The sequence below is a fragment of the Colletotrichum gloeosporioides genome (genome assembly GCF_011800055.1).
Source record: "Colletotrichum gloeosporioides strain Lc1 chromosome Unknown consensus_2, whole genome shotgun sequence".
Classification (NCBI taxonomy): Eukaryota; Fungi; Ascomycota; class Sordariomycetes; order Glomerellales; family Glomerellaceae; genus Colletotrichum; species Colletotrichum gloeosporioides.
In genome coordinates, this window is record NW_025544647.1 from 15350 (window position 1) to 149824 (window position 134475).

The window sequence follows — 134475 nt, forward strand, 5'->3', positions numbered from 1 at the left end:
GAGTCAATATCGAATCAATTATGCGCTCACAGGGTTCGTTGGCCCGCGGTGATTGTGCGACAAGGGAAGTCAAATGGACGACATCCTTGCGACGACTGGCTCTAGGTCGTTGTATCTTCAAACGGGCAGGAATGATGATCGGAAAGGAGGCAGCACCGGATAGAGCGGTCACTACAGAGAAGCAGATGGCGTTCGCATCACTTCGACCCTAGACGTACGATGTCACATTTCCATTCAGACCTCGATATTTCTGGCTCGGATGTGCTATCAGGCTTGAATCACGATCGGCTCGTAACGCACGCAGGTCACCGAACCCTTGAGCTCTGACCTTATGCTTTCTTGCACCCACTGAAGAGAAACAAAGTACCGGAAATGGATTCCTCTCAATAGCTTCAGGAAGATCATAAGGCTATGAGATCTGAGCTTTGGTGACTGACGTCTGCCCATACCCCTTGCGTCTGCTGTACGCAAGGGATGAGATGGCGAGGCTCTGAACGTCGTGAGACAACGCCCGTGAGCCGTTGATCCCTGCGTCGGTTTAACGGTATGGATCAGATAGCGGGAGAGATCTCAATGTTAACTTCAACTTGCTTTTGCGCGATTTTTGTGAGGAGAAGAGGGTGGTAGTCGTTTCTCTCCGTTGTAGGATGTCCTCCAGATCACCAGGGAGTTCAGAATGAATACGACCGATGACCACGTCAAGGTGAATGATTGGTCGGCAATTTACGTATGCGGGAAATCGCCTTGCTCCTTCCTAGAAGTACGCCTCTCGCATGGTTGATATAAGTCGAGATCTGAGAAAACGTCTCCGGTTACGTTACCTCACTCAAAGATCATGATCTAAGTCAAGAGGAGAAACCTGGGTTCCCACTCGGGAAATTCGCATGTGAAAGAAATTCGTCAATATGATGATTTTAAGTCTTGAAACGTTCCCCTCGCGTAGCTCTGTCGTCGGTTGAGGATTACTTAGCACACGACATATCCCCAGTGTGGAAACCGGACACAGAACCACCGTCCTTACTTGAGTTTGCCTGGGCACCAAGCGCACTTGGCCTAGAATATCGCGTGAAGAGGAATAAAGATCCCGAAACCGGCCAATTGGCGTATCAAATTCTTTCCACGAGTAGTGAGTTATAATTTAAGTAGTAACGGTTTGTCGTTCTTCAATACCTACCCACACTCTCCATCTCAGTACGATTGCCAACTCCTCGGTCTCTGTGGTGCATAAAAGACGGTTTTTGTGCCTGAGCCAGCTTGTGAGGCATTTGATTGCGTCTTCCTCTGTGACTTCTGATTTGCGGGGGGGAAGCCAAGAGTTGCGTGATTGTTCGTGAAATGGTAACGCCCCTAAATTGGTGAAGCCTTCTCACCTCCGTTTCGAGTCATAGCCATACTGATTACTCTAAAACTCTGTGGTTCTGGGAACTTATTTTTACTGAATACTATCATAACAATAGAATATCCACCCCTACGAAGCAAAGTCTTGTCACAACGTGTCTTCAAATTACGGGGTCCAAACCATGAGAAATATCTTTGATTTCAACAGACGAGCGTTGCCGCCACTGCGTGACCAATTACCTTTAGCAATGCTAGCTTCCAGTCACTGATGCTGATTTTATATGGTTACACGGAGCAGTATGACGAGCAAGGTTTGGAGTCGTCAGTCTCGAGTCCGATGGGATAAGGGGCTAATCCTTAAGACTGTTTCAAGATAGGACATAGATATAAAAAGGATCATCTGGTCAACCTTTTGCCGGACACCGCAATTCAAGCTACCTTTTCAAAGGCTGAATTTTGTCTTACTTCGTGGAAGTTGAGCTTCACTCGACACGGTCCTCTGCAACTCCCGCGCCTCTGACATATGTTTATGTTGCGGTCAGCAGTTCTCTCGACGAAGAAGCATAAAATTGGTATCATACGTTGGGAATACTACAGGAGGAAAGAAAGTCAATAGGGAATGGAAGCCGGGTTCATCTACTCCTCTTCCCCATAGTGAACAGGCCTGAAAATTTTCTCACAAGTGCAAGCGATAATAACTGAATGAGACATAGGATCAGGATATCGGCTCAAAGTATATTAGCGCTCTGTTGAACTCAGCCTACTGGTGTTACGTTATTTTATACTAAGTGAATGAGCGGGATCTAAACTCCCGAACACAAATTTAGAAGACTAAGCAGCGCCGTCATAGATGTTACTTTTACTTTGAACATGTAGTCACCTGCATATACCAGTTACGAGAAAATGTGGATGAATTAGGTCTGCAGCTAACAGTAGGTTGCACCCTCAGCAAGAACGGCCCCGAAACTGTTCGATTCAATAGTTGCAGCGACGTAGCAACAAGTATTTGTCAGGTCACCTGCGGACGGCGTCTTTTTCAGGCTAAACAACTTATCTAGAATACGTTTAAGAAACACTCTTCTGCAGTCTTCCCATAGTACTTCGCTCCTGCGAAGCAAAAGCCAAAAAAATAAGCAGTCATCTAAGAACTACACCTGACGAAGCAAAAAATTGCGCCGAGGGGGAATCGAACCCCCGGCTCCCCGACGCTGCTGGATGGCAACGGAGAATTTTACCACTAAACCATCGGCGCTTGTGGATAGCATCTACGGACAAATGATTGTTTATGTTGCGCAGTAGAACACCATCTGCATCTCCAGCACTTGACGGAGCTTCAGTTGATGTTTTTGAGATGCACAGGAAGCACAATTGGGCTGGCCACCAAATGACGATGAGCAAAGTTGCGGATGTGAAGCAATTGGCCAATTCTTCTTGCAACATGGACAATGGGAATGCCCTGCATCTGCAAGCCGCAAGCGTAAAGTGACATCCACTGAGGCCAAACTCCCCGACAACCCCACCATCTACAACCGTTCTACAGCGAAACACAGCCCATGCAATAATCTAATGATGCAACGAGTAATCCTCTCAATTTCCCCAATGTGGCTTGGTTCCGCATGACGATATGACTGTATTGCAGCTGTTGAGTCAAATATGGTGTTGAATTGGAATTAGCGTCGAGAAGCGTAGCAGAAACGGCCGAGGGTCCATGCAAGTTCCATGGTGACTCATAGTGACTGGCCTAGGCGTTTACGGCTCCTCCTGCTTGTTTTGTCAGCCTTACAGCGGCCACAGCGAACACTTGCCACACTCCTGCCACCAAAGGAAGCCCGGGGACCAAAATTTTAGCGGAGCCCCACCCAATGAACTGTTATGCGATTAAGTCCGGCCCGTCGACAACCGCCCCCAAAGGGAACTTCGATTCATCTAGAGGCTGCTTCCATAATCTTAAAAGTCGCCTCCCGGGCCCTCAAAGGGAAAGGAAGCCTGGCATCAAAGTCAATTCACCTTCTTTCTTTCCCATTCACTCTTTGTGAGGCTGCCTTTTGTCGCCCAAGCTTTGCCACACATCCTGGCAGCACCCGTACGAAGACGCTGTATTTCAAAAAGCGCAATCACCATTTCATCATCACAGCAAACGTCGACGACAGCAAGCGGAACAGTCATGTCTGAGGGCGGAGGAGCGCAGACTCAGACGCAGACGCAGACTCAAGCGAGTTCGTCAAGCAGGGGAGGAAGGAGAGGCAGGTCCGGACGAGGAAGAGGGGGTCGAGGTCAGGGTGATGGCGGTCGTCGAGGCGGCGGCCGGAATGCCGCTGCCCAGTCGCAACCGCAGAACCAGAATCAAAGCCAGAATCAGGCGGGCCCAGCACCAGCGTCTGAGCCAATTGTGACGGCAGCACCTCGTGAGAGCGCGCCAGATGCGTCAGCTTCTGGGTCAGTAAGGAGAGGGAGAGGCCGTGGTGGTTCTCGAGGTGGCCGAAGAGGTGGCGGTCGTGGCGGCTCCGGAGTTGCGGCGCCCGTCCCTGGAACTCAGCGGACGTTTGGTGGTCGTTTAACGACGAATGCCGGCCCCGACGAAAGTGCGGCAGCTGGTTTGAGTGCAGCTGCTCCAGATTTCGTGCCTGGGCAGCCCGTCCCTCAGAGATCGTGAGTTTGATATTCGCATTCATCATGTTTCTGAGACTAACGTAACGAAAGTGCACCTGCTCCCAAGCAGAAGAAGCCTCAATATCCCCTGGCACCAAAGTCTACAGCAGCAGACCTGCCTACGAGGATCCACGAGGACATTAGCCACGGCCAGTACGAGTGCGTCATTTGTTCTAGCGAAGTGCTGCGGTCATCTCGAGTATGGTCCTGTGGTTTGTGCTGGACTGTGTTGCACTTTTCTTGTGTCAAGAAGTGGTACACGAGCCAGCTCAAAAAGGACGATGACACGCACTCTTGGAGATGCCCAGGTTGCAACTCCAACCTTACCGAGGAGCCCACCTCGTATCACTGCTGGTGTGGCAAAGACATCAACCCGAGAAACGTTCCTGGTCTGCCTCCTCACTCCTGTGGACAAACCTGCTCGAAGCCCAGGTCGACATGTCCACACCCGTGCCCCCTCGAATGCCACGCCGGCCCGTGTCCACCTTGTACGTTGATGGGACCGACTCAGGCATGCTTCTGTGGGAAGCATGAAGTTACGAAGCGATGTACCGAGACAGACTACGGCAATGGATGGAGTTGCAAGGAGATTTGCGGAGACTTGCTACCGTGTGGCGAGCATTTTTGCGCGACACCGTGCCACCCAGGCTTGTGTGGTAGCTGCGAGATCCCAATGCAGGCGAGATGCTACTGTGGAAAGGAGCATAAGGAAATCCCTTGCGATCGACGAGGCGATTTGGAGATGTCCTTCAACTATGGTCAGATTTCTTCTGAGTCGGAGGATTCTTCCGAGGACAGCTGGTTCGACGGCTCATTTGATTGCGGTGCGACTTGCGGGAGAAAGTACGACTGCGGTTTTCATGGGTGTGAAAAGACCTGTCATCCGCAGGATGAAGTTTCGGCTCACTGCCCACTCTCCCCCGACGTCGTGGCGAACTGCCCCTGCGGCAAGACGCCGTTGGAGGAGCTTCTCGACCAGCCGAGACAGTCTTGCCAGGATGAGGTTCCTCACTGCAAGAAGACCTGTGGAAAGACATTGTCTTGCGGCCACCAGTGCGTCGACACCTGCCATATCGGACCTTGCAACCCGTGCTTCCAAAAGATGGAGATAAGCTGTCGATGCGGCCGTACTAGTTGCACTTCGCTCTGCCACCAAGGCGAAATCGCGCCGCCGATGTGCATGAGGGTGTGCCAGGGTCAACTGAATTGCGCCCGGCACAAGTGTGGTGAGCGCTGCTGCCCTGGGGAGAAGAGGGCCATCGAAAGAGCCGCCGCCAGACGAAAACACCGGCCACAAATTGTGGACGAGGTGGAGGCAGAGCACATCTGTGTTCGCGTCTGCGGAAGGACGCTGAAGTGCGGAACCCATGAGTGTTATCAGATTTGCCATTCTGGACCATGCCCGAGCTGCTTGGAGGCTGTTTTCGAGGAAATCAGTTGTGCATGCGGCAGGACTGTCCTCCAGCCACCTCAGCCCTGCGGCACTCCGCCCCCTGAGTGCCGCTTCGACTGTACCAGAGCCCCGCCGTGCGGTCACCCTTCGGTCAAGCACAACTGCCATCCCGACGACGTTCCATGCCCGAAGTGCCCTTTCCTCGTGGAGAAGGCATGTATCTGTGGCAAACAGAGAATGAAGAATAGGCCATGCTGGCTTGAGGAAGCTCGCTGTGGTCTTCCTTGCGGCAAGAAGCTCAAGTGCGGGTAAGTTAAGCACATATCTATCCGATTTGGAAATAAACTGACAAGTCACTAGCACGCACACCTGCAGAAAGGAGTGTCATCGCCCGGGCGAGTGTGAAGATGCCGAAATTCCTGGCTCTCATTGCGCTCAGCCCTGCGGCAAGACACGCAAGTCCTGCGAGCATGCTTGCCAGGACTCGTGTCACGCCCCTTACCGTATGTGATCCCTTCTCAACTTTTTGACTTCTGTCTAACAATCACCAGAATGCAAGGAAGACCGGCCATGCCAAAGCAAGACCTTCATCACCTGCGAATGCCAAAACCGCAAGAAAGAGGTCAAGTGTCTCGCCACGAAGACGAACCCGACTCCCGACCGCGACACCCTCAAGTGCGACGACGAATGCCTCCGCCTCCAACGTAATCAGCGCCTTGCCGCCGCTCTCAATGTCGACCCGGACCACACTGACGACCACATCCCCTACTCCGACACGACCCTCAAGCTCTTCCGCGAGCTCTCCCTTACGTGGGCCCAGAATCAGGAACGCGAGTTCCGCGTTTTCGCCTCTGAGCCCTCCGAGAAGCGTCTCCGCTTCAAACCCATGCCTAAAGCCCAGCGCGCCTTCATACACAACCTCGCCGCGGACTTTGGCTTCGACTCAGAGAGCCAGGATCCGGAACCACACCGCCACGTCTCAGTCTTCAAGACCCCGCGCTTCGTCTCCGCCCCGAAGAAGACGCTTGCTCAGTGCGCCAAGATACGCGCCGACGCCGCCAAACTCACCGCAGCCCCGGCCGCATCCTCCTCTGCGAACGCTTCCGCGGCCCCGGAGCCCTTCAACGCCCTCCTCCTCACTGCACCACGCTTCGGTCTCACGATTGACGAGATCGACTCCGCGCTTGCCACGCACCTGAAGTCCCACAACTCCCTCTCCTTCACAACCTCCTTCCTCCCGTCCGACGAGATCCTAATTCGCGCCGTACCCGTCACCTCCTGGGGCACCAGCCCCTCCGCCGTCGAATCGACCCTCTCTTCTCTCAAGCCCCTCGTCGCCCGCACGGTCACGAAAGAAGGCCTCGCCGCCGCAGCCCTTCTCGTCACCGCCGACGCCAACCTCAACGTCCTCCGCCGCGAGGGCGCCGCGGCCGCAGGTGCCGGGGGCTGGAACGCTGTCGTCGGACGCGCCGCGGCCCAGCGTAGGGTGTTCGGCCCCGCCAAGCCCGAGACGACGCGGCCCAGCAGCGGGTTCGTCAGCTTCTCCAAACTTGCGAGGAAGAAGGTCGTCGAGGACTCCGTGGCAGACGATTGGGAGGCTGCTGCGGATGACGAGTGAGGCGGTTTGCAGGGATTAGGACGGGGAACCAGAAGCGACGGTGTTCGGCCAAGGAAGTTATCATTTTGAGATCGTTGGACAAGGAAGGTGCTTGGTGTTTTATCGCCTTGGTTTCCCGCCTCGCTAACATGCATATAACTCCACGATGACGGAGAGATAAGCTTTAGACTTGTCACTGGAGATGCTTAGATAGATGCCTTACGAAGGGCAATATGCTTTGACGAGCAACTACCCATCCAAAGGGAACAGGTTCAGAATATTGAAATAGACATTACACAAAAGAAGACAAGACAAAGAAAGAAAAAAAAAGTTTAACTTATGCAAAACCATCTCTTAATCGTTGATGTATGCTATGTCATTCCCGTCTGACACATGTCATATACGTATGTATCACATCGACCGCTCAACGCAACGCAAAGCAAAGCAAAGTCGCATCGTCGTCATCGTCATGAAGCCCCAGACCCCGCGATATCGCGCAATCTGCATCGAGGGATGCCACGTCAGAATACGATCACGGGATTCCGAGCTACGAACCCTGTCCTCTCCCACTGGCCATGGAATCCTCGTTGGACGGGATGCAGGGTTCGTCCCAGTCGTGGTATCGTGAACACCCATCTATCCACCGATGACATGCCTCGCACGCTGTCCAGACCGTTTCTCTACAACCTGCATGCATTGTCGAAGAGAAGAAAAACGGTTTGCACAGCTTATAGACAGGCATTACGACCTCCGATGGACTCAGCCGCGGTCTGTGGTTGAGTGGTCCACGCGGCCTGGCCTGGCTTTCCCTGTCCCTTGAACCACCGTGCACCCGAGCCGTGGGTGTAGAACCATCACATCTCACCTGACGACTACGCAGTACAGCAGATGTGAATACCAAAATCGTTGCTTCATTAATTATATGCTACTTCTACTGCGTAGGAAGTTGAACGTAGCACCCCGGCCCGTTCTGTGGGCGCCGGGTGGGGGTATCATTCTAGGGACCACCGAGATGGTTATTAGGTGGTAGGAGACGCCGCCGCCACGAGCCTCCATGAAAGTGTCTTCCGCTTCTTGTCGTCTCGCGCAGGCAGTCTTGATCCATCTCAGAAACTCAAGAGGTCGCCTTCGCGCGCATGCCCGTACCGACTTTGCCTGCGACAGCAGAAAGTCTCTGAAAAAACAGAGAAGAGAGATTCCCGGTCCGACCCCTTCGCCAGGATCTCGGCTACATGCCTGTTGAACCGTTCCTCGTCCTCAAAGTGCTTTCTCTACAAGCGCTGCTTCTCTTCCTTGCTAGCCCCGCCGGTTACATTCGCCAAGAAGTCGGCTATCGCTTCAAAGTAACCCTCCTCGAGGACACTAGAGTTGTGGTCGCCCGCTGGCAGGGGTTTCCAGATTTTGGAGGGTGCCTGGGACAGCTCGTAAAGCTGGCGCATGTGACGAGGTCTGAGACATGTGTTAGTTAGTCTTAAGAGCGGTGACATCCAAGACAACACAAAAAACAGGTTGGATAAGCGGTATCAGACTCTCGTCGTAGGGTAAAATCAAGCGTTCCGAAGGACTCATATTTTGTGGGTGGTGACTTCAGATCATCATATCCGCTGGGGGAAAACATGTAGCAAAAACGGAAGTAGACTTACGGTACGATCTCGTCCTGCAGGCCAGAGAGGAAAAGCATGGGCACCGAGGTGATGTTGGGAATCACCGACTCGCTCGGCCATACTTGGTGACACAAGAGGGTCAAGTACTTGGCCGGAGGAAGAACGGATGGGATAAGCTTGCGCATGGAGAGGAAGGTGTTCTCCAAGATCAAACCCGCAATATCGCCATCTTTTTGGTTCTTGGCGACAAGCTTGATGGCGACGGCCCCGCCCAAGCTCTGGCCGTAGACAACCAGCTTATGGCTGCTCGTCTCTGCGCGGGCGCGGAGATAGTCAAGCGCGGTTTGCGCGTCGAGAAAAAGGCCGGACTCGTCAGGCTCGCCGGTGGAGAGGCCGTAGCCGCGGTACTCGAGCATGAAAACATTGCAGCCGATAAAGTTAATAAGCATGCGGGCAATGGGCAGGCGGTGACCGATATTGCCGGCGTTGCCGTGGAACATCAGGACGGTGACATTCGAGTTGTTGCCGCCGCGAGGGCCGCGAATGTAAAAGGCCGAGAGCTTTTCGCCATCGTTTGTCGGGATGACCAGCTCTTCAAAATCTTTAATTCCGTATTGTGAAGGTCGTGGGACTTCGGTGCGGGAATTCGGGGGCATGTGCGAAGGGTAAATCAAAGCCCTGGAGCCACACGCGGTCTCGTTAGCTTGCTTTCGTTGTGGGGTCGCATCGGGAAGAGGTGGCGTCACATGGACACACACGCGAACCGCTTGGGTTGGGGGCGAAGGGAACACTTACTTCTGCTTGAAGTAGAGGAGGGTCGTCAAGACTGCTGCGATACCCTGCGAGGCAAAAGAGACTGATTAGCTTTGGGGACTAGCATAGCGGTAGAGGCACCATCTCGGGATGAGGGCCCAAGAGGAGGGGTAGCAGACAGGAAGGTTGAAGGCTCGGTGAGAAAAGATGGGCAGTCCGTAGGACGAGGAGGCGGGAATGGCCATACCGTCGAGGCTATGGCTGGTAGCCGCATGTACGCGCCAACAGTACTGAGCATAGAGACACCCTGCTCAAGATAACTGTTGGAGGACGACGACGCTGAATTGGAGGAAGACATCTCGGAAGAGTCTCTCTTTTTCCTGGCGGGAGGAAAGGCGGAGGAAAGATTATATTTCCTCAATGCTGGACCAGTCGGCGAGCCCTCAATAGGATTAGGAAGGGACCTGACCAGAATTGATGGGGAAGGTAAGGCCCGAAGCGAGGAGGCAGAGTCCAGGAGAGAGCGGAGCCTCGCGGAGGCGGTGGAGGCCGACGCTAGCGGGCAGCAGGTACAGCCCACGCGGAGATTGGCGGGAGAGGTGACGAGTTGGATGTTAGAGCGCAAGTCGGTATGAGGCGATTGGAGACGCGAGCCAGGTCCAGGTCAACTGCGGTGGGCAGCCAACCGCAGCGCAGGCTCGCAACAGGACGAACAGACAGGGTCGCGCACGGAGCGGAGTGCTAAGCCTGGTGATTGACCGTCGACCCTGGAACCGGAAAGGCTGGCAGCGTTCCCTGATCGGAACGAAACCGAAGATCGGAGAGCGGTGTCAGTTTGTTGAGGAGCCAAAGCTCACTGGCACTGGGCCTCTCTTTTTTGTTCTTGAGTCGCGGGTATTCCGTGTTTCGGGTTGCGAGCAGCAACGACGGCTGGCATTGAAGGCGCGGGAGGACACGGGCGACGGGAGATAGTGGTGTGGTTTTCTTTAGCAGGGCCGCATGATGCAGGTCAGGAGGGAAACCGTGTGAGGCGGGATCTCACAGCCGTGCCGCCGGCCGGGAGGTTTGGGGTGCAGCGATGGCTGTCGGGGGTTGCAGCGTTCAGCGCAGTGGGTGTCCTGGGCGGCCTTTTTCAATGTGCATCGAAATTCGAATCGGTGGATGAGGTCGGGGGCCAGCAACGAGGCGGGTCTGGGAGGCTTGTCGATGCGGCAGGTGACCTGATTTGGGGGTTGCCGGCAGGTTCTTTTCGGAGGTGCAGGGCTGCCAAGGCTCGTTGGACGGGCCTCGGAGGCGGAGGCAATCAATTTGAGAGAGTGCGCGAGCAAAGAGTCGAGTTGCGAGATGCGATGATACGATGTGATCGGTAATGATGATGGGGAGGGGGATGTTGGAGGCGAGATGTCCTGCGAACTAGTTTCCGAAATACGACAACCAGCATGAAGCGAGGGGATATCATGAAAAAGTCAAAGGAGGCACTAGACGGTGTTTAAGGTGTTGGTTGGCTGACATTGTCCCGCTGCGACGCGGACAGACGCGTTGATAGTCTTGTGTGGTTTCATTGCGTTTGTTGCTAAACGCGCCTAGCATGAAGCAATAAACAGCCATCGCATTGCCGGCGGTCCATCCTTGATATTGGAGATGGAATGCTTGCTGAGCTTAGCTTGCGTACTAAACGAGCCCGGGATGACCGCTTTGCCATGCTGAAGACATGAGCCTTTTTGCAGCCCTTCAACGACATAGAGACTCTATCGCGAAGAAGCAACTTGGCATGAATCACTTATATCTTGCGGCAATTCCGTGAATTTATTCACTGTTCCTATTCGAGCACGTCGACGATTCATCGCATGTAAGCTTTGGTGGTCGCGGCAAGTCAGCATACACACCAAATGCTACACGAGACAGTGACAGAAGTCTGCTTGATGGAGGGACGGATCATGATCGCCGGAGCTCCCTCGAACTCAGGGGAACGCATCCAAAGCCGCACCATCCATCAACTTGTGTCCGCCGTCTTGTTGCTTCAATAGGAGGATCTGCCACTGAAACTAGACGTGGAAGACGGCGTGTGACAGGGAAGGAAAGGGCAAGGCGTGACCTGGTGGGGGATTCTTGCCTCTCAAAATGCAATCTCGGGCCCCCAAGTGCGCCGTGGGCTGACATAGCGGGTTACGGTGATTGGCAGAGGCCGACAATAGGGGCGGGCAGCTTGGGCGATTTGGACGCTGAAGCTGGAGCTCTGAATGACGGCAGACGCGGAAGCGCATCGGACGGATTATCGGGAGCTTCCACCTTACCTAAGCTGGTCCTGAGCCGGGCTAACTTTAAGGTCACCTTTGCACAACCGCGGTGCGCCATCCTTCCACCACGGCGGGGAGCTCATTCGAATGGTCCCCGAAGCTCTCCTGTCGCTGCTCGCTGCGGCGCACTTCCACCGGTTGGATCTAGCTATCCAGGGCAAGACACCTGAACCATCTCAATCTCAACCGCGGAGATCAATGGCGCTGTCTTGGCTGGAATGAGGTGCGACTGGCGCCGAGCTTGGGGCTTGATACTCCATCCTTGCGGGCTGGCTTGCGTGAACAATGTGGCTCAGTACTAACGAATTACAAGTAACAACGGCGTCGTCAATCATTGAAACTCCTCGGGTTCAGATGAGATGATCTCGCATCCACTGCCAACGTGGCCTGCAAGGCATGGAAAACCCACGCGATGGGCTCTCTACAGCTAAGTTGCCATCGTCGATCCGACTCCAGATTCTATGCTTCCGTTTGCTCGATGGAAACGACGTGGGCCGCGCCCTGAGGCAAGGTAGGGAGGGCGTGTGCAGCAGCCCAAACGCAAGGCCGAAAGGGAAGTGGACATGGGAGGATTTCCCAACAGCTGCATCCTCTTAAGCAATCCCAGGCACGGCACGCGGGCAAAGCCACCGACCTAACGCAAGGAAGGAACCCAGGGCAAAGCCAGGAACAGGAAAAGGAACGTCTTTCGTCCGTTCTAATTGCGTCCCTGCAGCCGGCAACCAACAACCAAATTTATATGTCTTTCCACTCGCAAGCCCCCAGCGACAAGTCGTTCGTTTGGCCGTCCGTCGATTTTAGACGCGCGCTATGGGGGCAGCGCTGAAGACATGCCCCAACAGGCCAACACTGAAGGGCGGCGATGCACTGCAAATGGGGGCTGCCCGCCAGCTGGGCCATCTCATGCAGCCCGCTAATCAGCGTGCCAGAAAGCGATGTGACGGCCCCCGAGACGTCGACCTGGACGCCCAACGCGGCGGCAGCAGCCGTTCCATCCCTCTGGGACGTCGTCGTCATCCCTTTGATTCGCAGCGCCAGCCGGCGGATAGGGACAGGGCCCTCGCTTGGTCCGTCTCATGTGGCCGCTCCTTGTCCGGTCTCTTTTGGCAGTCGGTGGTCTACGGATACTACTGGCAAGGCATAGCATAATCTGACCTGACCTCAGCTACTACGGATTCGGATACGGATACCTTACTCAGAAGATCAGAGTGCGTGGCCTGGCCCTGCCCTTGTCGTGGAAGCCGAGTCGTCCCCAGAATAGAAGCAGAGCAGAAGCTTCTGTTGCTCTTCGGTTTACCCCTGAGTTCCGTTCTCTCTCGTCACTCGAACATGGGGTTCTCGTCTCCTTCCGTGAAACCGCGGCAAACGGGACGGGGACGACGACAAGACACTGCATTCCAGTCAACGGTCCGTCCGGTATGTTGCCCCACCGGGTGCAATTGCGCTTCTCATGCTGGCAGCGCCCCGGGCTTGTCTATGCAAAAGACGGCGTCGTCGTGATGTGCTTGATTGTGGATCGATGTCGAACGGCATGTCTAGCTAGGTCAGGGACTCAAGGCAGCTACAGCTACCTTCCTTTAGACATCGATCACTAGCGGAGACCCCCAAGGTAAGGGCATGAGGTACGGAATCCACTGGCCTGCATTTCGCATTTCCACAACAGCTCGCCCTGTGAAGAAACGGGCGAAGCGCGGGGGCGGTCTGCGGTGCCAGGAAGCCAGAAGCCCACCACGGATGCATTCCGTTGCAGCTCGAGGTGGAATCAGTGGGATCTCGTGCTGCGAGTAAGTGGGAGAGGATGCTCAATGGTCGCCCGCTGGAGGCTGGACGGACGCAAGGACGGTGCTGCGCAGAGTCTCCATATCGTCCACCGTCTTCAGTGTTCCCGCCCGAGTGAGGCGGACAGATGCAACCACCCCCACCGTTGTCGCCCTGTCTCCAACGATTGGTCGACCACGAATTGGCTATCATCCGAAGTACAGCCAATCAGACGCGTCTTTTGTCTGGGTTTTGGATTCATTGGGCCACTCGACACCACCGACTGCTGCTGAATGACCGTCGTTCCCCTGGGATACCGCCTGTCACTGGGAAAGAGCCGGGGTGCGCCTAGCAACAACATGTCGAGCTGCCCAACTGCGATGCACTCCAACGTCTCCACGACAAAGACGGACCAGAGAAAAAAAAAATCCCACTGCGAAAAGTTTCGTTCGATTCCCACTTTGTTTGCATAGACTTTTTTGCAGTGTAGCCCGCGCAGCTTCACGACTTTTCGCAACTCAACCTCGTCGCTAGCCGTGTCTTTGGCAACCGATAATTCGTCGCGCATTCTCCAGACGAGCGCAATCTCATCCGCCCAGTCCAAACATCCTCAGCACGGCCAATCTTGGACAGCTTTAGGCCGGTTTTGACGCCATTGCCCCTCGATTCACCACGCCACCAGCTCCTCCAGCCAGCTCTCGCTCACTCGTCGCAACCGCAAACTTTCAGTGCTGAGCTCACCTCGCTCAAAATACAACATCGCCCAGCTCGGATTCCCGCTCTCCAGTCCAGGAATCTCAGTCTCCAGTCTTTCACCCGTCGTCACCTGCAGCTGGTCACCTTTTTTCTGGGGGCAGAGATTGCGCGCGTTCCTCAGCTGCGTCTCTCTCTCTACCACATCCAACACACCTGAAGCGCGAAACAAATTCTCACCCCTCCATTCCCCTCCCCCCCTGCGGACGTCGCCCCCTTGGACCCCTCCAAATAAGGGATTCCAACTTTGGAGATCGCCGGCACAGCTACGTCTTTGAGACGCGAAACCAACACGGAGGAAGCCCCTGACATCTCGAGTTGGATTGAACTCTGAGTTCCTTTGCGCCTGCTCCCCCCGAGCCACCCGCCGTCTCGCCATTTCTCTCATCCTCTCGCCATCCTTCTGTCTACTGCCGCCGACAAACACACACTTACTTCATAACATACAATCAACATCCAACAGCAACAGCAACAACATTCCCCTCGCTCCACGCCCGGGCCTGTCTCCAACATCCGTCCCGCTAGTTCTCACACACACACCCGCTACCGACTGCCAAAGTCTCAGCTACGCTTCCCAAAGCTCCAAAACACTCAGTGTCGTCCCCGAGTCTGCCCTTGTTCGTCTCGTACAAGGCACGTCCCGGCTTGCATTGCAGTCCACTTCTTGACGATCCCCCAAGCCCGCCAGCCCGGCCAGTCAGGCGCCGCCCTGAATCTGCACTCTGCAAATCCGCCTGCCGACAGATACACCACGGTCATTCCGTCGCCTCCCCAAACCGCCTTTCATTCTCTTCCGTTAAATACCGCGACCCAGTCAAAACCGTTCTCAGCCCAACGTCCCGCGCCCAATAGAAGCCCATTGTAAGGACAACACATCATCGTACAGCGTCGCTCCCTTCATCATGGTGTCCTTCTCTTGTGAGGTAAGCCCGCCCGTCGCCCTCTTTTCTTCCTCTTCGTCCTCTTCCCCCTCCATCCCAAGGGTCCCTTTACTTCTGCGTACGACCCCCCCGTCGGTACCCCCCCCCCCGAGGATCCCCATGTCGTCTTATTATAACCTCTTGACCTGACATCACATCCTCACACCACACACCTTCCACACAAGCAAGACACAAGACACACACCCCTCCAGCAACGGAAACAAACACCCCTCCACTTCCCCTTGGATGCTCTTTAATAGTCACTGTCTCGTCCCGTCCCTCCTTCGCCTCCCCGACCATACACCCCTCTTCATCCCCCAAGAATCCAATTATCTTGCTCTAGCAACTCCTGCGCAACATCACTGACCTGTCGCCTCGCTCAACCACAGAACTGTGGTGATGTCTTGACGAAGAAGAAGCTCGACCCGCACAGAAACCGTTGTCGAGGCGCCACTTACACTTGCATCGATTGCATGGTCTACTTCCCCGGCACCGAATATCGTTCTCATACCGTAAGTCCCACCAGTTCCTCCTCGAGCCGCCAACGGGCGCCGTCTCCAAGGCTAAGGTAGTCATGTGCTAACCCAACGCCAGAGTTGCATGAGCGAAGCCCAAAAGTATCAAGGCGCCCTCTACAAGGAGAAGAACAACAACAACAACAATAAGAAGCAGAACAATAGAAACAACATCCAGCCGCAAAACGTACCCCTTCCCGACGACAACATGGCTCATGTAGCATACGTTGAGGACGTCCCCGAGGACGTCTTCGAGACCTACGAATACCAGGGCGGGGGCAGCGATGATGGCGCCTCCCCGGCCAACCTGCCCGAAGCACCTACACCCCCCTCCGCCCCCAACGTCTTTGACTTCCTCGAAGCAGCAACACCCACCGCCTCAACGCTCCAGCTCGGCCAGAAGGAAGTCAACGAAGAGACACAACTGGTTCGCTATGAAGCGAGCACCTTCCTGGACGAGGACGGCGCCATGGTCGACGAGGACCCCCAGGCCATGGTCCAATACGGCGCCGGCTCCATTCCCCTTGACCCTTACGAGACACCCGCCCCCAAGCACGAGAGGAGGAGGAAGGACGGCAGCGAGAAGAAGGACAAGAAGCGCAAGCGTCTTCACGTCGATACCGACCAGATGATGATCGACGCCCCGCCCAGTCTCCAGCACTCGGGCCTCACCGGCGGCATCAAGACCATGATGCGTCCCGTCTTCCCTCCGTCGCCCGACTTCTCCGGCGGCGACGCAGACCCGTCCCCTCTCAGCCCGCTGAAGAAGACGAAGCACTCCAAGCACAAGAAGTCCTCCGAGGGCGGCATCGGCAACAACATCCTCGGCCTCCTCAACATGAACACCAGCAGCAAGACCAAGGCCAAGAAGCGCAAGGTCTCGTCCTCGTCCAAGAAGCACTCCTCGCACCGCCACCGCGACGGCGAGAAGGCCCCCAAGCTCATCGAGTACCGCCCCGGCTCCCGCGACAGCAAGAAGGACGGCGACGGCGACGACAACCAGATGGTCGTCTTCCGCCCCCGCGCCGACGTCTTCCTGTCCCTCGTCAACAAGGGCCCCGAGAGCGAGCGCGGCTGCAGCATGAACAAGGCCCTGAAGCGCTTCCACCGCGAGCGCTCCTCCTCCGGTGACAGCCTCAGTAAGCTCATGGAGGAGAAGGAGCTGTGGCGCTCCCTGCGCATGAGGCGCAACGAGCGTGGAGAGATTGTACTCTTCACTGCCTGAGCAGTCTTCGCTGCTTGAGTTAAATCTCCAACCCCCCAACACCCTTTTGTAACCAACGGATAACCGGGCTGGGGAACTCATAAAGGATACGGAGTTTAAGCGTTTGATGTTTTTTTCTACTGTTTTTATTGGAACGCACAATGGCACATGATACCTACACGATGGAATAGAGAGCCATCGAGCCCTGGAATGGGCAAACGGGCCCTCCTCAAGGGGAGAAAGGGCGGACCGTTGGGTGGGGATGGGAAGGTGTTCGGATCACTTGTCTTGGTCGACAAACAGTATCACTTTTTATTTTCTCTCCTCTTTTTTGACACTGGCGCCCCTGTTCATCGTATTCAATGGTCGGCATCGCTCCCAGGAAGCTGGTCTTCAAAGCTTACAACCGACGAGTCATCTGATCCATTGATATGAAGCGCGGCGGCGACACAGTGTCTAGGGGGATGTTTCTTCACACTTTTTCAAACTCTTCTGTGTATTGAGTAGGAAGGTCGACCAACACGTTTTCTGTCTCTCGTTACATTTCTCTGAGCATCTTGTTGATTTGACAATTGTGACGGGAGTGTGCTAATACCTTTTGTATCATCTCATGAGTGTACCTCTATTCTGTGGTATATAATTCATTTCGTACAAACTCTTTGCCCTTGGATGCCTTTGAATTCATGTAAACTCCAGTCCTGCATACACTCAGGATCAAGAATCACCACCGCTGGTCTTTACCACCAAGCTCTCGGATCATTGTAATAATAATAGTGTAAATGTACAAAAGTAAACTCCGCATCGCCTCACCGGGCAGCTGAACGCAAACACCCCCTTTCCCATCACGCAAGCCTCAGGGGCAGGATATGCTGCACCATCGCCTCCCGCCTACAGAGGGGACACTCAGGCTTCTCCCGCACCCAGTCCCCAATACACGTCCAGCAAAACACATGCCCGCACTGCGTCGCAGACGGGTCCTTCAGCTCCTCCAGACACAGCGTGCACTTCCGCTGCGCCGCGCCCGCAATGTACCCCATCACCTTCTCGTCGCTCAGATCATACCTCGCCTCTTCCGCTGCCACCACAGGCGTGTGCGTGACCGCGGCAATATCAACCTTCGCCCCGCCGGCCCCGTTCCCGCCGGGCGTGCCCGTCTCGGAGAGCAGCACGGCCGTGTTAGCCGCGTAGGCGTTCGCGTCGAGCGACACATCCACATGCCCTGCGGCCAGGGCACGCTCGCGGGCGGCGCGGGAGGTGGAGAAGTCGGAGATCGTGGCGCGGATGTGCAGGTAGGACTGGACGGCGAGCTGGGCGACGAGCAGCACGCCGAGGACCTCGTAGCCGGCGCGGTCGGGGGAGTCGGGCACCTTGCGGGTGAAGACGTAGCGGAAGCCGAGGAGGCGCTTGGCGAGCTCGTAGTAGGTGCCGGTGAAGTAGAAGACGGCGAGGGTGGCGGCGTGGAGGGGCGCCGCGGAGGTGAGGCTGGGGAGGTTGGCGAGGATGTAGGCGGCGAGCTTTTGGCGGGTCGTGCCTGGTGGCTGCTGGCCCTTCGGGAGGGAGGACTGTAACGCGGCGCGGATGCGGGCGCGCACGGAGGGGAGGAGGCGGCCGAGGGCGTAGGGGAGGAGGACGGACGTGGCGATGTAGGAGGCGCGGCGGGGGAGGGCGGGCAGCTCGGCGGCGGAGGGGTTGCTGGGGGGCACGTGGAGCTGGACGAGGTCGCAGTACTCCTCGCCGAGGGTGCGGTTGCCGGGCAGGGTGGTGAGGGCGAGGTAGAGGGTGTCGGCGAGGAGGCGGTGGAGGGAGGTTGCGGAGTGGGCGGAGCGGGCGCCGAGGAGCAGGCGGTGGAGGGAGGTGAGGGTGTTGGAGAGGTGGCCTTTGTAGTAGGCGTCTTTCTGGTGGGCGCGGATGATGTCGGGGGCGGAAGCGTAGGGGTATGGTGAGGAGGGGAGCGTCGGGTGTTGTGGTTGTTCGGGGGAGGACGACATTGTTAATGGCGGCTGCGCATTGCGCGCGCGCGAGGCAGGGCGCGGGTTTGTTGTTTGTCGAGTTGTGGTGTTTTCGGCTTCGATGGTCTGGTGTTCTTGGTAAGGAGGTATGGCACGGCGTCGGGGAGTTGAATTGATTGAGAGTTAGGTCGTGATGGGGGTATCGTGGACGTGATGGTGTTGAGTTGCGCAGTGTGGTTTTTGGTGGTTGGATTTGAGCCGAGGCGCTGCGACAGCTGCCGGGGCTCGCTGGAGCTCGGCCGGCAATTGTCAGCATGTGTGGTGCATGGCCCGGCCCTTGATGGCGGGGATTGATCCTGACAGGGATTAGGACTACCACTTACAAGTCGTGGAATGTCACCCAAAATGTTTGTTTGACGGTGGGATGAACACGCGGTTCAATATGTGTCATTGAATAATTAGATGCAGGACTCCTGTTCGCAATTGCCAAAATCGCGCATGCCCTTCTGACTTCGCCGGAGGCAGCAGTTCATACGGGTGATAGCTCGTAGATGTTAGCGTTTGAGCGGAGGAACGCGCATAGGCACTAACATGCGATACCGGGGGTGAGGGGTTTGATAAGATGCGCCGCTGAGTCTTTGAAGCCAACTGACCCGTAATGCCGAAACTGCTCCGTCAAGCTCTCCGGTTCAGAACGTTTGGTGTTTGAGCTTGAGAGAACAAATACAAATTCTCCCTCCGTTCCAACGGCGCAGCCGACTCTCAAGTTTACTTCAAGTCATTGAGGCGCTCGACTTTCTGGTTTTGGATGAGTCATCTGCTCTCAAGGCAGTGTACGTAACTTCCTCAATTGAGGGGCATCCGCGACGAGACTGCAACTCTTCAGGCAAGTCATTCCACAAACACTTTCGAATATCAGACAACTAATTGAAACAAAGACTTGAACAAAGATCATCAACATGGGTCACCTTGTCACGGTAGCGACATGTTCGCTCAACCAGTGGGCTCTGGACGTGAGTCTCTACCCCTCATCACGAGTTGTCGACAATGCTAACTCTGCAACTCTAGTGGGAAGGCAACACTGCTCGCATTATTGAGAGTATCCAAAAGGCCAAGGCCGCCGGAGCCCGACTTCGTGTCGGTCCTGTGAGTCACTCATCTCTCAGCTTACCCAACGACTCCTTCAGTCTTCGGAAACTATATGCGAAGTTTCAGTCAACTAATTTCAACCCAGGAACTCGAAATCTGCGGCTATGGCTGCCTCGACCACCTCCTCGAGCAGGACCTCTACCTGCACTGCTTTGAGATGCTCCGCCGCATCCTCCTGGACGAGTCCTGCCACGACATCCTCCTCGACATCGGCATGCCCGTCCAGCACCGCAACCAGCGCTTCAACTGCCGCGTCCTCTGCCTCAACGGCAAGATCCTCATGATCCGCCCCAAGATGTGGCTCGCCAACGACGGCAACTACCGCGAGATGCGCCACTTCACCCCGTGGATGCACCCGCGCGCGACGGAGCAGTACCACCTGCCGCGCATCCTGCAGGACATCCAGGGCGCCACGCACGTCGTCTTCGGCGACGCCGTCGTCTCGACCCCCGACACCTGCTTCGGCGCCGAGACCTGCGAGGAGCTCTTCACCCCCAACGCCCCGCACATCGCCATGTCCCTCGACGGCGTCGAGATCATCACCAACTCCAGCGGCTCGCACTTCACCCTGCAGAAGCTCGACACCCGCCTGCAGCTCATCATGGAGGCCACGCGCAAGAACGGCGGCATCTACCTGTATGCCAACCAGCAGGGCTGCGACGGTGACAGGCTGTACTACGACGGCTCGGCCATGATTCTGGTCAACGGCGAGGTTGTGGCGCAGGGATCGCAGTTCAGCTTGAACGATGTCGAGGTCGTCACTGCGACGGTGGATTTGGAGGAGGTGCGGGCTTACCGCTCTACCATCTCTCGCGGTCTGCAGGCTGCGCGGTCTGATGCCAAGTACGAGAGGATCCAGACGTTTTTCGAGCTGAGCTCCGAGGACGACGATGCGGATGTTGAGAAGCGCCCTTCACCTCCTATTAAGCCCAAGTTCTATTCTGTTGAGGAGGAGATTGCGCAGTGTGCTGGATGCTATCTTTGGGATGTAAGGTTACTGGCGTCTCTTGCCTGTGCGAAGCTGACAACTCTCAGTACCTCCGTCGGTCTGGAACAGCAGGATATCTCGTTCCACTCAGTGGTGGCATCGACTCCTGCGCAACCGCAAGTCCGTCTCCTTCGCACCTTGTCCCAACACCAACTGACCCATTGTAGCAATCGTATTTTCCATGTGCCGCATCGTAATGAAGGCTGTCGAAGAGGGCAATGCCCAGGTAATCGAAGACGTAAAGCGCATCGCCAAGTACGAAGGCGATGGTGTTCTCCCCAAGACGCCACAGGCCCTCTGCAACCAGGTCTTCTCAACCATCTACATGGGCATGAGGGAACAGAGCTCCGCCGAGACCCGCGGACGTGCAAAGGACCTCGCCGAGGCCATTGGTAGCTACCATATCAACCTCGACATCGACGAGATCTACCAGGCGCAGAAGAACCTCCTCAAAGCCACAAACAACTTCGAGCCCAAGTTCAAGGTCGAGGGCGGCACCGTCCAGGAGAACCTGATGTTGCAGTGCCTCCAGGCGAGAATTCGTATGGTGACGGCGTACGAGTACGGACAGATTCTGCCCACTGCCAGAGGCCGCCCTGGTGGTGGTGGCTTGCTCGTTTTGGGCAGTGCAAACGTTGGCGAGTCTTTGAGAGGATACTTCACCAAGTAAGCGATTCAGAAAACGTAAGCACTGACGTTGGTGTACTGACATTAGCATAGATATGATTGCTCCAGTAAGAACGCCTATCCTTGAGCCTCTCAGAGAGGCTTTGGGCACTAACCCGCGCAAATGGCTGAATACGCGGGTCCCGCCCCTGACAAGGACACACACTGACACACACCCTTACAGGCGCCGACATCAACCCCATCGGGTCCATCGACAAGTCCGACCTCAAGCGCTTCATCGCCTGGGCCGAGAAGGACTTTGGCATCCCGTGTCTCCACGACTTCCTCACGGCGGTCCCGACTGCGGAGCTTGTAAGTTCCAATCTTTCCTCCCACTTCCCTCACACCGAGGCTGCCTCCCCCCATACCCGTACAGAGGAGGAGTTTCCACTCACGCGTACCCCCATAGGAACCCATCTCGGAGACGTACGTCCAGAGCGATGAGGTCGACATGGGCATGACATACCCGGAGCTCACCATCATGGGCCGCCTCCGCAAGGTCAACAAGCTGGGCCCCTACGGCATGTTCCAGCGCCTCGTCCACGACTGGGACGAACATCGCGAGCGTGCACCCGATGATGAGGCACCGCTTTACAACCCGAGACAGACGGCCGAGAAGGTCAAGAAGTTCTTCCACTTTTACGCAATCAACCGTGAGTCTCGTCCGCACATTTCATAACGACAAGAGAAGTGACTAATGACGACGGGAACAGGACACAAGATGACGACGCTCACTCCATCCTTACACTGCAACGACTACTGTAAGTCCTCTTTGTACCGTCCAATCGGGTCGATGACGTTTCCGCTGACTTTCCAACCCCCAAAAATAGCCCCCGACGACAACAGATTTGACCTCCGCCCGTTCCTCTACCCTCCCTTCTGGAAGAGCTGGAGTTTCAAGAAGATTGACATGGAGTTGGAGAAGATTGAGAAGAGGCAGGCCAAGAAGAAGGCGGCGGCGACGGCGTAAGGGTATAGACTAAGCCCGCGGGTCCCACTTCCCGCATAGAAGTTCGGACTGTACATAGAGTGGAACTCTCTCAACTCTGTGATTGCTCCGTAGAGGTTGTAGTAGATCGGTACTCTAATAAGACCCGAATACCGAAAAGAATTCGGCCCCGAACCGCGGCACAGTGCCTTGATGATAGAGGTGGCTTCCTCCAATTGTCCCTTTCTAGAACGCGCGTAAGGGGAGGCTGCAATTAGTCTAAGTCGACGTTGATCTCAACTTTACACTCCCACATCCCGTTTTACCCAACCATTCCTTGTCGTCAGTTTACCCCAGTTTTGAGGCTGTAGTGTGCTGTCGTGTAGTGTATGTAAAAGTGACCGGGATGTAGGGCGCGGGAAGTAAGGGGTGTAAAAAAGCTTACGACTTCAGATCCAACGTCGATCTAAGGATGAGCAGAAAAAAACTCCCCGTGAGCCAATCATCGCGCGCACAATGTAAGCCTGTAATGGCACGGATTCCGCGGGGTGGCCAGGATCGATATTAAACACCAGAAAAACCCACGATCTGATGAGAATTTGCGGCGTGGTGGTTGGCTCGCATTTGCCCCAGATTCGCTTCGTGGCAGTGTAATCTGGGGCAAATGCGAACCAACCACAATCGACTCGTTTGACGTTTTCGGGACATTGTTGACGACGTGAATGCCTCTTTTGACGGTATTCATAGGATATCAAAAGCTTTAGCTTCGACTGCCAAGACTTTCAAGATCCACGGGAAGGTGTTTGCTTGTTTCTCGATGTGGCGTTCGTCCGGATGGTCAATCCACTTGACGAGAAAGAATGGATGAACCTCTGGGATTCTAGAGCATGACGGGACGCAGTCGGTGACGACGACGGGTGACGCATAGCGGGATGAAGACGTCAAGCGAAGGGGCGCTGCAATTTTTTTCCCTTTCGTGACGGAGGCGAGGAAAGGGGTGGATGGATTAGAAGAGCGGAGGCTCCGATGATGAAGATGCAAAGCGCCAAAAGAATCACTTATAAGAAGATGATGATTCCAGCCTCGAAAGGAATCTTGAAAGGAGATATCACCAAGCCAGCCTGGATCAACAAGACTTCAGCCTAGCAAGCACTCTCATTCAACAGAACAATCTCCCACAATCTTTACAAAAAACACCAAGAAACAACATCTTCACCACTCTTTCCACCAAGATGCACTCCTCCGTCCTCCTCCTCCTGACTTCGGTCATGCTCGGCGCCGCCCACCCGGGCCACCACGAGGAGCCCCACCCGGCGCTCCTCGCCGCCCGCCACGAGCACCACGGCCTCGCCCGCCGCGGCCTCGAGAACTGCGTCAACACCAAGGCCTACCGCGACCTCCAGGCCCGCGCCATGGTCCGCCGCGCCCAGACGATCGATTACCACCGCGCCATCCGCAAGGCCAAGCGCGACGTCGACTCCGCCGGCACCGGCCACAACCAGACCTCGCTCCACGTCGGCATCGACACGTCCACCCCGTCCACCGACATCTTCGGCTCCAACCACACCTGCATCCTCAACCCGGAGGGCGAGATCGGCCCCTTCTGGGTCAAGGGCGAGCACATCCGCTCCGACCTCCGCGACGGCGAGCCCGGCGTCGACGTCGTCCTCGACGGCCAGTTCATCGACGTCGAGACCTGCGAGCCCATCACCGACCTCTACTGGGACCTGTGGAACTGCAACGCCACCGGCATCTACTCGGGCGTCCAGGAGAGCTCCAACGGCAACGGCGACGACGCCTCCAACCTCAACAAGACGGCCCTCCGCGGCGTCCAGAAGACCGACAACGACGGCGTCGTCCAGTTCACCACCATCTTCCCGGGCCACTACTCCGGCCGCGCCACCCACCACCACATGGTCGCCTTCCTCGACGCCACCGTCCTGCCCAACAACACCCTCTCCTCCACCCACGCCGCCCACATCGGCCAGCTCTTCTGGGACCAGGACCTCGTCGAGGCCGTCGAGGCCCTCGCCCCCTACAACACCAACACCGTCGACATCACCCTCAACAGCGACGACCACGTCGTCGGCGACGAGCTCGGCAGCAACGCCGACTCCGACCCCTTCTTCCAGTACGCCTACCTCGGTGATGACGTTGCTGAGGGCATCTTCGGCTGGATCACCATCGGCATCAACCGCACCGCCAGCTACGACACCAGCTACAGCTTCGAGTACACTTCTTCCGGCGGCGTCGCCGTTGAGAACTCCGGCTCCGGCGGTGTCGGCGGCGATGCCCCCAGCGGCACCGGTTTCCCTAGCGGCTCCGGAGCTCCTCCTGCTGCTACCTCCACTTCTGCTTAAAAAGGGGCTTGGTGTGAGTGTGGTGTAAGGGTGCTCTGGTGATGGAGCTCAGCACGAATGCGTCGGTATTACAGGCGTATGTGCATGAGATATGAGGACTTATCAACCACCGCGCGTCGGCTTCGGACGTGCTTTCGGTTGCATATTTTACAGGATTGAAAAGCCATTATGCGTCGGCGCGGACGTATTTGGCTTCATGATGATCAAGATACCCAAACCCTGTTTCTTTCAAGCGTTTCCTTACTCCTATTTTCTTATGTATAGAGATATTTCAATACAAAATCCTGCTAGGGAATTTTCCATAAATTACTGGCCTTGGACATGTGTTTGTAATCTCCGTCGCCTTCGAATGTTTTAGTATGTCAAAGTGCGAGGCCATTTCAGTTTAATCGCGAACGCCTCTTGCTGAGAGCTGAGGAATGTCAATTGAAGGGGATATCATGCTGACTTCGTGATATGACGGCTGGACCTAGACGGGAGCTAAGGTATGGAGGGTAGGATTAATGTATCAACATCAAGTAAGCAGACAGCATGAGCCGCAGTCTGACATCATCAGCTCCCTCTTTGGAAGTCTCGTATTTTATGCTTGGCTTGGCGTTCTACTACTCAGTTATCGATTTGTACAAAAGAAGACAAAAGTCTCTAATATTCGTCCGGGGCTAACTTCGGAAACAGTATCTCACCTCCACCGTTGGGCCCACAATGTCGCAGCCTTCTCTGGCTCAAGTTGTGCGAAGAGTCGCTCGGGAATACGGATTGCAGACGAGAAACAAAGCACGCAGCATGGGTGAAGCTCCAGACTTACAAACATTTTGGTACGAGGCGGAACTGGAACAGCTGCGATGCCTCGTGTGTGGCGAGTCTTTCCTCCAAGATGCCATTGTACGGACCTTCAAAGTGTCGGCGATCATCAGTGACCGAGACCTATCTCCGCGATGCAGCAGAGTCGTCGAATCGCATCTCGGAATGAACATATTGCTGTTCGATAGGCACCTTCACTGTCTCCTGGACGCAGGTATTCCCATGATCACTGTGTCTCACGTCTGGGACCCCCAGATCTCGGCCATTCAGCAGCAACACCGCTTTTCACCCCAGGCCCTACATGTCAGACACCTCGCAATCGAGAGCCCGGTCAGGATTTTCCTCACCGTTGAGAGAGACCCTCAGTTCCCGCCAGACTCAGAGCTTTGGCACGACTATTTCAGCGTTCCCCAATGGACGGACCAGCTGAAAAGTCGAATCCTCCTGACCATTCACAGAATCTTTGAAGAGGCCCAAACTACCATCATCCACTTCGACGGTCTCACACCGGCAGTCGTCGACAAGCTACATCGCGGAAGGACCTCTCACGAACGTCTGAGCGGCCTGACTGGCGTGTGCAATGAGAAGTGGTTCACGCGCATGTGGACCGCCATGGAGTTCGTGCGGAGTCGGTCAGTCCGGATGATGACGGGCGACTTCCAGCTTGTGCAAGGCGACGACGGGACTGACCCAGCGTTTCTCGGAACACTTCAGCAGGTCTGGGGGAGAGAGGTCGAGGCTCACGGCGGCGACGTGTGGGGCTTGGAGGACAGCGTCGGGATGCGAACGTCAGAAAACCTGGTACCGTGGAACCTGGGGCCGTTACAGCAAGTGAGATCTCTCCATCGAACAAACTTCGCAATGGCATTCGCCCTCTTGTCGAAACGGGGATGTCGTGACGAGATGGACTTCTTGCATGGCCTCCGCGGCATTACCCAGAGTGATTACGAAGAGCCCCCGGAGCCAACCTTCCGCCGGGGGTATCTTCATGTCGCTTGGCTTTGCCTCCTCGCGGGAGACTATAGCCCCCTATTCATGACGCCAAATCTCCCCATGTCCGAGCCACCTCAGGAGGCAAACATGTTTACGTGCTACAATGACGTGTGGACGTGGGGGATGGGTGAGGTCATCTCACCTCCGGACCATATACCCGAGGTTGCTACTGACGGCTCCCATGAGGATGCCATCCGCGCCAGGCTCCAGCCCATTGGAACCGTCAGCATGCTTTCTGAATCACCATGGTACTCTCCGCTCGACCATTTCGCTGCCTGCGCTGAGATGACCCTGGCGCAGACGGGCCCCGATCTGCACGACTTCGTGGCCACGCTCGGGACCAGACTGTTCGGCGAAGACACTAACAGCGTCATGAAGCACATCGAAGACCAAGGCACCGCTCGAGACCTTGAGAACATGCTCATGACCCAATACAATCGCAGCGAATGGCGTCCAGAATGGCGGGTGGAGACCCTCGGCCTCGGAGGAACAGACGCAATCATGTGGCTCGCCGACGTTCTTCACCTCACTGGCATCGTAGACGGAGTGGTGCAGAACCGGCTCGGACTCATGTTCGCGCATGCCGGCACGGTCCACAACAAGCCACACTCAAAGATTGTGTCTGTTACGTGCACAGGTTGCCACAAGACGTCTCTGTTCCGCGCGGGACTCTTCGCACCCGCGAATGAGGTTCGGCTTGCGCGAGCGTGGAGGATCCCTGGATTGCAGTACCAGATGGCACTCAAAGGCGGGATGGCGGTGCTCGAGAAGGACGGCCGTGTTCTGGGGAGGATGATTTGGGCTACGCCTGCGTGTAAGTGCGTGGAAACGGAGATGGTGGAGTTGAGGATGCCAGACTTGCCAAACCCACAACCTTACAACTCTGGTAAGAGATCTCAGTCATGCTGATGAAGCGGTCGTTACCATGGCACTTTCTCGGGAGATTGAAAAAGTAAGTATTCCTGGACGAAGACCTCAGACACCACTTTCGAACTGTGCTCTTCGCAAGCCAACAAAGAGTTTGTGAACAACCTGATGGATCAGACATGCCCATTTATAATCTCATCATCTTTCCGTCATCGCTTGTTTATTGAGAAGCGGAACACGTGAATGCGTAATGTGAGGTGTCAATCAATGTGCTCTTGGCACCGTGTGGTAGGACTGAATATCTCTAACAGGTATTGGGGAACCAGCTTTCACATAGCCCCCTTTCAGAAGATTTAGGGGATGAAAGTGAGGTTTCATACCGCTTGAGTATCACGACCACGTCCAATAAATCTCTCTTGTGGAACTATTCTCTCCACATGAACAGCATTTTGTGAGTTTGACATTGCTCGTTTTCTCTATTCCGGGCTATCATCAAGGGCAACTTTCAGCATCCCTGACTTTTCATAGAGAGTGAATACTTCTCACCAATCGCTTGTGTCTGAGGCGTGGAGCTGACAGGGAACAGCACGACTTGGCTTGAAAGGACTGGCCGAGTGACTCATTCGTAACCTTCCGGCGCTGCGGCGGTGCCCCACTCCGAGCGCCCGGGCCCGAAGCACGGTGCAAGACTCGGGGCCCGGATTTCACGGGACCCCGGGAGCAGAAGAAAGCATCACATATACTGTCGAGATCAACACAGAGTCGCTTAGCTGAGTATATATGCATTGAGGATTTCTAACCTCAATTTCGAAACCATCAGTAATAGCCGCTTGAGACTCTATTTCGGTTTGCCTGGCTACACGACCCGGTCTTGCGGCTTTTTAACTCCATCTCTCATTGCAACAGACCATTCATTGTTGTGCCTTCAAGTGCTCTCGTTCGAACCTATCAATGGCAATGGAATTGAACAAAGAGAAGATCACGAGCTTCCTGCTCACCCTGGGACTGACGCAGGAGCAGATATCGCAGATCCATCAGAATGTCGAAGCCAGCCAGAATTACACGGAAGAGCTGCTATGCGCTCTGTACCCAGCGAACGTGTTTTTACCTGAGAGCGCCGATTACTCTTCCTGGATCAACAAATATTTGTATGTCTGGTGCGGTCACTATTAGTGACGTCCGTCTTATCCAAACTTCCTCCAATACTTTGCTAACTCCCAACAGCGGCTCCCGACCGCGCCTGAATGCAGCCGCAGTCTTCACCCCGGAGAGCACGGAGCAAGTGGCATCCTGTGTGAAGATCTTGGAGTTCTTCCAGAGGAAGTTTGCCATCCGCGGGCTCGGATTCACCACTCATCCTGGAATGGCTGGCATTGAGGACGGTATTCTTATTGCCTTGGAGAAGATGAACGACTTCTCACTCAACTCGTCTGGTGAAGTAGTAAGTCTAGGTCCTGGCAACCACTGGGGCCGAGTCTATGAAACTCTTGAGAGTCAAGGCCTCGCAGTCACGGGCGGAGAGATGGCCGTCGTTGGCATATCTGGTCTCTTGACCGGAAGTACGTGTCCCCTTACCATATACATTCCCCTTTTCCTTTTGTTTGCTTGCTGCGATTGAGACTCGTGGAATCAAGACACAAAGATTTCTGACCGACATCTCCAGATGGTCTGTCATACTTCCTCGGCAGCCGTGGGTGGTCCAGCGCCGACGTCACCAATTTTGAGGTCGTTCTCGCCGGTGGAAAAGTCGTCAATGCCAACGCCACGGAGAATACGGATCTCTGGTGGGCTCTCAAAGGCGGCTCTAACAACTTTGGCATTGTCACGCGTTTCGACATGAACACTTTCCCTCTCCCGAACGGTGTATTTCACGGACCGCTTTCATACAGCCCGAGTCAGGGGGACGCTGCCCTCGGAGCCTTCTACGACATGCAGACCGGGCCTCTCCTTGAGGATCCACACCTCATGGTCACTTGCATGGAGATGCTCATACCTGCGATCAACCTCGCCATCATCGACCTCATCCCGTTCACGGATAAGCTCGACTTCACTGGTGACTACCCGTCCGCGATCAAGCCTTTGCTGGACATTGAGCCGGTAGCGACAAACATGTCCCGTATGACCCTCACGGCATTGGCATCGCAGAACATTACCCCGGAGTTCATGGGTGTTTACACGGCACGGTCAGCAAATCAATTTAGATTTTGCGAGTTATACATGCTAATCAGTCGTGATATCGCAGTATCAACCGAGCAAACATCAACATCAAGGCCGACAAGGAATTGTACAAGGAGATCTCCGCCTTACTTTTCGCCCACTATGAGTCTTCCAAGCTGGAGGGACATACCATCGCCATGTCTTGGAACCCCATCACTCCGTACACCATCCGCGAATCGAACAGAAAAGGGGGCAACCCAGGCGGCTGGCAGGATATCAACCAAAATTGTAAGATCATGTCTTCACCTTAGAACTCGAGTCTTGCAAAGCCTCTACTGACTCACTGGCCGCACATAGCCCTCAACTTCAGATCCAACTGGGACAATCCTGCCGACGATGCAGCAGCTCTTCGGATGGATGAAGAGTTCATGGCCAAGGTGACGGAGATGGCTCGCCAGCGAGATGCTCTGATGCCTAACCTGTGGATGAACAACGCTGCGCAAAATGTCGATGTCATCAGGAGCTATGGGGAGGACAATTTTCAGAAACTGATAGCTGTGTCGGACAAGTACGATGCGGAGAAGACGTTCCAGCGGCTCTGCCCTGGAGGTTATAAGCTTGGGGTCTGACTGGTGTTCTTAAGCATTGGATAGAAGTTGCGTCTTTCGTTTCTTCTGTTTTGTCAGATACGCACACGATCTGATGCTCACGTTAGACAGCCCCCTTTTCCTAAAATATGGAAGAGAGACTATACTATCTGATAGACTATTTTATATTTATTGTAGGATTCTCTTGCCAATCAAGATCTTGATGCTGCTCAAAGAGCATAGTAACATGACGTTGAACATGACGCTGTTGAGAGCGGATACTGATGCAATGATAGAATCTCATGTTCTCATGACAGTGATTCCATTTCGCAAAGACCCGTCCGCACATGACTGCACTCTCAGAGGGAACTGATGTCTGCATTGACCTGGAGTACCTTCCTCATCATCTCCACAATCGTCTGAGATAAATGACCGACAGCCATCCTCGAAAATGGCGCTGAGACAGGTCCTGGCCCGTGACTCTGACTACAGTCATGGAGGTGGTTACTCATGCCTCGATTAACGGGGCTCATGTCGTCTGGGATGCTGGGATATGAAGGGAAAGGCGTCGTTTGAATCTTCTAAGGATTACTCCCAAAATTGAAATCCGTGTCTCGCAGAAAGTCCATCACAGCCTCGTTATTTTGAAACCAAGACTCCAGCTCAACTTCGTTTCCTACACGGGTCAAGGGCTGTGTTGCAGAAGGTCTACGTTGTGTTACACCGTTGTCTCTCGGCCCTTCAGCTTCCGCAATGTCAACCATCCCAGTGCCAAACCACGGCATGTCGCTGGTTGGTCGTTGCTGGTCGCCATTCTCCAGCCCAGGCGGCGCGATACCCAAGGCCTCCAAGAACCAGTCCATCTCAGGACCGGCCTTGCTATTGCCCTCCTGTACGCTTGCCGCGCAAAGCTCGACATAGCGGACCGCGATGCCGTAGAGCGTGTGGAACAGGTGGTAGGCCTTGAACGCCGCCTCGGAAACTTGGGCAGCGGCTTGGATGGAGTCGGAGAATTCCCCAAGACGGCCAAGATCTGCCCTATCCTGCGTCTCTATGACGTGACAGAACATGACAATGAACGGTACGAAGGGGGCGTATAGGATGGACCTACTGCGTTCAGCATTCGGCTGTTTCCAGGCGAGGTTTTGGACGCATCAGCATGCGAAGGAGTGTTGACATACCACTGAAAGTGCAATGGGAAGAAAATGTTACCGTTGCCGCTCTTTTTGATGATGCTCACGCAGTCTCTGTGTTTCTCCAGCGCAGATCGCGCGGCAATGACGCAGTCGAGGCTGAAAGTTGTCGTCGAGCCTGGAGGTCGTGGCGCGGCTCGATGAACCAGTGTGAGCAGAGACAGACGCAACGTCTCATCTGACAAGGCATAAAAGTCCATCAGATCTTCTCCCGACTTGTCTTTTGACTCTTGTAGCCACCTTCTCTGTGGTAACGTCAGAAACACAACAGCCTTGGCCTGGTTGTTACTCACATTGGTCTCCCGGGTCGCCTCCTCTAATTTTTGCATATCAGACACGAGACCCTGGACCCGAGACTGCCGGACAGCATCGGGCTGAGAGACAGAGTCCGGGCTGTAGAGCATCTCGTAGATATTCCCTTGGCAACGGGCCGTCTCGACCCACAACACCCAGTAAGCCAGTGCCGGCTGCTGATGATGGTCGTTGACGGACGGCCTGCTAGTCGTGATCGTCCATTCAGGAATCGTCGACGCGCGGCCGAGGCGGAGCGACAAGCTTTTGTCAAAGAAGTATGTGCTCCAAAAGAGGAATCTCTTCAATTTTGCATCCTCTTCGCTTTCCTTTTCAGCGGGGGAAGCTCGATGGTAGCCGAGCGATTGGCACAGCTCCGACGCCTTTGAGGACAGCGACCAAGCCAGAAATGGTTTCGAAAGCTCGATCGAGTGAGAGGCCTGCAAGGTAGTTAGCAAAAGTATGCTTCGATTGATAATGGAATCGCATACACCAAAGATGAGAGCAATGACCGTCTTCGAGGTTGCAGGGAGGTGAAGTGGCAGACCGGTGAGCGCGGTTTCGAGGTGTGCGCGGCATAGATTAGAATACTTGAGACTCCTTTCCTTCTCCTCTCCCGATACAATATTGCTGTAGTCCTTAAAGATGGAATGGAGCCCGGCGGTGACGATGATGAAATCTGCTTCAGAATACTGTTCTGAAAAGTAGACTTCTAGGCACGTATTTGAAAACGTGTGCACTGGGAGGTAGTCGTATATCCAGCCTGTTCCAGCGAGTCGTTGTGCTATTCGAGTCATTGTAAGTATCAAATTTGATCATGGAATGGGGGGCCATCTCGAAGCAGGAACTCACAATCGGCAACGCGAATGACTTTAACGGTCTCTTGTATAGGTGGCAACTCGCATCCGTAAAAGCTTGGCCGTTGAACGAGTCTGGCGTGGGGGTATACTACTTCGTCTGTTACAGCAAGCTGTTTGTAGGAAGAAACGATCTGAGAGAGAACTTTGAGATTTTCCTGCAGCGCTCCGCCAGGATTGGTACATGATGGGGAATCGCCACGAGCGACCTTCTGTATGAAGTCGTCGGCGAAGGTGAACTGAGCAGCCAACGATGATTCTCCCTCCACCACCGACGAGGCCTCGAGCCCAGGGCCAGTAGTCAGAGTCCCCTGGCTGCCGCTTGGAGACTGAAGGGATGCATTTGAGGTCTGTTCCGCATTGAGTGGAAGCTTCTGAAGCAAGCCAACAACCTGTTCCAGGCGGCGGTCAATTTGGTCAATCTTCTTCTCGCTAAGGACAGTGACAGCGGTCGTGTCAGCTCGCTCTTAAGTCTGTGGGTAGTTCTGAAAAAATTCTTACTACTGTGAAGTCAACAGAATCCGGGTTTTCTTCTCGCGTGTCTTTAATTTGTCCGTATAAGTACACTGGGCATTGCTGCCGGCGCAATGGCTACAAGGCTGCTCTCTATCGCAGCGAATCTATCATAAAATATTAGTCTATCAAAGACCGGTGACGACCATTTGAGCTCCTGTGAGGAACATGGTGCTCTATTCAACCATGTCCTGCGAAAGTTCAATGGCATACCTTACGCGCGCGGCAAGTATCGCACTGCCAATAGGTTAGCCAAGGCGAACATCGCCAACTTCTCTTGCAGCTCTGGAGAGTAACTAACAGATCGTTGGAATGCAGGTGTTGTAGACGTCGACGTCACCGCTGAAGGGTCGCCTCCGTCTTCGGTCTCTTCCATATTCGGATGGGACGACGGCTGGCTGCATGTACAATGGGGGCTGGTTCCGGTCTCCGGGGGTTGACGGGCGCGATCCAGCAAAGGCACACGAATGGTCAATTCTACTCTTTGAACGTTACTGAAGACCCTCACAAGAAACCCATGCCGTTCCGTTTTTTCCTTGCCAGCACTGTAGTGTTCGTGTGGTGTGGCAGTGAAACGCCGGTGACTCAGGCCGTGCGGGCCCCGGGTCCCGGGGGTCCGCAAGTTCCGGGCCCCGAGCCGGTTTGGTCGCGATAATCAATTGTCGTCTGTGCCAATATATAATAATTCCCGGTCCTTCGGCCCAAATTTTACCTCAGCACGATAATAGATGCTTCCTGTTTTCAATGGAGAGCATTCTTCCAGTTACGCATATCTTGATCGATCCATCACCAGAATGGACTACGGCTGTCAGTTTTGGCCAAATCCGCGATGATACCACGAACACCACGGCAGTGAGAATGACGCCTCTTGAACCTTCTGCAGAATTGATTGCGTGGGGTCTCACCAAAGATGTTCTCCATGCGAGACAATGTACAAACTAACGGTCACATGCCCTTATCCTCGTATGCAAGCCCTCTGTTGACAGTGGCATCGGGTGGACATGGCGACAAGTGATTTTCAAAGCTTCTTTAAGTCTCGAAACCTTCATCGTTGGTCCTCTAAAACTGCAAACTTCGCATTACCTCTCCTCATGCTGCAACAGCCTCCACCCCTTTCCTCGCTGCCCTCTCAACAAACTCAGCCGTCTCCGCGGTCCTCGACAAGAACGGCGAATGCGACGTCTCCTTGAACGTGACCTTCAACGCGTCCGGACCCAGCGCCTGCGCCATCATCTCCTGCGCGAAGAACGGAATCGCATGGTCGTCCTCGCACGCAATGTACGCGCAGGAGATGTCGTGCCACGGCTCGTAGGTCACGCGCTCCTCGAACGCCTTGACGGTCTGGTGCTTGAGCATGCCGACGCACTTTGAGGTGACCTCGGGCGCGACGTCTTGGTAAAAGACTTGTTCGGGGTTGTTTACAAAGATCTTGCCATCCTAAATGTTGGTGTTTTTAATATTTGTTCACCATGCAACGACAACAGTCCTGCTCCCCTATTTTCCACACCAGGAGGGGTTGGGGTTTGCGTGTTACTCACCTCGATCCTCATCCACGGCTGAGGCTCGTTCCTGGTCAGATCCCACACACCGGTTCCAGTCGGCGCCACGAAGGCGGCAACGTACACGAACACGATGACGCCGCCGGCCTTGCCCTCCGCGGCACGCTGCTTGTACCCGAGGCCCTTGACAGCTTGGGCGCCTACGATGCCGCCGTATGAGTGTGCCACTACGACGACCTGCCTCCCCTGGTCCGCCAGCTCCTCAATGACAGCGTGAGCGGAAGCCGCGTCGTCGAACATGCCCTTTGTGGGGGGCTCGGCGCCGACGGAAACGTTCGTCGTGGTCCTAGTCTCCCATCCCCTCTTGTGAAGTTCGGTCTGGAAGACTTCAAAGGACTCGGGGGAGTGCCATGCTCCTGGCGTGAGGACAATGACTGGCTTGGAAGACATTTTTCAAGTGCAGGTTGGCGGAGTCTTGACAAAACGGCTTGAAATTAGGTAGAGTATATGAGAGAATAATATGTTGTGAGACTGACGGAAAGCAGGATGAGAGAAGATATCTCCTCAGACGAACGTCACTCAAATATGTCTGAACCCATGCAACTTCGATATCCGATCATACCAATGGACGTTGGGGACTTTGGACAAGTGTACCGTACCTGACCCATCATCGTGGGTACAGTCAGACGAACCGTCAGCGCTTTACCAAACGTGGTGCCTTCAAGAGGATCAAACTCGTTGCTCGACGAATAAGAAAACACCTGAATTCTTCAACCTTACGCAAGAAAGCTTATCAGACCCCGTTGAGGGGTTTTCTGCCCTTGACTGTTGGTTCTGAGGTCGTCTTCATTGCGGGGCGATATCTGCAGGACTTCGGACTTTTGCGAGTCGCGTGTTGTGGGTGGAGTGATGGGCTGACGCCAGTTCACCGCGAGTCTTGTCTGTAAAGAGGATGAAAGGTAGCTGTGGAAACTAAACTAGAAGCCATTCATCATGGCTATGCAGTCTGAAGTCAAAATTAGGCTAGAAAGACGGATGACCATACATGTGGTCAACATGGGTCAGCCATCTAGGGCTGACAGCAGCTGTCAAAGACCAAGTCACGCTCAAGATGCTGATTTCAGATATGTCGAGTTGCCGGTATAAAATGCCTGAGCCTGGTATACTTTCTCTCCAGCCGCAAACCATCATGACCTCTTCTACTTCATCGTATTTGTTGTCTCCTCACCTTACCCAATTACCTGCATCCTGACGACGGGCCAACTTGCCATCATCAGACTCCATGCCGTGGTCATCTTACTTGTATAATCCGTAAACAACAGGAAGGGAGAACGGTGTTGGTCTGATCGACGACGAAGAGTTGTTCTATTTCCACACTTTCTGTAAACCAGCTCAGCACCGTCGATATGTGACATGCTCAACAATGAAATGCGGTACCTGGAGCTTGTATTGTGTTTTCGAACAGAACCAACCAACTACTTCCTCACCTTTTAAATAGTCTCAGGGGCCGATCCTGATACGAAACACCATCGATAAAAGCCACCATCCATCCGTACTGCCATCTCTCAACACCGCAACAAATGCATCATCGGGGGCATTTTTGGGTCGAGTCAAGACGAAGCAAAAGCCAGGCACCCAGCTGAGCACGCAGAATTATCAGGAGAGTGATGTTCAGTATATGCTCATTCGTTGTCCGCCCCTGGCCTGCTCAGTCTATCCCGCGCTTATTCACACGAAGTCATCTAACTGCTTGAAAGGATGTAGCTACCAAAAACCTTGTCAAAGCGGGACGCAATGTCTTCCAGGGCAGGAAATACTCAAACGGCACTCAAGGCAACATACACGTACGCTAAAGCTAAAGCAACATCCACTTGGTGCAGACAGCTTCGTATGGGCGCCTTGAGCTTTATAAATGAGGTTAACACATCTGTGCGCAAACAGTTCTTGATCAACCAAGGGTATAAGGACGTGCAAAAGAACCATACATGTCGACTCTAGTAGGATGGGATAAAGGAGACGGCGTGCTTTCACACACGCAAGCAATCATAGCATAGCGTCAACATTAACATCAAAGCATTTGAAAAAGCTTTCTTCATAACTGAACTTCAATTTACCCGCAAACCGTAATGCAAAGTGGAGGGCCTAACGCGCAAGAGGTATATAAATCCCAACCCGAGGGATGTCCCAAAGTTTCATTTCATTGTGAACCCAGAAAAACCTTTTACAACTCGTCGTGACCGTCCTCCTTAGCCTCCTTGGGGTCCTTAGCCTTCTCGGCCTTCTCAGACTCGGTGGCGGCAGGGGCGGCCTGGCTCTCCTCGGCACCCTCCTCCTTGATGGAGACCTCGGCCTTGTACTTGCCGTTCTCCTTGATGAACTCAATGAGGTCCTCAACAGAGCGGGAGCCAGAGTAGGTGACAGCGTCCTTCTTGGCACCGGCGGGGTAGAGCTTGATGGTGGGGAAGCCCTGGATCTCATCAGGGACGTCGTTGGCGGTAGCGTCAACCTTGGCGATGACAACCTTGTCCTTGTACTCAGACTTGGCGTAGAGCTCACCAAGCTGGTCGTACTTGGGGGCCAGAGCCTTGCAGTGACCGCACCAGGGGGCGTAGAACTCAATCAGGACATCCTTCTTGTCATCAAGGACAACATCCTCGTAGTTCTTGGCGACAACAATGGTGACGGGGCCGTCCTGGGACTCGGGGACGGGCTCAGACTTGATGCTGGGCTCGACCTTGCCGCTGGAGAACTCCTCGACGAACTTGGCGATGTCGTCGTGGGTGATCTTCTTGTCCTGGTCGAAGGGGAACTTCTGGTTCTTGACGGTCTCCTGGATGGCGAAAGAGGGGAACTTGTCGGTCTTGAGGTTCAGGTTGCCGGCGTGGGCACCGAAAGCCTTGGCGTCAATGGTGGCGAAGTTGATCTTGCCGCGGTACTTCTCGGCGATGGGCTTCAGCTCCTTGCCAAGCTCCTCACGCTCCTCGGGGGTCTCAGCGAAGATGTAAGCGAGGGGGATGCCGGCGGACATGTAGCCGGAGTAGGTCTCGGGGCCGACCTCGCCGATGAGGGGAGTGGCGGCAGTCTGGGCGAAGCTCTCGATGGCCTCGGCGTCGAACTTCTCAGTGAAGGTAGCCTTGCCCTCGTCGAAAGACTTGTAGAGGACAATGGCGGGGGCCTTGACGCCCTCAGCCTCGGCAACAGCAGCGTCGTTGACGCCACCGAAGAGGTAGGTGTCACGGTGCTTCTCAGCAACCTTGGTGAAGGTCTCGTTGGAGGCCTTGTCGGAGGCGTCGATGTAGGCGACGAGGACAACCTTGTCGGCGGTCTTGAACTCCTCGAGGGTGTCCTTGGTCAGGATGGAGACGGCAGGCAGGGACTGCTTGACCATGTAGGAGGTGATGGCAGCAGCCTTGCGCTGGCCGGAGTAGGGAGAGATGCTCTCAGGGCCACGGAAGACCTTGAGGGTGGGGTAGCCCTCAACGCCGTACTCCTGGCAGAGGTCGGCCTCCTCAGTGCAGTCGACCTTGACGAGCTTGATGTTCTTCTCCTTGAGGGAGGTGGCAGCCTCCTCGTACTCGGGGGCGAGGGCCTTGCAGTGACCGCACCAGGGAGCGAAGACTGGAAGACAAGAGTCAGTTTGTGCTGGATCGCGAGGGTTTTGGATCGCGGGCTACTCACACTCAGCAAGGACCAGGTCGTTGGTCTTGATGAAGTCGTTGAAGTCGTCCTTCTTCAACTGGGTGACGTCGCTGGCGGAAACCGCGGCGGCGGCGGCCAAGAGGCCGAAGGCAACACGCTTGCAGAACATTTTGACCCTGAAGCAGGAATTGTTAGTAGTCTGTAAAGCGAAGCGAAGCTCAAAAGGTCGCTGGTGAAGATTTTGCGTGGCGTGGCGAGAGGGAGAAGGCGGTCGGCGGCAGCTTCACGATAGCTGTCCTTTGCGACCGTTTGGTGGATGTGGAGGTAGTGGGGAGCTTCAAACGTCGAGCTCGATGTGGAGAGTGAGATGGGATTGGGATTGCTGCTTACCTTTCTTGACCTGAAGAAAATGAACAGTGAGGAAGGAAAAATTCACGCTTGGGAGGGAGGCGGACAAGTCAGACTCCAGAATGGTGTGAATGGGAAGAGGTTCTGTCTTAAGTAGGAAGTGGAGGGACGAGCCAGCTGGAGGTTTTCTGGACAAGATTTCGGACCATGGATTTCCAAAGGGCAATTGAGAACAGGTGTCCCTTTTTCCAGGAACCGCCGTCAGCTCATGCGTTCACTAAGGCGGCGGCGGTTGTCTGTGTGGGTTAGCGGATTGGGGGACACCTTGACTTGACACCCCTCTGGCGGTGGGCGCATGTATCCGGAAGTACCGACACGAGTCATTTTTGCGTTGAGATACAGATTGGGGGCGGGCAGCTACTTACCCCAATCCACAGGCAGCCCGTGCTCTCGTGGTGCTTCTCCCTCCGTTGTGAGGGGCAAATCGGCCACTCACCCCTCCACTCCCTTCCTCTTGCTGCACGCCGTTCAGGCAAGGCAGGTACTCCCCCACCGTTCGGCCGCCTGGAAGCAACTTACGGTGAATTGATAATCAACCAACCACTCTGACCCGGGAGTAACGTACACGGCAAGGTGAGGAAGGAAAGATCCAACCTGCTTCAAACGGGCTACGGCTGGATACCTGCCTAGCTGCGTTGGAGGCGAGTGCAAGTGCCTGGCCTGGGCTGTGAAGACCACGGCCGTTGCTGAACCAGGTAAGCTCGGCATATTATTTTCAGTCTTCCGTGCCTGTCCCTTGCTCGCCTTGTCTGTCTCCGGTCCGTCTGCCTTACGAGGTGTCGGTGGGGAGAAGTCCAAGTTCAAATTGATTGCCAATCATATTCAAGTCGAGTCAAAATGATTGCTTGCTCGACCCAGAGGCAAACGCTCGAACCTGTACTATGCGGGCGGCCATTGCGATTGCCATGCCATGCCATTGACTGTTGGTAGTTGCACCCCTATTCTGCACATTCCGACTTGCGTCTGGGCGGTCTTCTGAGACAATCATCGTTGGATGGCACAGCTTCCCCTCAGCCCGTCCCATCTTTTCCATGTCTTTCTGCGCCCAGCCCAGGCCAACCGTGGTCCAACGCGCGCGTGCTTTGTCAACGGTGGCGGCCATTCTAATATCGATATTTGGTCTCATGCTTTCTCCTCTGTCTGCGCCTTTTCGCGTTCCGCGCCTGGTGGTAACTGAATTGGTCATCCATATCCAGATGTGGCCAACAATGGCTGACCTGCCCAGAGGCTCTTGGGGGTAAGGTTTTCGCTTCCTGAGGTGAGGACACAGTTCCATGTTCTCACCGGCTGCAAAGGTCTGCGGTCGCCGCTCCGTGCTTCCTTCCATTCACGGTTCCCGTCCATCCTGCCACCACAAGGTGCACCCGTGGACCCATTCTCTCGCCTTAGGATCCTGTCCCCACCACCCGCCAAGCTGCCCTGCCGGCTCGCGATCCAGCGGCAATGCTACCGTGGAGGCTGATCACTAACCAGATCTGGTCTCTGTCGGTAGCATCTTTTTTGGCGCTTCGCTCACTGTCCGATGGGACCCTGGGACAAGAGGTGGAGGTGACCCTCGTAGACGTCCAGCTCCAGGCTACTGTCAAACTGCCTGCTGCATGCACTTTGCAAAGCTCCAGCCACCCAACGGGCTGCGCGACCCTGTACTGGATACCGTGGTAAAACCTCCCAGCCTCACTCACCTCATGATGGGGCAAGGGTCCCGCGACAGAGGGAAAGTCACCGACCGGCCTTGCCTCGTTCGCGTTCGCGATGCCCGCATGCAATGTTCTGCATTCTGCAATCTCACTTGTGGACTTTTGCCATCGCCGGAGCTGCGCGAACCGCCCGTTCCTTGGGCAGGTGTGTGGTCGAGTGGTGCTGTACGGAATATTATTCCAAGATTAGCTGCGGACCGATGCAAGGCACCCTCCCCTCCGCGATCACTCATCACACATACGCCCAATACGGAGTTCAAGGTGGTCTTGCGCCAAACAAAGAGCCGGCTCTTTTGTCACCTCGGCCCCATCAATAGCAGCCAAAAGATCATATTCAGGAACCAACGCTGGGTGCTGGTTGCTAGCTGCCTGCAAAGTGGAACTGTGTCCTCACCCCGTTTGTGGCCTTACGCGGTAACCAGAACGGCGCAGCGGCTGAGGTGCTCCGTGTCGCCCCAATTCAAACCCTCTAAACTTTGTTCCCTCCGACCCGAAGAATCCGATTACCTGTGGGGTCTGGAAGCTTTCAACTTCCGTCTCGGATCCTGTGCTATGTATATCATCTGCACAGAGCATGCCTGTCAGAGCTAGACGCTGCTGGTATCACATTCAATCTCCCGATATTGCCCTTGTGATTCCAAATAGTGTCAATGAGTCGTTTGTCAGACCGAGTTGCGAAAGGACAGTTGTCTCTTAGCTGCAACCATCTTGGCGGGCAGATCCGCATCCCATGCTGCCATGCTGACGGCAACTTAGTTTTGGCCAGAGTAGGCAACTGCCTACGGTATCCATCCAATCAGGCAGCCCGCCTCTCTTTTGCTGCCCAGTTGTACCGCTGTACGCCGTCCCATCTGAGATGAGGCCACAACACCATCGTCTGAAATCTTGCGATACTCTACTTCATGAACGTCTCTCCTGACGCTGCCATGTCTAGTGCTCCCTCAGTGCACCGAATATCGTTCAAAAGTGTATAATCGGGTAAAGACTTTGATTTTATGAACTTCTGGATAGCCACTGCACTTTCCTCTGGCAGCTGCACCACGAGCCAGGCCTTCCTTCTGGTTTGCAGATGTCAACAGGATGACAGCCACTCTTGAAGAAAGCTTTTTCGGTGAGACGGAAAGAGCTGGGCACGTGGCAGGAAGTACTTTCCCAGGAGAGCAAGCTCGCAAGAAGGACAGAAGGCACGAAACTAGGTGCCTTCCAAAATGAGCACATTGCGCCTGCTTCTGCTCAGACGTTGCGGGAAAGCACGTTCAAATATAGCAATGAGTAGGAAGCTGCTTCTGACGGGCCATCCTTTCCACGGACGGCTTCAGCTGGCGAGTGCCGGACAATAATCTCCCTAGACATTGGCAAATATCAGACTACTTTTCCCGGGAACATCCGCCACGCATGGGGATGTCGTGATAATCCGACGACGTTCGAAATAGCTTCATATCGACTGTTGCGGGGTCTCCGCTCTGCTTCATCCCCCTCTGTTGCCCATCAATCATACCCATATTGCCATTTGTTTCTGTCCGATTTAATACCAATTCCACCTCCGATGGAAGGGACCTACGTCCAACGCTCCGTCAGCCATGGCTCGCTGCGCAGCAGTTACCGGTCTCGTTCTCGGCCTCCTGCCAGCCACTCGCTGCCTCATCGACCTCTGAGAAGTGTCACCGAGAGCGCAGGCCTGCTGCCATCCCCAGGTCCCCTCGAAAGCATGCTCAAAACCACCACCGAGACGGGAGACATCGGCATATTCACCATCAAACCAATTGCTCCCGCAGCCACCACCCATCACTGCGCCAGGTCTAGACCAAGCATTGACGCTAGCTCCATCTTCAGGTCAGAGTCGCGCAGCAGCATCAGGACCGAGAGGAAGATTAGCCGTAGGAGGTACGGTTCTGATCGAGATACCAACTCAGAGATCATCTCAATGTATGGCTCCGAGAGCAATCCATCATCTGGCCTCAGCCCGCGGTCTTCCAGAATTAACCAATTTCGGCGCTCGTACTCTCTCACTGCAACGGCTCCTCGACAGTTGTCACGCAAGGTATCGTCACGGACTTTGCAAAGCCCACTGGGCAGCGGCAACCTGCAACGTCCACGTTCTCCTTTTCCCTACCCCACAAGATTGAAGCGCCCTGGCGTGAGGCCGTCTTCGCCTGCTGTAACCGAGAACGGGCGCGTCGACTACAGTAGGATGGTCGAGCTTGATCGAATTTCGTTTGTAAGTTTGAACGACAGCACTGGTGCCACCAGTCATGCTGACCAACTTCAGAGGACTGTCCACGGATCGTACATGCCAACTTACCCTAGAACTCGTCTTGCACCTCCTCTTTCGTTGCGCTCCGATACAAATCAGTCGATGCCGTCTTTGCCGTATGGCAACTCTAAAATGGCACCGCTCAGCCAAGATGGCCGCAGTCAAAGTCATAGGGCACTCTTGAGCAGCCAATGGAGCGGTGAACGATCAGGTACCATCCGGCGGCAAAACTCCACAGACCAAAGCTTGCGGTCATCGAGCCTGACGTCAGTCATCGACATGTACTGCAAGCAGACGCCAAACTCAGGGTCGGCTCCCATTCGCACACTCCGTCCGGCAGGCTCATTTTACTATGACTACACTGAAGGGTTTGAGACTCCGGAAACGACTGATGCTGCTCCTACCACTGAGGCCAACACTCCGTTGGCACCCATACCCAAGCGTGCTTCGAGTCTTGTCAAAGCTTTGGTACTCCGCGACGAGACTAAGGCCCGTCTCGACGCGGTGGTGGACATATCCGTGAAGGATTCAAGCGATTCGTCTGGAGACGACGGCCGAGGCGCAGCCCAAGGCGATGCTGACTCGAAGGACATTTCTCCGTCCCTGGCCCCTTTTTCTTTCGAAAAGCATGGTAGTTCAGTTTCCCATCCGAACGACGCTGACGGTGGAAAAGGATATTTCAACATGATGTCCCTTTTCGCAGATGATTCGGATGCTAGCCAAAGCGAGCATGCGCGCAATTCAGCAAGGCATGTACTCAAAGATGATGCCCATGAACACAGCATCATCAATGGGAATGAACGGGAACAGACACGTGCAGATGTTTCAACAACAAGAGGTCGCTTCGACTGTATTCCTCCCCAAGACAAGGTCGCCAAAAGATCTTCAGGTCAAGGAAAGCTACGTAAGTCTCCAAGTGCTCCAGCAGCCGTCATGTCAACCTCGCGGCAATCCACGTCGCAAGGTGGGCTCGCGGCCTTGCTCCGATCGAGTGTTCGAAACTCTGTTGACCCTGGGCTTTCTGACTTGGCGGCACTGGTTTCATCTTTTGAGCGCATTGCCAAGTCCCCTTTCCTGAGGAAGGAAAAGGGGTGCTCTGGAATGATTGACGATGCCAACTACGGCGATTCAGAGTATGCTGATGATTCCAAGGCGAATGCGGAAGAACTCATTAGTGCAACTCGTCAGAATACTGACCAAATTGACGCCAACAGCAAGGCTATGGCTTTAAAGCCCTTCTTCAGAGGTCATCGGAGGAACCAAGCGGTTGCGTGCATTAGCACAAACACCCTTCGATCCGAAACGCCCACATCAACCAAGAGTGCGAATGCAACCATCTTCTGCCCCGAACCAATTTCTCCAGCTCGCGAGCTCAGAGTCAGAAACAGCATTCCCCAGCTCATGAAGGCGTTGCCTTCTATCCCCAACGAGTCGCCTTACAAGTCACCACAAGCGTCAATCAGGTCTACAGACGACCTAGGCTTCCCGGTTGAGTTCTCCCCTTTCAAGCTTGAAATTCTTGCGACTCCTCGATCAAGTCCTAGGATTACTCTCAAGTCAAACGTTGAGGATCATGAGTCTTTCAGGGCGAGCATCGAGATTGAGACAGATTCTTTGGACCCATCTACAGATCAGCAATCAGTCTCGAGTGATAAGTCAATCTCGAACGAGGTCAACATAAGCAAAGATGTGCCTGTTTCTTGTACACCTTATGAGCAAAAGTTTGTGGATATCGGGTGCGCAGCCGAACCGCGAGGACCGACCCAAAGCCCTCGACTGAGAACATCGCGTGATCCGCTGGACATGGTCGTGGAAGAGAATCCGAGCGGCACTGTCAGACGATATCTGAGCTTCTCCAAAGAGAGACCTCTCAGCGACTTGGTGGAGGACCCGTCGGAAGGCATCCAGGCTCAGGTGCAAGATAGAAAACCTCGGGATGGCCGAGTATACCAGCGTAAGGGGAGACAGTTTCGCCTTGTGACGCCTAACGGGCGAGGCGCCAGAAGAGTAAACCGTCCGCCTTACTCTTCTGCAGATACTAACTCTAGTGATGGATACTTACATGAGCGTTACATACCTCTGGCTCACCCGGTCGACGAGAACCTGAGGCCAAGCAGCTCGATCGAGGGTTACGATTTGAGTGATACACGCAGCTTCAGCTCTGACCTGAGCTTCATTCGCCCAAAGATTATTCGCAAGAAGCTTTCGCACCTGAAGATTCGCATGGCCAGATCACGTCTCAACCTGAGGGGCAGGAACATTGGTTCAACGGATTCTGACGCCACCAATCGATTGCGAGTTCAACCGGGTGTATCAGCACCTGGCCAGTCCAAGAAAGTGGGCAAAAGAATGAAAGGGTGGTTCAGACGAGCTGTCCACATCATCATCAGGAGGCGGTGAGAACCAATATCGTTTATGCAGTGGCAGACGAGAAGCGAAGCAGCAGAATTTTGTGCCGTCATGTTTACCACTGTTGGGTGCGTTCTTTTGATTGGCTTTCAAGAACTTGGGCTTCTTGAAAAAAGACTTGATGATGCATTGAGAGGAAGGGGGTGTAATTTGTGAGGCCTGATTGTTGGCGATCGAGTCTGGCTATGGCTGTAGCTCCGGATCGAGGGCGTTATAGGCGCAAGAGGTATGAGTTTGGGTCTGGGGAAAGTGCAGGGACGAGACTACGACGCCTGGCAGACTATGTAGTGAATAAAACAAGACATGCGCCTTCAGATAGGGCTATTCATGTGGAAGGTACTTGTAGGGGCATGAGGTATACCTGTGGGCTCTCCTGGGAGGGCAGATGACGCCTTGGCTTGTGCAGCCTCGAGATTTACTTCCCACAGGATCTCTCGTTTAGGCAAACATCCTCAAGAACAAGGAGGAATTGGTCCGAATGGAAATGTGCCTTTAAAGGCTAAGATTCCCATCGAGTCCCCTTCTCTCCGGGTCCTCTCTCGCATTTCACTACATTCGTTTCGTTTCAACACCACTCTCATCATCTTGCGATTAGCAACGTCGCGTCCTTTCGTTTTCCACACTCGCTTAGATACGGGGTCTAAAGGAACCATTGACATCATCGGGTTTCTTTTGTCTTTTCTGTGACGCACCTATCTGGATTTTCACTTATACCTTTGGTTGCTGTGGATACCATCCTGGCCATCAAGGGAAGAACACACACACACACACACACACACACACACACACACACACACACAGAGAGAGAGAGAGAGAGACAGAGAGTTCCGGCATCACTTATCGGAAGACGGACAAGAATAGGGTTTGGGTAAAATAGGTATAAACAAAACGGTGGCAAACATCACGTTCGCTACCCCCTCGAGAACTTCACTGACACTACTACATCGACAAACACACTTCATCAACACGCTACTACCAACAAAAACATCAACGATTTCCATTTGTCTCATTGCTTAATTTGAAAAATAAGTTATAATGGCTCCTGGAATAACCTTCAAGAACCCCTTTACCGGAAGCACTCACCAGACTAGACGTGCTACTTCGGAGGAAGAGCGGGAGGAGACCGCCGCCAGTAACATATCTCCATCATCGTCGCCGCCATCCCGACGGCGCTCTGCGCTCACGGGGGATAAGGCTACCAGGCCGACCTCTGGAAGACTGTCTCCCCGGTCTGGGGGAGGAGACAAGGCCGCTGGGGATGGACCTCGAAAGGAAGACGAGGACGTGGCCCCTGAGGATTCGCGACGTAACTCTTTCCCCTGGTATGAGAAGGGCGAAAGCAGTCTGATGGCGGTCGAGCGGACGCAGAAGGAGCGCGCGAGGGTTGGGCTGCCGCCGCTTGTGTTTTCGGACGAGGAGGGGGGACCGTCGTCCGCACGAGCAGCGGCGGCAGCAGCTCTCCTGACACCACCACCACCACCGCAGCATCAACAGGGATCGCCGAGAGGCAGACGGAGGACCTCGCGGTTGCGGTCGAGCCAGGGCACGCTTGAGGGGAGCGACGAGGGCGGCGAGCTGAGCGGGGCGACGACGCTTGCTGGGTCGTTTAATGAGCGCGCCTCGGTCCTGGAGGTGCAGGACAAGGGCAAGAAGAAGTGGGATTATGGCGAGGGGCAGCAGGGGAAGAAGCAGCGGGGTGAGACGCGGACGAAGGGCGCGGAGGAGGAGGCGGAGGACGGCCCAGCGTCGTCGTCACCAGCACCGCCGGGCCATACGAAGCGGTGTATGTTGAAGAGTGCCTTGGAGAGAGTGGGCAGGGCGTTGATGTTCAAGAAGAATAAGGGCAAGGGCAGTGCTTTGGACTGCTGTTTGAGGCAGAAGAAGTCGTGGGAGGTGGTGAAGAACAAGGTGAAGTTTCCCGAGGCGTGGTGGAGGGCTGGGTGGTTGAAGAAGTGAAGCGGCTGGAGATTTCATCTATAACGAGCAGGTTTCCTGTTTCTTCCCTTCAGAGTTTTCATTTATGCTTAGGGATAGGTTTTTGTAGTAGTGAGCCGGACTTTGGGTTGGAGTTGGAGCATAGGATGTCACCATGCGGGTATAATGTTTGATATAGCATACGCAAGTAATGTCTGTGGCTGGGATTTTCAGGGATGAAATGGTGGATATCTTTTGCTTTCTTTTGTTTGAGCAGGTATTCAAAATACACCGCCGCCTATAATGAAGATCCGTTCCTCCTCGCGACGGGCCCATTGGATGACCTTGTTGGCGCCCTGGGTGACGACGGCACGGCTTACGTTGGGGCCGGCGACGCAGTAGAATTCGAAAATGGGCGTGATCCATGCTAGGGAGGTGGCATCTTCGGAGACGGAGTGGAGTACGCGCATGTGTGAGTGTTTCGCGTGAACGGCGGCGTGGAGTTGGTGGTAAAGTGTCATGAGGCGGCGGCGGGCTATGAGGGAGGAGAAGACGGGGTCGAGGGCGGACATGGAGAACTGCACATTTGCGCGGGATTTATAGAGGAAGTGGGATATTTGACCGCCGGGTGCGATGTCGACCGTCTTGGGCCGTCCGAGGCGTGCTGCCGCCTGGATGGTCGCGAGGTGCCCTGACTGTGCCAGGGAGGCTGCTACGTTGTCGCGCATCTGTTTTAACTCGAAGAAGGATTCCTTGTCGGGGCTGATGAGGATGATAGCGAGCTCTTCCTCCTTGTTCGCGCCGGACTCCGAGGTGGTTGTTGTGTGGTCGCCCTCGACGCCGTCAAAGAAAGAGACATACATGTATAGGTAGCCGCGGTTGTTGAAGGCGGGGAGGCAGAGAGGAACCCAATTCTCGCCGCCGCCGGCTTTGATACCGCCTGATTCAAAGAGCATGTTGAAGATGAGCTGGAGGTCGGAGGGGTGGAGAGAGTGCCGGCGAGGGCGGATGACGCTGACAAGCTTGCCGCCGGCGACGATGAGGCCGTACAGAAGCTTTTCTGTGCGCTGTTTGAGGAAGGCGTTGTTGATGGCGTGGCGTTGTGATTTGCGGAGCTTGAGGCATTCTAGAGCCCCGAGGAGGGCGGATGGTGAGCCTTTGGTGAAGTTATCGGCGAGCGACGAGATGAGAGGCTCGGTGCCCTCAAGTGGTTTGCGCAGGTCCGTTGACGGCCGGTGGACAAAGATGTTCTTGAGAACAGGGAGGGTGAGTGTTGAGAGGATCTGCATGTATAGAGCTTCGAGCTGTGCTCTGAGCTGAGAGTCGCTTTCACCGAGACGGCTGATGGCGACGAAGTATAGGGGGCCCTGGATGGATATGACAAAGCGCGTCTGGCCAGCCGTGAAAGCCTGCAAAGGGTTCTTGGCACCCTCGTAGAAGGATATAATAGTCTGGATGACACCCATGGACGAGTTGATGAGCCCCAGATCGCCATGCCGACTGTAGATGGGCTTCCCTGCCGAAGAGAGGATCATGTAATGCTTCAACTTGGACTTCCAAATCGTCACGCGGTCCTCGTCCTTGAAGTCCGTGTCCGCCTCGTCGGGCAATTCGTCAAACTCGTTCTCAAATCCCGCCAGGTTGCGCGTGGTGTCGTCCATCCTAAGACTCTCAAACGGCTGAACCGTGGCCGACTGTGACCTGAGTAGGTTCCACGCAGGGCTCTTTCTACTGAACTCTCCAACGAGCAGACTCGCAATGTCGCCGGCGGGGCGCATGGTCGGGGCGAAGCTCATGATGCTCATCGAGTCTTCCATTTCGTTCATGCCTGTGGTGGGTGTCGCCGAGCCGCTCCCGTTTTTGGAGGAGGCGACGGACGTCCTCGGGCCTGGTGTCGAGAAAGTGCCGCGCGAGCCATCTGGGAAGGACAGGGTCTGGATGTCGAGCGGTGTGACGGCAGTTGTGGCCGCTGCCATTGCCATACTCGCGTCTATCGAGTGATTCGAGTCGAGGGAGGGGCGGGAGGGGCACGGGGGCAGAGGGGGAGGCTGTTCCTCGCCATGACTGTTGTCGTTGCCATTGTCGTCGCCCATGATGGTTGTTAAGAGAGCATTTCCGCTCGATACTGTATAGAACTGTGAGCGCGTCGCCGCGCAGCGGGTGTGTACGTTGGTCGTGAAATCGCAGGTCAAGAATAGGAAATCATGGTGCTAAGATGGTCGCTAGGTCTGTATGTCCGTAAAGTAGTTGGGCGGAGGGCAGAAAAGCCCGAAAGGAGGCAGAGAGGTGCGGTCTGAGAAGTGGCAGCTGATGATGCGTTGGTTGGAGGGGCGCCAACCTTTAGCGGTGCGGCGGCCCTGATTAGTGGGAACGTTCCGCTAAGGACGAACGACCCAGGTCCACCCCCTCCCTCACCTGAGTTTTAGGTACCTAGCTGGTGTGCTCGGTCGTGGGGGCCCAACTCTGGCAGGATGGGAATTCAGCAAATGCCATGGAGCTCTCTTATCGCCTAGATAATTAGGTAGGTAAAACATTGAGAGCTGTCCCGGCGCATCCTGGCCAGGACAGATGCAGCTGCGGGTTCACCTCACGAGACAGTCGCGAGGAGTCGCTTGGATGCATTAGGTGAACACATGCGCTAACACATATCGGTTTTGTGAAATCGATGAGGCCCCAAGAATGCCATGTCTGCCCTCACAGGTACCTTGGCTGGTGGCGACCGTCTGTCACCTCATGTGCATGCGCGCGCGCGTCCAGGACCTCGGATTCCCTTGATGCGACTGGATTGGACAAGACGAAAGGGATGCCGATCGTCGCATAAGAAAGGAGGTGAGCTGAGATGGCCAATGAGCAGCGACACCCATGAAGGTTTTGGTATTTTGAACGCTTCTCATGCGCTTTTTGGGTCAACAAACAGACGACAGAACCAAATCAAACGAAAGGGACAGAACGCAAGGTATCTGTGGCAGGTAATGCGACGGCACAATGGGTGGATGCTCGTACTGTAGAGGTATGGGACCAACTGAAGCGAATGGAGGCCTGATGACGTTGTGGTTTGTCCTATCTCGGCGGTCGGCAGTGACCTGGAGCTTGGGAGGAGGGTCGCAGGGCAGCCTCGCCAGGCGGGAACGGTAACTAATTTAGTTCGTCCAATGGGAAGCTTGGGAAGCTTACAGGGGGTACCCCACTGTACACCTGGCCTGCGAAGGAGACATGGTAGCCTTTCGAGCTCAGCAGTCGCGGCCCTTGCGATCCCAAGTCATGACAAGGCGAACCGACAAGACAACGTGAAAGGGCCCAGCTGCGATGAGCCCTCGAGACCGCCGTCTCAAATGAACAAGAACACCCTGATGTTCAAATCCACCAAACGATCCATCAAAGACCGCAATCATGGCTCTTGAGCCGGGCTCTGGCCGGCGCTCCGTCTCCCCGGAGAGCTCAGGGCGGGACTCCCCCCTGCCGCGCCAATGGAGAAACCAACTCGGTGCCGGTGAGGAGCTTCGAAACAAACGGGACTGATGCAAGGTCTTGAGAGGTTGAAGCTAACTGTGTCGTCAGAGGAGGCTCCGTCAAAGGATAAGCACTACCGCAAGTACGCATCCGGCGTTGAGAGGGCCCTGACCCTCTTCGAGACAGCCCTACAGGAGTGGGCAGACTACATTTCCTTCCTCAACCGCTTGCTTAAGGTAAGTTCGATGCTTCGCGCGTTCAAGATACTGGAGAGGCTGACCATATTCAAGGCATTACAAGCTCGACATCCCTCGACCACCACCATCCCTGCGAAATCGACCGTTGCGAAGCGACTCTCCCAATGCCTCAACCCCTCCCTGCCATCGGGCGTCCACCAAAAGGCCCTCGAAGTTTACAATTACATCTTCGCGACGATAGGACAAGATGGACTGTCCAAAGATCTGCCGCTCTACCTCCCCGGTCTGGCGTCGACGCTCTCCTTCGCCTCCCTGTCCGTCAGGACTCCCTTCCTTGACCTTCTGGAAACCCACTTCCTCAGTCTCGATCCTCGATCCCTGAGACCAGCCATGAAGTCCGTCGTTCTAGCTCTCCTGCCAGGTCTGGAAGATGAGACCAGCGAGGACTTTGATCGGACACTACGGTTGATGGAGAGCTTCAAGAAGTCGATACGGCCGGCAGGGAGCGAGGAACTGGAGGGTCTACACTCGACTGGTGATGATTTCTTCTGGCAATGCTTCTTTCTAGCCTCCATCACAGGTTCTAGTCGCAGAGCGGGCGCTTTGGCATACCTTGTGAGGAATCTGCCCAAACTGGGCGACTCGCTGGCTCAGGGGAAGCCTGTCAAGAATGGGATCTCGGAGGAGGAGCACTCTACCCAACTGGCACAAATGGTTACCTCCCCTGAACCGGGACTGCTTTTGCGCTCTTTCGCAGCTGGTCTTGCCGATGAGCAGTTGCTGATCCAGCGCGGGTTTCTGGACCTGCTGGTCACGCATCTCCCATTGCACTCAAAGGTGCTCCAGAACAGCGTCAAGCCGGGCGACTTGGAGCTTCTGCTGCGTGCGGCCGCCGGTGTCGTTATACGAAGGGATATGAGTCTAAACCGAAGGTTGTGGGCATGGTTTCTGGGTCCTGAACCAGCGCCAACGGAGAGCGAGAGCGGCATGGAGTCACCCTCATCGACTGAACCACACAACGCCTATTTTGCGTCCAAGACCAGCTATTTCGAGGACCATGGTCTTCGCCCGTTGACACGAGCACTGCTGAGCATGATTCATGTCGATCGAGAATCAAGCCCTGCAGAGAGGGCACGGCCTTACAGGATATGCCTATCGTTGATGGATCGCTGGGAGATTGGTGGACTCGTCGTTCCCGAACTTTTCCTCCCCATCATCAACAGTGTCCGACAATATCGGGGCCAGTCACCAAGCAAAGCCGACTTCAACGAAGTTTTCCGTAGTGCGAGCGTGTTCTTTGATGGCGTCGAAAGTGGGCTCATCTACGGCGAGATCGTTAGCCTGCTTGCTCAGGCAATCGGCCCAGGAAACGTGTCCGACAAGGAGCGCCTGGATAAGCTCGACTTGGTGAACTTCATTTTGGCTAATTTCAATGTACGTGAGGAAGAGATGATCACCATCCACGCGCCGCTCACTGCTTTGTCCATCTTGTCGATGCTGGAGGACACGAGAGAGAGACAGAAATCGTCCACCGTTTCGCCAACGAAAGGCTCTGGCAAAATCGCCGAAGAGGCGCTTAGCATCTCGCTCGCTCTGCTGGATCTCGTGCCAGACCGAGCCTTTCCCGCAGCTGGTGATAAGTCCAAAAGGACTGTAGAAGCCGGTGTTCTGGCGTCACTGTCGGCAGTCGAAGTCTTGAAGAGGATCAAGTCGTTTTATGTTGATGAGCAGGGCAACCTCGATGCCAATATTCCGTTCACGCCGATCGAAGTCGGCGAGCTTCTTCTGCGCAAATCAGGTCAGCTCGTCTGCGATGGCTTGAAGAACACCGACTCGGATTCGGACTTGGGTGCGAAGGGAAGAATTCTTACAGCTCTTCTATTGAAGGTTCCATCGGCGTACCATTTAGACGCGAGTTTCCTCATGAAATGTCTCCACGACCGTCTCAAACACTCCGACAGGCTGTCATTTGTCTCTTTCAACTCCATCCTTTACTTATCTGCTCATCTCTACTCCGCCGAGCGTATCGAGCTGCCTGACCTTTCCGAACTTGTCACTCCGCTGGTCCAACATGCTTGGGAGTTTCTGTCAGCCTCAGAACCCAAGTACCACGTCGAAACAGTCAGATCTCTATGGCAGCTTCAGACTGCTTTGACTGTCCAGAACCGAGACATTGAAGCAGCCCTGGCAAGTCTAATAATTGAAAATGATGTTCAGGGCTCGTTTGCGTCCCGTCCTGCCGATGCGGGCCGTCGCTTTAGCGTGCTATGGTCTCACTCACTACAAGATTCTCACGCCGACAGACGCGGGTCAAAAACACCAATGATTGAAAAGCCGCCGCAGATTCGCTTGGCTGGATCGGAATACTACGACGTAATGCTGACTCGGCCTTTGTTTCTGATGCTGGATGCCCTCCTAGACGAGAGAACTCAACTGTTCATGACTGTTAAAGGATGGCTGAACAGTTTAGTTGGCACTGACAAGTGAGTAATACCTGTAGACGTATGAATCAGGAGACTAATACGGAAGCAGGTTGTTCTTAATATTCGTTCGAAAATTCGCATCCCTTCCTTTCCTCAGGGCCAGCCATGCCATCGGCTCGCCTGCGGCGTCGGCAGCTTCCACAACCTTTACTGTTGATGACGACCTGGATGTTTGTCTTTACTACCTGAGAACATTGTCAAACGTTCTACGCTGGGCCCCGGACGTGATTTGGGCTGTATTGGCCTCGACCTCGCTCACAGTCGATGCAGAGCACCCAGAAATCTCACAGATGAGTATGTAAACTAGTCCTACACGAAGATGTGTGCTAATCGAGAGCAGCTGGCCATGAGGGAGAGATTTCCATGCAAGAGGTTTTCATTCACGTCTGCCTGCGATGCATCGCTGGAAACAACGAACCGGAGGAGCAACTCAAGATACGATCTACTCAGCTCCACCGCTACGCCCTGACTGTTATGCACCAAATCCTCCTCAACCCCTACGCCGAGCCTCTTGCAAGCCTTCACTTGGAGAATGTTCTTATCGAACGCCTCCTCCAATCGCTAAACGGAACGGACCCATACGTCCAGGTTCTTCTTCTGGATGTCGTATTTGACGCGCTCAAGCTTCGGGACGTGATGATCGCTGATGTCCCGGGTTCCCCGACATCTGAAAAGAGGAAGCTGAGTCTGGAGCCCTCCAAGAGCATTAGAGTATCAACACAGTCAGAGACAAAGCCAACAGCACCACCACCTAACCTACTCAAGTGCCTTCGGGCTGGACTGAGTTCTCCTAGCAGCCGCAGCGTCCTCGACAGTTGGGTCAGTTTCCTAACGGAATGTCTCCCTTTCTACTCCGACACGATTTTCCAAGTTTTGATTCCCCTCGTCGAAACACTTTGCCGGCAAATTTCCAACACATTCCAAGATCTCCAGTCCATCTTCAGGGAGAATGGTGGTTCAAAACAGGATGAATGGAACGCTCCCGAGTCGACTCTGATCTCTTTGCTGAACGCCATTGAACATGTCCTGGCACGAGCGCACGAGCGACTTCTGGTCGAGGAAGCCAGAACGCAGATTGTCAAGGGGCCAGACCAGCAGCCAGGATTCTTCGGCAACATGGTCTCGGGCGTTTTCAACTCGGACACCCCCCAAACAAGGAGCGCTACTGCGAATGATAGACTCACGGTGCATTTGGCTTTCCAGGATGCCGTCCGTATTTGCTTCACCATCTGGTCGTGGGGTCAAGGGAACGACGCAAATGCGCAGGACACGACCTCAGTTGCTTCCTTCAGCTACACATCCCTCAGAATGAGAAACCGAGCAAGACGGCTGCTTGAGCACCTCTTCGCAGCTGAGACCCTGGAATGTCTTGAGACCGTCATTGACATCTGGAGAAGCTCCATCAATATCACAACACCAGTGCCCTTGTCGGAAGTGTTCAACTTGTTGCCGGCTCTGGATGGTTCTCGGCCCAAACATACAATCCCTGCCATCTTTAATGCAATTTACAGCAGAACCAACCCTGGTGCCCTGGATGCGTCTCGGAAGTCAACTTTGACAACATCCTTACAAGACATCGACCTCGTCACCTTCTTGGTTGAGTACGCCCGCACCCTGGAAGATGACGCAATGGATGAGATCTGGCTCGACTGCATGGCCTTCTTGCGCGACTTGTTAACGAACCCGTTCCCGCACCGACAGACGCTACCGAGCCTTCTAGAGTTCGCAGCAATTCTCGGCGAAAAGGTGGACAACACCAACTTTGGCGAACAACGAAAGATGAGACGTGAACTTGGGGTAAGTCATGTGCGACAATGTATTAGCACGTTCGTCTTACTGACTTGGACTAGGACCTTTTCCTCCGGCTTCTAACCGCCATCTTCACCACCAAGCCCTTGACCTTTGCTGACACAGCCCCGTCATACGAGAAGTCCGACAAGAATCGTGATGGAATTCGTCGGACCACGACGATCTCACTGGTCAGCGTCCTCGATAGAGCCGAGGATGTGGTGGCTATCCTCGCCTCAATCGTCCCGAACCTTCCCAAGATCTTGGTCGAGACTGACCGTGTCTTGTCCGCGGCGAGCACCATCTCGACGAACGTCATTGGCCCAGCTTTCAGGGCAAAGGCATTCCCCGAGACCGTCTCGAAGAACACCCTGGATTTGCTTCAGGAACTGTCCAGGCTGCCAAGTAATCAGAAGACGTGGAAAAAAGACGTTAGCGATGCTTTCAACGATGCCAGGTTCTTCAACTCAAGCATCGACTTGGTGCGAAGCGACTGGTTGCCACTGCTGAGGCAGTGGACTGTCAGTGACAAGGAACGCATGCCCGAACTCCTGAGTCGCATGAGTCCTCCCACGACTGCTGGTATCGTTTTTGGTGTCGGAGCCACTTCTGCACGTCTCGAGGCAGACCGGAAAACACAACTGAACCTGCGCCGAACTGCCACGTTGGTGCTCGCTGCCAACGAAGATGCCTACGTTACGGAGCTTCCTCTCATCGTAGACAAGCTTGTGGAGCTTCTTGGTGCCACGGCAACGTCCTCGCCATCTTCTACAACACGTGCAGAGATTTACATGCTCATTCGCGCTCTGGTCCTGAAGACGAGTGCGGTGCACCTGGCAATGATCTGGCCAGTCATCAACGCCGAGCTCCACGCCGCGATCGCGTCTGTGGTCGCTGCCGACCACAGCACAGCATCGGATATGTACAATAACCTGTCGATTTTGCAGGCATGCAAGTTGCTTGACTTGCTCATCTGCGTCGCGCCTGATGATTTCCAACTCCACGAGTGGCTCTTCGTCACGGACACCATCGATGCGGTGTATCGATCAACAAACTACCAGCCTGTTGCCCTGGTGGATGAACTTTCAGAGGAGCTCGGGACCATGGGCATTAGTCTGTCTCTGCAGAGCACACCGGCAGCCCACCTGGCCGCGAGCAGCTCACACAGGCGCCCTCTTCTTGGACCGGGCGGCATCAACGACGAGGTCAGCATCGACAGGAAAGACGAGCTGGTAGGCAAGATTTTACGACCATTCTTCGGCCAGCTGAGCATCTTCGCGTTCGAGTCGACGTACGCGATGGCGCCGCTGGACCGAGAATTTTGCATTCAGGGGCTACTGAAGGATTTATTTGACGAACGTAGCGTGGTAAAGGCGTTGTAAAAGTAGGTATCATGTTTTAATCATCCCATGAAAGAGGGAGAAAGCTTAGCCCTGAATGAATTTCAAATTTTCCACGATTGACTTGGCGGCTTGAACGCCCCTGGTACGTACGCCACCATCGCCTTGCTCGCGCCCTCCATGCAATACTGCACCACCTCCAGCTTTTCCCCGTCCGGAGTCAGCTTCGCAATCTGCCTCAAGTCGCTCGTCCGTGGGAGGAATAGCGCATGGTCCATCGGCATGCACGCCTCGTGCAGCTGCTCCAGGTTATACGGCTCCATCTTGCTTAGGTCAAACACCTCTGCGCTGCGGTACCCCGGGCCGCCCCACGGCGGGCTCGCGAACACAACCGTCTCCTCGAGAGGCACGCGCAGCTCCTCGGCCAGCGCGCCGGCGGGATCTGTCTTGAGCTTGTTCAGGAACTCGAAGCAGTCGCCGTGGACCCAGGTGATGTAGTCGGCGACCTCGTAGAGCTCCGCGTTGTGCTGGGCGCAGGCGAGGGTGGCGGCGTCGCGCTCGATGGAGATGACGCGGTCCCAGCGGCCGGAGGCGGCGAAGGCGATGGTGTTGCCGCCGGCGCCGCCGAAGATGTCGACGAGGAAGCGCTTGGAGGGGTCCGTGTAGGACATGTCGTTTGCGACGGCGTTGGCGACGGGTTCCGGGGTCACGCCGAACCAGGCGTCGTTGGTGAGGTAGACGCCGTCGTCGTACCAGGAGAAGATTGAGCGGCGTTGGGAGAAGTATCTAGGGGACTGCGTTAGTTTTGATGATTGTACAGAAGAATGGGAGTTGAATACTTTTGGAGGTCCCAGGGCACTTCGGCCTTGGATTCATAGTGGTGGCACTCATCCGTCAGGGGAAGTCTGGCGGCTGCTTTCATTTTGATGGTGATTCATGAAGCACGGATCTTTCGAGCGCGTAGTATACAATGAAAATTTGAAACTGAACTTTTGATGGAGACTATCAGGTGTTGGGGCCAAACATGATCGTTTGAAAGTATCTTTTGGCCACTGAGGCCGTTGAAGATGAATGAGCGAGGCTGAGAGAAACTGCAATCCAGAACAAAAAGGCCCCACTTAGAGCGCCCCACTAAAGCGGGAAGAGCTTGGACCATATGCAAGGCTGACGATTGGCTCAGATTCCTTGGATGACAGCTTGCTCCAAGGGGAAATAACACATGGTTCATAGCTTCAAACACTTTCACGCGAATACTTTACCCAACTTTGCGGTCAGCAATCATCCTAAATCGACACCACCGAATTACAATAGACGAGATAGCTCAGCTCAAGTGCTGGGCGCAACACCATGTTCAATGCGCTGAACCGCTTCATGTCCCGCTTGGACGGGCAGCAACCAACCCAGCAGAACAACCAACAGGGCTCCTTCGGCTTCCAGGTTTTGAGGAACACGAACCTCGAGCTGAACGTGGAGCCTTGGTTTGACTTTATCATTGGAATCAACGGCCGTCCGATTGTAAGTTGAAGCCATATTCCCTTCTACCTCCTTCGCCAAGCTCTGCCTTCAACTCCGAAAACAAAACCACTAACACGACGAACACACAGGACAACCCCGACCCCCGCCTCTTCGCCCAGGAAGTCCGCAACTGCGCCGGCGGCACCGTCCTCCTCGGCCTCTGGTCCGCAAAGGGCCAGCGCACGCGCGAGCTCCACGCCCCCGTCCCGCACGACACCGCCTCCCTCGGCCTCTCCCTGCAGTTCACCCCGCTCTCCGTCGCCGCCAACATCTGGCACGTCCTCGACGTCGCCGCAAACTCCCCCGCCGATGCCGCCGGCCTGCTGCCCTACGGCGACTACATCCTCGGCAGCCCCGAGGGCGCCCTGCACGGCGAGGGCGGCCTCAGCGAGCTCGTCGAGGACCACATCGGCCGCCCCCTGCGCCTGTACGTCTACAACAACGAGTACGACGTCACGCGTGAGGTCACGATCCAGCCGAGCCGCGAGTGGGGCGGCGAGGGCGCGCTCGGGTGTGTGCTGGGGTACGGCGCCCTGCACCGCTTGCCGCCGCCGCTGAACGAGCCCGTGAGCGCCCCCGGGGAGATGATGTTCGACGGGGAGAAGGATCCTAGCGGCGGCGCGGCGTACGGTGCGGACGCGGGGCAGGCCTTGTTCACTCCGGCTGTCGCTGGTCTCGGGGGGCCTCCGCCGGCTGATCCTGCGGCGGGAGGAGAGTTTCTCGTGCCGGCGCAGATGGTTGACGCGGGCAGCGCGCCGCCGCCTCCGCCTGCGGGCACGGCGACGACGAGGAAAAAGAAGGACAGGCACCACGGGGGCAACGCGATGATGGACGATTACTTCAAGGAGCAGGAGAAGAAGAGCAGGGAGCTCGACGGGGTTTCGAGCGGTGGACGTGGGACGCCTGTCGCGCCGCCTCCGAAGACGGGGGGACCGCCGCCGGGGCCGCCTAGGGCCGGGACGGCGTCGCCGCCAAAGGAGAAGGAGGAGGGCGGTGAGGAGTGAGGTTTCAGGTACAAAAAGGCCGAGGGAGAGTGATTGCATAGAAATTAGACGTCGCGCGGGTACTTGGCATGATGATTCCCGGAATTGCATTTCTTTGTGCTTTAGTTATACGACGGTCTAACCCCCCGTGCTGTGATGCAACGCCTTGCTTCTGTAATGTACAGTTTGTATTCGTTCGTTTCCCGCATATTCATGACCATACGGCGGCTTGGCTGGGCTGTTCAGGCCTGCCTCAGATTCTCTCTTCTATCTCCCACACACGTTTTGTCACCCCCTGAGCAACCCCCTTTTGGATACCCATGGTGTTAATGGCAAGTCGATATCGACGCTTAGTTTATGAAGTTGACGCAGAAGAAGTGGAGGATCAAGCTGCATGCGACGTAGTCGGCGAACGCTCTAAGATTGACGTTAGCTTCGTAGAGTTGGTGGAAGTTGGGCGGGCTTACCTCTCGGGTGATACAGAGGGGAAGTCGGCCTTGTTGGCCTCGGTGGTCTGGATACGAAGGGAAGCTGAGAGGGTTTGTTAGACCATTGAATCGAGAGCGGGAAATATGCACTTTACGAACCAGTGAGGACGAATTGTCCAACGGTGGCAGAGAAGCCGGAGAGGAAGGCGTTAAAAGGCTGTTCACACAGATGTTAGCTAGCGTTCCTTGTCTCTAGTCCTCCCAAGTCCATTGACTTTCAACAATGACCCCAATGCCTGTCCAGAAACACAAGACCGAGTCCTCCAAAATCACAAAAGGGACCTAGACGTACGTAGTTGCCAGCGAGGACGCAGTACAGGAACTGCAGGGCGCCAACGGCGACGAGGAAGACCATGAAGACGTCGATGAGCTTGGTGCGCTGCGGGGTGTTGTTGACGTAGTGGTTGTAGATGTTGCCGAGGACCTTGTCCCAGTTCTGCGCACCGCTCGAGATCTTGGTGTTGGGGACAGCCTTGGGCTGGGAGGTCATGGTGCCCGGGATCGCGGCGGCGGCGGTCGGTCCAGCGGGCGCCGAGGGGGGAGCCGGGGCGGGCTCGGCGGCGGCGGCAGCGGCCTTGTTGGCGTTCTTCTTGGGCGCCATTGTTTTTGGTGTTCTCTCGTGTTGTGTCGTTGAATTCGAGAAGCGGTGGTAGGTAAGGACTGGGTTTCGGTTTCGGGGGTGGGAGGGTTCGTCGTGGGATTTTTGAGTCGCGGCGAGTTCGAGGTTTACGAATGCGCGGCCGCTACGAGTAGAGTGGCCTGGGAGCTGTGCTGGGGGAGCTGTCCTTTCGAGGACACGACAGCTTGAAGCCACGTTATCAGGTGATTGTGGCTGTGCGTCGGCTATCGGCAGGGGGTCAAGCCACGAATCTGGGGTAAGAGCTGGTCTCTTGAGGTGATTAGTCAGGCAGTGTTGTGCGGAATGGATGAGATCATCCCCTGAGCTGCACCTGGTGGGTGGGCGGCCGAAAGCTTGGACTCCCGAGGCACCGAACCACGTTGGAAGTTTCCCCCATCTTCTGCAGCACCGCGACGAACGACAACTAGCAAGCCATTTTATACCAATTGCTCTCTAAGGTTCACGAGGTTTTCAATTGCACGGTATTCCGACAGTAAATCAAATATTAGTCACAATGGTCCGTTGGCCATGTCAGAGCACAAAGTGGAACAACAGCTGACAATGCGCACAGGCTTCCGACCTGCAGACCCCCTCCTACGTCCTCGCCGTCCTGACTGCCGGCGGCGGCATCGCCGGCTATGCCCGGACGAAGTCCCTCCCCTCGATCATCGCCGGATGTGCCGTTGGATTCCTCTGTACGACATCTCTTTACTTTCCTCTGCTATTTCGCAATGCCTTTGGGCAATCGAGACAAGACCTTCGACTAACCAGGGAACAGACGCACTCGGCGGCTACCGCATCCAGAACCGCGAATCCTACGGCGTCGAGCTGAGTCTGCTTGCCTCCGCAGTCCTCGGCGGCTCCGCCATCCCCCGCGCCATTCGCCTCCGCAAGCCCGTGCCGATCGGGTTGAGTGTGTTGTCCCTTTTCGGTCTGTTGACCTTCGGCAGGGAGTTCAGTCGTAGCTTGTAAAGCCTTGCGGCGGTGGGAGAGGAATGAAATTGTACACTTTTTTGCTTTTCGTTCGCACATGGCCGTACACCGGTAGCCCTGAAGAAGAGAGAATAGAAAAGCATCTCTTTCCACTGGGCTTTCCGGGGCCCCAATCGTATTGTACAATATTACTCCCTGACAGGATGTACCTCCGAACCCGAGTTCCGTGCTCTTTTGTGAATATGCAACCTATCCCATGACGCCGAGCCCGCAATGAAGTTGTGATTGTCGCCCTGTATCATACAATGCTGCCGCCGTCGCCGCCCTCTCTTCGATTCGTGTCGTTCGATTCGCTCGTTTCGTTCGGCGTTTGGTTTCAATCAACCTAATCGAGACCGAGAGACTTGTTCAGCTCCTTGATCCTGTTCTCGCGCTCCTCCCTCTTGGCTCGCGCTGCTGCGCGGTTGGCCTCGGTGCGCCTCGCGCGCGCGCCCTTGAGGCACTGCGTGAGCTTGTCCTTTGCGTCGTTGCAGCCGCCGGTGGCCTTGTGCAGGAAGCCCCTGGCGTGGCATTCTTCGAGGGCGACCATGACGTCTTCGCACTCTGTTTGTCCGCGAGAGACTTCTGTCAGCATATCCATATCCTATTCAGGTGCTGCTGCGCAATGGGTTCGCTTTCGAAGGGTGGCGTGGGGATGGATTCCGGGGCAGGAGGGGTTCTATCGACTGACCGAAGTTGTCCTTGGTGTGCAGATGGGGATGCATGGCGGGCGACTGTACCGAGACTGGTGTACAAGATTACGAGACGTTCGGTCGTGTAGAGGGGTTGTGAATACTGGCACTGCAAGTCGTGATGCGAATGGCGCAAAAGAAATTCAACATGGAAAAGTGCTAATTGGAAGGCGAGGGATTGGATGAGACCACCGTCTAGTGGGGGGCGAGAAGCGGTTGGTTCGCCGTGCCGGGCTTTGATTGATTTTACGGGCGCCGCGCCGTGACCAGGGGGGCGGTGGGCACTGCGGTAAAAGCTCGGACCACTGCCTTCTAGAACTTCCACCGCAGTTGGTGCCAGGGTGACAGGCTCATTTCAGGCCCTCACTCTCACTGTCCTTCATCGACGACTCTCAACCTAATCATACGCGTATACATCGGCCGTCGCGCTGATCGGAAGTCTAGGTCAAGATGTCGGCGCCAGCAGCTAGCCAGCGGAAGCAGCAAGGTCAGTTCCATTTCCACGACGCAGAGGGTGCCCTGAGGCAAAGGCCAATGCATGGCTCCCAGGGTGCTGTGTGAATCAAACTTCACCCCGCCATCGGCCGTCCACATACTAAAACTACTTTTTTCCATCACAGATTTGCAAACGCAATATGGCATTTACAAGAACACGCTGCAGCAGATTGCGCAGAAGATTGGTGATGTCGAGCAAGAAGCCGAAGAGCACAAGTGCGTCTTTTCCTACTCTTTTCGCTCACCTGCCGTGTCGTTGCGATGGTTCCCCCTTGGTGTTCTTCATGACGGCAGGATCGCGGGGCAAGGCAACTACGTCGTCCGGGGGTGTATGAACTCTCCTTGAAGCCCGGGTCCTGGTCGCCACGCACACCGCTCCTCATCAAGACCCCCCTTGAAAGCAACATGGCATCTACACATATCACACCGCTTGTTACATCATGGGACAGATATGAGAGAAAAATGGGCAGAAGAATCATGCTGACGGGGGAGAAAAACAGGCTCGTACTAGAGACGCTGCAGCCGCTATCTGGGGATCGCAAGGCCTTCCGCCTGATCAACGGCGTGTTGATGGAGCAGACGGTCAAGGACGTCCTGCCGGCGCTGACGACCAACTCGGAGGGCCTGAAGAAGGTCCTGGAGGACTTGGTCAAGCAGTACAAGACGAAGCAGGATGAGCTGGAGAAGTGGAAGGTATGTGTTTTCTGGCATGGAGCCACCAGCCCACTTTGATTTTTTCGGGTAGGCGACGTCATTGAGGAGCTGTTTGCTGACGGCTTTGGGGTTACAGAAGAAGAACAATGTCCAGGTTGTCCAGAACTGAGACCCTGAGGATATGCTAGTCGACCGGCGGGCTCTGTAGGTTGGCACTCTGTCTCGGAGGCCTGACGACCGTTATTTGCCAAAGTCGTGCCAGGAAGGACTGGTTGTCTCACACTGGCTCGGGGCAGTAGCTCTTCACGTCTGAGCTTCCGATGCTGAGCTGTCGTTGCATGCTACAAGAGACCATGAGATGTGAGATGTCTCGACACGTTTGCAAGATGAAAGAATGAGGCTGCAACACGCTTGTTGCGAGCGAGATTCCCATGAAAATACGACAGTTCTCGGGAGATGTCATCGTGATGGAGGCCGTGTTGGTGGTGTAGTGATAGCAATGCGTTGTACAGCGCCATAGGCACACACAGACGCAACAAATGCAGCCCGGCGGCAAGGGCGTTTCAGTGCCCAACAGTATTATGTCCCAAAGGTCGTCAGACGAACACACCACCTACTCGAAGGTGACATGCAGGTGGTAGTTGTTATGGCTGGCTGACAATACCCCGATTGACGAGGCGTGCTGACTGGCTGCGTCTCATGCGGCCCAGTAATGGTGGTGTGGTCAGGTCTTCTGGAACGGCAGTTCGTCAGCTCGGGCTAGTAGGTCATCCAGACCTCCCCTTCCGCACGTCAGCGCCGGGTCATGAGAGGACTGCGACGCTGCCGTCTTCTCGTCGGAGGAGCGGGCGGGGGTGGAGGCGACGGACCGGCCCATCCGGCCGAAGATGCTTTTGCCCATCGGTACGTCAGGCGCCGATCAAGACTTAGCCACAGAATGGCGGAGGCATCCGATTCGTATTTGCCGAGAGATGAAACGTGACGACTGCGATGATGGACTGATTTCATCTTGGATGCTCCCGGGGCGTGATATCATGCGTAATCTGGAAGCCGCGGCTGAGTTCCGTCGCCGGTGCCCAACAGATGGTACGCAGTTAGATGTCTGCATGAGGGGGCTAGATGTGGGAGGCATCCCGTAGGCTACATCCACCCCGCCAATTCACGGTACGATTTAGTGAGATGCATCCTGCAAGTAAAATAGCAACCGTGTTGTAGAGTGGGCTGTCCGTATTTTTGGATTGCCTATTATGGCCAAAGTCGCGGATGGACCGCATCAAAGACTGCTCGTCCGGCTGGCAAGATCCCACCTCCATGGCGCGCCCGGCATCGCCTGTGATGGCAGATGTGTGTCATGCCTAGCGAGATGCTCCAAGATGCAATAGGAATTGTTCCATTTTCTCGCATGTTATGACGATGATGCCGTCAGGCAGTCATCGTTTGAGAACAGGCAGGGCGAGGCACACCGGTTGCATCTCGGCGACGTTGTGGACGACCGGGGGTTGTAGAGATGTGGCTCTGAGTTGTCAATGTCTCCAGGATGAGAGAAGCGCAGCCAACTCATGCAACCATTACGGCTGTGACAGAGTCGAATTCACCCGCAGAGGCGAGGGAAGACCGACTGTGGTACCCCTCTCGAGAGCGACAAAAAGGCCGTTGGAGGAGGGGTGGAAACCGCATCATCCGGACAAGGGTTGTGGAAAACCAGAGAAGAAATCAGTGCATCGGATATGGTGGTCTTTTTAGATAGATGCGGAACGCAGAAGCAGACGCAGAAGCAGACGCAGATGATGCTGCAAAAGTCGTCCAATCCCAGCCCAACCCAATTAGAGGGCTATTGGCTCCCGACAGAATTAAAGGAGCCCAACCATACTCGTCGCAGTGCCTAGTGACTGTGGTGGACCACTGGCTGGGCCAGGCGGGTTGTCTGTCTGTCCATTACTGCATGCAGGGTCAGACGTAAGGCGATGGGCCGCCGATAGGTGACCGGCGCTTCGCCGCGGGCATTGGAAGAATTTCTCCGTGTTGTCGTTGGCACAAACGGCCGCAGACTGAACGGCTTCTGACGTATCTGGGGGATTTTGTGCCAATCAAGAAAACAGGAAGCTATCGGTATTTTTTATTGGCCGAGAAAGCTCGAATCGAGCTTGTGTCACGCAGCCTCGCGCCCAAGCTCCAAGCTTCAAGCTCCCTCCTTTGGCCGTTGGAGGAGCGGTTTTGACTGCCGTACCTTGACCAAGATGGGTGGCAGGTACTTCGTAGGCAGGCTGCCGCCAACCAAGGCGCAGGTTTCGGCCCAAACGGTCGGCCGTCGTCATTCGGGGCGCTTCCTTAGGCTGCTGTCAGCCTCCCCCGTGCCTGCCTGTGCCGGTTAGGTTGGGGGCGGACTCGAGGAAGACAGGTGACAGGCTCGATGGCTTGTTTACTCTGGACGGTGCCATTGTCAAATCAAGCGGCGCCGTCGCCCTCCATTTCGATCTCATCGCGACGGCGGATGGATAGCCCAATCTGCCAGAACGTCGCACGGCCGAAAAGGAAGAGGCGCGTCGACGGAACAGCTTCTGCTTGCGATGAGAGCTGCATCGCTTTGCTGCGTCGACGACGCCCGTCGCGGGTGAGGACCAAAGGACGGGGTATCAAATTCCACCTCCAGTCCCGTCAGCAAGTCTGCAGGAAGCAGGAACTTACGTCGACGTCCCGTCTTGCCCGTCGTACTGCTTTGCATGTCCTGCTTGGCATCCGCCCGCCGGTGTAAGGCAAGGTAGCCGTGTTTGCTACCCTCCTCCGAGCTTAGTGGCTTCGTGCCGCCTACACCGCTCATATACCAAGCATGGGCAGGATAGAAAGAGTCCGTGTTGATACAGCGTTAAATGCATGCAATGACACATCAAACTCTGCTCGGCGGGAGTGTCGGTACAAGACGGACTTGGTCGTCTCTTCGGAATCCCCTCGCGCATCGTCAAGGCGCCAGTGTGGTGGTTCATCTTTGCTTGAGCTTTCGTCTGACAGCAACAGCAGGGCCCAGATCCAAGTATGTCGTCAGACACCCGACGGCCGAGGGACATCCGAGCGCGCAAGAGAAATGGAGAATGCGAAGAGCAGTCGCAGCAGCAGCGCATCTTCTCAGCCGCGTTGTTAGGGAGGAGGATCGGATGATGGGGGGCTGGAGGTACCGCGCTAATCCTTGGACGGGACCATGGTGCTGACAGGTACCTCCATCTTTGGTGGTAGGGCTCAGCCCGGGCAAGTACCGCCTACGTTATCGATAAAACGGGTGGTGGGCTTCGCGACATGGAAGGACATGGACGTTGTTATTGTGTTTAATGCGCTGGAGGTCTTGTTGACCGCACCTTCTTGCCCACTCTCCTCCATTTCTCCCTTCTGCACCAACTGCGAACCCCACGTTCTTGCAGCCATCAACACGTACAGGTGCATCCGCCAGAAACCAGGCGCATTGTTAGGCTCGCGACCTCGATCGAACAACTCATACACCCTGATCTTGTAAGGAACAAACCAAAAACTTTCCAGACCCTGTCGAACGGCACTTGACCTGGGACCCCCCTCCTCCAGTCCAGTGCCCTCACGTTGCCCCATCTCCATACACACCAGCAGCCACGCGCCGTCGCCCTTCTCTGCTTGTTGCTCTCCCACCAGTCGCTGTCGCACTCCCACTCCCGTCACTACCTATCCTTTTCGGGCCAAGCGAAGCTTTCTCTGACGCGACTTTGCAGCTGTTACCTCTCGAGCCCGCTACCTACGGCTGTCCCGTCCGATAGCCCGGTGTGTAACCACAGGTCGACTCTTGCGCGCCCAAAGCTCCGCCAAAGTCACGACAACTACGGACTACAAGCATCTCTACTGGTACCAGACCGGCTGCCCACGCGCCTCCTCGACGCAGCGCTCCGCATCGCCTCCTACCAGGAACAAAGTACCGTTTTCTCGCCTCGGGGCTGCTGATTCGACCTGACCTCACCCCCCCAATTTGCGACTCGCGAACCCAGTCTCCTCTTCTCTCTACACCAACCCAACGGGTCAAATCCGCGCGCCGAGTTTCGAGCACCAACCCGGAGGAGCGCGTATACCCACAGCTGCAGCAGGGCGATCACGAAGCATCAACGCTACCCTCATTCGGACTCAATAGGACGGCCGTTCCTGTGGGACCCGCAGACGCAGCCACCCTCTTCCCGCTTTTTTCCCAGTCTCTGTTCCCAAGTCTGCCAGGTCAAGGCAGCAGACAGGCCAACCCCAGAACGATCCGTCATAGCCTGAAGTCAAGACAGGGCCTGCCAGGGGATCGCGAGTAAAAATAATCCATCCCAAGGACAAGCCGAGGGGTCCAGGGCAGGATTGACGCACGCTTCTGCAGCTAAGCCGCGAGACTTGCAAGCCCTACGGTCCTGCAACGTGTCAGGGGACACATCATCCCAAGCCCGTGTGTGCGAGCTGCAAGAACCCAAGCAAATTACAAGAACGCCAGCAGCCGCTGCAGGTAGCCAAATATGTCGGACTCCCCCCAATCTCCTCCCAAGGATGTCGAGCAAGGTGTACAATCACCGGAAGAGGAACAAATGAACGAGCCTCAAGACCCACAGTCCGGTGGCCTGGCCTACGCCGAGTTCGAGGTCAAGGAACAGGACCGCTGGTTGCCCATAGCCAATGGTAAGCCATATTCCCCTTTCTCACCGACGACGACGACGATGTTTGGACTTTTGGTTCGTCCGCGCCAGCAAACTTCGTGAACGCTGTCTTTCGACTGGATTGGATTGTCTGTCTGCTATTCGCTTGTCTGGTTCTCGTTGCTGTTCGTGGTTGAGGCGCGAAGGTTCAGACGGTCGTTGTGCGCTCTCAAGTCGTCATGTCTCATGATTCGTCGCCAAAGTCACCCGAAGCAACAGGCGCTTCTAGTGGCGAAAAATATGATGAGCTTGACGCTAACATACGAAACTTTGCTCCAGTCGCCCGCATTATGAAGAATGCTCTTCCCGAGAATGCAAAGATTGCGAAAGAAGCGAAGGAATGCATGCAAGAGTGCGTCAGCGAGTTCATCTCATTCATCACCAGTGAAGGTAAGCTTGTTTGCTCCACAGCTGCTCCCCCTTAGCCAGCAAGGATTTTCGCAGAAGAGAAACCTGACCTATCACAGCATCGGAGAAGTGCCACCAAGAGAAGCGCAAGACGGTCAACGGTGAAGACATTCTGTTCGCCATGACATCTCTGGGCTTCGAGAACTACGCCGAGGCACTCAAAATCTACCTTTCGAAGTATCGGGAAGTACGTATAGCCATGATATGACACTGCCACACATTGTGTGCGTCAATTTTGCAATTGGAGCCTGACTGACGGAATCAGCAGCAATCCCAGTCCAACAGAGGAGAGAGCTCCCACCGCCCCGGTAGCAGCGGATACGGCGCCAACCCGCCAGCCGGCGCCGGAAGCTTCCAGGCTGAGCCTCAGAATAACGTTCTCGGAGCTCAACAGGGTGACGGCAGTGCCGACCCGAACTACATGTACGGCGCTCAGACCGGACACAACGGCACGGGTGGCGCGGACGGCTACTAGTCTGTTCTGCGTGAACTCTTGCGGTTGTGGTCGTGTATTGTGTTAGGATTGCAGACACCTTTTCTACTCTCGACATATATGTACAGGTCGCGACTTGAGAACGTACAAGCCCGGCCAAAGACGATACCTGGACATACGTGCAAGTGTGTATAAGTACAGGGCCGGGAAGTGTTCTATTATCATTGAAAAAGGTACGGCGGGGCATACAGGTGTATATGAGGGGCCCCAGGAGTCACGTCAAGGTCGGAGAGCAGCAAGGTTTACCCAAAAGGGCGTCGACTGGACAGGAATTTCTTCTTTCCTTTGAACAATTGGCTGTTGATAGATTCCCCCTTTTCGCGTTGCGATTCAGTCAGCCATGTCAGACCCATGAGTGGTCTTAAGGCATCGGCAGAGAGCAGTTCAGCAAGCATTCGAGCTAAAGGAACGGACCCGGGCCGTATTTCCTTGGCAGATGGCTACAGCACTCTAGATAGCTTCTAATTCCAGTTCCATTCTGTCGCGCAATCACTTCTTTGGCGTTGATTCTTGCCACTTTGAAATGGGGACTCATTATGACTCTCACCCATGAATGAAACATATCGGCGAGCTTCATGACTTGCGGATTCAACTACGCATGTACTTCATTCGACTTACACAACGGCTTAGGCAGCTATTGCAACGTGCCCAATAGGAGAAGGCCCCATCAATGATTCCCCAGCTTCTCATCAGCCACTTAAAACTGTAAGGCGCTTGTGACGAAAGGTGCACGGTCCAAGGACCACTTCAGGGGTCTTGAGTGCGGCATTGGGCACGTGCGCAGCCCCTCCAGTCTCAAAATTTTATCCAGCCAGTGGATGCAAGGCCCAAACAAATCCGTGCCGCGCCTACCTTACCTAGCATAAGAAAAAAAAGTGATGGGCAGCCTTTGACCTATCACCAAACTATCCAGGCAACAAACCGCCGAAAGAATCTCTCGGTCGGCCGCCACTTCAATCCAGCAACACCTCGAGGACAATAGACGCCCCGACGCTGCTTTCACAAAAGAACCAGATATGCATGACGTGTTTCTGCGAATCCTTGCGCAACACATCTACCAGTCTATGAGAATAGCCCGACACCGTGCCGCCACTCTGCGAGTTTCCCTTCCAAGCGCCTGAGAACGAGCCTTGACCACCACGTACGACTATCTCCATGCGACCCTTCACCCCCATCTCCAGACATCGGTCTGGCCCGCCACCGAGAACAGCGACGCCTATTAAGAGTATCTTGCGTCCTTCCGTGCTGGGCCGCCGGAAAGCAGACGAGGCGGGGCTTGATTCGGTTGCAGCCGACCCTCCCTCCAGCCCGACCAAGCGGAGAAAGGTCTTCATCAACGAGATGAACAATCGCGTTTTCGAGTTCGGCGGTCGGTCGATGGACGAGGTAAACGCGGAAGTCCGGAAAGCTCTCGAGGAGCACCTCATGGGGGAGGATGAGGAATACGACAATCTGAAGGAGATCTTCGCCAACGATAAGCAGCGATACTTGCCGCCTGTCGCTGGGGAAGAAGAGGATACCCTCAAGCCCCAGGAGCTCAAGTGCTACGTTCTGGCGCTGACTAGCTGCGTCCCTCTCTTGAAGAACAAGGCCTGCAATGGTCTCGTGAGAACCGTTCTTCAAGTCTCTTGGCTCGGCCGAGACGAAGACTTCTTCAAGGTCTACATCCAGTTCCTGGCTGCCCTCATTAGCGCTCAGGGGTCCTACCTGACGCATGTGCTGTCCATGATTGTCGAGAAATTCTGCCACTCCAGGCAGTCCGAATGGGGCGTTGGTGACTTTCCTCCCGTCAGCCGCTCTACCATGCGCGAACGTCTGCATACCGGTCTCCAATACCTCCTTCAGATGTTCCCGGCTGCCACTCCCGTTCTCCGCAACTTGCTCGACACCAAGTTTCCTTTCGATGACGACCCGAAGAGGATGTTCGTTTCCTACGTCATCAACCTACTGAAGCTCTCTGACTACGCCGGAGAGCTGGATCTTGACATTATCGACGTGCTCCTCTCGCGCCTAGTCAAGATCGATGTGCAGATGCAGACGGATCTTGACGACCTCGACGACGACCTCACGGCATCGGTTGCGTACGCACTTGGAAAGTCACTAAACACTGGGTCATGGGAGGGCGATGAAGAAGCCGAGGAGGAGGACAGCGACGACGAGTCCGTCGACAGCGATGATTCGGATTTTGACGATAAGGAAGAAAAGATCCGCATTGTTAAGTGCAACGTCGAGAAGCTGGACGCTATCCTTGACACACTATTCGATCACTATACACCACTTTTCGAAAACCCCGACTCGGACGAGGCTTGGGGACGCTACGCCCTGTTGGTGCAGTCTTTCGGAAAGATCGTTCTGCCAACATACAAGTCTCGCCACACACAATTCCTCCTCTTCCACTTCGGCCAGATGTCGGCACGCCTGCGCGATACCTTCGTTGGCAGCTTGATGCACATCTTTGGCTCCCAAAATCGACCGAGCTTCGTACGACAGGCAGCGGCTACATACCTGGCGGGTTTCATGGCGAGAGGCGCTCACGTCCCGCCTGACCTGGTCCGCACCGTCTTCGCCCTCCTACTCAAGCAGATGCAAATCTACCGCGTGAAGCACGACCCCGACGCGAGAGGACCCGATTTGCGACGACACCAAATTTACTACGCGCAAGTCCAGGCTGCGCTGTACATGTTCTGCTTCCGCTGGCGCGACCTGATCGTGGATACGCCCGAGTTTGTCGACCGCGACGACCCCGCATCGTACCTGGGCAACGAGCTAGAGTGGATGCAAGGGATGAGGGAGGAGCTGTCGGCGAGTGTGTATTGCAAGATGAACCCGCTGAAGATCTGCGCGCCCGCGATCGTCGAAGAATTCGCGACACTGGCCCACAAGCTCGGCCTGATGTATATCTTCCCGCGTGTGGAGGAGAACAAGCGCATCAGATTGTCGCAGTTTGTGTCGGACACGTACGGCACAGGAGGCGCTCTCCGGGACACAGGCTCCGGAGCACAGGATGAGGAGTCGTACCAGCTCGACCCTTACTTTCCCTTTGACCCTTACCAGCTGCCCGTAAGCAAGCGCTGGATCCAGGGAGACTACGTACAATACCAAGCTATCCCGGGCCTTAATATGGAAGCTGGCGACGATGATAGCGATGAGGAGGAAGACGACGTCCCCGAGACAGATGTTGAGGAAGACACAGCTACGGCTAGTGAGGATGAAGACGACGATTGAGGACTCATAATGGGGACACTTGAAGGATGCATCAAATACGGCGTTGGGCGGCAAAACAAAAAGCGATTTCGGGCCAATTTGGCAGTGGAGATATGATTCCCGCAAGGCGTTGGGCGTGTGTATAGGTCATGTCGTTGGACGAGAAGACAGATGAAGGGAGATGTCAAATGAGCATTTCAGCCTCTCTCTCAAGCATCGGGGATCCGCAAGGAGAGTCAGAGTAGCAGTCGATGTACACGAGGCCATCTCGTATTTGAAAAATGAAGAGTCATTTCAAAAACAACCCATCTTACCCGATGCCAAAATCCAACAGTCTCTCCTCTAGCGAAACTTGGCTGAGGTAGTAGCTATGGATGGGACTCCTTCCCCCGTATTCATTGACAAATCGAGGAAATTGTCATCCACGGGCATTTGAGGCGGAAAAGGGATAAAGTGTCCGGTCCATCAAATACAAATCTCCAAAGCTGAGGTAACACACGCACGCCACACGCTACACACTACACTGCACTGCAACCGCGACACTGCAGCTCTGCCGCCCAAGGCACGTGAGATCAGCCCCAGCGCCCTTCTTTTTGGGGAGGTGCTTTGGAGTCTGTTGCACGACGCTTCTCTACAACTGGATAAGCGCCCTTTGGCAGCCCTTCCTCCCCTGGTCTGGTCTCTCCTCTTTCCGCCCTTTGAAGCAGGACACAGCCAGCCCCCGGACGTCAAGCCCAAACCCTGATGTCTAGCAAGCGCCGACAGGCACCACATTCCCCCCCTCCCCCTCTGCCGTCGGATCGTTCTGACTGAGGGTACATTGAGTGGGCTCCTAGGTACTGTTAACTCCTCTTGCCATCCCACGCAGCGGCAGCGGCAGCCGTAGCAGGAAAAAAAAAAGGCGAGTGAGGGTCCTCCTCCCCAGTGGCGTGCATAGAGAGATGGGAATTTGGAATCGCCCATTTCTCTTAAGTCTTTGCGATTTCCCCATTCCAACGTTTCTGCCTCTTTCGTCCGCCCCGCGTGGAGATTTTTCTTCGTCTAGACAAGAGGACGGATTCAGCGGAACAGCATATCTAGACGGACCATTTGCTGCTCTTATCATTCGTTTCCATATCTTCGGGTCCAATCGCCGGTTCTTAAAACAAACGAGTCCTCTCACCGTCTTTTTCTGTGGGCGCCATCTCTCACACTCCCACGCCCGGACCGACCTTCTCTTTTGGAGCTGTTTGATTCCTCATCAGACATTTCGGTGAGCGGTTATGGCGGATCATCAGCAGGTGCGGCTGTCGAATGAGGCTGCTGCGGCGCCATCGGCGGCGGGGGAGGGGCAGCGGCAAGACAGGGGCGGCAGCAACGTCGACAACAACAACTTCAACAGGCCCTCCTTCTCGGATTACTGGCAGGGCGAGAAGGAGAGTGAGAGGGCGGGACGGGTGCAGTTCGTGACTGAGGGGCCGCCGCCGGGCACCTCGGGTTTCTCATCGGCGGCAGCGGTGACGGCACCCAGCACGAGCAGTGCTTCTCCGCAGCCGCTGGACCAGCACCAGCGGCGGCAGGGTTCATGTGAGTTCCGATTTATTTCGTGCAGATGTTGTCCCCTTTTCGGATATCAAGATTCCATCATCCATTCTCATTCGCGGCTCTTCCCTGGTTCGATGGGGTTTTTGCTTGATGCTGCGTTGCTGGGATTCTCTGGCGATCACCTCACATTTCCTTTCCACGGCGCTGCATCTCGACCTTTCTTATGTCTTACTGCATTGGAATACAGTAATTGATTTGTCACGGGCGAGCGGTCGAGAGTGGGCAAGCAGGGGTGTTTGCTTTTTTTTATTTGATCGTCTTGTCTTCTGGGTCTGGCTGTTGCAATGATTCCTCATCGCAGCCAGCACGGGTGGCGTCTTTCCCGCCGCTAAGAGGCGAGATGGCGTGGTTGCGTTGGGAATCTTTTGGAGGCGCGCGTGTGCGTGCGCTTTTCCCCTCCCCCAGCGGACCTCGCGAGCGATGAAGCGCACCAGTGTGTGTGTGTGAGTGTCTGTGGTGTGTTGTGTGTCCCTGCATCCCGAGCCCGGCTTTTTGATTCCAAGGTGTGGTCCCCCACCACCAGACGACCGGTTTTCCTGCCCACCCGATGCGTACACCGCTACCGGGTTTGCGAAGATCTCGGTCTGAACCCTTTCCTTGGCTTCTGGAATCAAACTCGCTGGATTCGGAAGTCTGCTGGCTCTGCTTCCCGCATTATGTGTGGGCACACGCCCACTTTGGCACTTACACCAAAGATTCCATCGAACCACGAGCCGCGAACCCCCATGTCTCATTACCTTTGTTTTACGTCCTGGAGATGTTGCTTCGTTTCGTTATATCCTCCTTGATAATTTCGGAGCCCTTATATTCTCATCGAACTATCATTATTTAAGACGTCGACGACATCACGAGATACAAAGAACGAGCAAGCTAACCTCACCATCTGCAAACCAGCCGAGTCTGCCACTACCGCGGACCACGCAAAAGAAAAGGCGAAACTTCGACGGCAGCAAGTCCGCAAGGCGCAGATCCAGCACCGCACGCGCAAGGCAAACTACATCAAGCAGCTCGAGCTCGACGTGTGCAAGTTCCGGGACATGATCGCCGCCGCGGAGAAGGAGGTGCTCGCGTACCGCCGGGACAACGAGGGCATGAAGGGCGCGCTGAGGGCCCGGGGGCTGAGGGTGCCCGAGGAGCTGAAGGGCAAGGAGAAGGATGTCCTCGTCGGCGAGGTGAGGATCGCCGCCGCGGAGGAGACGCCGGTGGAGGAGCCGTCGTACGAGGAGGTGATGCAGCAGCCGGTGGAGGTTCACCCGTGCCAGCCGCAGCACTCCCACGTCCCCGCGCCGCCGCCGCAGCAACAACAACAGTTCCAGCAGGAGCAGACGGATACGCAGGTGTTCAGCGCGGAAGAGCAGCAGATGTTGCCGGAGGATGTGTCAATGGCGCAGCCGTTGGATTACGACCCGTACCCCCCTGCCGACCTGTTCGGGGACGTCAACATGGGCGACATCACCGTCACGATGAGCAAGGACGCTACTCTTGGCACGCCGTGCTTCCAGATCAGCTCTTCGTCCACTAGCAACCTCTCAACACCGGTGCGGCCTGCTACGCCGGATCAGCTGTCTCCTGAGCAGGAGATCATCGCCATCAACCTCATCCTTGCGTAAGTCTCTTCAGTACCCCCTCAAACTTGAAAACTGCAAAGGCCTTGGAGATTTATCATATGCTAACCGTCGACCCAACAGGATGGAACACATCTGCTGGGACCACTTCCACCCGCGCCAGTACCCGCGCCACGCCGACGTGACCAAGGCGGCCTCGGGTCACACGATGATGGCCTCAACAATGTGCATGTCTTCCGCGCCAGAGCGTGTGTACCGCTCGATCCGGCGCCGCGAGGTCGAGACGCAACACACGTGGCACGCGCACTCAGGCGCCGGCAGCGCGCTGACTCTGCGGTCGCTGCTTTCGCTGGCCAAGACGCTGAACCCGGGCGACATCGAGCTGACGCCGGTGCAGGCGTGGTTCGAGCTCGCGGCGCGGTACGGCGCGCAGGCGCTGATGCAGGAGCCAGTCATCGAGGCGCTCAAGAGGGAGTTCTGCGGCGTGGTGGACTGCATCCACTTCGGGGCCATCATCGAGCGGGATGCCTTTGAGAGCGTCGTGGCGAGGGTTATGGCTGAGGTCGGGGTGCCTGAGTTGCCGTGGGAGGGGATGGATGTCGATGTCGGCGGCGGCGGGCCAGCGATGAGTGTTGGAGTTCCGCAGATTGCGGCTTAAAAGGGGCAGAATCGAAGTGAAGGTATGATCTTGGTGCATCCACGGGAAAAGCAGGCCGGTTGATGGGATGTTGCTATCGGATTTATACAAGAGATGGTTGGCATGGGTCTATGATTGGTACTGGGATGAGGGAGGCGACGATTTTTACGACTGTTACGACAATATCACAAGAGAAAGCATCTACGGCCCAGAAAACACAACTATGCATGCGGAGAGAAAGGATAGCATGGAGAGATAGATTGGAAAGAATCACAACATGACAGAGTACGTGCTAAATCCCCGGGACTTGGAAAAAACTGTTCTTTCGGAGGCGGGCACGCAGGCCGAGAGATATTCTACGTTTGGCAGCTGCGTCGCCCATGCAGCCTCGTCTGTCTTGTCCAACCAACGTTGGTCTCCCATTCGCCATGTTGTTTCCTCGGACTCCACATCAGAACGTAAAGGGGCAACCTCGCCGTTGGACTGCATATGCATGTTTGGTCCTGGCGGTGCTTTTCTGGATATGGATCTGTGATCTCTCGCCCCTCTCCTTGGGTCAGGAAGGAGGGGTTGTCTGTTCCGCCTTGCCTGTTGTCGCACAATCTCCCCCCGCGAGTCTTTCTCTTTCTGTCCAACATCTCGACTTTCCTCAACTTTTGCCGTTCCAAACTTGCCTCGAAACTCGATCTCAGTCTGATCCGTTGTCGCAGTATCGCATACTGATCAGCGTCGTCATCTACGGAACAAACGATGGCTCAGGTCGATCACGAAATTCAAATCGGAGCCGAGGATAATGTGAGTCTTCGCCAAGAATGCCATGGCACCATTGCGTCTTTATTCTCAATCGTTGATTAATTTCACACAGAACCCGGTCGAAGACGGTGCTGAGGTCCAGGTGGGTTCTTGGTTTCGCTCCTGATGTTGCTCTGAATCTGATAAATGGACCACGCGCATAGAGCATCGCCTCCTCGCGCACCAGCCTTTCTGAGTCTCTTCGCGACTACCACTTCGAGAATGGCAGAACTTATCACCGGTACAAGGAGGGCAGTGAGTCTCCCGCATCCGTTGTTGGCAGTCTACTACGACACGGTGTACCGCCGCTGACTTGAATCAGAGTATCATTTTCCGAACGACGAAAAAGAGAATGACAGATTGGGTACGTAAGCTTTATGATCCTCTCTTCACACATGACTGGCCCGCTCTTCCAGCTTCTGCGGCTTTGACGTTCCCTCTAGCATTTAGATTTCTGACTTTGATGACAGACCTGCAACATCACCTAGCCCTTCTGACTCTGGGCGGCAAGCTCGGCCTCGCACCACCGTGTGACCCAGAGTACAAAGTCCAGAGAGCTCTTGACATCGGCACCGGCACCGGTATCTGGGCTATCCAGTACGCAGATGACCACCCCGAGACTGAGGTAAGTTCAGAAGACAGCTGTATGGCCTCACGAGGACAAACTTTGATTGGATGGGTTCAGGTCCTCGGTGTCGACTTGTCTCCCACGCAACCTGACTTGTAAGTGTTTCTTGCATTCGACCTTAAGTGGCGCGACCACTCGTGTTATACGAATCAAATTCTTACATTCACATCTAGCGTGGCACCAAACGTCAAGTTCGAGGTCGACGACATTGAAGACGAGTGGACTTACACCAAGCCATTCGAATACATTCACAGCCGTCACATGACGTCGAGTCTCGCCGACTGGAAAGCGTACATAACTAATTGCTACAAGTAATATCTCCGCCTTTTGAGTCTTCACTTGTTTGATCTTTCTGCTTCCACCACTCTGACACAAACTTGATGTCGTCGATTGGAGAGCTCTTCACTAAGACATCTGCAGCAACATCACACCAGGCGGTTACCTCGAGCTTCAAGAAGCCGAAATGGCATTCCTGTCCGATGATAACACACTGCCAGCCGATTCCGCCCTAGTGCGGTTCGCCGAGCTTCTCAGAGGTGCAGGTGCCAAGTTTGGTCGCAATTTTGTCGTGGCTAGCGAACTGAAGGAGCTCATGATTGATGTGGGTTTTGAGAATGTCACACTGAGCAAGTATAAGTGGCCTCTCGGGACGTGGCCTAAGGATCCCCATTTCAAGGAGCTTGGTATGTTCAACCACGAGAACGCAATGATGGCCGCGGATGGGCTGGCTATGGCGCCCTTGACCCGGGCGTACGAATGGACGCGCGACGAAGTTGAGGTTTTCCTGGTGGATGTGCGGAAGGACCTCAAGAACAGGGCGTACCATGCCTATGTGCCCATGTGAGTTTGGCTGATGGGCTTCAATTTCCGGTCTTGTGAGTTGATAGGAGTTGATGTTAATGGGTTATTTCAGGTACTTTTTGGTAGGACGCAAGCCGGCAACAACAGAGAAGAAGGATAGTCCTGCGCCGGCTGTGACCCCGGCTGCTGCTCCAGCATCGGAGGAGACTACGACGCAGAGCCCAGCTCCAGCTCAGTCTGGATCGCCTATCTAATAATGAGGATGATTTGAAAACGTACAGTCAATCATTGTGGGAAGAGACAGGGGTCGTCAAGGTTGACAAGCTAGCTGGAACCTTTGGGCACGGTCACGAACCATTAGTAAATCGCTGAGCCTTAATCGTCAACTTAACACCTTCTAAGATGAAACTGTAGCTGTCGGCGGGGTATTTTTGTATCACAAGCAGATGCTCTTGCGGCATCCTCGTCGAATTTGGACCACCGTAGACCTTCAGATGTGACTCATGTTTTCTGCAGAGTCTATTCACGAAAGGGTCGCAGGACAGAGGATGGGAGACATCTGCGAGCACATCTGTGAGAATGGCGTCATGTGTTGAAGTTGCACGGCGTCTGAGAAGATCTCTCAGAGTGTCTCACATTATCTCAGCCTTTTACCGTGGCATCATCTTGTGCGATTCAACGCGTACTCATTGTCAAGTGTTTCAAGAGAAATTCAGTGTGCGATGAGCCCGTATGCTTTGCCTCTGGATTGCTTGCTGGGCTCTGTTGAAGGGTTGCTATGTCCATGCAAATGAGATCTGTTGATACTATATATGTATGCTCTATTTAAAGTTGCCGGGCTATCTCAATCCGCTCGAGGAGTCATTGGTAGCTGAATGATATACCAAGTTTCTGTGCCTTTGTTGGTCTTGTTTCTAAAAGACATCAAGACACCGTTGAATATCGAATATGGATATCAATTACTACTTTAAAGGGGCCTAAAATCATATTGGGTGTTTCGTGGCGTCATTCTCGGTCGGCCTTGGGAGTTTGTGCGGCCCTGAACAAGTCTGGGACAGGTTGTAAGTCGGTGGAGGGATCTTCGTGCCGTCGGTCGCCTTCGACTACGCGCAGCCTATGTACGCCATGTTGACAAGAATCGGGAAACTAAGAACATTATGGATCTCATCCTGAATTTCATTGGCTGATTAGAAATCTGAAGGTTGCTGCGTTGAGGTTTTATGCTTCGCGAATCCTGGGTGCGCACATCCTGTCCGCAACTCTCCGAGTCCTACATCCTTCGCAAGCATCCTAGGACAGTACAGGCAGAAAACCTTAAAAACACGAAGGGCTTAGTACAACCCAATAGAAGCCGAGCATCAACGCCGAGATGTGAAAGTAGCCTCTCAATAGTGGTTTAAATATGGCAACAGTCATAGCTCCGAGGTCTATATCTATCTAAGTTATGCTGCTGACACTTTGACGGAGGTGATGCTTGATTGTCTCTCAATCATGTTAATCGAATGCACTCAGAGCAACGACGTTGACGAGAGAAGTGATTCAACACCCCTGGCAAACTAGGAAATATCCTCAATGCTCCAAATGCGAGATTGATTCTCAACTTGGTACAGGTTATCCCACAAAATGAAAAGATATCGTAAACAGGAGGAGGGATAACGTCAGGCCCTTTACCTTTTGTTTCCAAAACCGGGAATATTTAAGTGCATATAAGCGCGAACAGATAGAAACTGAAGATGAATAATGATAACACAAACTCTTTCATGGTTGTGAAAGGTGGCGCAAGCTGGTTCTTTGGCATGAAGGTTGTTATGTTGGTTTGCCCTTGTTTTTGCTGGCACTCGATGGCTAAGGCTTTGTTCTTGACCACTGGATCAATGCCTACTTGTTGATAGCCCGCAAATCCAAACCGGCCTTTATTATTGTCAAGTTATAAGAGTTTGTAGTTGAACAAAGACCGCAACAAGAAGAAAGATACGAGTTACAGCTGGCGTCCCTGAATTGCTGGAGCCCCCGAGCTGACGCAGGTGTCCAGCCAACAACGTCGACAGGTGTTAATGTAGCCTTTTTCACAAACGGAGCCCATTCTCGTGGAAACTTACAAGATCAATTACATATAGAAATCGTATTACCAAAAGAAAAGGATGGTAGCACTGCCCAGTCTAGGCCACGTTGACATGCACCCAGTATGTAAAAGGTCCTGGATTACTCCCTAGGCAAGGCGGGAATCTTTGCATATGTCATTGCGTCGTTAGGCGGAATAAGTGTAAATGATTGGACAGTTAATTCAGTTTCACTCACACCAATTGGAAGGGCTTCCTCAACCCTAGTCATTTCACTGCATTTTTAACCCCCAACGCGCGAGTGAACGATGGCCCCTGCCGCTGTCAGTTCAATAGGGTCGTGGAAACACAAGGCGTTCGTGGTTGATTATTGCGTTGGGACCCTTGGATCCTTGGAACCTTGCAGGTCTAGGAAGCTTGAGGTTATCACACGGCACGCAACGTATAATGTGTTATTTTGGTTAAGTTTCCAGTACTAAGTTGATGTATAAATCATCCTACCAAGAAAAACAGCAGCACGTTCACTGCTAATATACGTGGTGTAGCCCTCTACGCTGACATGTCTAGCCCAGCTCCTTCAATCCCAAATTCACCCCTTAGGTTTCACAGCGGGGTGCGTATACATATGTATGCGCCGCCGAACGATTGGACTACAGCGTAGACCTCATGTGGACTTTTGCCGTTCTGTGAGGGTCCTACATACCCTCTCGGACATAGTCGCCTCCCCTTGGTCTTCACTGCATTTGAGACATCTAACGCAGAGGTGAACCATGTCCCCTGATTGAAGATACGTAGTCACCACTAACTAGTTCTTAAAGTATATGGGAACGCATTTTATATATCGTGAACCCGCAATGGGATTCACAAACAGGGATTCGGTTCCGTATAGTTAGCATATCTGGGTCTGGGTCTAGGGATCTCGGGGTCTTTGCAGCACTTGTAGCACGTGAAGTCGATAAATGTCAATGATGCTTTTCTTTTCACAAACAGCGGCCATTTGCGTAAGAAGATTAGAAGATTCAGTCCAAAAAAGTTGCATTACCAAGGCATGATAGCTCTGCCCTAGTCTAGGCCGCGCTGAGGTATCCAGCCCGGAAGCCCCGTTTCCCCTCAGTTTCTAAGGCGGAGATGTTTACGAACATATGCAGCACATAGCTGGGCCGAATAAGTGTGACCGATCAAAGTGTAGATATCGTACAAGAGCGTAGTTCACTGCATTTTTAACCCTTAACGTGAGGGTGAATGACCCTTTTTTGATGATTCTGGCTCGAGCGATTGATTGGTGCTGATCACAGTATGCAAACTCTTTAGAACGATGCTGTATGTGCAAAGTTGACGTCCATTATGATACCTCTTCAAAAATCTACAAGGTACTATCTAACACAATGCAGATTTTAAAACAACAATTAACAAAAGCAAATGATGGGGTTTGGTTTCTTTTGGTTTCTTTTTGGTGGTTCCCAACGCCTCGCTGTCTTTTTTGGTGCAAAAACATACAAGTATCCTCTCCCATATACCCAGAGAGACGGATAGATTGCCACTTTTTCTTTCCCTTCTCCCGTACTTTTGTTTAGGTCCACAGGATACAGGTGCCGTCGGCACCGGCGCTGACACACCACGGCTCCGAGGGGTGCCAGTCGACGTCGAGAACGCCGAGCTTGTTGACGACCTTGTGGCCCTTGAGCATCTTGACAGGCACGATGGTGGGGTTCTCCATGAGGTCGCTGACGACCTTGCCGTGGAAGATCTGCAGGGTTCCGTCGTCGGAGGCGTCGGCGAAGAGGGGCAGGCCGCGGTGGAACTTGACGGCGCGGATGGCTTCGGCGTGGAAGCGCATCGTCTTGAAGGGGCGGGTGGAGAGGTCGAGGTCGTGCCAGAGGAGGCGGCGGTCGTAGGAGCCGACGACGATGTTGTCGCCGCCCGAGTGGACGTCGAAGGAGGAGATCCAGCGGGCGCCGGGCTGGATGACCTTGATGAGCTCCTGGCGCTGCAGGTCGTAGCAGCGGATCATGCGCTGAGTCGCGACGAAGAAGAGGGGGCGCGAAGGGTGGAACTGGGCCGTCTGGGCCAGTCCGGGGAGCTTCCTGAACGGGATCTGAGTCAGATGCTTGGAGAGGGTGTGGATGGCGACGGCGCTGCGCTGTCCTGTGGGGGAGACGGTGCAGAGGAAATCGCCACGTCGGTGCCAGTTGATGACCTTGACGGTTGATCTGACGGTGGCCTTGAGCAGAACGCCGAGGGCCTCGAGCTTGGAACCAGGGCGAGCCCACTTGCCGGGCTGCTCCTTGGTGATGGTGGCCGTAGGTTGGGGGTTTTGTGTCGCATAACCGAAGCCGGCATCGAGGATGTCGCGGCTGGCCTTGTCAACGCCGTCTGCTCCGCGAGGGGGCACGGCGAAGAAGATGTCCTCTCCGGCGGCCGCCGCCAGGATGAAGGTGTCCTTGGTCGGGCGCCAGCGGACGACGTTGACGGCTTCGTCCAGGCTGATCTTGGCAGACCACTCCTGACGACCAGTGCGAAGGTGCCACAGACGGACGGTACCGTCGTCACCACCACTGGCAAGCCACTCGCCATCAGGGCTGATGGCGGCCGACCGCACACGGCCCTCATGACCGCGGAAGACGGTCTGACTGGACGTGGGGAAGGGTCTGAGTTCCTCGGGGCGGGGAAGCTTGGGAAGGAGCGACGCAGGATCGATGTTGAGCCTGTTCTTGCGCACGCGAGGCGCCAGGTAGAGATCGAGACAGCGCTCGAAGCGCTCCTTGACAAACTCGCCGTAGGCGGGGACCTTGCGCAGCGAATCGAACTTGGCGGGGAGGTATTCCTTTTCCCTGTCTTCGGCGTCCGCCTTCTCCCACTCCTCCTTCTCGGCCTCGGTCGGGAGGTACTCAGGGGGCGGGTTGTAGCTGAGGTCGTAGCCGGGCGGCGGGAGCTTGGGTGCGGGAATGTTCATAATGTGCGGCGGGCGCTCCTCCTCGTTCGCCCAGATGTCGTAGTAGGTCTCTTCCTTCTCGGCCTCCTCCTTCTCCCTCTCTTCAGGCGGCTTGTACGGCAGGATGCGGCCCTCCTTGATGGCCCTGACGAGCTTGGCGATCCTCTTGGCCTCGTGCTTCGAGGGGACGAAACGGCGTTTCGGTTCGGGGGCGGCGCTCAGGGGCATTTTCTCCTCGTGGGCAGTAAACCAGTGAACCATTTCCTATGTCCTGTCAGTCCGCGCATCGGTAGGAAGAAGTGCGATTGGAACTTACGGGGTACGGGTCGTAGCCCTCCTCCGGAACCTCGTTCATCTGGACGCGGCGCAAAAGCTCAAGCTCGTCCTGGCTCAAGTTGAGAGGCTTGCCGGTCGCGGGGTCCGTCAAGCCGGTCCATCCCTTGGGGATCTCAATGGTCTCCAGAAGAGCGTCCAATGCCTCGCCGGTAGCCGGGCGCATAATCTTCTTGCCATTGATGTCGTAACCGATGTGAGGGTAGGAGTCGTAGAAGGACAGGGGAATGTTGCCGATGGTGTTGGCAGCCTCCTGCGCGTCGGAGTCATCGGAGTCGTAGACGGGGTCGATCTCGTCGTACTCGTAGCGCTCGTTGCCATTGGCGTCGGTAACGACCCTGTAGTTGGGCTCGTCGTCCTCGTCGCCGTTGGCAGCGGAGAGCTTTGTTGCTTTGAGTTTCGCAGAGACGTCTTGGTCCTCGGCATCGGATGGAATGTCGTCGCTCAGGATGTCCTCCTCGTCCTCGTCCTCATCCTCAGACAAGTCTCCGTTCAGCTCTGCCTCGTCGCCAGACGACTCGGCGTAGTCGGAATCATCCTCGCTCTGAGACAGGATGCCCTCCAACGTTGTATTGCCGAATTCCTCCTCGACAGGAGCAGCAGCCGCCTGCGGTTCCTTCCGCTTGCCTAACGCTTGTCGTGGAGCCATTGTGGTGGTTTCAAAGCCAAAAAGTTGCCTTGGTGGAGGGCTATTTTTGGAGCTTCGCGATGCAGGTGCAGCCAACGCCCATTCCCAAATTTTTTTTCTGCGATCACTTTTCTGCCGTCGTTAGTGCTAGCGCATTCCACACCGCCCAGCGGGGTTGACCGAAGTCGAAAAGTGGGTTCGAGGAAGCGTGCCGGGGGGCTGGTATGCGTTCTGTCAAACACTGTCAATCGCTGTGAAATCTGCCCTACGAAGAGACACCGCAGGGAGCCACGGGCGGCTCTCAGTGTTTGGCAAACGCTCAAACTTGAGACCGTCACACACATCACCAGCTGCACCGTCGCAGATGACTGTTTCTCGAAGAAGTGGAGCGACTGGACGATGTGATGATGACATATTCTAAGCCATCTTGACCGCTGCTGGTCAAGTCACGTTACTGAAGGCAAAGCCAACCGGCATCAAGAAGACTTCCATTTCCTCTCCCGTCCGGCGAATTCCTCTTCTCAACCCACCTCAGAGCGCTGTAGGCTGGGGCCAGGGTAGCCCGTGCAGGGCCTTACAAGGCGTCCTTCAGCTGTCGCTCAGCTAACCCCAAAGCAACCGTCCAGTGCGCAAAGTGCTACAACGTAGCATGAGACTAACCGGCGTCAGGTCCCAGATGATTATTCTTGGCACAAATGGCAGGACGAAAAGGCCCGTTGAGGTCGAATAACACAATCTCTAGATCCCGCAAGATTGCTGATGGCGCCGCCCTACCGCAGACGCAGCATGCTTCCATGCCTGAAGGGGCTTGAAGCCGAAAAGGAGGCTTTGGGGCTTTGCCATGTCAGTTGCAAGATGGCTATTCAAATGTCCCTTCGTCAGCCCAGTCATGCCATCGGCGGCGTGGAAGCTCCGGCACGCAGCGAACATATGGTACGGTCTTCAAAGGGAGAACCTTGTGATCCATGTGTTATACGTTAGTGATGCTATTTTTCCATGCCGATGAGTCAAATGGCTTCAATTGCCATGCTCTCGGCCAATCACGGCGCCACATATGCTGCGTAGAATTGTGCCAAGAGAGACTCTGTTCCGCGATCCATCGGGTGTTAGCTCGCCCTCGTAGCTGTCACCTATCGTGAGAGAGAGTACTGTTATGTGGCTTCTGCGAGGTTGAGCAGAACTGAGACCCGACAGCCTGGAAACTTCGGCGTATGCTCAGTCGGGCATCTTTACTCAAAGGAGATGGTTTGCCCGTGATTTGAATTGGGTATCTAGGCGCGTGTTGGTGAGAGTATGAATGCGTGTACAAGAGTGAATAATGATGAGCAGATATGTGGTTGCCTGGCTCAAAGTACCTGAGATGGAAGCCCCCAACCCCGCCTACGGCTCCAACGTTGAACCAGCAATAACGACCTAGCGAAAGTACATCGGATTCGCCTTGGGCTCCAGTATATGCATGGTCGAGGTGGTGCTTACGCCGCGTGGAATCCTTCTCCCTACAACCAGTCAACGAGAGCTTTCCTCTCTGTCGAGGACGTGGTTAGGTTAGGTTAGGTAGGTAGAGGGGCTGTACTTCTCCCAGGTACCTGGACTGAGTTGGTCTTAGTCGTACTTACCATCCCTGGTCTAGGTGGTCTTGAGCGGCCTTACTGGGCTAAGGTAAGCTGTGCTGCGTGGCTGCCACCAACCTTAGACATCAACCGGGACTTTGTCACTTACGACTCGACCACGCCGCAGACAAGCTTTCCCCTCTGCTTGCATTTGCTCGTGTTTGCACCTGTGTCTTGCTCGCCCCCGGTCACTCTCTTGCTCGAGTGCACATTGCTTCTGCATCACACCCTTCGGCGTCACCACCCGCATGCTTCCACCACCCCGTGGATACTGTGGCCCAAAAATACCAAAGAAACACCCCGAGATCCAGCTGAGGGCAAGCCACAAACTACTAGCCAGGGCATCATCGTGGTCGCCCTCGCCGTTGACGCTGCCCGTCCCGCCCAAGAGTCACAGTCGCACGCCGTCGTCACCTTACACACATTCCCCTCCATCCACATATAAACCCTCACGGACGCCGCACTCCGACAGTGTGGAAAGTTCTGAGTAATCAGAATAGTTCGTCCAACGCACATTGTCAGGCAGATCACGACAAAAGACCTCTCAGTCCCCTTGATACCCTTGTCATATCAGTCATGCCCCAAAGTAGCAGTAGTCAGTCCAAGTCCGCGGACGGTGTCGTCAAGCATCGTGCGTGTGATGAGTGTCGTGAGTAGCAACTAGCCCCCATCCCGCTTCGAATCATGGGTTGGTGACTAACATCATTCGACAGGATCGCGAAAGCTTGCTTGCACCAAGGAGCCAGATGGCTGCTCACGGTGTAAGAGAGAGGGCCTGAGATGTGTCTACTCGCCGCAGAAGCAGATGGGCCGGCCGAGGAAGCGTAGACACGTCGAAGAGTCACCGGAGGCACAACTTTCTTCTACCAAGCCTCAAGACCAAGCACACCAGCTGCAAGCGCCGCTCATCACACAACCGACGCTAGACACCGACTTCTCCGCATTCTTGACCCAGGACTTCAACATCAACTACCTCGACCTGCTATCCCCCCTGGACGGCCCGCCGTCGACGTTGCCGCCCGAGCTGGCGAGCCTCAACACCATGGCTTACACCGAGCCACGGTACCCGGCTGGAGACTTCCAGTTTGGGGTCGGGGGTGTTGACCTGTTAGGTGGCATCAACTTTGACGAAAGTGACTCTGCTGACGAGGGACTGCCTCAAGATATTAACAAAAGCTTCACTGACCTCCTGTCGGCGCAAGTGCCCGACAAGGTCTCCAGCGTCTCCCCTGCCGCCTCATCATCAGACGCATCCAACACCGTTGCCAACGACACGCCCGAATCATCCACCTCTGCCCAGACACACGACACTCATCATGAACCTGATGCTACTACTGTCAAGGCGTACGACAACACTACATGTTCCTGTCTCTCCCAGATCTTCCTGTCCCTCGACGCCCTGTCGAGGCTCTCGAACGACGTCAAGATTGCCATGGCAGTGGCCCGCCAAGCCGCCCGAACAGCCCACGACGTGATCAACTGCCCGGCATGCAGCGGTATCGACATCACGAAGCCGCCCCCGATGCAGTCCTTCCAGAACATGATGATGCTGGGCACCATCCTGCCCGCGACAGCCAACGCATACGCCAAGATCCTCGAGCTCGTCGACGCCGAGACGGCCAGGGCCAAGAAGGAGAGCCGCATGATCACCTTCCGGTTCGCAGAGTACGGCGGCCTCTGGGGGGAGATGAACAAGAGAGACAAGGGCTGCGGCGCCATCGAGACGTTTGATAACCGCGAGATGGACCCCGACAGCTGGAGGCTCACGGTGCGGGGACTGCTGAAGGTCGACATTTACGGCTACGATTTCGAGACGACGAACGGCACGGGATATCACCACCTGGGGCTCAAGGATGTCATCAAGGAGATGGAGGACAGATCGAACCACCGGCATGACGCACTAGACGCGCACGTTGCGGCAGGAAACCCGCACCCGATGCTGCATACGCAACAGAACCTGATGGTACCGGAGGGCAAGGACGATAGCCCAGAAAATAGGAACTGCTTGAAGATTATAGAGATGGCGAGGGTTGCTTTGGATAAGCTGGTTATTGCATGAGGCGCATGGTTTCGTTGGGTATTTTTCGTTCATCTTTTGAATTCGGGCTACAAGAAAGAGATATGGACGGGGAAGTACACGCAGTTGCCCGGAAACGACGAGATTTATGGCGTAAGGAGGAAAAGCGAGCCTGCAGCGAGTTTTGATATTTGCCATTGTTAGGTTTGACATCACTTTAGACGGCGGGGTTTTTTGATATCCAGTGGCCAGCGAGTAGGCCGCGCAAATTTAAGAAACATTCCACTCCTTCCAACCTCTGAAATTGACCTCTGGGATTTGACCGCAATGTCGCTTCATTCCGGTATCCGAGTGGATTTTGTCCGTCGGCTGAGATCTAGAAGAGTTACACACACTTAACAACAATGTCGCAATTTGTACAAGATTGGGTTTGGTCAAAGCCTCGAACATCCATTAGCATCGAGTCAACGTTCCATGCAGCTTCCATGCATATCGAGATTTGAGACACGGTGAGTAATGAATGGCGAGGCAACATGGTTTTTTTCGGGACGTAGAAAGAAGGGCAGTGTATGGGTGTGTCTCTCGTCAGCGGCGCCCCGGGGAGATGAAGAGACGGCTGACAAAGGGGTGGATTGGCTCGGTCGAGGCCGGGTACGACAAAGGGGAATATGCTGCGGGTTTTGCCTATTGATAGGTGAGTCGTGCGTGACAAAGACGGGATGTCTTGTCTCGTCTGACTTGAAGAAAAACAAGAATGAATTAGTATCAAGTAAGAGGGCTTGCGATGCGATGCGTGACACTCTGCGCGGTCTTGGGCAAAACCTGCTTATTACCCAAGTGTTGCAGTCATTTGGTAATTTGAAGCAGACATCGACTCACCACCGGCGCGGCGCGGCGAGCCGAGTGCGGTAACGATGTCGCGAACGGGCACGGGGGTGGTCCATTAGTACGGGGCAAGGTTAGGTTGGGACCTGATCATTAGTAATATGGCCAATGCGATTCCCAGGGAAAACGATGAGAGCAGGCGGAGATCTGTGCCCCTCGTAAATCTGGATTCCTTTGGTTTTAGTGCAGGACTGTCAGATAAACCTTCGTGTTCGCGATGGGGAGAAGAGATTGGACGGGACGGGGACAATGGGAATGGATATTGATAATTGGCCAGGAACCTGCCTCAACTGCGCTTCATCAGTTGGGGGTCGATAGGTGGACAGCGGACTGGAAATGGACCTGGATTGGGGGGCTCGGCGGCCTTGGTGCGCGCCGTCCGTCGCCCGCGGGTCCCCCTTTCGGCGCTGTCCTGCCCATTTCCTCCGGTTTGCCTTGATCAATTCCATTCCCGCCAGGTGCAATTGCCAGTGAGATGTCCCCCGGCTGCTAAAATCTTAGGCGGTGATCCACCTGCAGATTAAGGTAACCCCCCAAAAAGCTCCTAACCATGAGGGCCAACAAGCCTTCGTTAGCGCCGTGGAATGGTCCCGTTGTCCGCTGTCCGCTGGCTGTGCTCACCGGGCTACGGATAACACCCAACACCTAATCGCGCTCGCTTGGGGCCGAATGTTCGCGCGGCAGGTCTGGTCCGTTAAAGGCGGGGACGCTAAGCCGCATCGGAAGTAAGCTTGTGTCAGAACCTGGAGCCAACTGCTAGGCGGCAGAGGGGCTCAAACGGGGGGCGGAGGGTCCCAAGGTCCTTTTCCCCCAGGGCCCTGGTGCGCTGATGTGCTGATGACCCGACCGTGTTTTTCTCTTCCATTCCTACCAGGTATCTCGCTGGAAGGAAGTGATGATGCCCAGACCACCCAACAGGTAGAACATTGGCAGCGGCGAATAGAGTTCCAGTTAGCCAGGTGCCTGGTCTGCCTACCGCAATCCTAACAACTGCCTGCGGTGGTAGAAAGGGTTCGTGTATTTGTAACTCGACCGCCTAATTGTCCGTGCTTGCATGTCACTTTCTGGCTCCGCCTCGTGACAGCAGCCTCCGTCCATGTCCCATCCTGTGTCCATCATCACCTTTTTGGCGTCCTGTAGTCCTCGTTTTTCTCATCTCTCCTGCCTACCGTTACTCGCCTTACCCTTTTCTTTCTTGCTTCACACGCTTGTTTCTCCCTCTTTCTTCTTTAAACAGCCTCCTCCCCCGGATTCTGCCTTCCCCTCCTCTCAACGCCCTGCAAGCGCGTTTACCTGTTTCTTCCTTGCTTTTCTGAACCCCGTCGCCGGTCTTCACGTCGGAGCTCCAACTATCGACCTGCATACATATTTGCCCGTGTCTCGAAGCTAGTCAGGTAGAACCGTTTCGCCTGCCCACACGACCAACCACCACCACCACCACCACCACTACCGTCAACCCCAGAAAGACGGGAAGAAAGAGAGCGCGCGCCCACCCCCGATCTCCCAAAACGTCATCCACATTCCGACGCCGCACCTCGCCCCCCCTCCCGACCTAGGCGTCACCAGGTCACAAAGACACCGCGTCTTTGCCTCCCTTAGCCGTACATAATCGCTAGACCGGCCAGGCCAATGGCCCCCCCGCCGCCCTACGCAATAGCGACTGGCGCCCAAGATGCGCTTCCCACATCAACCCTCGCCGCCGCCCTCGCTGCCGCTGCAACAACAACCATGATCCCCCTCACGAACCCAGCAGCAGAGACCATGGCCGACGTCGTCGCCACCGCTGTCACATCGGCCGCCGCCGCGACTGCGACCGCTGCCATGAAGGAGGGAGGCGGCAACGGCGAGTGCAGCCTGCTCGGCTCCTTTGCTCTCATCGTCCAGGCTGCCCTCGGCGGTCTGGCGCTTCTGTCATTGGTGTACAAGCGCTGGAGGGAACGACCGCAAAGGCCCGTCAAGATCTGGTTCTTTGATGTGTCGAAGCAGGTGTTTGGCTCGGTGCTGGTGCACATCGCCAACGTCTTCATGTCCATGTTGACGTCGGGACGCTTCTCTGTTACGCTGGACCCTGCGACGACCGCCAATGTGCGGAGGTTAGTGACGCGCGAGGAGGACTACACGCCGAACCCTTGCTCATTTTACCTGCTCAATCTCGCTATCGATGTAAGTTTCCCGTGCTCCCTGCGTCTGTCTGTGCCTGGCTAACGTGTGTTCCAGACAACGATCGGCATCCCCATCCTTATCGTGCTCCTCCGAGTCCTCACCGGCCTTGTGGCCTACACGCCAATGGGCAAGCCCGCCGAGTCGATAAAGTCCGGCAACTATGGCAACCCGCCAAACGCCTGGTGGTGGCTGAAGCAGTCCGTCATCTACTTCTGCGGCCTCTTTGGCATGAAGCTCTGCGTGCTCATCATCTTCCTGCTGCTCCCCTGGATCTCGCGCGTCGGCGACTGGGCCCTGCGCTGGACCGAGGGCAACGAGCAGCTGCAAATCTTCTTCGTCATGATGTTCTTCCCCCTCATCATGAACGCGCTGCAGTACTACATCATCGACTCCTTCATCAAGCAGCCGCAGATCGAGCACGAGCGTCTGCCGGACGAAGACCCCGAGTGGAGCTCGCAGCACGCGGCCGTCAGCCCGTACGACGACGCCGACGAGGCGAGCGACAACGACACCGACTCGGACGACGGCGGCAGTCTGAGGTTAAAGAAGGCGAAGCACGCGGACGATGCCGAGTATGACCCCGACACGGATGGCGATGCGCCGACGGTGATTGGCAGCAGCTCGAGCAGGACGAACCACCAAAGGAAGGACATATCGGCGGAGCTCTTCCCTAAGGAGTGATGTTTGTAACCCTTACGAGAGGACGGAACCTAGAACATGTACGGGTGTAGGGCCTAGTGGCCTCTTAGGGTTGTAACAATATCGATATGGTTTATATACGTTATCACATATCTTGCTGCGCAGCGTATTTATGGAGAATAGCAAGCTCGGGTAATTCAATGCATTAGCTGGTCAGGCAGGTCTGTTTCTCAAGACTCCCGTTGTCAATGACTTCTTTTCTTCCGAGATTGTTTTGCCACGGCACAGTCCCGAACGAAGCCAGCATGGCGGATCGCAAGACTGCCTGCGTGTATGTTGAAGACGAAAGCTTCTGTGTATCGAGCAATCGAGGCGTGAACAAAGCCGCTCAACACAATTTCGAGCTCCTGGCCGGAGCGGACGAGATGGGAGAGGACGGCATGACACCAAGACGATGGCATGCTACGCCACAACCTAGTGTTAAGCTGCCACAAGGCATAGGGAAATGCGATGACGGTGAAGCGGCCCGGCCTCTGATGAATGGTGCGGAAGGGTAAGGGAGGCAGAGGGGGGATTACTCAAAGCCGTGCCCTTGAGATGCTTTCGGGCATGGGGACCGGACGCCCAAGACGCAGCTGCGCGCAGAGTTGACGGTACGGGGACCCTACGTCGCCCAACCACAATGAACGTCTGGCAGAGCAGAGAGGGTATGGAAGCTATGCAATTGCAATTCAGCCGGGCTTGGGACACCGCGGAATATCAATTGAGCATTTACATCGAGAATGTCAACAGCGATGGGGGTAAACCGATTCACCGCGCCACCACACCTGCGCCGGTCTGGACACCTCGACTGGCGGCAGCTTGGGCAGAAGAGGAAGAGGTTATCGTGGTCCGTCCCGCTTGGCATGGCACCTCAAACATGGCCATGGAGGTCGCCGCGCGCAGGCATCACAGCCGCCGCCGCGACTCCCATGCTGACCGCGACAACTCATTGACACATTGTGGTCGAAGGACGGTATGGGAGGTTATGTAGGATGGCACAAAGGGAAGAGCCGGCTCCTACTTCCCAAATCGAGGCCTCGTGACAAGAAGGAGGGGGGTGGATTGTTCAACAGCAGATTGAACCGCGTCATCGCATCCTTACCAAAATCCCCAATCCACGCTTCGGAAGGTTCATAAGTTTCTCGCATGCCCAGCTACCCCAACAACATCACATCCTCCTTTGTCCTTTTTCATCCACATCCACATCGACAAAGATCAAGCTCTCAATCCTCTCTCGTGGTATACTCTCCCGCCGACGCCACCACCATCACCAGAGACCCTATCGCGGTTCGCTGCGTTTCGCATCACCACCGGTTTCCCTTGTGTATGCCCCCGTGTGATGGCGACAACAGCCTGGCAAAGTTGGACTTCAGACGTCTTGGTGTTTTGATGGACCACAAGACACTGCAGTCACAGACACAAAAGATAGGATGCTAAAGGCAATTTTGGGGATACTCACAGAAAAGAAAATCAATCATCGCGTCATCTTCATAGTCAACCGCATACTTGCGCGCCTCTATGTTCATCAGAAAGGACGAAGAGACACAGTTCATACACGGATCGCAAAAGTTTCAACATGGTCACTAAGTGAGGCCCACTCGAATCCTATCATCACGTCGCACGATTAACATGTCATAAGCCCTTAGTGTGATATTTTCAATTCAATCCTCTGATATCTCCCTCTCTCGAAGCGGGTATCTCTCCCACACCATCATCGCAACAACCTCTTTACCCCTGTCCATCTCCCGCACCCCCTACCCTAGACACAACGTCCGAGTAAGCCCCTTCCTGCTCCCCAAAACTCAAATCCATCCCAAGTCTGCGGATGATCATGCAGTAAATCATCAATGACGGGAGACGACGCCAGCCCGCGGCTCGTTCGGCGTCAAGACGTGTGAGGTGAAGAAGTGCTGTGTGGACGGCCAAATCCACGCGAATGCAAAAAAAAGAACAAAAGGCCCCGCAAGAAATGAAGACTCGCCATGACGCAAGGGAAACCCGTACAGAAAAACAATAAAACATAGAAACAGAAACTTTGACCTGGGTCATTTCATTATACACCCTCCATTGCTCCCTCATCAAGATTCGAAAAAAGGCTCTTTCTGTATGCCCGAAACTCCGTGTGGGAAACCAATCCCAGTTCTCTCTTTTTGATGTTCCAAACAGACGACCAGTAGTTTCTGCAACAGGGTACGGTCGGTTCAGGGATAACCCCATCACGAAACCACTTTAATCAAAACTCAAAGTAACGCCGCCTCGGATGTATGAATTTCGGACTGCATTAGTCTTTAAATAGACTGCCGTGACGAAGACAGCATTCCACTTTGTCGCCACGCATGCGAAAACAATGCTTTCCATGTCAAAAGGTCGTGATAAATGCTTTTTTTTTCATTTCGCTCAAACGCCGCTCCAGCCTTCTTTGGTTGGCTGGTAGGCCTTGTATCCTGGGTACGTGCCACCGCTGCTTTGCGGGGGTCGCTGTTCTTCCTCCTCAGGCTCGGCGCGCATTGGCTGGCCAGTGGCGGGGCCGCGGTTGTAGTTGTACTGCTGCGGGCGGCTGTAGCCTGACTGGAAGTCAAAGCCGCCAGAGTTTTGGAGGTCGGGGGACTGGGGAGCGTGGTCTCCAGTGTAGCTACGCTGAGGCGCGGCCAGAGGTCGGGTTGACTCAGACGAGTACTGACGCGCACCGCCACCGTATTGTTGACGGTTGTAGTTGTCGTTGCCATACTGGTCTTGTTGGTCAAAGCCGTAGTCGTTTTGAGGCGCAGGGGACCGGCGGTAGGGATCCTGAGGAGCCGGGGATCTGCGGTAGTCGGCAGGAGGGGCGGGGGAACCGCGGTAATCGGGGGCCGGCGAGCGGCGGTAGCCAGCAGGCGCAGGGCTGGGGCCGTTGCGAGGGGGGGCAGTGAAGGCTCTGCTAGGGGCCGGGCTAGGTCCGTTGCGCGGGGGGCGGCCCATGCCATATCCTCCTTGCTCAAAACCACCGAAACCTCCGTCGAGCTCGTGCTGGGGCGGTGGGAAAGTCTGTCCTCTTTGCGGGCCGTAGCCGTTGTTGTTGAACTCACGGGCGGGAGTCCGTCTGCCTTGATTCATCGCCATGCCTCCAGCTGCTCCAGCCGCAGCTGCGGCTCCATACTGGTCGACGCCGAAAGATGAGTTGGACTGTCCGTATCCATTGTCGTAGTTGTTGTTGAATCCTTGGTTGTTCATGGCGTAGGGGTCCGCAGGCTGATTGGGGAAGTAGCCGCTAGCTCCGGCCTGTCCGTTTTGTCCGTAGGGGCTCCTGTCGCCAGGCATCGGGCTGTTCGGGTGGGACATGGCGTTGGGTGCCATGAGAGGCATGTTCGGGTTTGGCGACGCTGCGGGCTTGTTCATCTGCTCCAGCTCCACCTCTTCCTCAACCGCAACCTTCTTAGATCCAGCACCTTCCCAGCTGGGCATGGCAGGAAGAGCGTCAGCGTCCTCCTTGCCTCCGGACTTGCTAACATCAAATTCGGCGTACTGAGGGGGCGCCGAGGCTCCGGATGCCACCGGCGCCGGTGCTGTGGAGTGTGCGGTATGCGTGGGCTGGTTTTGGAGGAATGGCGGGACGTTCGAGTTCGCGTTCATGGGCGCTTGTGACTTGTATCCTTGATTCGAAGAATATGGCTCGTCGAGGTACTTGTGAGGCGTTCCTTTCGGGGTGTCGCAGCAGCCGCAGCAGTTACCGCAGCACTTGAGGCAGTAGCAGCACTGGCAGCAGCACGATAGACCGCAGCAAGCGCATCGAATGATACACCATACAATCGAAAAGATGATCAAGCCACCGACAATCATGACTCCGATGACCGGCCACCTGCGCATGTCAGCATCCATCGATTCAAATTTAAGCCGTGTAAACCTACTTGCAGTAGTTGACGGACATGCAGTTGTCCCAACTTGAAAATGCCGTCTTCACATCATTAACCTGGTTTCCCACATTCTCCACCGTGGACATGATCTGGCGCTTCTCGATAGTCGCGGCCATGCTAGACATTACTGAGCCCCAAACTCCTCCGCGGAGGCTCCTCGCCATGGCGACGTCGATCGAAGGCATCTTGAAAGCTGAGATGCCGAATTCCTCTCCAACGAACGTGTTTCTCGGTATGTTACCCTCGAAAAAGCCGGGGTATGTGTCGAGGTCGGGATTGTCGAATGAGAGAGGGATTAAGTTGCGGAATAGTAGCAAGACTATAGATCCATCATCTCATGAAAAAAGACGGATTGCTCGGTGTTTCGTTTGATCGGCTGAACGCACGTTGATCTTCCGTGCAGTCAAGGGAATGGAAGGCGAGCCGCTTGTGTCCTGAAGGTCCGGGTGACGCAGGTGTAACAGAGCGATCTCAGGCGAGAAACGGGCGAAGAGGCAAAAGCGCAGCAAGCGAAAGCGGCAGGCGTGAACGAAAGTAGATGTCCCCTCTCACAGACCGGTTCTGGAAGGGACGAAATTGAAATGCCTGTGTGTTGCCGTTAGAGGGAGAGTTGAAGGTGGTTCGTCACTGCGGGAGGTGCAGTGTAAAGCGTAGTCGCCCCCTTGCGTAGTGGTAGGGAAGGCGCAGCGAATGACAGCGTAGGACCGAGGGAAGCCCAGAGGTTTTCGTCTCAAAATGGCGCTGAAACTGGGCGGTGCAGTCAGTAAGCACCGCAGGGTTGACAGGATGACCCCGAGAATAGGCGATCGGTGGCCAACAGATTGCGGTTGGGGGCTGGCGGTTTATTGGGCGAATGACGCTGTTTGTTTGGTGTAGAAAAGGGGTGGTGGTTCCCGATATTTCGTATGGTATACGCGGGCCTTGTCAAGAGAAACACGGATATCCCAGGTACGTAGTGGGCTGTAGCTGAGGAGGGTCTTGTCGTGAGACGTAAATTGTGTGTGTGGTGACGAAAAATGCAATAAATTCTCGTGTGGCGGCGGGCTGAGTCGAGAAAGGAATGAGTGGATTGTTTATCCAAACTTTGCTGATGCTGTGTATATGTCTATCGTTCCTTGAAGGGAGTGAATCAGGCGCAGAGAGACACGAGGAGCCGGCATCAAACAGCCTCGGGAAGGCGGGCGGGACTTGGGACGAAAGACAACTGATAAAGGAGCGAACGGAACAGGACGCAGCCTGCCGGGTCGGGTTGTCGAGGATAATGCACCTCCAAAGGGTGTCAAGAGAAATAAAAAAGAGGATGTGAGAGGCCGCCGTGCCGTGGATGGGATGGACTTGGAGGTGTACCTTTTCCCGGAGCGTCAGTGAGGGGACGGAAGGGAGGAGGATGAGGAGGGACGAGGGAGAAAAATAACGAGGAGCGTTGAGAGGAGAAAGGAACGGGAAAGGATTGACGTGACGCACGCGCTACTTTCCCAGAAAGCTAACGGTTTCCACGAGGGTTGCGGGCGATCAAGACGACAAAACACACAGTGGATGAACCCCGTCCAGTGAGAGCGAAGAGGTGAGGAAACGGCCCGAGGGAAGGACAGCCTACCTCAGAACGAGAGAGAGACAGGGAGATCAACAAATCACACTGCGCAATGACAAAATCGTCAGTGTGTCGTGCCTACCTAAGAGAGAGCGATCAAGAGCGATAGAGAGAACGAGAGAGCAGAGATGGAAGGCAGAGAGAAGACACACGCACGCGCACCACTGTCCACAGCCCACACACATGAGGGAAGCCAAGGGAGATTTCAGATTGTGAGCGGGAAATTTGAATTGCGATCGAGCGCCATGCCGCTCTAGCGGCATCCCCCTGCCTAGTGTACCAAGCCGCGCTGCTGCTGGCTGCTGAGTGCTCACCAAAGTGGATGCAGATTGGACCTGAAGCTCCACGAGCGTCCTGGCTCTCACAGGCGTTCCTGGCCGTAGCGTGCAGCGTGCCGTGCGGCATGCATCGTGCCTGGCTCAGACGAACTCTGGTGGGGTGAGCAGTTCGCTCCTCGCTCGCATTCTCTCCCGCAGAGTCTCCCTCTCTCCCGGCCTCACCCTCGCTGAGAAATGCGAACTCTGCCAGCGGGCAGGCAAGCAAGTCAGAGGCAACTCGCTGCAGAAGCATGCACTGCAAAATTCTGTGCCAGCAAATCCCCTGTAATCGCGCAAGTGCCGCGGCGCAGCCGTTCCCCTTCCCACCTCTTCCAGCATCGCGTTCGCCGTTGGTCGAAGCATTCCCTCCTCCCCAAGTCCCGGTCCCTTAGCGGCAGCCTCTTAAGCCGACCAGGGGGTACGTATTTCATCCTCTCCCGCTTTTCCTTTTGAGAAGCTTTCAGGGGTCGGAGATGATTTGGATTCGTCGACCACAATTTTGAGCTTGCTCGCCCGCTGACGGGTTACCGAAGTTTCGCAGCAGCAAAGCGGGAACAGGCCAAAACCCACACGCCGGCCGAAATCTGCTCGCAACATGCAGAGACAGAGACAGAGTGGCTTGCAATCTGCAGGGTCACAAGGTGAAACCTGCACTTTGAGTGGACTCTATCTGTCGCTGCCTGAGCCTGAGGATTGAGGCACCCATGCTGACTTGGCAGTGGTCCGGGCGTCTGGGGCTTTCCCACATGATTCGGATGCCACGGCCGATGGTTATTTCCATGAACGCCACCCGGGTCAGCCACACAACTCTACTCCAATCCCGACCTCACTCGCCACAATCGGAACTCCGCGTGTTTTGTGTCTTCTCGTCAGGCGGGCTGAGCAGGTCGGATACGGCAATGGGGGCCGCCGAGAATAGCGTTGCGAAACCGAGGATGGTTCTCCTTGTCTCGAACTTTTCGGTCGACGGTGGGCGCTGAAGGGGTTCGGTCGTTTTATATGCGAACATGGCCCTTAGTGTTTCAAGCAGCGTCGGTGAGACTTTCTCGTCGCATTCCAGGCGGTCCTGAGGGGGAGAGGAGGCGCCGTGTACGTCCGGACAACCGCCGATGAAGAAAGAGGGCACACGTTTTCGTGCTCCGATATATTTTCAGTGCTGCTGGGTAAAGTACTCTACCTACTGCGCTAAGGCTCCTGGTTTAATACTATTCGGCTTGCTTGGTGAATTCTACTGTTGACTTGACTGTGGTTTCTCGACTGCATCTTCATCTGGGAGGATCTTGGGATCAAACCAAGGACGCCACGAGATTCCGGGATATGGGCGTTTTAGGCATCCTTCCTCGTTTTCTAGCTTCCGGCTCCAGAGCGCCGAGATTGTCGCCGCCAGAGAGCGCCCCGTGTTTTCTGGAAGCTCATTCTAGAAGCTCAGATGTCAGCTAAGGCAAATTCAGGAACCATCTGATGTTGAAGCTGGCGTTTAAGAGTCCTCACGGCCTGAGCTTAGCGCGTTACCGTAGACCGGCCAACGACATGGAAATCACGTCACAGCGTCAACAGAGATTCAGGTGGTTAGAAAAACTAGTCTTTTTACTGAAAAAAGAGATATCATACAGTCAGAAGAGAAAAATGCCTCTTTCTTAACCGTTGTAGGCCGTGAAAAGGAGGAGAATTACTCCAGCCGACGTTTCGTTCCTCCACATGGTTCATCTTCATAGGTCCTCCAGTTCCCATCGAAAAGGAAACCCTTTAAAAACGCCGCTGGACCAATTTTTGTCCGCAATCGAGGTATCATTTGTTGTTCGCATATCCCTTCCCATTTCCTTCCATCGTTCTTGTCTTTCTCGCATGACAACTCATCCTCTCCGAAAATCACAAACACACGCAAGCACCCTCTTACTTTCCGGGAGGCGGGCCAGCAGGAGGCGCGTAGGTTCCCTGGGGTTGGTGGTACGCGTTCTGCGGCTGCTGGAGGTTGATGCCCTCGTTGTGATTGCCGTAGTAGCCGTCGTTGGGGTTGAAGGTGGTGCCGGTGTACTGGGGCTGCTGCTGGCCGTAGGCCGGGGGCGGGTTCTGGTACTGCCCGGGCTGGCCTTGGCCGTAGCCCTGCTGCGGGTACTGCTGGTTGTAGGCGTAGGTGGTGTTCTGGGGGTAGTACTTTTGGTTGTTGCTCATCCAGCCGGTGCCGTAGAAGGGCGACATGCCGCGCTTTCTGCGACGGCGGGAGCTCACGCATCTGTTTTGAGAGAGTCAGTTCAGCTTCTTTTTGGGGGATTTGTCGGGGAAGGCGATGGGCTGGATGTAACGTACCCTAGTGCGACGAGGATGAGGATGGCGATACCCAGGACGACGGCGGCGAGGACCCAGCGGCCCCAGTAGTACCACGAACTGCGTTCGTAGCACCCGTATGCGTTACAGTACGTGGCTCTGGACGTTGGTGTTAGTTTTCCGTGGATGAATCGTTGCGGCGATGGGACGGGGGCGGGGGGCCACATCGCAATCTGCCGTCGTTGTTGATCGGCGGAAGATCGCGATGTGCCCGACGGGGAAGTATGACGACAGACTTACCTCTTCGTAATCGCATCGTGAGTTGCCTGAGGGAGAGGGTAGGGGAGGATGTGAAAGTCTGCGGGCGCCATGTTGATGGTTTTGACGATGCGCTTGCTGGAGACGGCGCAGTCGATGCTTGTTGTCGGGTGTAGGTGACGGAAGTTGCCAATCGAATTTGTCTACCGACCGACAAACAGGGAGTGTGGCCGTAAAAATAAGGACGCAATGTTAGGAAGTCTCCCAGTCGTTTGGATTTGTCTTCGCAGTGATGCCAAAGCCAAAGAAAGCTCGTGGCGTTGTGTCGTGAGATGTATTGCTATTCAATGACGTGATGGCTGTTGGCCTGACGTCGCGGTTGCTGGAATGCTCAACCCCTCGTACGAGTGAATGGGGCAAAGGTTGGATGAAAAAAGGCCCGCCCGGGTTAGGTTCTCTGCTTCAGGGACCTCGTAGGTGGGTTTAGGTGCAATAAGGCTTAGGTCGTTTGGGGTGTTATGCAGGTCGGAGCGTACGCTGCAAGAGTCGAGTCGGGTTTGATTAGGCTGAGCGCGAGCTTGGCGGAAAAAGGTCTAAATAAATGGGATGGGCGAAAGAGGGAGGGGGGAAGGACGAGGGATGGATCAATTATATTCGTTGGTAGGTCATGAAAGTTAGGTGCGGAAGAAAAGGCCAAGAAGGCCGTCACCCGTCTCTGGACAAAGCGACGTCTTGGAGGCTGGGCAGAGTCACCGGCCCCGAATGAATTGCGTGGCCTGCCTCCTCTGCCCAGACTTTTGGTTGCTTGTTCGGAGCTTGGAACCTTCGCGCATTCCCACACACACACACATAGTGACTGACTCCAACGCACCCCAAGTACCCTTACTCTCCGGCCGCCGTATCCCAACACCGGGCTGCCTCACGAAACTCGTTCCGATTTTGCCGTTCCTGTACCTCCGTCCCTCCGTTCCATCGAGACGGTACCTACCTATCCGAATCTTGAGCACCTGGACCATGCCTCCCTCAGAAACATCTCAGCAGCACCGGCATCATCAGCAATCAGCATCACCGCTGCGCCGGTATCAGCACTACTTCCCACTAAACTGCTCAACCAGCAAAGTCATGACAAAACATTTCTATTCCGCAGGGTCCATTTCGCCCGACCAGCCAGTCAGTCCACCGCTCTCCAGCGACCCGTCAGTGGCTGTGTAATCCAATAGTGAGCCAACCGCAGCTGTCCTCTCCTCGCAGCACGCCGAGGAGCGAATCACAGCGAGCGCAGGCCGGCCGGGGATATCGCTCCCAGCGCCTGACATCACCAGCCGAAAAGGCAAACGAGGGAGGCTTGGCCAAACACTTCTGGTGGCCCAATATTCCCCCGCTGGGATTCCTCACCAACCGTGGCGCTGTCGCGGTAGCGTGACCCTACCTTCCTCCCGACGACCAGTCACCACCGCCGGAATCTGGAATCATCGAGAGGAAACTTTTGCGCCGTCGCCCATCTTCTGCAGCATCTCGCGTCCTCAGGTACTTGGTCTGCCAATTCGCGAGCCAAGTGGACTAGGCGATGCAGATGCCACCACTGTTGCGCAGCTCATCAGATCCGCCCGTCCCTCCATTTGTCACCTCTCCCGCATCGCCAGTGATAGTGAAATCCCCAATTGCCTATTCCGGAACACATCAGAGCTAAGCGATCGATATACCGACCGGCGGCGACATTCCACAACTTCGTCCGTCAGGGTAACTCAACGAGAGACGGCCGCCCACGTGAGATACCTACCTAGGAATCGCAAGCATAATATCTCCGGCTGGTCTCGTTTCTCTGCAGCTTCGTCTCATCTCGTCCCCCTCCACTAAGAACCTTCCCCCTTCTTCGACTTACTTATAGCTTCAGCCTAATAAGCCCTCACTTGTTTACAACAGCAATCCAACGTTTCCTTCCATGTAAACCCGTCCTCTCGCGGGCGTTTCTAGGGATTGAGGATAGGAATACCCACCACCATCCTGGGTTCTAGCTCCATTTCTTCGACGCGAGTGCGACTGCCAAAACCAACCTTAAAAGACGCCCGGCGACCCGCGTGTCCCGGGCTGCCGGGGGCACTGCTGCTGCTGACGGCGGCCCCGTCCAGCGCTGCCTGGCGTCGAGGACCACCCCACTGGGAGGGGCTGACCAAGGATCCCCGCCGCAGCAATGGCGGTCCAAATGTCCATCCAGAGCAAACCGTATGTGACGTACACAATGCTCGAAAGCACGAACGACCAACAAGACTTTCAAAAACGAGGACGTTGGGGGCTACGATTACTTAACATAGTACGGCCCGGCCGAGAATTTAGGTCAGCTTGATATAATCTAACCCATCCCACCTGGAGATCCCAGCTGAACTTCGACGGCCCCTCCAACAGAGATTAGATTTACCGCCTCCATGGCGCCTCCGCCAAGGCTGTTTCCAGCTTCTCGTTCGCGACCAACTCTGATTTTGCTTGTCTTGCCGCGCTTCCTAGCCAATCCCCGAGCTAGGCGCCGGACAGTTGGTTCGGTCTCAAATCCCTCACCTTCCGCCGCATACCCCGTCGGCCGGGACCTCCGTGGTATGTCCGGTGCACCGCCGGGCTTGGCGGCAGGTTAACTTTTTTACCGCCTACATCCCTTTTTCGGTATCCTTCACATCTAAGCTCCTCCAACACATTGGTCCGCGAACACTCTCATATCACAATTGTAATGCTCTTGGTATTAGAAGAAAAGCGTAGTCTACGAACACACGAACCCTGCGCTGGTCAGCCTCAAGGGAACTTCCCCCAGCAAGCGCTGCGATGTACTCAGCCTCCCAACCGCTTTATTACAGAGCATCAAAAGAGGCTGCGTCCTCGAAGGATAACAGACCCTCGCAATCTTTTATCAAACCGCACCGAATTTTTCCCAAGGCCCTTCATTAACCTGATGAAGGACCAAGACCAAGAGCAAGCGAGCGACCTTGATCAAAGGTTGCCTCCCTGTCCTCCCAAACTTGCAGCACATACCCAGCCATCCAAGTACAACCGCTCGTGGAACCCGTAACACCAAATTCGTCGTGACTTTTAACAAAGCAACCATGCCGAATACCTGTTCCCCCTTGCTGAAAAAATGGAGAAATAATTTTGCCCGTAAAACGCCGTACCGCCGCTGATCAAAACGTAACAAAACCGTCTGCGTCCATCCGTGTTGTCGATGTGTCGTCGTTGTCGTCACTTGGGGAACGTAAACCTGGAGGTAATCTTCTCGGACTCCTTCTTGCCCGCGCCGCCTTGTTGCTGTTGTTGCTGCCTCTGCGCGAGGTCCGCAATCTTCTCCCTCGCCTTCATCAAACTGCTGTTGTCCTGCTGCTTCAGCTTCGCGCGGATCTCGTACAAAGCCATCAGCGTCGAAGCCCTGTCCAAATCGTCTTCGCCCTGTTGCGCAATCATGTGAGCTCTCGTCTCCTGTCCCGGGACCTCCAGGAAGTGGTGGGGGTATGGGTGGTGAGGGGGGTGATGTACGTCAGAAACCCCCTTGGGCGTGCCGGGAACGGAACCCTGGGCCGAGTTGGACCGCGAGAGCATGGGCGGGCTCATCATGATGCGGCGCCCGAACTTGTCGACGCGGGCGGGCGTCGCGGTGCCTGTGCCCGGGCGTGATGTCTGGGAAGAGTGCGCGCGGCGGAGTTCATCGGTTGGTCGCTTGGGGACGACGCCGCCGCTGGTCTTTTCGACGGTCTCGATCGCCTTGTTCGCCGTCACGAGAGCTGCTGCTGCATTGGGTTCCTGACGGAAGTGTCGTCAGCTTCTGGGTTGTTTTGGAGGGGCAGCATCACTGCGAAGACAGAGAAAAGTTTGTTGCGGATCTGCCTCCTATCCTACCCCCTGCGAGATGCGCACCGCGAGGGGCAGATTTCGATGGGTGACATGGGCGAGTAATGTCCCAGGGGATGACGATGACGAAGAGGAAAACGTACCGCTGCGTTGAGGCTGCTCAGGTCGGCGAGCATCTGCGCCAGCTGGAGACTCTCCATGGCGTCGGGCGTCCTTTGCTGCGTTTGTGTTGCGAAAGGGCTCCTGGAGATTTTCGGTCGCGTGCGTGTAAAGGGATGGACGGAGGTCGTCAATTAAAGTCCAAGGAATGTTAAAGGCGTTGCTGGGAAGTGGATATCGATGGTGGGATTTAGCGGGCGGCCGAAGGGTAAAGACAGCCTGGGAGGTGGGAGGTTGTTGGTGGGACGGGCCATGGAAACCCACCGACGCCGTCATTCAAGGCTTCCGGGTTGTCTTAGCTTTTTCCTTCTTTCCCACAGAGCGTCAGGTACAATAGCAGTAGCGGTGTGATGGTGCGCTTGTCAGGTACCTCTAGCTTGCTGCAGGCGGCTTAAAGTTGATTGTGTCTGAGAAGCGTGTGGGGGAAGGACAGAGCGGCCGGTGCGGGTGCTCCTCTACTGCTGCAGCTGCCGTTGTGGTGACTTCCAGCGAGTGCTTGATTCCTGCTGCACGCCGCCGTGGCACATTCACTACTGCGTAGTACTGCTGATAAACAGGCACACCACCAATGGACATCACCTTCCCGAGTACCAGACGACGGCAGATCAGAGGTTGCAGGAGCGCAGCTCCAGGGCGCCCAGTTACCCCGCCGGAGACAAGGCAAAGTGTCCTCTTCGATCTCCCATTGGATCTGATGCCGTCGCCATCTTCGCGGAAGCGGGGAGGAGGAAACCCCCCACACTGAGCACTTCAGCCACAATGCGCGGATCTCCAGGCTCTTCCCTGTCGATTGTCACCGTCACTGTCCACGGGAGGTGTTTGACTTGCTTTCCCCGCGACCAGATCTTCTCCACCGCTTGGAATTTGGGCAGATCTCAGTACGTATCGGACCTAGGGAAACCGTCCCGTCGTCCTGCCTTTGTCTGGGCATCCATCCGTACTGCACAGTAGTATGCCGAGGGAACTTAGCTGCAGCCCTTTTGAATTGACGGAGGCCATGCTCAACACTCGGGTATGCTGTACATGACCGCGTACTTTGGATGACAATCTCACACAACTCGCCATGCTGTGGTGCCTTCGAGAACGAGAAGCGGTTAATTTCTGGAGTCTAACATGTACTTTGCAGTACACACATTAGCAGTTTTCATTGCGCAAGTAATCTTAAAGCTGGAAACAAATAACAGGAATACAGCTGTTGGGCGTGGCCCTGGCAACCCGCTATCCCTAGCACCCACAGAAAAGCCGATGAATCAAAGTCAAACCTGCACGGCTGTTCGCCTTTCGTTGTCCTATCTTGCCCCAGGAGTGATTGCATTTAACAGTGATACGAACAGCTAGCTCTTGCGAAATGCCACAACGTGCCCTCACGGACGTCGCCTGACGAAGGAGTGCTACCCGCATTACACTAGCACCGCCATAGGATAATTAGAATGCCATGTGTATATGAGACACTTAAAGCATAGATATATGATGGCAACGACCCGAAAGAATTGTTAGTATTTGTTCGACTGTTCCTGCGAGTTCGAGTTCTATGCCGAGTGGTGGGGGTGGCGTGCTGGAACCGATAACTGTGGCTCGCTGTGGCTCAACCGGCGTTATCGATATTTGTTTCTGACCACTCAGGCCTCGGGCTTTCCTGCTTTCCCCGAGGGGAAGTTCCCCACTGGAGCTTCAGACACCTCTCTCCAGCAGAGCAAGCCATTGTCCAGTCAGAGTAAGTGAATCATCTGGTAGTGCATTTACGAAAAAGAAATCAAAGCCCTCATTGAATGAGAATTCGAAGTTGACAATCGCACCTTTATCTGCATTTATCAAAGTTCTTGTACGTTAGCAAACCTCCCTTTCACCGGGTATCCTCCCGAGGTTATCGGGCTCGTGAGCCGAGACTCCGATGAAGCTCCGGTGGCCACCTCCGACGTCGCCTACCCTCACTCACTCTAAAGAACCCCCGGAACGCTGACAGAACCCCATCTCAGACCTCAATTCATATATATCGTCAAGATGTCGATGATTTTCAAGCGCTCAATGGCTACCGCCGCCTCGTTCAAGAAGGCCGGCAAGGTCGTGTGCATCGGTCGCAACTATGCGTGAGCAACAACCCCCCACCATTGCCTGTGATCCAGACGGCTAACATGCAGCATCCAGGGACCACGTCAAGGAGCTCAACAACACCCGCCCCAAGCAGCCCTTCTTCTTCCTGAAGCCCACCTCCTCCATCCTGCTCCCCGGCGCCGGCCCCGTCCTGAGGCCCAAGGGCGTCGACATGCACTTCGAGGTCGAGCTGGCCCTCATCCTCGGCAAGCAGGTCAAGGACCTCAAGCCCGACGACTACAAGGGCGCCCTTGCCGCCATCGAGGGTGCGTCACCCCTTCATCTCACACAATCTCCCCTCACAGGCTAACATGTCACAGCGTACGCCGTCTCCATCGACATGACGGCGCGCAACGCCCAGAACGAGGCCAAGAAGAAGGGCCTGCCCTGGGACATCGCCAAGGGCTTCGACACCTTCCTGCCCATGAGCGACGTCATCGCCAAGTCCGCCATCGCGGACCCGCACGACGTCGAGCTCTTCCTCAAGGTCAACAACGAGACCAAGCAGGACGCCTCGACCAACCTGATGCTCTTCCAGATCCCGCGCATCCTGAGTGATATCTCCAAGGTCATGACCCTTGAGCAGGGCGACATCGTGCTCACGGGCACCCCCGCGGGCGTTGGCCCGGCCGTGCCTGGGGACGTCATCCGCGCCGGTATCCGTGTGGGCGGCAAGGAGCTCGCCGAGGGCAAGATTGAGGTCGCGGTGGAGGAGTCGCCTAGCTCGTACGTCTTTGCGGAGACATAAGGCGGATGTGAGGTTGAATTAGATTAAAATTATGAGGGATCATGAGCAGTCTTATGTGTTAGAGGAGGCACGGCGGTCACCGGTCTAGAATATAACTTCTCGAAACATTCAGCATCAGAATCACATGTACTTTTATAGACGGACTGATCTGCATCGCCTACAATATACCAAACATCCCGTGAACAACACCCACCAAACTCCGTTCCGCCATCTCAAAAGCCCCGCCATCACTCCAGGTTAGGGTCCTTGATCGACCCAGGCTTCGGCGCCGACTCCGCGACGACGCCGCACTTCTTACACGTGCGGCCCGCCTCGTCGGCCTTGAACGCCTCGACGGCGGCCTTGATCTGCGTGCCGAGGTCGGTGCAGTGGAAGGCCGCCTCGTGGACGACCTCGCGGCAGGCCTCGCAGTACCAGCGCATGCGGTCGAGCGAGCCCTCGGGGCGGCGCTGCTCGAGGACGACGCCGACGGTGTTCGCGAAGCGCACGGGGTTGTGCGGGGTGTTGCCGGGCAGCAGGAACATGTCGCCCTCGCGGATGATGACGTCCTTGAAGACGCCGTCGTCGACGACCTTGAGCATCATGGCGCCCTTGTACTGGTAGAACCACTCCGGGGTCTGGTTGATGTGGTAGTCCGTCCTGGCGTTGGGGCCGCCGACGATCTGGGGAGGGGTTGTGAGTGAGTTGCGTGGTTTCGGGTGGGGGTGAGAGGGGGAGGGGGTTGGTTTACCATGACGGTGAAGTCGTCATTGTAGACGCAGTAGTTGTTGATTGGCGGTTTGAGGAGGTGGGAGTTCTCCTCCAGCCTTGTGTTGGTGTGAGTTGGTATCGCGCGAATAGCTTCAAGCGCATCACAAGCGGACTTACCACTTGGGGAGGTTGACAGGGGTGGAAAGCATTGTGAGAAGTTTGTCGGGTTCACTTGAGTCGCGGGCCACTGCTCCAATTCAATAAATTGCCAATAGTATCAGAGTTGACTTTTTTCTCCTGTGATGGAGAATTATATGTGGGTTGATGACTCGGCAGGAGGTTTATGGACAGGTCAAGATGAGGTCAGGTCAGAGTTGAGGGGGGCGGATGCAATGTCGTTGTGTAGATAATGCCGCCCTCTCTTTGCTCTCGCGTGGCGAATGAGAAGTCAGCATTTGATGAGACTTTAGGCTTTTGTCGACTCTCTGTCGGATTTCTAACAAAAGAGCAGTCGCATTTATCAGCCTCCATCCGCTAAAAGCCGTGCCTCATCCGGAGCGGCTCTTCGGCCTGGGGATTCGGAGCAAACTGAACGGCCCGCCACGAGCTTTCTCACAACCGACCGTCTTACTAATATAGACCTGCAACTCGTCAAAAGACTCCATTTCGAGATGAGAAACATCCCAGCGGACAGTCTCATCCGCGCATCATCGGCAACTCGAGCCGTAGCAGCCTCAATGGCACGCAGGCAAAACCCACAGCCGGTCCCCAACCGCTCAGCGGAAACAACCCCGCCGTATCTGCCGAGCGATCCTTGAACAGCATCAACTGTCCAGTGACGGAGCAGCAGTGCGAAGAGATGTGCAAGACCAAAAGAGCCACCCATGTGACGCATGGCATCACACATGTCTGGGAGCCGGGCCCCCCTCGCCCCGCCCTACCCGTCTGGCGCTGTCTCGCCCACTTCGCATTCCCTGCCCTCGCTCGCTGTACGAGGCCGTCTGTGAGAGAAGATGGGACAGTGGACTCGGGAGCGATCCGCCCTCGTCTGCGTCAGCAATGCAATCCCCCAGGCCGCTGCCATCTCACTGGAGAAAAAAGCACGCTGGCTGGCCACCTGATGCTGGCGAACGAGACTTGCATCCGAGGATGCGAGCAGAGGGGAGAGGCCCGGGCGGAACCACCCTCTTAAAACAATTCAGACGAGTCAACAACGCCTTAGCCGCCGCGAATGCACTGCCAGGTCCTTCCCTCCCGCCACGTCCCGCATCCAGTTCGCCCCAAACTCACTCACTGCGAAGTTGCTTACGGCGTGCCTAGAGGTTAGAGGGCAGTGGAAGTACACGGCACAGCGCACTCAGCGGCACTGCTCCAGCCCCTCCTCGTCCAACCAGACCAGAGCTATTCCGCATCGACCTTAACTCTCCTGCCACGCACCAGAAGAAAGGCTGACACCCTTTGAACAGTGCCCGTCTGAGTTGTTGGCTAGTCGAGCAGCCCGTTAGTTACCTGCTCCTTCCCTACACCGACAGTGACAACCAAACAAAAGGAACGAGGGAACATCCCGTCGCAACCTGCGCACATATGAGCAAGTTTCCTCAAGCCACGGGCCCGCCACCGCTTTCTCTGCGCAGTGCCCTGAGTGATATTTTTCTGCATGACCATGTACGGCACAAGGCTGGATCCGCATGCCTTGCCGTGATAAATCCCAGAATCCCATATTCTTCAACAGGCGTGCTCTGCCCATTCATTCTAGATCGTCTCTCTGATACCCGCCCGCATATCTTCCCCTTAGCTCCCGCTCTAACCGACCACGACGTACCCTCCCCCCCGCGTACACCTCTTATCTTATCAGACACCACCCCCAGCTGATGTGACACCATCCGACCCCCGACCGCAGTATCACATCCCGAGCCTTTGGGCCCCCTTAACCCTTCTTTCTCAAACATCAACAACCGCAATCCGAACCTCGACGACCGCTTCTTAATCCCTCTCCTCGAATCCTCGACCATAGCATCCGTCAAAAAATACCCAGAAATTTCCCCGTCAAAATGGACCACGCACACATGGATCACTCCCACATGGACCACGCCGCCATGGACCACAGCAACATGGGCGGCCACGGCGGTATGGGCGGCGGCATGGGCGACCGCTGCAGCATGAGCGTATGTCCTTTCTCTTCACGCCTTCTTCACGGCGGCGGCGGCGAGCTATTGCCAATAGCTTGGCTTCTTCCCCGTCCCCGCGACCCGCTCCCTCCTCCGAACATGCGCAAGCCATGCTAACCTCCCATCTTCCGTGTTAGATGCTCTTCACCTGGGACACGAACAACCTCTGCATCGTCTTCCGCCAATGGCACATCCGCTCGACCGGCGGCCTCATCATCTCCCTCCTCCTCGTCGTCGCCCTCGCCGCCGGCTACGAGGCCCTCCGCGCCGCATCCCGCCGCTACGAGCAGTCCGTCAACAAGCGCGTCGACTCCCTCCCGAGTAAGCTTTTCCTCCAGCCCCGGCCGAGCCATCTACATGCGCATATATCACACACACATATCCAGACAATCTCCCAAAACATACAAACCTCCCCTCTTCATAAATCACAACCCCCACAAGACTCTTTGCTTTACACATAAAACACAAACATGCGCAAAACACCTCTCTAAAAGAGCCGCCTCCTCTACGAAGGAGGCCGGCCCCCGGTGAGCGCAGATATTACAAAACCCCCCTCCCCCCTAGAACCATGTGAAAAAGCTAAGAGTCTTGTCTTCCTTGAGGCATCGCTGGCACCGTTACTGAGACAACCCCCTTCCTATGGACAGGACGCGAACAAGCAGAGGCCAGCAGGACCGCCCACATCATCAAGGCAGCCCTGTACGCCGCGCAGAACTTCTACGCCTTCATGATTATGTGAGTTCCCCTCGTCTCCCTTCCAGCCGCCACGTTTGGGCTACATGCACGGGGTGCGCAAGCAAATGCGGCCGCCATGCCGTGCGCTGCGCGGCGCTGCATGGAATCCACCCGCGCGCGCATAGTACCATTCACAACCGCATTCGTCGAAACTGACCTCAACCTCCCCCAGGCTCATCTTTATGACTTACAACGGCTGGGTCATGGTCGCAGTCGCCGTCGGCGCCTTCGTCGGCTACGTCATCTTTGGGAACTCAACCTCCTCCACAAAGGACAACGCCTGCCATTGAAAGAAACTCCCCGTTTTCCCTTAAAAACCAACACGAACACGTCCCACAGCTTCAGGGGACCCGACTTTTGTTTGCAAATGGCATATATCCTTTCTTTCCAGGGACCGCGGGGGACGCAGCTTTGGAATCATCATTCGCGCGGAGGAGCAGGGGCAGGAAATGGGTGTGCGGGCAGGCGGGCGCATTGTTTATTGGTTTCTGATGTTGCAAGTCGCAGGCGTTGGACACATTCCCGTACGCTTTCTCCCTCGGTAGCAAAAAGGACGAGGGGCAGGGTAAAGCAGATCTTCGTTCCGTCATGGCAGCTGCGGCTTCTTTTAGCCGGCAGACTCTATAGTTATTTCTACAAGGCGGGGAGAAAGCACCCTTCTTCCCAAAGAATCATACCCAATGCAAGCATATTTCCCAAACTCTCTGACTCTTTTCCCAATAATTCTCTCACATCTTGGCCGGCTCCGTCTTCTCCTTATCCTTGTCACCCGCCCCCTCGTCCCTTTTCCTCTTCTTGTCAACGAGGCTGCCCTCGCGCTCCGCCTGCAGGATGATCTCCTCGTCGCCAAAGTGCGGGTTGCACTCGAACTCGGGCTCTTTCCCGTACGCGATGCGCGCCGCGTCGACGAGCATGTGCGCCGTGAGGCCCCACACCTTGAACCTCCGTTGCTGGTCCTGCTCCTCCTCGAGCTTCTCGGCGAGGTTGCCCTGCGGGTGGTCCGCGTCCATTGCGTTGCCGGGCGTCGTGACGCGCTGGTCGTCGACGGGGACGTAGAAGTTGTGCACGCGCCAGGGGTGGTCCTTCCACTGGATCCAGTTGCCTTCGTACCAGCTCCCCGGGGGCAGCGGCCTCTGCTTCCTCTGGTTTGCGAGTGATGATGGCGATTCCTGGTCCGTGGCGCGGAGGAAGTTGTGGAAGGGGGCGGAGAAGACGGCGGCGACCTCCTTGGCGTCGAGGCGGGGGATCATGCGCTCCTCGACGAGCGGGGAGGGGTGCTCCGGGTCGTCGGGCTCCTCGTCGGCGTGGAGGAAGGCGACGCAGGGGCGGACGACGAGCTCGGTGCGCGCGAGGTTGTAGGGGAGGTAGCAGAGGGGCTCGATCTTGAAGGGTTTGGGGATGCGGGCGTCGTCCATGGGCAGGCCGATTTCTTCCCAGGCTTCACGGCGGGCGATTTCGTCTTGGGGGTGGTTAGATGTGCTTCTTCTGCATTTCATGTCTCTGGCTATCCCACTTGGTGTGTTGTGAAGAAGACAGAGGCAGAGGGTAGTGACTTACACGGCGTTTCTTGCAGGGTGTCCGCCTTGCCGCCCGGGAAGGCGGCGTGGCCGGAGAAGCTCCGCAGGCTGGCGGCGCGCATGGTGATGACAACGCGGAGGTCGCCCCTGCGGTCGGCGTAGAGCAGGATGAGGACGGCGGCGCGGCGGCTGACGGGGAGGCGGTCCCAGAGGGGGAACGGGGGCGGGACGTAGCGGCGCAGCCGCGCGATGGCCGCCTTTGAGCGCATCAGCATGCGGTTCGCGCACAAGTACATGGTTGCTTCTTCTGGCGGCGGCGCGACATGTGTGTCGGCGCCACACACGCAGAGAAAGGAAAAGGAAAGGGGAGAAAGAGAGAGAAACAAAAGAAGAATGGCGAGGTTGGAGTGTGAGATGTTTGGGATGTATATACTATGTTACATGCGTGTGTGTGTGAGATGAGGTGAAGGGTGGAGGAGGGGTGTGAGGATATGGCGGCGATGATACATAAAACTGAAGGTGGGCTGGATGCCGCATAAGTCGAGATGTAGAACTGACTACAACTACGACTACTGCGAACGTCGCCTTGGATGATGCTACTATGGCTGCGAACTACTGCAAGGTTCTACATCGCGCGAGGAGGCAAAAGACAGGAGAGGTGACAACTAGAACTCAAGAGCAGGCGGAAGAATGACTAACCGCAGAGACGGCGTTCAAGGGAGCCATGGCCTCAGCATCCCAGTAGCTCGTTACCTCCTGGAAGTCGTCGTCGCCGTCGAGGATGAGGATCTTTGGTTCGTCGTCACTGGTAGTGGTGGTGTTGGTGTTGGATGCTGCTGCTGACGTTGCAGCGGTAGCGGCGGCCGGGTCCTTGGCGAGCGCTGCGGCTGCGGCGAGGTGGGTTTTGATCTCGTGGACTTCGGCGTCTGTCGGGGGTGTGGTGGTGGTGGTGGCGTCGTCGCCGTTGGATTTCTGCTGCTGCAGGGCTGGAGTGGTGTCGTTGGTGGTGGTGGTGGTGGATGGAGTTGCTGTGGTTGTTGTTGATGTTGTTGCGTCTTCGGAGAAGGACGGGGGAGAGGTTGGGTCCGGCGCGGAGAGCTGGGTCATGTTCTCCCTGCCTCGGATGGACCTGCTGAAAGCTTGTGCGGGGGAGTTGGAGTTGGAGACGGAAGAGGGGAGGCCAGGGTAAAGTAGGGGAAGAGGGTGCTTTGCGCTGGGAGGAGGCACAAATGGTGGATGGCTGGTGTAAGGTAGATGAGGGAGGGGGGTGTAAGAGGTGTCGGAGACGGAGGTGGATGGATGTGGTAGTTGATGGGTAGGGTGAACTCCCCGGAGCTAGAAAGCCTGAAAGTCTAATAACGTGCAACGCAATGTTGGTGCACGCTCGCTTGTCTTCTATCTCACTCTGTATGTGCTGTCAGGCTAGACTGTGACACGGATGTTTGCCGCTGTGTACTTCCCGCGCGGGATGTGGTAGGCCGGTGGAGAAGTGATGAAAGTGTGGTGCCGGGTTCAGGTTTCCTGTCTGGGAATTCCGTATCGTTGGAGAAAGGAGGGGGCCAAAAGGGAAAGGGAAAGATGATCAGAGAGCCAAGATGCTTGCTGATGGAGTAATGTCTGCTGGGAAGACGAACATGTTTGGGGGAAGATGGAAAAAAGGCCGAGCCGAATTGCGGGGGTGGGGTTAGTTGAGTGAGATACCCGAGCTTCCACGGCACACTGCACCAGGACTGCCCCACTATTCCCACCTCACCTACGGACAAGGGGCCGATGACCGGAACTACTTTATTAGATCATGGTCAGATATCATTGCCATCAAGATGGCAAAACGATGTTCCTGGATAAAGGCAGTAATCACCTAGGCACTCATTGGCTCGTCAATAACTTGGTTTGCCGCCGGAGGGGTGTGAAGCCTAACATATGGTGGCCTGCCTGAAGCTCGGTAGGCGGCGGCCGGAGGACGGAGGGGACGGGGCTAGAGGCCGAGGCGTGTGAGCTGTGCTTGTGATAGGCCCCGGCACAGGCGCTGCATGCTCTACGTCCAGCAGGACCCCTAAAATGTCTGCTATTACTTATCCATTACCTTATCGGTGCATCTCAGGCATCTCAGGACGAGGAACCTCACGCCTCACGCGGTGCCGGAGCTTTCATACTTTCAGCGTGCATCAACGGCTTCATTTGTTCTCATGTCTTCTATTTCATTAGATCAGTCGTCTGGATTATATCTCCAAACACATCTTTGGCTGTACACCAACCATCGCTAATACGGCTGAGGATAAAATGTGGTGACACAAATACTGCCTTCCATGACATGCGGCCACGCTTCCCTCAAAAATAGACCCTGTCTAGATGGCGCCGTCGATATCCCGTCCATGACGGGCCCGGACAAACATGCAACGCTAACGCGAACACCGAGACAGGACACCATCTCAAACTTTTCCCTGTCATCCCAAGAGCTTTTGCCCGAACTTGGCCGCTTCCTCATCCCAAACACGGCGGGCGTGCTGCGTCCCTCCCGTGACGACCAACAAGCATACAGCAGCCAACCAAAGCCGCCCCGAACGCCACGCCGACGTCGTCGCATATTGGAACCCTCCTCATGTTGCGCTGCCCTCCGGAATCACCCGGATGCTCTGCCTAAGGTTCTCCCTCCGTCGCTCATCCTTGGACTGCACCATCACGCTTGCGGTCCTCCTGACGTGGGCTGCGAGATTTTGCACCGAACGCCTGGCCATCCTGTTCGGCGAGTTGGTCGCCGTCACGGGCGACCCGGTACCGGAGGACGACATGGACGACACCGTCTTCGCGGTGGTAGGCGTCGCCACGGTTCGGGGTTCCGCGCCCGGCCCATCGACCGGTGATGTGCCCTCTGAGACCGCCCTCCGGTGCTCGCCGCTCCACCTGAAGACGCGGGAAATGGCGTCCGAGTACTTCACCCGGAGACGGTCATCGTCCAGCGAGTGCGCGTGCATGTCTGGACGCGAGCCCACCGTCAGTCTTCCCGAGCCCGTCATGGGACCCGGTGGGGATGGGGACTGTGATTGCGTCGTGGTGTTGATGCCCGTCGGAGGGCGCTTCCTACCGGACTGAAGCACCTTGGTCGCGAAGCTCAGTCGGTTTTTGGGAGGCACAATGGAGTCGCGACCCGACTCGGTGCTGGCCCTGGATGATGCCGCGGCTTTCTTGCGCTCAGAGTTCGCAATCGACGTAGCTGTCGCGTGGTAAAGATCCTTGGCTCCCACATAGCTAACCTCCATATGATTGTTCCGCCGTGCCGGTAAGGTCTCAAAGTGATGCATGCCCGGCGATCTCAGCGGTCCAATCTCCGAATCGCGACGGCGTGGGCTCGCCTCGTCAAAGTCGAGAATCTCAACCCGGGGCGGTACCGGCGATGCAGGAATCCAAGATGCGTAGTTTCGCTTTGAACTGGGACTGAAGTCCCAATCACTGTCAAAATCTGATTCGTCGTCGTAGTCATCAGTAATCAGGCCTAATGTCCGCGTTGGTTCTGATGATGATGGCGGCGGGGGTTTGCTCGGGTTGTCCGGTGTTGACGGTGGGAATGCGAGCTTGCCTGGTGGCAGGGGAGATCGGGGTGGACGCGGTGGCGGGATGGCTTTATATGCGACATCGAGGCCTGTGATCTGTTTGATCTTGGCGGAAGAACGATGTAATGTGCAAGGTGTAGTTATCGGGTTCAAAAGTAACGGCGACGACGGTAGATTTGGTGTTGAAAGGCGCCGTGGAGCCAAAGCTCTCGTCACCTCCTCATCGCGTGGAAGTCGCCGAGGTGTTGGCGAGCAGCTTCGGTGTTCTGATGATCTCCTGGATACGGGTGTCGGGCTGTGCTGGATCAGAATTGTACTGATCTCGTTTTCGAGTCTCTCGATCGCCCCCCGCCCTGATGGTGCCGGTGACGGCGTATTCCTCCGTCTGCTTCGCGATCTCGTACTATTGATTGTCGTCCTCGATGCAACAGAGAAAGCCGAGACCTGACGTGAAAGACCGGGTCTCAAAGGAGGAAGTGGTGGCAGGGGCTTTCTTTGGTATGTGCTCGACGGTTGTTGAGGAGGCAGATCGTGTCCAGGCGGAATGGCAATCTCTAAGCTAGGCGGCAACTGGCTGGGGATGATTCGAGGTTCCATCTTGGATGATTCCTCGACACGACAGTGGGATGGAATTTCGGTGCGGAAGAGGGAAAAAGTCCAACAAGAATGATGTCTAGGACGAAATCCGGGAGTCTGGCGCAATATGTTCCATACCACTGGTAGCAGCCCGTCGATGACCAAGCTGATGAGCGAGACACCCAACCGAATGCGGCGAAATGGTTTTCTAGAACTGAGCACGAAGTCTTTGTCGGTGGTGATGACTGGATCGGGAATGGCTAGCTCAAAGCGAATGACTCTCTGAACAAAGAGTTGTCGTGTGGAAAGTAAAGGCCAAGCCGCGGTAGCAAGCCCTCGTCAGTTGAGGACCCCTTCGTTGAACTTCAAGGATTTGACTGAATGGCGGATGTGTGGAATCTCAACGTGCGTTAGAAGAGGAAACAAGCAGGTGCCCTCTCAAACACCTGAGTTAGAGGGGGATTGGCTGCCGTTATCTACGTCGTGAGAAACCAAAGCATCAGCTGGCATCTTGTGTGCCAACCATCCACGAAGACATCTGATGGTGTCAAGCTTGTCACTGTTTGACAGTTTGGCTGAGCCACTTTCATTCGTCCAATGAAGCAACTTGCTGCTCACATCCATTGAGATGATTGCTTGATCAGGCCACTTGTTTGCCCGTACTGGTTGCAAGAGGATGTATGCCAAGGTTGTTTGGAGCAGCTGTCCCTGCATGTTGATCTGCAGGGCTGACGCTGTGATGCTCCTGCTCCCTGTGCCACCCCTGATCTTCCTTACTTGACATCCCGTCCAGTCCGGGGCCGAGGCGGAACGGCAGGAGCATGAACCTAATCGACATTTACACGCGTAAAGGCGTGGGGTCTTCGGCAAGCAAGGTTAGAGCATCTTTGAGGCTTCGCGCCGAATACTTGGCCAAAGTCCGACACTCAAAGCAGTCTTAGCTTCTACAACCGCCGGTTGACGAGACGTCGTAGTATGAATGTCCGTCAGCGCGGACAAAGAAGCTAAGAAAATTGTTGCGCCTCGCGCTGAAAGATGGCTCTTGGCTACAATTCGCTCAAGAACGACTATCCAGGAGAGCACTGTTTGTGCTCGGGAAGACGACAGCCCGCGGCGGCCGCGTGCTTTGGCATCATGAGGAGAAACGGCGGCCTGACGTTACTGTCCCGGGGCTGCGCAGGCAGCCCATGGCTCACGCCCCCTTTGCACTCATGTAACGAACGAACAACGCTGCAAACTTGAATGGGTGAAGACACCTAAAGTCTGCTTGAATGCCTCCTCGATGAGCTCTGAGACATTGCCCTTGTCGACCCGTCAGCTTGGGTCGAGCGGGGTGCTTCCCGGGAGAGTGGAACATGGAGGTTGGCCAACTCGAAAGGAAAGCTTCGCCTTTCCCCGCCGAATCGCCGCACAGAATTGGTCGATGACGGACATCATGATGGATGCTACCAGGGGCAGTCTTTGTCTAGACAGGCCGCTCTAACCGAGTCCCAGCTCTCACAGATCTGGCGCCAAATCCGAGACACGGGGATGAATCGTGATTCTGCTCCAGGGCCTCGCAACCTGACTTAGGATCTCGCCTTCGCATCTGAAATTCGTAGGGGACCGGAGAGATGGAAGTAATAGGCCGTTGAAGGTCGGCATAGCCGTTTGAAATCTCTGCTGTAATCGGATTGGGTATCGAGCGTAGTTCATGGCCTGACGGGCCCCTTTGGAGTTGTTGCTAGACCCACGTCATTATGTCCGCAAACGGCGATAGACAGCAGTTCCCTCGCTTTACAGAGTGTGGCGGCCCGATGGTAGCCAATCGCGATGCTTTTTCACACCAGCCCCGGGGCCAGGCCTGCTCTGATGAACCATGCGCCCCTGCCCGAGTTCTCGACCCGTCTCTTTTCCAGGGCCTCCCGTGTTCACGGCTGAGGAGCTCCCTCATCGTATGGGATTGCTGGGAGAGTTGCCAGGCGCAATCATCGAAACCGATGCCTTTTCTTGTGGCGATAGTAGTTTAGAAGCTCCCGCTTGTGGTCTTCTCCGCCGATGGACACGTGCTGCGATCTGTGGATGCTGCATAGCCTCACCCTGCCTCAGCCATTCTCCTATATGCCGTACGCTATCACCACAAAAGTATTGTGATCCTCCAAGGCGAAGGTCCAAAAGCGTGTTCCTTGGGGCTGATTTTGAGGCTTATCGCAGACGCATGGCCCTGTGCGGCGTACTGCATCCTTGAGGTCTCTGGGACGGGAATGCTTCATGACGATTGCGAAGGACTCGTGTTACACGTGTCATGCAAGCTGGCAAGTTACTGCAAGCCCGTGGCTGACAGGAAAGATCCAGGCGAACAGGTCAAATAGTGACATTGAAAGGAGTGTCTTCTGGTGCTGCTGAGCCTGAGCACAGCGAATTGTCAAGCCGTGGGCAAAGCTGAAGAAAGGCTGAAGTCGGAGGGATCTGCATGATGGTTCAGCGATCTGAAGATCTCAAGGGCATTCCGACAGCCCAGGAACATCCTCAATCGTAGAGCATGAGGTTGCGATTGGCAACGAGTCTGGATCGATGGGTGGTGACCAGAGCTCCTTTTGGCGGTCTCTGAGCTTCCAGCGGAACTGGTCTTGGACGAGACAACTCTCAGCCTCAATGCTTCCACGGATGCGGAAAAGAAATTGTGGGCAATAGTAGTCGAGAGGTCTCCTTTTCTCAAGGCGGCTCATTAACTGCCCGTCCCGCGTTGGGTACGTGGTTACCCGTGCGGGGGGCAGATATCCTGCAGCTAGCTCGAGCACTGGGCAGACTGGATAGGGATGAGCCAATGCCGTCCCATCTTTTGATTGATGGCTTGCAGACGATCTTCAGGCTAGCCAGGGGGGATTCTCCCGCTTTCTCCCTCTCTTCGTAACTCCCGTGGTCCAGACAGCGCCAACACAGGTTCAATCTCCTGGCTGGTGTCAGTATGCGTCTGGCGTGCGTCAGCTCGGGCTTCTTCGAGTCAAGCTGGCGTCAGCTACGCCATGTGTCTATGTACAGACGGGCTTGCGACTGCGGTCGCGGTCAATCGCGTCCGCAGCCAAACATTCTGCGCGCGCCAGCTGGGTCGTAGTTTACCCGTGTGTCTTGGATCTGATCCAGAGGCAGCGCTTGGGGTGCCTAGGGAGCCTAGCATTCCTCTCGACTTGAGATTCTCCTTGCTTGTCAGCCGAATAGGAAATAGGAAGTTCATGCAGCAATCAACAAAGCCGGAGAGGAAGTAGCAAGTCCTTCCAAGATCGCATTGTGCAGGCCATGATTCGCCGATACGTGAGTCCGCGACGACGACCGACGTCCTTCCGTCTGCCCATCTGGGTTTGGGTACTCCTTGCCATTGGGCTGCTCGAGTCTGCGTACCACTGTAGCAAGTTCAGGGTACCGGTTCCGGTCGAAGAGCAAGATGAGCCGTTCTACACGTCGTGTCGTGAGCCAGACGTGACTGGCAACCGCGAGAACGGAGTAATTGTCATGCTGGCGAGGAACTCGGAGCTCGAAGCCGCAAACCATACTGTCGCATCTTTCGAGAGGCACTTCAATCGATGGTTCCATTACCCAATCGTGTTCCTCAACGACGAGCCGTTCGACGACAGGTTCATGGAGGTACTGGGGAGTACATCGAGCGGAGTTGTGACATTCGAGACAATACAACGGGAGGATTGGACGTTTCCGACGTGGCTCAACCAAACGGCAGCGAAGGAGAGCATCGCCAAGCAGGGAGCACGTGGAACGATACATGCTGGGCAAGAAGGCTACCACCACATGTGCCGGTTCTATTCAGGGTGAGTAAGAAGACTGGGCAGGTACTGAGTACTTGAAAGAGAGAGACTCACCGAAAGCAATGCAGGAAATTCTATCACCTCGAAGTACTCCAAAAGTACAAGTGGTACTGGCGACTCGAACCGGACGTCGATTTCTACTGCTCGATAACATACGATCCGTTCGTCGAAATGGCTCAGCGCAAGAAAGTGTATGGCTTCACATTGTCTCTCTGGGAGGAATGGGCCACGGTGCCGTCGCTGTTTCGACACACGGCCGAGTTCAAGGAGGCCTTCGACATCGCGTCATCGTCGCTTTGGACGGCGATGATGGAGCCGTCCTGGCTGCCGTATCCATTGAGATCGTTGATGAGTTTTCTACCGCATCGCGATCGATTCGGCGACGCCTGGAGCGGCTGCCACTACTGGAGCAACTTCGAGATTGCAGATCTCGACTTCTTCAGGGGCAAACAATACCAGTCGTTCTTTAGGGTGCTCGAAAGCACAGGCGGGTTCTATTTCGAAAGGGTGAGTCGACAGCCGCGCATTGAAGAATACGTCGAGGTACATGTGGTGATGGGGAGTGTAAGAAAGAAGAAGTCACTTCCTTTTCAAGACTGCCGAGCCGCTTCCCGGAATACCTCCACTACGCCGCTGCCTTGGCGACTTTCGGGTTGCACAAGATCGCTAACAGGGATTTGTCGTTGCATTTAGTGGGGAGATGCCGCTGTACATTCGCTTGCTGTGGGCATGCTCCTTGATCCCAGCCAGGTTCACCACTTTGAAGACTTTGGGTACAGACATGACGACGTCTTCCAATGTCCCGCGAATGCCCCAGGAGGGCAACTAGAAGGCTCTCGTAGGCTTGGCAACGAAACATTCTCGCCACCAATCGAAGGCGGCATTGGGTGCCGGTGCGAATGCGACGGCCGGAGGAGGAGCAATTACAACGGCTACTGCTTGAACAAGTTGAAGGCGCCGAACACAGCGAAAAGGCCTTGGCTGTCTTGGTCACTGTGAATAAACGCCCTTGCATTGGCTTGTAGTGTTGGAGGAAGTAATGGGAGATGAGTTCCGGTGTAAGTTGCCTACCTAACCAGGAGACTCGGAGGATAAACGAAGAAGATACCCATATCATAATCGCAAATACAGCTTTACATAGAACAGATTTGTTTGAAGAAAATCTATAGACTCGATGAAAGGTGTCGAACTCCTGCAGGCCCCCAAGCAGATCGCTGATTTTGACCGCTCTTCCGTCTAGGCCGATAACTCCAGAGATTCCTAATCGCACACTACATTACAGTATCTTTCTCATCAGGGGGCTTGCTGGGCCCCTAATCTTCGTCAGAATCATACTTGCCCTGGTAGTCTCCCAGCAAGATGTCGTCAACTCCCAATCCCGACGTGTTGTTCCTAAGCCACTCCGTCTCGACCCGGAAGAATATCCACACCCACCGTCGAAATACCTCGAGAGATTGCAAAAGGAAAATGGAGCTTTCAAAGTCGGTAAACTTGTCCAATGTCGCGCTCAGCTTAATGGACCAAGTGCAACGCAACATCAAATCCATCCCGATAACGCAGTAGTAGATGACGGGCTGCTGGAAGACAAGTCGCCGCCGCAGGCCGAATGGGTGTTCCGGGTTGTTGCGCTCCCGGGCCGAGGAGAAGAGAGTCAGGTCCCAATCCTTGGCGACATCCCAGTACCAAGAGTAAAGCGAGTTGACCAGTGCTGCTACCAGCCACGCCCTGTTCAGCCCAGGCGCAGACGTACCGGCCGGCAAGCTGCGCTGCATTGCGCCGAAGATAATGACCGGAAACGCTGTCGCGTACTTGGTTGCGTTGGCAAGATGCTGACCGCCCCAGCCGACAGACTCCTTATACGGCGCCCTCTTGACTCGTAGATATTCGATGATACACTGTCGGAACCGGATCGCGAAAGGCACGGCCATGATGAGCGGTACCATGACAGTTCCGCCACAGTTGCGGTCAGGACGAGCGGTCGAGGAGCCAGACGGCGTGAAGAACATGCAGAGGACAACGTAGAGGTCTCCCAGGATTTTCGAGTAGCTCGTCAACACATCGGCGAGCAGGATGTCTCCGAACTTGCCGTCCTGAGCCTGCGCGATCCCTCCGATGCTCACGCGCTTCAGCGTCGCAAGGAACCGCGAGCGCCCGCCGTGTGAGAAGCTGCGGATCGGGACGAAGAAGATGGCCGCGAGGGCGACGAAATATGTCATCGGCAGCCAGTCATATTCGATAACGAGGGAGGGTGTACGGCGGGTGAAGATCCAGAACGTCGAAATCGAGAGGAAGAAAACGGTGGACAAAACGGTCGCGAGGCGGTATGTCGAGAGGTGGTGTGCCGGCTCCGTCGGAGAGGATCGTGTAGGGTATCGGATCAAGGTGGGCACGTCGATTTTGAACTTGTGCAGGCAGTGAAGGTTGACTGCCCAACCCCAGACGGCTATCTTGCTGTCAGTCCCGTTTTCCAAGCATGAGGTATTGGCGACTAACCCAGTATGATAATAAACCCAATGCGATAGGGCAGGGGAAAGGTCAAGCTGAACGAGTCGAGCTCCGACTCGACCTTCGGATCACCGTCCATGGCGATGGGTGAGAAGGGAACAAGGCATCGAGAACGGAAAGGAGGGGCGGGCTCTACGGAGCCAGAACTGTGTCCAAAGGAGTGACTAGAACTCAAAGAAACTTCATGCGAATTAAAATCGTGGTGGACCGCGACAGGAAGTGTATCACGAGGAATCGACTTCAAGCAGAGGGAGGGATGCGTAGAATGCGCCGTGTCCAGTTCAGGAGTAGATTGAATTAATTGTCCGCCGGCTTATCGTTATCGCAACATGGTCCGTGCAACGAGATCTTAGGTACTTCTGCCGGATGACGTCCACTCCTCTTAATTGGCAATGGGTAATCGTTTGCTAACCTTTCCATTCTAATTGCATTTGAACATGTCAAGCAATCGGGAAGTCGTCTTTTGGAAAGGCTACAGCTCGCCCAAACCCGAGGATGTTTCGCAATTTCCCACAAGTTTCACAGCGCCCATATTCGTCGTTGGTCGCCTCACCGAGGCTCACCGAGGTGTCTGGTCACATCTCGATCCGAGTTCGTGAGGGTGGGATCGTCAGCGCCATGCACAAACAAATGGGCTTTCTGACCACCAATTTGAGCCGACTTAGAACTTTTGGCTGCATTCAAGCGCCCGTTTGACGGGCGGGGTACGTTTCTGCAACGTCACTCAAAGAACATTAACCGTAACCCCTCCGGCCGGCCATCGGCGCGGGAAACAAACAACTAACCGTATGACTGAGCTACCTAATTGAAGTTGTCTACAGAGGCCAACTTTCCATCTTCAAATCATCTTCGAACTCCAGAGACAAATTTGATTTTTATTCATTCATCATGTCTCCTAAACGAATTCCAAAGTACGTCGTCGCTTCCTTGGCCATCTCACTTGGGGGGCTTGTGAATGGCCTCGACACAGGCTCTATCGGAGCGATAACAGCCATGTCTCAATTCAAAGAGTCGATAGGGAACTTGAGCCCCTTTCTCGTTGGTTTCACAGTCTCACTCATAATGCTTACGGGGGCCGTTCCGTCCGTCTTGACCGGGTATCTCGCAGACAGGTTCGGACGCCTGAAATTGAACACTGCGGGAGCTATCTTATTCGGAATCGGAGTATTGCTCCAGGGTACAGCATACACGCTGCCGCACTTCATGTTTGGAAGGGGTTTGGCTGGCCTTGGCGAGGGAGTCTTTCTGGCCAACTTGAGCGTCTATATCTGCGAAATCTCCCCCGCCAGATCCAGGGGTATGTTGGCTGCGCTCCCTCAGTTCATGTCGACCGCGGGAGTCTGTGTTGGATACTTTGCCGCCTACGGGACCGTCAATATCGATTCGAGCTTGTCCTGGCGGCTGCCCTATGTAATTCAAGGTGTTTGCGCCGTCTTGTTCGGAGTCGGCAGCCTCGTCCTCCCCGAATCACCGAGGTGGTTGCTACTTCACGGCCGTCGAGCTGACGCCATGCGCGCTCTCGAACGACTCGACTTTTCCAGAGCCGAAGCTGAGCGGGACTTTCTCTCTACTTCGCAATCAGAGCAAAAGCCTAGTCTTTCTCCATGGCAGAGCTTTACCCTGCTGTTCAGGAAAGGATACCGTACCAGGACAACCCTGGCCATCTTCATTCTCGGCATGATCCAGCTGTCTGGCATCGACGGCGTTGTCTACGTGAGTCCGTTCAACGATTGCTTCCATACTCCACTGACGCAACCAAGTACGCACCGATTCTATTCGCGCGAGCTGGTCTCCCAGGAGAAACCGCCGCCTTCTTAGCCTCGGGGCTGTCCGCGATTTTCTGATGCTAGCCGTCTCCGTTCCGGCGTTCTTGCTCGCCGATAAATGGGGTCGGCGGACCTCAGCCATCTCAGGGGGCGTCGGCCTCACATGCTGCATGCTGTTAATGGGCATACTGTACGCTGCTGGGGTCGTCCATCCATACGGGGCCGCCCGATGGGTCGTCATCATCTGTGTGTTCGCTTTCGGCCTCACGTATTCCGCGACATGGAACATTGTCGGCAAAGTCTACGCCAGCGAGATCCAGCCAGGGAACACCCGCGCCGCAGCAAATTGTGTGGGGACGGGTGTCAACTTTGTAAGTGTTGCGTTTTCAAAGACTCTCGAGGGACTTGGCTCACACAATCGCATAGCTTTGCAACTGGATCGTTGCCATGATCACCCCTATCCTCCTCGAAAAGTCCGCCTTTGGAGCTTACTTCCTCTTCGCCGGTCTGGCCTTGGGTACTACCGCTGTTCTGGCAGCTTACATGCCTGAGACACGCGGTCGGTCACTGGAAAGTATCCAAGAAGCCTTCCATCGGCCTCCGTTCAAGGGCCTGGATCACTACTTGGGACGTATGAAACCCCGCCACCGAAGGTCCGTCCGGGAGGAAGACCCCACCGGCTCCAGTGTGGAGCTCGGCCCGTCCGGTCGGTCGGCCGCGAGCAGTGTGGTCGCTTCGAGCGGGCTACGGCTTGACGTTTCAACGTAGGGGTGTTGGATTCCGTCAAGTTTCTTTACTCTGGGAGGTAAGTCCTGTGTCTCTGGTAGACAGTTGTCTACGTATTCTACCCTTGGGTATTGTCTACCAATGACATCGGGCTTACAAAATTTAAAGACTAGGTCATGGACACCTTAACGTTTCTTTGTCTAGAAGGTGGGTCCTACGTCTCTGGTAGACAGTTCTCTAAATATTTTACCCTTACGTATTGTCTACCAGAGACATAGGACTTGCAAGATTAAAGACTAGGTTGATGGCATATGAGGTGAAGAGAGTAGAAACACTTCATACCTCAGCATCCGATAGGAGGAATCGAGCTAGACACTTTGAGATCTCTGTTAATGAGTTTCGTTGAGGATGTGCTGTCGAACATGTGTTGCGATGACACTGAGATCCCCATACCTAGACGTAGCTAACTGTATGGAATTGAATCCTCGATCGTGAATCTCCTTTGCGGGTCCACGATATACAAATGGCGTTCCTGTGTGCTTATGTGGACTAGCGATGACTGGATGTCTCAACATGCCTAGTAGCAATGTCAGTCATCTACCCGCCCGGTTGGGTTTAAAAATGCAGTGAAGGACCAACCAACAACATAATCCTCGTGTGATTGTAAGCGTGGACCCTCGTTAAGAGACTGTCTCTGTGTCTCTATTTAGCGCCTGTTATGTTTCTTTAGAAAATATTCTACTATCTTACACATAAAGAAGCGATTCAGGCAGAGGGGGTTACAAACAAAAAGGATTTGTATTGTACATGAAAAGGTCGTCGCTAACACTTATCTACATTTTACTTCGTATTCCTAGTGATAACAGCAATCTTTCTAGACCTGTAAGACCGTAAATTACTTGATTGCGAACTGCCTTATCTTACGTTCCCATGACCCCGTTGAGTTGGTTGCGGAAGGGGCTGTCGTTCACACGCACGTTGGGGGTTAAAAATGCAGTGAAGATACGGCGTAGAGCTTCATCAGCTAAAAGTGGCATAATCCTATTGGTGCGGTGTGTTAGTAGAACTGCAATGCGCAGACCGGCAATATCACATGAGGCCTACCTCATAGCCCAATCATTCACACTCACTCCGCCCGACGACGCGCTGGCATATGCAAACATCCCCCGCCTTGTAACCTGAGGGCGAATCCGGGGACTTTAGGAGCTTGGCTATGTGTCAGCGTGGATGCCTAAATGTGGGCGGTGCTATCAGTTGGTTACTTTGGTAATAAGATCTCTACAGGAACTTCATCCTCAAAATCCTACCGCAAATAAACTGTTTTGTCCCTAGGACTTACGTGGTACTGAACTTTCCAGGTCTAGAAATGCCAACGATGCGGAGCCAAATCCTCGGTCACGAACTGCTTTGCGGTGCCACGACATGACATCGTCCTCACTCTCGATTACACAAGTAACTCCGGCACAGAGGCAGAGCTCACTCATTGACAGTCACAGCTTCCAAACACCGAATCCAACATGGAGGGCCAGATGATTTCTGTTTCTATCCTTACATACAACATCACCCTCCACTAACACCTCCCCACGCTCACGTCAACCTCGACACCCCATCCTTAAACTTCTCAAAAATGCTCAAATCAACTGCGGCAGCCATGGCCTCATACCCAGCCGGATTCAGATGCAAATGATCCCCCGTATCAAACTCCGCCCTCAACCTCTCCGGGGCCGCGGGATCCCTCACCGCCGCGTCAAAGTCGATCACGGCATCGTACCGCCCCGAGGTGCGGATCCACTCGTTCACGCGCTGCCGCGTCTTCTCCCGCTCGGGGTCCGAGTACGGCTGGTCCGCGCCGGTGAAGGGCGTGATGGTCGCGCCGAAGACGGGGATGCCGAAGCGGTGCAGCCGCGTGGCGATCTGGTCGAAGGCGAGGAGGAGGCGGTCGCCGATGGCCGTCTGCGAGGCGATGTCGTTAGCCGCGACGCCGATATCGTTCACGCCCTCGAAGATCACGGCGTAGCGCACGCCCGTGTGCGCGACGACGTCGCGGTCGAGGCGGCCCAGGGCGTTGGGGCCGAGGCCGTCGGCGAGGACGCGGTTGCCGCCCGCGGCCTGGTTGACAACGGCGATGTTGCGTGTGGTGGCGGAGGAGGAGTTGGACGTCTGCAGGCGCGCGAGGAGGCGGTCCGGCCAGCGGTTGTTGGCGTTGGTGGTCGAGCCGCGGCCGTCGCTGATGGAGTCGCCGACGATGGCGACCGCCGCGGAGGAGCCCTTGGGGACCTGGGCCTCGATGGCGCTGATGAGGTACCAGTGGTCCGTCGCGGTGGCGTTGCCGCCGAGGTCCTGGTCGGCGACGCGGTTGCCGGCGGCGAGGAAGGAGGTGGTGCGGGAGCCGGGGTGGCCGGTGATGCTGTTGGTGGACTGGCCGTCGGCGAGGTAGATTGTGACCGAGACGACAGCGTTGGCGTAGACCGGGAGATTGATGGGGTCCGAGAAGACGACGGCGCCGTTGGGGACGGCGAAGGCGCCGCTGCCGGAGAAGGTGACGATCTGGAGGGAGGCGGCGTCGATGGCGCTCGAGCCGGCCGTGTTGTTCGCGGTGCGGGCGATCGTGACGGCCGTGATGGGGAGGTCGGAGCCGCCGAAGACGTTGCTTATCTGGAGGCGCAGGGTGGACGAGGGGAGGGAGAGCTTGACTGTTTGGCGGAGGGTTGCGTCGTTGAAGACGCGGCCTGTTTCGTTCTGCGAAGCGTCAGAGGATGAAGAAGGAGGTCATGAAGAGGCGCACTTACAAACGGCGCCGAAGGTAGGTTGGCAGGCTCGACGAGCTGAGGCATAGTGCCCCAGACGGTCACCCATTCCTTCTCATCCCGAGTGGGATAGCGCGAGCGCGCTGCCTCGGTCAATGGCGATGCGATGAGCAAGGCCGCGAGGGCCGTCTTGAGCGGGAACAACATCGTGAGAGCCTCAAAGTCACCCAAGGGATGGCACGCTCCCAGAAGCTCCAGCTACGGGGGCCGGGAGTGATATTTAAGGCATGCTACCTTTGATCTCATTGTGTCTGGTTTGCCCCTCAATATAACAAGCTTTCCAATTGGGAGTATTGCTGCGCTCGCCATGTGGGCACACGCGATGTTCCGGCAATACGGAATTGATGGGTGATGGATAATGGGGGGTTGCACCCGGTTGAAGTTCAGGCTAAATTCAACTGCCCGTGGGGAAATTTGGGGAGATGAGTTCGTCCCATGCGAATACTACGCTGTCTCCAAGTCCGGCCCGCTTTGGGGTATGCTTTCCCCCGCATGACAGAGACTCATTGGAGAGACTGCTGGGGGGCGATCTGGGGGACGGTGACGGCCGAGATTAAATGGGCTCGGTGACGGGAGAAAAGGGAACGGTGACGGGGATTGGGGTGACGATCAGGGATTGACATTCCAATGCTACACTAAAGTGCATGCTAGCGTACAAGAGGACGGGTACAGTGCACCACTAGGATAAATCTGCTAACCTTAGGTTTTTTGGTTTTTACGGACAAAAGTTAGGCTAACTTAACCCTACCTCTTCTACTACCCACCACCTACGTTAATAAGTATATTAATTTTTCCCCTCTACTTATCTAAAATCCACCTATAATTACTCATAATTATAAGGTTAATTTTTATTACCCCCCTTCTATACTATTTTCACTTAGTTTATTATAAGTTAGGAAGTACCTATTAAACTAAAGTTATATTAACTATTTATTAAAGACCTCTTTTTTAATAGTATATTTATAGATAATATTATAAATACCCTCTTAGAGTAAGGCTTAGCTATTAGTAAAAAGATACTTAAGTATTAGTTTACTAAATAAGGATTATAGTATTATAGCTAATATAATCTAAAGTAGAAAGAGAATATACTCCTTATAATTAAATATCTCTTTTATTAGTAAAATATAAAAGATAATTAGATCTTATAAGAGCTTACTTACTAAGGATATAATACTCTATTAAAAGTCTAGCTAAAAAAGATATATTATAGTTATAGAATAAAGTAGTAATACTTTAATAAAGTAGAGAGAGCTAAAGTTAAAGTAGTAGTAATTAAGTTTATAAAAAAAGATCTATAGAGGATACTAGCTATCTTAAACTTTAAGTAGAGCTACCTTTACTAATATATCTACTTTATAGCTAGTATTACTATTAGGAAGAACTAAATTTATAACTATTATAGGAATATATTCCTAGATAAAGTAGTATAATAATAAAAAAGTAATTAGTAATACTATACTAACTTTAAAGTTCTTAAACCTAACTTCTTATAATTTATAAATAGATATAAAAAGTTAAAGAGATTTAGTTTTTAGATTTATATTTATATTAATATATATTTAAGATATATTATATAGATCTATATTAAATACTCTATAATAACTATACTAAGTATTATAAAATAATACCTATATATAGTCTAAGCCTTTAGGATTTAGCTTTTTCTCACTAAAGTAAACTATAGTAATAAAACCCCTCTCTTTATAAGTATCTAAGTACTCCTTATAGAAGTTAAGTAAATAAGAATTAAATATATTAATAGAGAGGGTAGAGCTTAGGTTTACTAATAGAATAATTAAATATTATCTTATTATATCTAAGTACTAAGTATAGGTAATATTAAGATTAAGTTATAATAGAAGCTCCTATATATAAGGTTTAGTAATTAATAGATTATAAGTATTTCTATCCCTCTTATAAAGTATCCTTATTTAATATTAAATTAGTATTTTTTATTAGAGATAATTAATACTAGAGATTTCATTCTAGATAATATTATCTATCTAATTACTATATATACTATTTATAGTAATATAATATAGGAGGAAGTTACTAACTTTATAAACCTTTAGAACACTAAATATATATATAATTAAGGAAATTATAACTATATTAAGTTAGGTTAACTAGTAGATCTATATAATTTAATATAAGATAATAATAAGTAGGGGGTTAAAATAGAGGTAAGTTCTAAAGTTAATAAACTACTTACTAAAATAAATAAACTACTTAAGGATATTAATATTAATTATTTCCTTTTAGATAATACTAAGGATTAATACTAATAGTAATTAGATAAGATAGGCTTTAACCTAAATTCACTTAAGGATATAAATAACTAAGAATAGCCTTATATAGAGATATATCTTAAGTTTTAGGATTAAGTTAAAGTGTATATAGTAGTAAGGTTATAACTAGAACTTAGCCTTATAGAGAAACTAATAAGTAGAATAAGAAGATATATAAGTTATTACTATAATAAACTACTAAGTAAGAGATATTCTAATAGATATAAATAGCTTAAACTCTTTAATTAAAACCCTCTTAATATCTTATATTAAAACTATCCTAACCTTATACTATTATAAGACCTTTATAGCGATAAACTAAAATAAAATAAAATAGATATAATAAATATAGTAGAAAATAAACTATAGAGAGATAACTAATTAACGCCTTACTTCTATTTTAAGTTTATATAGAGACTATAAGGCTTAGACTTTAGTAGGAAAGGGTACTTATTAAGGTACTCCTTATTCTAATTATTAGAATAAGGAAGGGAATTATTTAAAGTAATAGATTTATTTAAAGTAGCAGATTTATTTAAAGTAGCAGATTTATTTAAAGTAGCAGATTTATTTAAAGTAGTAAATTTATTTAAAGTAGTAGATTTATTTAAAGTAGTAGAGTTATTTAAAATAGTAAAGTTATCTAAAGTAGCTAAAAAGTTTAAGATACTTAAGAGAACTCTATTAGTTAAAGGATTAGTAATAATCTTAGAAAGATTAAGAAAAAATACTAAAGATATAACTTCCTAGATACTATAAAGAGATCCTATTTATTAAGCGTTTAAGCTTACTTTAAGGATTAACTATAAGCTATAGTATTATTACTTCTTAAGTTATTTAGGGCTTTAGTATTTAGTATTAGAAGAATTAAAATCTTTAATATTAAAAATAGATTTCTTCTCTCGCTTAATTAGTAACTTAATTAACTCTTACTTCTCTTAATAAGAGGTTAAAGTTATATACCTAAATAAAGGCGTAGTAGAGGTTATATACTTAGATAAAAGCGTAATAGAGGCTATATAATTATCCCCTACTTCTTTAATATCTAAGTAATAGAAGTAAAAGTGAAGTTAAAGAGCTTTACTATTTTTATCCCCCTTCTTTAGTATTAACTAATATTCCTTAAATAATATTAAAAAGATATTATAGTCTTTAGCTATACTAATAATAGATAGGCTTTTCTTTATATTAATATTAGTAGTAAACTAAAATTCCTAGTATTTATTAAATAGCTAGGTAGTAAGCCTTTTAATAGATAGTTTAATAAACTAAAAAACCTAATTTTATAGAGTCTAAAGTAGTTAGGTAATATAGTTAAATAGAGGTATTACTATACTATCTATTTATCTCTTAGCTTAGCTTATAGTATTATAAATAGGAAGAAGACTTATAAATTAAATAGTAATTTAAAAAGATAGGTACTTATAAAGTATTAATAAATACTTCTTTAAAACTAACCTAGATATTAAGAATAGTATATATAAGTCTAAGATCCTCTCTAGCTACTCTAGCTCCTCCCTTCTTCTAAGTAAGGATTTATAAGGACCTTTCTATAGATTTATTAATCTATTACTTATAGTAATAGTTCTTAAGATTTAACGTTTAATTATAGTGAATAAGGTATATAATAGTATAAACTAAAGTAGTAATTAATATAAATTAGCTATACTAAAAAGAGCTATTATATATAATATCTAGTTATATAGAACTATCTAGAATGTTAATAGATTATATAAGTATATTAGATAAGGTAGAAGACCTTTCTTAGGCCTCAAAAGACTACTAAATATAGGCCTTAGAGGACTACTAAATATAGGGTTAAAGTACTCTCTTATTATTAGTAGCTAAGTTAATAATTTTAATAAGCGTTAGTAATAATATTAAACTATACTATAAGTAGTTATTAAAACTATAAGCAATAAGCTTATCTCTAATACTATAGTAAAAATAGCTATTAAGGTATTTTAGATATTATATTTAGTATATATAAGGTGCTATATTAGTAATATTAATAGAAAGATAATATAAGGGGTAGTATAGTTTTAAAAGAGGGGATTTAGAGGTTAATAAGGAGTAGAATCTCTCTAATTTAAGCTAAGATAAATAAAAATATATTTATAGTTAGGGCGCCCCTTTCTAAATATTACTATATACTTATTATAAACCTCTTAGTATAGTCTAAGATAGTATCTTAAGCTAATTTGTTATAGTGCTAGTATAGAGGAGAGATTAGTTAATATATTAAGCTAGTCTCCCTTATATCTATTATCTTATCTAGCTAGGTAAATTACTATTTTAAAGTGCTATAAGCTCTTATTAGTATTATAGTTTATCTAGTAATAAAGCGTAACTTAGAAGATAAAGTTATATAGATAGTCTTTTTTTTAAGGGGGTAATAAAAGCTTAACCTCCTTATAATTATAAATAATTACTTATAATTATATATAATTATAGGCGATCTTTTAAAGGTTTACTTTATCTTAGTAAGGCTTAACTAAGTGATACTATCCTTCTACTTATATAAAATAAGCTCTCTATATTAGTTTCCCTAGGAATTACCTAATAGTTACTTATTACTATTATAGGTATACTTATTAGCGCTAGAGAGGCTAAGAGGAAGTAGCTACTTATTACTATTATAGGTGCTCTCTTACTATAAAAGATTCTAAGAGGAAGTATTATCTCTAAGTCTCTACCTCTTATAAAGCTATTAAGGTAGCTTACTTATAGTATTTAGTATATATAGGCTACTTAGAGAGGATTTATCTAAAATTATAAGGTTAATATACTTAATATTTTTAATAGTAAGATTAATAATAAGATACTTCTTAGAGAGCTAGATATACTCCTAAAGGTGATTATATAGATAATAGAATATACCTATAGAGCTCTTATAAGCTAGTAGTATATAAAGAGCTCTATAGTATACTTTATAGTAGTATAAGTGAAGACTTTTATAATCCTAAGTATATTTATATTAAGTAGTCTAGTAATCTAGTAATATCTCTAATTATATATAAGAATATCTAGCTATCCTCCTTATTTATATAAATCCTACTTATAAATATAGTAACTAAAATAGTAAGCTAGAGGTATAATACTAAATAGTATATCTACTTATTATTATCACTATTATTAGTACTCTCTCTATCCTAATAAGTCTTAATAGTAGCTTATTTTATAACCTCTAATAAGTACTTAACCTCTTAAAGCTTAATATCTAATATAATAGTATATTACTTATAGAGTGCTTAGTAGTTACTACTTTAAAGGGGGCTTATAGTTTAAGCTAAGGTATTAAGGTAGTAGTAGTAGGCTAAGCTTATAGTATTAATATTAAGCTAGTTTATACCTAAAGTAGTACTAGTACTACTAATATTAAGGGAGACCTATTAGCTATACTTCTTAAGGGTAATAAGAGTAGCTTACTTACTCTTACTTATTAAAGTTAGTATTTAAAGTATTAAATAGCTAGTAGTTAAATATATAGAAAGAGTAATTATTACCTTAGCTATTATAGTAGTAATTAGTATATATACTAGAGGTGATATTATCCTTATTATTAAGGGGTAGAATATATTTAACTTATATACCCTCACCTTTACTATACTTAATATAGGTGTTCTTAGCCTTATTACTACTAATCTAGATTATTATTATAATAATATTATAGTTACTAATACCCTTCTTAAACTTACTACTTATATTAGTGTTAATCTTTATATTATACTAGATAAAGATATTAGTAAGATCTCTTATAGTACCTTTAGTAAGCTTTTAGAAGTCTTTAATAAGACCTTTTATATAGATATACTTCTAAATAGCTATAATTCTTTTATTAATATATAATATATAATAAATAAGTAGAGAAGGATATACTCTTAGGAACTTTAGTTTAAGCTAAAGCTTAAGAAGAGGATATTTTTATAAGTTTCTAAGTAGTAGTAGTTTTCTACTAATAAGAAGGAGTAGACTTAGTAACTTTATTATTATCCTACTCCTAGAAGAAGTATTTCTTATATACCTACTTAATTATAAGCTTTCTAATACTAAGATTAATAAAGTGAGAAAGTGCTTACTCTAAAGATCTAAAGATATTATTATAGTTATACTAGTTAGCTATCTTTTCTATTAAAGTTACTATTATTAATATAATATAAGATATATTTTGAGGAAGGATTAATAAGTCTTTTTTAGGTTCTAAAAGAAATAAGTAGGGTTAGTCTATTATAATAAATATAAAATAAGGTAATCTACTATAGTAAATATAAGGTTAAGTAGGGAGAAAGTAAATATTAAAGGGAAGGTAAAATAATATTAGATATAAATATAATAAGAATATATATATACTAAAGAAAGTATAAGGATAATAAAGAAGTTAAAGGTATTATTAGATATTATAGTCTTTTTTAGGAAGAATAGATAGAAAATACCTTTAAGATAACATCTTTTATTATATAAGATATATTAATATAATATATAAAGAGGTAGGCTATAATAAACTATTCTACCTAAATATCTTATATTTATTATATAAAGTAGTTTTTAATATTCTATAAATAGTATTAATAAAGTATTTATTTAGTTTTATTATTTAACTAAAGCTACTTACTGATTCTACTTATAACTTAATAGCTTTTAACTATTTTAGATACTTAACTATACTTAAAGCTATAATTAAATAGTAGATATATATAAAAGATACACCTTTATTTCCTCTTTTAAATAATACTATATATACTTTACTTATAGGAATATTAGAAATATTATAATAGTTTCTAGTTATCTATATAAAAGTCTATTTTCTACTTACCTACTATTATTTCCTTTCTCCTCCTATAAATATACTATTAAAAATAAAACTAATAGATTTAAAGTCTTTTCCCTATCTCTATAGTATTTAATACTATCTTTACTAGTATTAGCTTTAGTAATATACTTTTTATAAGAATAAATAGACTAAGTAGTAGAGTAATATTAGTAAGTTATAGCTAATAATATTAGTACTTTAGAAGAAGGGCTATAGGTAGCCTTTCTATAAGGAGTATTCCTCTAAGTATTAGAAACTATACTAGTACTATATTTAAACTTAAAAGGTCTAAATAGATAAGCTACTTTATACTTCCTCTATTTAAGTTATAATATAATAGAGGATAATATAAGTAGCTCTATTACTACTTAATATTATAATTACTAATAAGTTATTATAAAGTTACCTTAGATAGTAGAGCTTATTAGTACTAAATAGTAGTATAATAACTAATTTATAAAGCTAGCTAGTATTTTATAGTAAATTTAAGCTATTTATACCTAATATATAAGCCTATTATTATTATTACTATTACTCTATATAGAACTCTACTTCCCCCTCTAATAAATACTCTTCCTCTAATTTAATAGCCTTCTCTTCTTTTAAAGAGTAAATAATACTTTTTTATGAAACCTCTAAGTAATCTTTTTAGTATAGAATACTTTATAATACTAAGAGTGAGGATATTAAATTTATAAGGTGAAATTTTAATAAAGTTAATAGTA

The 134475-nt window shown here is 53.6% G+C and overlaps 38 protein-coding genes and 1 pseudogene across 39 annotated transcripts; 21 read left to right on the plus strand and 18 right to left on the minus strand.

Annotated features, from left to right (window-relative positions):
* Positions 1-3502: 3502 nt before the first annotated feature.
* GCG54_00004985 (Transcriptional repressor NF-X1-like) lies at positions 3503-6998 on the plus strand (the record flags this gene model as incomplete). The annotated part of the gene is made up of 5 exons (XM_045405019.1): positions 3503-3987; positions 4039-4146; positions 5506-5688; positions 5741-5883; positions 5932-6998. The coding sequence occupies 5 exons, from the start codon at positions 3503-3505 to the stop codon at positions 6996-6998; spliced, it is 1986 nt and encodes a 661-aa protein (XP_045271203.1).
* Positions 6999-8248: 1250 nt separating this feature from the next.
* GCG54_00004986 (Protein bem46) lies at positions 8249-9692 on the minus strand (the record flags this gene model as incomplete). The annotated part of the gene is made up of 4 exons (XM_045405020.1): positions 8249-8426; positions 8621-9259; positions 9377-9420; positions 9582-9692. The coding sequence occupies 4 exons, from the start codon at positions 9690-9692 to the stop codon at positions 8249-8251; spliced, it is 972 nt and encodes a 323-aa protein (XP_045271204.1).
* A 5352-nt stretch (positions 9693-15044) lies between these two features.
* On the plus strand, positions 15045-16802 carry GCG54_00004987 (UPF0743 protein; the record flags this gene model as incomplete). The annotated part of the gene is made up of 3 exons (XM_045405021.1): positions 15045-15065; positions 15452-15574; positions 15657-16802. 3 exons carry the CDS (start codon positions 15045-15047, stop codon positions 16800-16802), a joined length of 1290 nt encoding a protein of 429 aa, XP_045271205.1.
* An 821-nt stretch (positions 16803-17623) lies between these two features.
* On the minus strand, positions 17624-18769 carry GCG54_00004988 (Peroxisome biogenesis factor 10; the record flags this gene model as incomplete). The annotated part of the gene is made up of 1 exon (XM_045405022.1): positions 17624-18769. The coding sequence occupies one exon, from the start codon at positions 18767-18769 to the stop codon at positions 17624-17626; it is 1146 nt and encodes a 381-aa protein (XP_045271206.1).
* Positions 18770-19689: 920 nt separating this feature from the next.
* Positions 19690-22503, plus strand: GCG54_00004989 (Glutamine-dependent NAD(+) synthetase; the record flags this gene model as incomplete). The annotated part of the gene is made up of 10 exons (XM_045405023.1): positions 19690-19743; positions 19799-19876; positions 19965-20867; positions 20915-20987; positions 21035-21533; positions 21588-21601; positions 21718-21845; positions 21943-22186; positions 22247-22294; positions 22364-22503. The coding sequence occupies 10 exons, from the start codon at positions 19690-19692 to the stop codon at positions 22501-22503; spliced, it is 2181 nt and encodes a 726-aa protein (XP_045271207.1).
* Positions 22504-23693: 1190 nt separating this feature from the next.
* On the plus strand, positions 23694-27524 carry GCG54_00004990 (uncharacterized protein; the record flags this gene model as incomplete). The annotated part of the gene is given in 3 exon segments (XM_045405024.1): positions 23694-24768; positions 24779-24832; positions 25615-27524. 3 exon segments carry the CDS (start codon positions 23694-23696, stop codon positions 27522-27524), a joined length of 3039 nt encoding a protein of 1012 aa, XP_045271208.1.
* Positions 27525-28439: 915 nt separating this feature from the next.
* Positions 28440-30268, plus strand: GCG54_00004991 (putative FAD-linked oxidoreductase; the record flags this gene model as incomplete). Its single annotated transcript, XM_045405025.1, has 5 exons — positions 28440-28630; positions 28707-29041; positions 29146-29665; positions 29725-29927; positions 29997-30268. 5 exons carry the CDS (start codon positions 28440-28442, stop codon positions 30266-30268), a joined length of 1521 nt encoding a protein of 506 aa, XP_045271209.1.
* Positions 30269-30807: 539 nt separating this feature from the next.
* Positions 30808-33456, minus strand: GCG54_00004992 (uncharacterized protein; the record flags this gene model as incomplete). Its single annotated transcript, XM_045405026.1, has 6 exons — positions 30808-31333; positions 31408-32150; positions 32202-32494; positions 32563-33031; positions 33069-33158; positions 33382-33456. The coding sequence occupies 6 exons, from the start codon at positions 33454-33456 to the stop codon at positions 30808-30810; spliced, it is 2196 nt and encodes a 731-aa protein (XP_045271210.1).
* Positions 33457-34169: 713 nt separating this feature from the next.
* On the minus strand, positions 34170-35029 carry GCG54_00004993 (uncharacterized protein; the record flags this gene model as incomplete). The annotated part of the gene is made up of 2 exons (XM_045405027.1): positions 34170-34517; positions 34619-35029. The coding sequence occupies 2 exons, from the start codon at positions 35027-35029 to the stop codon at positions 34170-34172; spliced, it is 759 nt and encodes a 252-aa protein (XP_045271211.1).
* A 1771-nt stretch (positions 35030-36800) lies between these two features.
* On the minus strand, positions 36801-38393 carry GCG54_00004994 (Protein disulfide-isomerase; the record flags this gene model as incomplete). The annotated part of the gene is made up of 2 exons (XM_045405028.1): positions 36801-38197; positions 38258-38393. Coding segments are annotated over 2 exons (1533 nt in total), but the record flags the coding sequence as incomplete, so codon positions are not given.
* A 3476-nt stretch (positions 38394-41869) lies between these two features.
* Positions 41870-44977, plus strand: GCG54_00004995 (uncharacterized protein; the record flags this gene model as incomplete). Its single annotated transcript, XM_045405029.1, has 2 exons — positions 41870-42541; positions 42593-44977. 2 exons carry the CDS (start codon positions 41870-41872, stop codon positions 44975-44977), a joined length of 3057 nt encoding a protein of 1018 aa, XP_045271213.1.
* Positions 44978-46021: 1044 nt separating this feature from the next.
* GCG54_00004996 (uncharacterized protein) lies at positions 46022-46942 on the plus strand (the record flags this gene model as incomplete). Its single annotated transcript, XM_045405030.1, has 1 exon — positions 46022-46942. The coding sequence occupies one exon, from the start codon at positions 46022-46024 to the stop codon at positions 46940-46942; it is 921 nt and encodes a 306-aa protein (XP_045271214.1).
* A 239-nt stretch (positions 46943-47181) lies between these two features.
* GCG54_00004997 (Vacuolar fusion protein MON1) lies at positions 47182-48993 on the minus strand (the record flags this gene model as incomplete). Its single annotated transcript, XM_045405031.1, has 1 exon — positions 47182-48993. The coding sequence occupies one exon, from the start codon at positions 48991-48993 to the stop codon at positions 47182-47184; it is 1812 nt and encodes a 603-aa protein (XP_045271215.1).
* Positions 48994-50290: 1297 nt separating this feature from the next.
* Positions 50291-56200, plus strand: GCG54_00004998 (Protein dopey; the record flags this gene model as incomplete). The annotated part of the gene is made up of 6 exons (XM_045405032.1): positions 50291-50390; positions 50459-50586; positions 50641-53030; positions 53080-53324; positions 53371-54827; positions 54881-56200. The coding sequence occupies 6 exons, from the start codon at positions 50291-50293 to the stop codon at positions 56198-56200; spliced, it is 5640 nt and encodes a 1879-aa protein (XP_045271216.1).
* A 62-nt stretch (positions 56201-56262) lies between these two features.
* Positions 56263-57080, minus strand: GCG54_00004999 (Trimethylguanosine synthase; the record flags this gene model as incomplete). The annotated part of the gene is made up of 2 exons (XM_045405033.1): positions 56263-56944; positions 56998-57080. The coding sequence occupies 2 exons, from the start codon at positions 57078-57080 to the stop codon at positions 56263-56265; spliced, it is 765 nt and encodes a 254-aa protein (XP_045271217.1).
* Positions 57081-57505: 425 nt separating this feature from the next.
* Positions 57506-58677, plus strand: GCG54_00005000 (uncharacterized protein; the record flags this gene model as incomplete). The annotated part of the gene is made up of 2 exons (XM_045405034.1): positions 57506-57673; positions 57763-58677. The coding sequence occupies 2 exons, from the start codon at positions 57506-57508 to the stop codon at positions 58675-58677; spliced, it is 1083 nt and encodes a 360-aa protein (XP_045271218.1).
* A 329-nt stretch (positions 58678-59006) lies between these two features.
* GCG54_00005001 (Dolichyl-diphosphooligosaccharide--protein glycosyltransferase subunit dad1) lies at positions 59007-59745 on the minus strand (the record flags this gene model as incomplete). The annotated part of the gene is made up of 4 exons (XM_045405035.1): positions 59007-59073; positions 59124-59187; positions 59244-59301; positions 59437-59745. The coding sequence occupies 4 exons, from the start codon at positions 59743-59745 to the stop codon at positions 59007-59009; spliced, it is 498 nt and encodes a 165-aa protein (XP_045271219.1).
* A 532-nt stretch (positions 59746-60277) lies between these two features.
* Positions 60278-60735, plus strand: GCG54_00005002 (Transmembrane protein 14-like; the record flags this gene model as incomplete). Its single annotated transcript, XM_045405036.1, has 3 exons — positions 60278-60280; positions 60335-60458; positions 60542-60735. The coding sequence occupies 3 exons, from the start codon at positions 60278-60280 to the stop codon at positions 60733-60735; spliced, it is 321 nt and encodes a 106-aa protein (XP_045271220.1).
* Positions 60736-61081: 346 nt separating this feature from the next.
* GCG54_00005003 (uncharacterized protein) lies at positions 61082-61460 on the minus strand (the record flags this gene model as incomplete). The annotated part of the gene is made up of 2 exons (XM_045405037.1): positions 61082-61299; positions 61427-61460. The coding sequence occupies 2 exons, from the start codon at positions 61458-61460 to the stop codon at positions 61082-61084; spliced, it is 252 nt and encodes an 83-aa protein (XP_045271221.1).
* Positions 61461-61877: 417 nt separating this feature from the next.
* Positions 61878-62745, plus strand: GCG54_00005004 (putative prefoldin subunit 2; the record flags this gene model as incomplete). The annotated part of the gene is made up of 4 exons (XM_045405038.1): positions 61878-61914; positions 62048-62138; positions 62423-62615; positions 62713-62745. The coding sequence occupies 4 exons, from the start codon at positions 61878-61880 to the stop codon at positions 62743-62745; spliced, it is 354 nt and encodes a 117-aa protein (XP_045271222.1).
* A 4327-nt stretch (positions 62746-67072) lies between these two features.
* On the plus strand, positions 67073-68132 carry GCG54_00005005 (Transcriptional activator HAP3; the record flags this gene model as incomplete). The annotated part of the gene is made up of 4 exons (XM_045405039.1): positions 67073-67232; positions 67529-67639; positions 67717-67844; positions 67923-68132. The coding sequence occupies 4 exons, from the start codon at positions 67073-67075 to the stop codon at positions 68130-68132; spliced, it is 609 nt and encodes a 202-aa protein (XP_045271223.1).
* A 1173-nt stretch (positions 68133-69305) lies between these two features.
* GCG54_00005006 (RNA polymerase I-specific transcription initiation factor RRN3) lies at positions 69306-71375 on the plus strand (the record flags this gene model as incomplete). Its single annotated transcript, XM_045405040.1, has 1 exon — positions 69306-71375. One exon carries the CDS (start codon positions 69306-69308, stop codon positions 71373-71375), a length of 2070 nt encoding a protein of 689 aa, XP_045271224.1.
* A 1241-nt stretch (positions 71376-72616) lies between these two features.
* On the plus strand, positions 72617-72924 carry GCG54_00005007 (uncharacterized protein; the record flags this gene model as incomplete). The annotated part of the gene is given in 2 exon segments (XM_045405041.1): positions 72617-72872; positions 72887-72924. 2 exon segments carry the CDS (start codon positions 72617-72619, stop codon positions 72922-72924), a joined length of 294 nt encoding a protein of 97 aa, XP_045271225.1.
* A 771-nt stretch (positions 72925-73695) lies between these two features.
* On the plus strand, positions 73696-77615 carry GCG54_00005008 (uncharacterized protein; the record flags this gene model as incomplete). Its single annotated transcript, XM_045405042.1, has 12 exons — positions 73696-73710; positions 73772-74544; positions 74627-75132; positions 75868-75935; positions 76006-76035; positions 76097-76187; positions 76255-76296; positions 76403-76557; positions 76618-76655; positions 76734-76850; positions 76981-77400; positions 77474-77615. 12 exons carry the CDS (start codon positions 73696-73698, stop codon positions 77613-77615), a joined length of 2397 nt encoding a protein of 798 aa, XP_045271226.1.
* Positions 77616-80991: 3376 nt separating this feature from the next.
* On the minus strand, positions 80992-83335 carry GCG54_00005009 (Ribosome biogenesis protein ERB1; the record flags this gene model as incomplete). Its single annotated transcript, XM_045405043.1, has 2 exons — positions 80992-82617; positions 82670-83335. 2 exons carry the CDS (start codon positions 83333-83335, stop codon positions 80992-80994), a joined length of 2292 nt encoding a protein of 763 aa, XP_045271227.1.
* Positions 83336-85500: 2165 nt separating this feature from the next.
* GCG54_00005010 (uncharacterized protein) lies at positions 85501-86983 on the plus strand (the record flags this gene model as incomplete). Its single annotated transcript, XM_045405044.1, has 2 exons — positions 85501-85573; positions 85638-86983. 2 exons carry the CDS (start codon positions 85501-85503, stop codon positions 86981-86983), a joined length of 1419 nt encoding a protein of 472 aa, XP_045271228.1.
* Positions 86984-89455: 2472 nt separating this feature from the next.
* Positions 89456-90670, plus strand: GCG54_00005011 (uncharacterized protein; the record flags this gene model as incomplete). The annotated part of the gene is made up of 2 exons (XM_045405045.1): positions 89456-89989; positions 90044-90670. The coding sequence occupies 2 exons, from the start codon at positions 89456-89458 to the stop codon at positions 90668-90670; spliced, it is 1161 nt and encodes a 386-aa protein (XP_045271229.1).
* A 2397-nt stretch (positions 90671-93067) lies between these two features.
* GCG54_00005012 (uncharacterized protein) lies at positions 93068-94745 on the minus strand (the record flags this gene model as incomplete). Its single annotated transcript, XM_045405046.1, has 2 exons — positions 93068-94505; positions 94555-94745. 2 exons carry the CDS (start codon positions 94743-94745, stop codon positions 93068-93070), a joined length of 1629 nt encoding a protein of 542 aa, XP_045271230.1.
* Positions 94746-98361: 3616 nt separating this feature from the next.
* Positions 98362-99104, minus strand: GCG54_00005013 (uncharacterized protein; the record flags this gene model as incomplete). The annotated part of the gene is made up of 3 exons (XM_045405047.1): positions 98362-98701; positions 98776-98892; positions 99034-99104. The coding sequence occupies 3 exons, from the start codon at positions 99102-99104 to the stop codon at positions 98362-98364; spliced, it is 528 nt and encodes a 175-aa protein (XP_045271231.1).
* A 3109-nt stretch (positions 99105-102213) lies between these two features.
* GCG54_00005014 (uncharacterized protein) lies at positions 102214-103016 on the minus strand (the record flags this gene model as incomplete). Its single annotated transcript, XM_045405048.1, has 2 exons — positions 102214-102768; positions 102960-103016. The coding sequence occupies 2 exons, from the start codon at positions 103014-103016 to the stop codon at positions 102214-102216; spliced, it is 612 nt and encodes a 203-aa protein (XP_045271232.1).
* A 1960-nt stretch (positions 103017-104976) lies between these two features.
* GCG54_00005015 (3-hydroxyanthranilate 3 4-dioxygenase) lies at positions 104977-106697 on the plus strand (the record flags this gene model as incomplete). Its single annotated transcript, XM_045405049.1, has 5 exons — positions 104977-105062; positions 105121-105332; positions 105387-105792; positions 106074-106489; positions 106576-106697. The coding sequence occupies 5 exons, from the start codon at positions 104977-104979 to the stop codon at positions 106695-106697; spliced, it is 1242 nt and encodes a 413-aa protein (XP_045271233.1).
* On the minus strand, positions 106042-106713 carry GCG54_00005016 (3-hydroxyanthranilate 3 4-dioxygenase; the record flags this gene model as incomplete). The annotated part of the gene is made up of 3 exons (XM_045405050.1): positions 106042-106476; positions 106545-106620; positions 106682-106713. The coding sequence occupies 3 exons, from the start codon at positions 106711-106713 to the stop codon at positions 106042-106044; spliced, it is 543 nt and encodes a 180-aa protein (XP_045271234.1).
* A 1842-nt stretch (positions 106714-108555) lies between these two features.
* On the plus strand, positions 108556-109697 carry GCG54_00005017 (Copper transport protein ctr6; the record flags this gene model as incomplete). Its single annotated transcript, XM_045405051.1, has 4 exons — positions 108556-108669; positions 108810-108993; positions 109275-109407; positions 109580-109697. 4 exons carry the CDS (start codon positions 108556-108558, stop codon positions 109695-109697), a joined length of 549 nt encoding a protein of 182 aa, XP_045271235.1.
* Positions 109698-110138: 441 nt separating this feature from the next.
* On the minus strand, positions 110139-112136 carry GCG54_00005018 (annotated as a pseudogene). The gene is made up of 3 exons: positions 111624-112136; positions 110965-111181; positions 110139-110866 (listed from the first exon to the last, which is right to left on the minus strand). Coding segments are annotated over exons 1-3 (1458 nt in total).
* A 1385-nt stretch (positions 112137-113521) lies between these two features.
* On the minus strand, positions 113522-115762 carry GCG54_00005019 (uncharacterized protein; the record flags this gene model as incomplete). Its single annotated transcript, XM_045405052.1, has 3 exons — positions 113522-114561; positions 114758-114875; positions 115667-115762. 3 exons carry the CDS (start codon positions 115760-115762, stop codon positions 113522-113524), a joined length of 1254 nt encoding a protein of 417 aa, XP_045271236.1.
* A 2562-nt stretch (positions 115763-118324) lies between these two features.
* Positions 118325-119844, plus strand: GCG54_00005020 (putative mannosyltransferase KTR5; the record flags this gene model as incomplete). Its single annotated transcript, XM_045405053.1, has 3 exons — positions 118325-118848; positions 118914-119352; positions 119539-119844. 3 exons carry the CDS (start codon positions 118325-118327, stop codon positions 119842-119844), a joined length of 1269 nt encoding a protein of 422 aa, XP_045271237.1.
* Positions 119845-120158: 314 nt separating this feature from the next.
* On the minus strand, positions 120159-121429 carry GCG54_00005021 (Protein ERD1-like 1; the record flags this gene model as incomplete). Its single annotated transcript, XM_045405054.1, has 2 exons — positions 120159-121288; positions 121339-121429. 2 exons carry the CDS (start codon positions 121427-121429, stop codon positions 120159-120161), a joined length of 1221 nt encoding a protein of 406 aa, XP_045271238.1.
* An 809-nt stretch (positions 121430-122238) lies between these two features.
* Positions 122239-123884, plus strand: GCG54_00005022 (Inositol transporter 1; the record flags this gene model as incomplete). The annotated part of the gene is made up of 3 exons (XM_045405055.1): positions 122239-123067; positions 123111-123487; positions 123543-123884. The coding sequence occupies 3 exons, from the start codon at positions 122239-122241 to the stop codon at positions 123882-123884; spliced, it is 1548 nt and encodes a 515-aa protein (XP_045271239.1).
* A 1545-nt stretch (positions 123885-125429) lies between these two features.
* On the minus strand, positions 125430-126796 carry GCG54_00005023 (uncharacterized protein; the record flags this gene model as incomplete). The annotated part of the gene is made up of 2 exons (XM_045405056.1): positions 125430-126581; positions 126632-126796. 2 exons carry the CDS (start codon positions 126794-126796, stop codon positions 125430-125432), a joined length of 1317 nt encoding a protein of 438 aa, XP_045271240.1.
* Positions 126797-134475: the final 7679 nt, after the last annotated feature.